The following is a 144,179-nucleotide window of genomic DNA, read 5'->3' as shown; positions in this document are numbered from 1 at the left end:
TGGCTAACACAAGTCTAATGTTAGGTTAATAATAATTAAATTAATTCTCTCTTATTTAAGTTTATCCTAAAACTAGAATTAAGAACCACAAAATTCTGCTTATACTAACGTTTATTTTCCAAGAGAAAACCTTTATTTAATGCAAAAAATGAGGGAATTAAACTTTTTACATATACCTATACTCTGTTCAAAATAAGACCGGACCTCGGCGGCCGAGTTGTGCGCATGGGCGTGGCTTATTTCTGCGGCTCGGCCTGACACATGATCTATGGTGGGGGAGGTGCCTGACCGTCGCGAACGAAAACTGGTCGCCGCCGAGGTCCGGTCTTATTTTGAACAGAGTATAGATGATATTCAATTCTAATGTTAATCGTATGTCAACCTTTAAATACATTGGTAAATCCTAAAACTAAAATACGAAATCACAAAAGATAGCTTATACTTATAATTTTTCGATTAGGGGCGATATATATGTGTTTTAAATTTAACAGAATTGATGTTTTTATCAATGAATAATACTCATGTAGTATAATATTAATAGTATAATTATTCTTTATTAGATGCATAAATTTAAACTGAAACTTAAAATAGTATTTTTAAATTACTTTATTTTCAAACTAGAATTTGGCACTACGAAATAATGATAATAGGTACATAAGATTTTTAGTCTAGGGAAGTTTGTTTTCAACATTACTTTGGAAGAATTTCTCATTGATTCATCAGATGACACTCAATACATATGTGAATAGTCAGTTGACCTTCATTTACAATCTTTATTTAAATTTTACAACCATAAAAATTAACTAATACAAAAGATTAGTTTCCTATGGGAAATCTATTTTTAACTGAAATATGAGATAATATAATTTTTTACTGATGGATTACACTCAAATCTATTGTTGATCATATATAAAACATTTGTTACATTAGTTTATACAAAAACTTAATTTAGAAACCACAAAAATTAGCCTAAGTATACTAATCCTATCATATTTTACTTAAGACGATGTCATACACATTTCATTACTTCTGGGTGTCGAATTTTCAACAAAATGCGAAACTGTAAAATAATGACTTTTATTAAGATCTATTTAAAAAAAATCTAATTTAGGACGATAAATATAGAGCCAAATTTTTCACTTTAGCTTTTTTATCTTGGAAAGAGATCAGCTTTTATAACACATTCAAAAAAGATGGATACTAATTTAGCAGATCTAAATAATAATAAAAATAAAGAATAATAATAATACTGAAATAGAAACTTAGAACGTATACAAATCAATTTTCAAAGATTTGTCTGGTCTTAAAGCAAAATTAACAAACTAACAATTAAAGTTAAAATGTATTGAAATAAATTAAATTACTATGATATATCGCCCATCAAAACAAGGAACTTATCCTTAGTGGTGGGCGAAGCAATATAATTACAAATATGTATATATCTTCCATTGTAAACTATTATTGCTGAATAAATTATTATTATTATTATTATTATTATTATTATATAAGATAGGTTATTATATCTAGTATTATAAATCCAAATATTAATGTTACTTAAAATTGTACAGATGACTGTTGCCTGAAAGTCTAATTAACGATAAGGAATTTGTTTAATGATAAATATTATACATTTATTATATTTTTCTAATTGTTTATATTATCTTAATTATGTAAAGGAATATATGTTGGTTATTTTGTAAATAAACCTATCGTATCTATAGCATAGAAATAATCCACTAACTGTCTGCCAATAAAAAATAAAATAATATTTATATTATTTGTAAATTATTAATTATTCTTACACAATTATTAAATTATGAATACAGAATAAGCATATTAGTGATGTAATATACAAAATAAATAATAATAATAGGAATGCTTGTGATATTGAAATCTAATAATTTAAATTTAAATTGTCTCTTTAAATCAGGCAAACCTGGATTATCTTTTACAGTGTTTTAAATTTACTAAACAAAAAATAAATTTATTAAGTTAAAAGAGTGTTTGGGTACTATATTTATTGCAAAAAATAAAAATTTGATCACTTAACGTAATAAAGCTTAACACAATGCATTTACAAAACTAATGTGTTAAAATACACAATTTGTATAATATGTAATATTAAAATGATAAATATAAATATTATATTTTCAATGTAATGTAAGTTTATTTTCATAAATGTTCTATATGACATGAGAAAAATCACAAACAGTATTCTGTGAATTATATTTGAGTAATCCTAGTGCAAAACTAATAGTTTAAAAATTACTACAAAAGCAAAAACAAAAATAAATAAATAATAATAGTCTCTAAGCTCTTAATAACATTTCAATAAATTAAAGAAAAAAGATACATCACTGATCCATCAGTCAAATGCTAGTAGCTTAAGTCTAAACAATACAATTAATGTGATTTAAATGATTTTTTTTACATTTCAACAGTAATTTAATATTTTATTTTATTATATAAGGCTATACAATTAGTTATAAAAGGTTAAATCCTGTAAAGTTTTTTGGTGGATAATTAATTTATTTCATCTATACTCTAGTTATAACTATTAGTTTAAATAAAAAAAAACACCAACCAAAGTTAAAAAAAAAAAATAAATTAAGTTGTAACTATAGTTGATTAGAAGCACCACAGTGACACAATAAAAATACTAAATTCCTTAATAAAAATGACTAGGTTTTTGGTAATTATACATTATTACATCTTATAAGAAATAGAAAAAACAAAAATTGATAACATAATTATTAATAATCGCAAATAGTTTTCAATAGAGTAAACTATTTTTTCTTGATTAACAATTTAATAGATAATTACACATACATAATTGTATAAATATTTCTAAAATTGGTGTGAATCTAAATTATACAATTAACTAATACATTTTTTAGCTATACAATAAAAGACTGTAAACAAGGTTGTCAAATTCAACACTCAAATCTTAATGGCTATTTTCTATTTTATAATTAGCAAGTGATTTATGAAGTTGTGAATTAGTTACATTTTTCACAATTTTAGTGTGAATATTAATAACACATTCAGTCTTCTTAACCAATTATTTTCTAGCAATAATATTCTATTTAACAGTTAAAAATAAAAAAAAGTTACTGTGAATTGTATTGCAAATATCTAAATAAGTTTTATAAATACGTTTAATCATATTTAATGATTTTGAGTTACTAGAATGAAAATATATGTTAATAACCAATAATTTGATTACGAGTTTGACATCCTTATTTAGTAGCATCATAGGTATTGACAGATATACTAACATAAATAAAGGTCGAGTAACAAATAGGAACTTGACAATAGTGCGTTTATAGGAGCTGCTTTTAAATGGGTTGTCTATGTATTAACTTATTAGTAGATATGCTGTACAGGTCAGAGATCTTTTAAATGTAGAGCTAAATTTTTTTCCAATAACAAATGTGTAAAAAGAAAAATATGTTATCACCATTTGCCGTTTGAAATGTTTATAGAGTAAGTACCTTAGATACTACTTTTATCACAGCCTTTAGGGGTTGTTGACAATATTTAAATAAATCATGTATGTACTAAATAAATAAACAAGTTAACATCATGACATAAAGCAGTTTAGATGTGAAAAATAAAATAAAACTGTATACAACACACAAAATAAACCAATGAGATGCAATGGTGTAGGTAAAACAATTTAGATTTTTAACTAATTTATAAATTCCATTAACAATATTTTATTTTAATTTGAATGAATAAAGTATTATTATTTTTACAATAGATTAGTGTTGTTTTCAATTATATTTGAATGTGGATTTAAATTTAAGACATTAATACAATAGAATATTGTTGATATTTTATTTAATTTAAATAATTTATTATTATTTTACATTTTGTATAAATGTATAATGCATGTGTGAAATATTATCACTACGTAAAAAAATTCAAGAACTGTGGTTAAACTAAATTCAAATTTGTAAAATAGGTAGGAAGCAGAAAGTAAATTAACTGAGTTAAACGGAAAATTGTATAAAAATAAGCCACAAAGAAAATTTGGTCTTCCTTAGATTTGGGTTTAAAAACTCAATTGGCATATTTTGAATTAAAAAAAAAAAAACAGTATTATATTATATAATTACGTTAAAATAAATAAAATACAATGTATGATTCAAAACACAATTTATGCAAGATGAAACGTTTAAACTAATTATTCAAATATTTTGAAAATAGTTTGAATACCTTCAATGAAAATGAATATAATAATATAATCTATTAATTTATAATACACTATTTTAATCCCTCGCAAGCTCAGTAGGTTTATAAATTTGGTACCGACGACATCTGTAAAAATAATTAATTTTTCAATTCATAATTTCAAACAAACAATTTTCAATTCGCAAAGAAAAAAAAAAAGAAGTTATTTGACATACCTAGCATTATTTTCAACAAGAGTTTGGACATCTGACGAGTACATACTTGGTGGTGGTATTAAGGTAGGAGATGATAAAATATCAGACTCATAGTTACGTTCAAGACTTCTACTAGATGAACCAGATATAGGTCTATAATTTGAAAATAATCCGGTATTATCATCTTGACTACCAGAAAATCTACAAAAATATAAAATACAATTATTACTTATTTACTATGAAACAATAGGTAAATGGTTATTATGTATTATAATATTATAAAATAATGATTATTGATTACCATTTGTGAGATTCAGAATACAACATTTTGAATCAGGCGAAAATAAGAATTCAATAAAAAAATTATTAAGATAAGTTATTTCATAACAAAAAAAAATGAAAAGTATTGAAAGGGACGGTGAAATAAAAAATAATTATTAAATCAATGGCTTAGTTATAAAATGCAGATATATTTATATTTACCTAGATCTATAGTATGATTCTCTTGACCTTCGCATTTGAGGTCTTTGAAATCGTAAATTTAATTGGGATGGGTCAGTTACATATTTATCTTGAAGTTGTCGTCGTCTTCTAAGACCAGGAGTGTACTGATCATCTATTTCTTCAGAAGTTGGTGGTTTACTACGCACTTCTGTAAGTAAATTTTGGCCACGACATTTTAAAAGTGCTTCTGGTAATTGTTTTCCACTATTACTAGTTGCACTTGATTTTGATTCGTCACTAAAAAAATTAATAATTTTAAAACCAAAAAATTAATTATGTGTACCGTATTAGTTATACAATTTTATTTATTATGTTATTTACCTGAACATTGCTGAATTTATTTCATTTGATTCTGCTAATTTTTGGTTGACAGGTAATGGAATTTTACTGTTTTTGTTAAGAATTGTGGGTTGAGGTGGTTTTTTACTTCTAGATGACACATTTTTGGATTAGTTTTATAATTATTTCATCAGTAGACAAGCATATTTGAAAGATATTTAAATTCATTTTACTAATAATAATACTGTGATTACTGATGACAAAATAAAATATTTATAAAAAAAAATAATTAGTTGATAAATGTAAAATAAAAGAAAAATAAGAATTTTCTTAACAAATTTTGTAAAAACTAATATTAATACATATATAACATAATTGCTTTAAGTCAATTAAATATACTATGTTTTTCTTTAGTTATCTTATACCTGCTATGATCAGAGATTTTGTTATTTTGATCGGAAGAGGAAAATGATTTTACACTAATGTTAGATAATTCGTTTTCATCAAAATGTTTCCCATTTGTATTCATAATATCACTACTATTTTTGTTTCTAGCCCATTTTCGGTGAGCTGTAAATCAATAATACAGATTTATAGTTTAAATTTAAGTAAGTATATTTTAAATAAATAAATTAAATAATTAAAAATAAAGAGTTAATTATCGCACAAAACAATTTTAATGTCCAGACATACAATGATGTTAAATTTGTTAACAAAACTCATTTCATAACAATGTTAGTCAAAAATTCAAATGATCAAACATCGTATACTACAGCATATTAAAACAAAATATAAATTGCTGTTAGGTATTTTTAATTAATTTTCAATCCTTAGAACGGACCTTTGTCATCTTTCTCAGTACCCACATATGGTTTTGAGCTTGTTATGTCACAGTTATCATCATTATCATTTAGATGTCGATCAACAACTCTTATTTCCAATTTTCCAGATACTGTTTCCATCGGACAATTTTCAGATACATCATTCCCTATTTTTTCCGTAACTTATACACATGGTTTTAAATTGAGCGAAGGGAGTGTTATATAAATGAAATTATATTTTAATGCAAATAAAAGAATAATCATAAATCAATATTGATATTCCAATACCAAATAAAAATTCTCTAGTTTAGAAATACTTAAATAGTTTGGATACATTAGAAAGTAATAAGAATACAAATCTCTAAAATTACATTTAAAATATTATTTGGTAACCAATACTTGATGAAAATAAATTACTGTTTAACAAACAAAAACATTAAATTTCAATTTATTTATGTTTTAATTCTTATTTAAATTAGTTTCAGAGAATTTTGAAAAAGAATAGAAATGTATATTAAATTTTTAAAAAAGTAAATTAAGAATAATATAATACATTGAAATTTGTTTTATTTATAACTACTAAAAATGTATATCAATACACAAATAATATAAATTAAAAATATATTTATTTTTTATGGAAAATGAAAATATATTTAAATTGAAAATTTCCTAAATGTGGGAAGAACATTTATGAAGCACTCACCATTTTTTAGTGATTCATCGGCAAATAATTTTCCCGATAATTCATCACCTTCATTGGAAGATCTGGTTGTGTTAGTGGTAACTTGTAGAGAAGGAACTTTTAATTTCATTTTTGTTTGTTGTATAAATTGAGTTTGAAATTCTTTTTTAGGAATAATACTCAAACTAATGTTCTATAAACCACAAACAAATACAAACTTTATTTTTTGCAACTATAACATCAAGCTTGGAACATGCTACTGAGTAAACTTACAGCTAGACTAATAGATCTTTGTAATTTCTTTGTTATACTTTTTTCCGAGTTCCTTATAGCTATATTTCTACTTGTATCAAGTTCATACACAATATCATCAAAGACAGCTTCTTGTAACCAGGGTGGTTCAAGGTTTGATCTAATTTAAGACATAACAATATACATATTTATAAAAATACATTAAAAGTGAAGACAATTTAAAATTTATTTTTTATGTTAACTTACCTTAATTTTGAAGCAATTTGTATTTCACTCCAAGCTCGTGATAAGAGTGAATTATGTATCAGATTATCGGTGTATTTTGAAAAACATTGTGCTAACTGATCCCTACCAGATGTCTTATCTGGTGTCTTACAATTATTTAGATATTGAGGATAAACATTATCTTTTCCACTCTGTATACAATTAAAACAATTTTAATTTTAATTTAAAAAAAAAATTATTTGCAACTAGTTTAAAATAAATACCAAAGAAACACCATGCAAACTTAATCTATGTTCAGGGCTTTGAAGATTTTCTGGCTTCCACTCATTATCAGTTTCTTCAGAGTCATCAAATTGTGATTTCCATTGTGACATAAGAGTTAGCCCTATATAAAAGCATTTAAGTTCAATATATCCAGTTACATTTACATAAACAATTATAGAACAATTAGTAAATCAATATTTTGCTTAAGGTTTTTTAACATTATTTAGAAGCTGATGATTGTCCATTACATTTTAATAAGCCATTATATTTAATAATCTTTCATACAAGATACTTAAATAATTTAAATAAGATTATAAAATCAAATGTGTATACCTCCACCACCACGTGTCATTTGTTGCATTGCAGATAAGTTATCATCATCAATTACAGCAAATTGAGTATATGTGACATCCCTGGCAGTAGTGGCAGAAGATTTTAATATTTGCCTATTAGGAGTAGCTTGTCGCCTTGCAAAATGTAAACTACGTTGTTCTTTTTTTATTTGATTAACAATGCTATCTGCTTCGACCACAGGAGAACTAGCTGTTATAACTAAGACAACATTAAAATAGAAAATATTTTTATTTAAGTTTTTTTTTTTTTTTTAAATTAAAATTTTACCTTTATTAGCCTCCTGAGTTGCAATAACTGCAGTATTCAAATTACCCAGATCTGAATTAGGCACACCATCAACATTTAATGGCGTTGGTGGGAAACCAGAATCAACAGTACAATTAGTTTGGGAAGAATTACGCTTAGAAGCATCTAACAATTCTGTTTCTCTTTCCAAACCAGGCATAGAAACAGCTCTTCGCTGAACTACTTTCTTAGGGGAACCTTTAATAAATAAAAATTATAGTTAATAAAAATCTATTATTTATAATAAAAAGTTATACTTTTTGGAATTGGTAAATGATCTAATGGTGTGCTAGATGTAGCATTACAGTTTTTATCGGTAGAAATAATTTTATTAGAACCTGAATTGTTTGCATCAGATTCGAGTTTTTGGGCACGTCGGTAAATTATATTATTATCACATTGTATTTGCTCCTGTGAACAGGAAAAATTAAAAACAGTTACAATTTTAACTGCTGATTTAATGACATATTTAGTAACAAGTATTTACCTCTGGAGTATTTTTTTTATTAACTGGTTCTTCTTCTTGTCCATTATCTACAGTAGAAGTGACTAATTGATTGTTGATTTCTGCACCATAGGATGTGCAGGTGATTGGCCTAGAGATAACTGGTGTAGTATTATTTGTAATAACACTAACTGTAACTGCTGGTTGAACTGTTTCAGTAGTTTTCTCCCAGTCAAATTGATCACATTCTTTAACACCACGTCTTTTCATACATCGTTCAAAAAGACCCGTTAACATATTATAATCTGGTTTGTCGGCATATTCAAGAGACTAAAGAACAAAAATTAATTAAAATGTCATCAACTTTGCATAGTTTGTGCAGTCAATGGAAATTTTTTGTTAACTGTAATTAAACATAGCATTAGGATATTTTAGAAATAAAAGATCTTCAGAGGCTTTATTATAGATAATTCTACCTTATTATTTTAGATTCTGCACGAAGCGATGAATGTATTGATTTCACAATGATGTATGTGTTTTTTATTTTTTTTGTGTCTGTGTACAGCATAACTAGTCGAAATAATGCTTCAATTTCAAACTTTGGGGGTGGTTTTCGATGTAAAAGTGAATATCCTTGGTGCTTTATACAGGTCAAAAGTTAACATTTTCCAATAGTTTTCAAAAAAATCAAGAATGACAAAAAAAATGACAGAAAAATGGGAATTTTTACGCAAAACCAGTTTTCGACCAAATGGATTTTTTTATATGGTTGTAATTCAAAAACTAATCACTGTAAATACTTGAAATTTTCGCCAAATGTTTATGTTAGTGTTTTCTATATACAGTTTAATTTTCAAAATATTTTGACTTTTTTGAGTTATTTATAGACCACTGAAATTTTCGATTTTTTGAAGTGTCGGTAAAATTTTTTGGGCCAATCATAAGTTATTCTTATAGTGATTAAAAAATTATAAGAATACATAGCCACAATTTTTTTTTATTAACATTTGAAGTTCAAATATTGACAAAAATTCGTCAAAACCATGAATATTTGCAAATTATTTTGAAGTTGAAAAATCATAAAAATGTTTGTGTTTATTACTAAGGATTAAAAATACAACACAAAGTTTTCCTTCAAGTAGTTATAGAGAAAACTCGAAGCACCATTATAGGAGAAATTTCAAGTGTGTTTGAGTTTTAAATTTTTATGAAGTCGTGTAATGATAAAGATTTATCCTCAAACCAGGTATATCTATGATAATATAAGGTATTATGAATTATGATAACTACATGCAAGGTTTTTGGAAAAATTGATTAACCATACCTTATGCAAAATGCGTCTTAATAATTGAAAAATAAAATATTTGTTGCAAAATAGAATATATGACAATATTTAAATATAATATGTCCTAGACAGACAAATCATTTCATTTCAGAATCGTTTTTCATATACAATGATACCTATCATTGCATTCAAGTCAAGTCACCCCACCACCTAATGTACAGCAGAGCGACATCCACTTACCCGCTTTTTTTTTTTTTTTTTTAATAGACATTTTGAGTTGAATTAAAAAAATTATTAAACATGAAATTTACGATTAAGAGGACTTGATACCCACACATTTTGTCTTTGTCTTACAAGTGTGTAACATGGCAAATTTTATGCTCATCAGATCAAGTTTAGTTCCATTAGTTAAAAATTTAGATCTCTTATAAAAATTAAAAATAAGATTTTTATCTAGTCAGTTTCATAAGATTTTTATCATATTTTAATTTTAACTTAAGTATGAGTATTACTAACAATTTACAATTTTAAAATACTCAAAACTCGCTTTTAAATTTAATTTAACCCTTTTTAAATTTGAATACAGGTCAATTCCCTCTAAATTGTAAGCTAATATAATGTGATGAGCATAAAATTTGCTACTTGTTAGACAGAAACAACGCAATCATGTCTTCTTAAAAATTAAAAAGCATTAAATAAATTAGGTACCTATATTTAATATTATACCTGAATATGCTCAAGAAACTGACGCAGATCTGATGGAAGATGTTTAAGAAGTGAGCGATGATCATAATTTTCTTTCATAACACCGACTTGCTCTTTATCTTTAATCTTCCGCCAAGGTAACTGTCCATTAACAAACTCCGCCAACATATAAAACAATGACCATAGATCATCATGTCTTCCCATTTCCTGAACAAAATAAAAGCTAAGAATTTAAAATTATAATTTTTTTTTGATGTAAAATATCTTAATATATAATCATTAAAATCAACTCAACCAAGTTAGGTTTGGTTAAAGTACAACCATCAATTAAGTCAGTTTTCATTATCAGCATTTGTTTCCGATGTTTGTCTGGGGTCCAAAAATTACTTTACCATACTTTTTAAATACCAAAATTTTGATAATCCAATGTACTTAAAATACTACCAGTGTAACTAACATAGTTTATATGTTTTTTGACAATAATATAATTTAATATGTAGGACTTTATGATGTAAATAGACTGATATACAGGTACAAACAATTTAATACTACTTACTTTATTTTTGTGGGCGTTCAATGAAGCATATCTTACAGTACCACGGAAGCCAGCTGCAGTTCTAGGAGTTCTTACTTCCCCATTAGCAGTTGTGAATTGTCTAGCTAGACCATAATCCAACATGAAAACACAACGAGAATTTTGATACAGTCTTCCAATAGCAAAATTTGACTATTTAAAAATAAAACGTCATCAACAATTTTATAAACATTGTAGGACTATAATCTCTTAAAAGTTTCTAAAATAATCTTACAGGTTTTATGTCTCTATGTAAAAACCCAACTTCGTGGATACTTTCTATGGCTTTTAAAATTTGTAAACCTAATCTCAAAGTGGTAGATAATGAAAAAGCACCTCTTGGTTGCGCTCTTCTCAGCTCGGCCAAATTTTTTCCTTGTAACTGCATTACAACATAATTAAAACGTTCATTTCTTCCACAGCCAATAAAACGACATACGTGTTCTTTGCCTAAAATTACATTATATAATTATTGTATTAATACATGTGCTTGAATAAAAGAGAGTTTTATTTTTATGTTTATATATACTATAATAAGTAAATGAATAACTGATAATAAACTTAAATCAATAGGAACAAAAATAAAAACAAGTATCAACTAATATGCTTTTAATTAAAAATTATAAAAAATAAACTGAACATTGATGACACTTGATGATATTATATAAATATGCCTAAATGGAAATGTTTTTCAAAAAAATATGAAAAATAAGATCAGTTATGCTGATCAGTACAGAATTGAACAATGCAAATTATATTTAAATGGATCAACAATTATCAAACATTTTTTTAATTATTATAGAGGAGAATACAGAATTTATAAGATTTAGTTTGACAAAAAGATGTACAAGCACTTCAAACAAAGGACTAGATATTGGACAGTGTTACAGTTCATATAAAAATCAAATTATTATATTATATTATAATTACTAAGGCAGAGGAATGCCTAATGAAATATCTTCTTATATATCCTAAACTTAAATTTTACATGTTAGATTTCATCATTTTTTAACTACCTATACAAGAAAAGAAATCCCAATTGATTCCACTCAAAGGCAGAAATACTATCTGCTCAATTCAAATGATTGAGAATGTTGAAAAAATATTTTAAGGCACAACAAGGTTCATCCAAAGAGAAATACAAGCAAAACTAAAAGCAGTTTCGAGTTTATTTCTTCTGAGAAATATATTTTATATAATATTAGGTAGAATGTAGAATGTAAAAACTTCAATGGCTTTCCAGAAAATATTCCCAATGAAAATAATATAATTAATTTTTAGTATACTCCTTATACATTGATTAGGTAACGTAGAACGTTAATTTTTTTAATACAATGAAATATTAAGCAATAATAGAAAATCAATAAAAACATTTGCAAATATATAATAAGGTAAACAATACACAATTCCGAAAGTAAAAATTATTAATTAATTAGATTATATTTTTCAATGGCATATTTGAATGAAAAAAGTTCTTACATTTTACATTTTTTAATAAATTTTCTTCTTAAAGTATTCAGTCCTGATTATTATATAAATTAAAGATCTCAACATTATTATTGTTACCTAACTATTACAATACAGGCAATTATAAAATTCTAGTCATAGAACAAATAAAATATAAAAATATACCTATTATTACAATTTAATTAGTTTAAATATTTGAAAAAAATATATGACAAAATTGATAATAGTTTTTTATATTTGTTGATTCATTAGATGATATAATTGTTTTAATTAGAGATGTTACGAACTGTTCGATTTTCGAACCGAACCGAACCGAACTCTGGGTGTTCGGTTCCGTTCAAAAACCGAACTGGAAATTCCAAAAATAATCGAACCGAACCAAATATCTAATAGTTCGGTTTGGTAATCGAACCAGAGAAATAAAAATAGAAGTCGATGGAGTAATGGCTAAAATTATAAATTATTATTAAATAATTAATAATTAATATTTATTAGGTATTTATAAGTTATTACTATTGTTATTGTTAGTTGCGTGTTTCAACCGGCTGCCTCACACCTTTCCTACCACCCATAGCCAATGACCATTCAGCGCATTATCCGAGACTGTCTAGATAGTTGATACTCCATGCGGTGGGGAAGGGGGACCTCGTTATGAAAACCCTCGATACAAAAATAGATTGTTATTAGTTGTTTAATATATTTTGCTTGTTTTAAATATTGATGTTTTTCGTTTTTCTCATCAGTTATCATCAAATTAATAATTAAAAATTAAAAATCTCATGCATAATTATTAACTATTAAAGTATTTAAGTAAATAGTAGTAAAATCTTTATTCAATAATTCTGAGGTATGGTGGCTAAATGATAAATAAATAAATAAATAAATATTAAATATTAAATAAAATAATATCAAATTTAACTTTTAATGTTCAGTTAAAATATTTGAAGAGTTCGGTTCGGTTCGGGTTTGATTAAAAGTGTGTAGGTTCGGATCTGTTCGAGTTCGTTAATTTCAATAAAAGTTCGGTTCGGGTTCGGTTCGACCTTAAATATTATGGTTCGTAACATCTCTAGTTTTAATGCATATATATAAATATCAAATATGTACAATTCACTATTACTTATCTTATTTGACCACATATATATAATTATTTTTATCATTAACCTTAATATTTTGAAGTCAATAATTTGGAAAACATATTGGTATAAATATTTAAATAAATAAGCTATTTACCTTGTAATTTTTTTAACACAGCTACTTCCATTTTTAAGACTTGTTTAGGTTGACGAGCTGATTCTACTTTCAAAGCTATAAGTTCTTTTGTTATAAGATCTTGACCTTCGTATATTTCTCCAAATCCACCACCACCAATTTTTCTTGCCTAAAAATGTATAATTTATTGGTACATTGAGAATAATAAAAATTATTAAACTTAAACATATTAGGTATACAATGGTTAATTAATTTAACAAGTGGTTAAATTTTAATAAAAATAATTGATATTTAGAAATGTCAATAAACTTTAAATTATTAGATTTCTTATAGGTATGGCATTTTTTATAAAAATTAAATAAATTATAATACTTAATGATACTTGATTAATGAAAAGACTATTTAAAAAGACTAATATTTTAAAAATAAATTATGATACATAGATTATTATAAAATAAGTGTTGTTGACACTAACAGGCTATTATACTATCTTCATATAATGTTTTATATGATGAAGGAGAGCTATAACAATAATTTGGACATTGTCCAAAATTTAAATAAATCAGTTTTGGTTAAATGTTTAAATGGTTATCATTTTATCACAATTTTTATATAACTCTTACATTTTTTTATATGTTACTCTAGTTTAGTTTGATACTTTCATTATTTTTAAATTTTATTACATTAAATTGTGTTCTTTTTAATTATAAAATGGATGATGTATACTGTAATTAATGTAAACAATTTTGTTAATCATAAATTAAATTTAGGATCAAACTATTTATTCAAAAGATAAGTAATTTAGAAAATTCATCAAGATATAAAAAAAAATTCAATGATATACCAAAATTAAAAATATATAATATGGGTAATAACTGATTTTAATTCCTCGAAAAAAATGTATATTTTAAAATTATTTTGTAACTGTTTATTTTTTATTATAATAGAGATTGTAAATACATTTAATTATAAAAATAAAAAAAAACTGTTTATTTCTGTATTTAAAATACAATAAAACATAATAAACGTACTATACATTCCTAAACATTTATTTTGTTGAAATTAACATAATTTTATTATAGTTTATTATAGACAATTTATATTTTAAGCTTGTTTTGTTTAAGTGAGTTGAAATAAATTTCTAGTATGAATTGTGAAAAAATAATACTAACATTATTTAGAATAAAAAATAATAAAGGAGTGTTGACAAGACGCACAATGAAAATTATAAATAGAGACAGAAAATAAGTGGGAGACAAAATGTTTACTTACAACTTTCCACCTTTCTTTAACTATATGTCCTGGTTGTAAAAGATCTTCGGAAGACATCTTAACTTATATATGCTCAAGTTACACTATGATTTGTTACTCACTGTTATTTACCAATGATATTTGGTCATTACTGAAAGAAACAGAAATATAATAATTAGACAAGGTTAAAAAATAGTATCAAGTTACAATTGTCTAAAAATACAGATAATTGGTGTATGATTCACAAACAAATATACAAATACACAATCAATAGTGATTTTAATTGAATTTTAAATTTACTAACATTATTTTTATATAAATACTAGCTGTCCCGACACGGCGTTGCCCGCGTATTAGTTCCAATAAAATAGGTGGGTGCCTATATAATACCTAAATGATTTTAAGTTTTAAATTACCAACAGTTTTAAAGAATATTTTACTATATTTTTATAACACTTCTAAACGATATGAATATTTTTTTTCGTGAATATAAACATGAATATGATAACTCTAATGTCGTTCTTCCTTTTCAATATATAAAAAAAAAATGTTCTCAGACATTAACATTAACATTTTTATACTTCAATAATAGTGTTATTATTCATTACAACTAAAAAAAATACAATACATTTATATTTAAAATAATTTTAAATTCTTAGGTAAGTGAAAAAGTTTTTTATACTTTTTATTTGCCTAACCTAACCTCAAACTCAACAAGAGAAGAAAAGGTAATTAATTTACATTATTTATTATTATAATTTAATCACCATTATTATTAGGTAACTTAATTTATCATGGTATATTATGAATTTATGACTCTATAACCACATCAGAAAAAAATTTAATTTCCTAAGGTAATTAATGAAGAATGAAATAGTTTCATCTCATATGTTTTTACTAATCATACTATTATACGTGCCCGGGGGAGAGGGTCTGGAACCGAAGTCCAACCCTCCTGGTTGCATACCTATTAATATTTAGTATTCTTACAAGTGTCCTGCAGGAAATACTTCTTTAAAAATAACATACCTACCCCAAAATAAGAATGGATAAAATAATTAGGTGCATACATCATGTCCATACATAGATATCTATATGGTATAACGTATAACGTAGATATACATATACAGTTTTAACTAATTAAAAAAAACTCATTTTGAATTTTATTTTTATTTTTATATTTTGATTGATATTTAATATATTACTGTGATTATTTGTAATATATTGCTTTTTGTGTTATTAAATTTAATTATTAGATTATAACATCATTAGATAAAAAACAATATTATAATCATATATGACCTAATATTATTTATTACATAATAGCATATAATTTAAGAATGCCTTAATATAACCAATATTGATATACATTAATCATAACTCATTCATTTCACAAATATTTTTATTGCTGTGTAATATAAGATGTCTATAATATTATTATTGTCATTAATATGATAGAAGAATATGATATTTAATATCTTTGAAGAGGTAAATACTGCAAATAAAAATGTTATTTTTTAAGATTAGTTTCACAAGCATTCTAGGATTTCTATACCATCTGATACATAACTATGCCACAAAGAATGTCATAGAAAATATAATATATACCAGTAGAAGTCGATTGGTGACATTGTGGGGTCAATAGAACACACATATTGAATTTTAGTTCAACCAAAAATAAAACTATCACTTAAAAATGTATACAACAGATCTAAAATATAATTAAATAGTTGAACAGATTCAGAAAGTAGGTACTTATTTTCAATACAATTTATTAAGTTGATTAGGCACTTGGGCAATTTAATAACAATGATTTATTTGAATGACTAAGTACCTATAAATTACTTTTTGAAAGTCATTTTCATACATGATACAACTTTACAAAATTAACAACAAAATACTTTGGTGTTAAACATTAATTATAATAATATAATTTAAAATTTATTTTATCTCTAAATGCATGAATAGGTATAATTAGACTATTAAAGCTATAAGATAGGTTAATACTTCGGTTGATACATAGTTCAATATTTTAAAATTATATTAAATGTATTTTATTTTAAATTTCCATATAAATTATAAATACCGGAATAAATATCATATGCGTAGGTTCACAATTTAAAATTAACAAAGTGATAAAATATTTTAAATAAAATCAAAGGTTCCTTTTAATATCATAATATCCTTAGCATTAAAAAATTGAATTTCTTTCACTTAACTAAGTTAAGTTTTCCTAACTATCTAATGTAATATATATACTTATTGTATGGCATAATTTGTTTGTAAAATGTACCTATGTTAGTACATATTAAATACCTACATACATCTCCCATACTATAGAGTATAGCTACATATAAAATATGTATGAATATTGTACATACATATTGAATATATTATATTATAGGTCAAGATATATGGTAGATTAAATATATTTTCTAAAAGAAAATTGCATTAGCTTAAATCATTCTTTTTTACTTACAACTGTATGTAACATTATGTATATATAATTTAAATTAAGTGTTATTAGTACTGAAATAATGTATTATTTAGATCCTTAATCTTTCAACGCTTATTTCTTTTAAAGAATCTTAGGAATTTACCAGGACCATAATGTACCACTATTGTCTCAGTACATGAATGTTACCTCTTATAGTACTATATTATAAACAGCAGTACCCGCCTCACTAGTGAGACTAATATGGGATCAGGTATGATCCCATTATAGAGGGTTTGGCCAAAAAAAAAACAAGGTATTATTAAGTAGGTAATGCAAAAATGTACATATATAGTACATAATATGTTCTAACAAATATTTAATTTAAAATTTATAAATATAACTGTGAAAATATAAAAAAGATAATGTATGTAGGTATGTTTCATTGGATGAATTCTTCAATGCTTATGTTTTATTTTTTAAAGAATATTTAAGGAGAAAAGTGTCGGGTTACTGATATTGTCGGACTAATGAATGTCATATAAGAGATGTCCTACTGTGCTATGCAATCAATGAATTGCATTTACCACTAAATTTATATAAAACTCGGATTGGGCTATTAAATATAATATGAGCCAGCCTAAGGTAGGTACCTATATGTGTAAAGTATTATACCTCATATTATATCAATTAGCTGGCCAAAAACCAATTCCTATGTTGAGTTGTTATCTTTCAATTTGGTCTATACAATTAAAAATATCTCAGGTTTTTTTTGGTGCTTGAAAACTAACACAAAACATAGCCTAAACAAAACCACAATTTTTTTGTTTTTTAATATAATATATAAATAGGTAAGTGTATAAGGTATACCTGTAACATTATGGATAGTTAGATGAAATTAATTGGAAATCATTAATTACATGTACCTAATTGCTTAAAAAAAACTAAGTATCTACCTATAAATAGATTTAAGCTATTAAAAGCGATTACAAGATTGCATCTATACATTTTTTAGTAGCAACAAATTGTTGTAATAACAGCCACCTAAATTAAATAATATGCCTACACAGGTAAACATATTTAAAAACTTCCAGGAAGAGTCTATATTTTGTCATCTGACTCCACTTAGAGTCAGCAACTAAATATATTGGCTTTATATTCTACAGCACTAAAAGTACCAATCTTTTGAAAACTAAACCCATGGCACAGGATTCCTGCTCGGGAATAGGGTAAAATGGGATGTGGTATCACTATTCACTGCTCACAGAAGGCTACCTATTAATCTAACTACACAGCACACAATCTTTCCAGCAGTGTTCACACGACAAGTCGAACCATTCTGAAATCCAAACCAGGTACATTAGTATGATGATAGCCAGATCGAACAATGGTCGTTGACTCGTTGTCTTCGGTCGGAGAAATAATTAATAGATAACAATAACATATTATGAAGGTATAATCGTCGGTGGCTCTAATACATCGACGGGCCTCTGATGGCCAATATCTGACAGGTGGATAAAAAGGATCGAGGGGGATTAGGTAAATATTACTCTATGTTTTATTAAATATCAATACTTACAAGAGAACAGAGGACAGCAACTACGCGCGCGACTGCCCGATCGCCCGGACGGTGGTGGCAGATGTCGGTCTGCGGGTCCGACGGCACGAAGGAGACACTTTCAACGAGACGGCCGTTGGGCATCCACGGCCGACGTACGACGAACGCCGTTGTTATTGAGGACAACTACAGTGACAGTATCGACACGGCTGAGTGACGTCGTCACCGACGTATCAGCCGTCATGATAAGACGCGGAAGAGATACGGAGTTGGGCCGGCGGAACACCCTCGGCGACGACGAAACGAATGTACAATATCGATAATATTATTATTTTATATCGTCGGGAACGATGTTGGGGAGTTGCTAGGCGAGGGTGAAGTGGGTCGGCGGTACAATACGTTCACACGGTAAAAAAACAACGGACGACGACGACAACAGCGGTTATTGTGAATTGTACAACGCGACGCTAGGCGCCCGGTGGTATTACTATTGATCGACCCGTCCGTCCGTATCGCCGCGTCGTTGGTTACTAGTTTACTACGTGATCGGAGCGCGCGGCCGAACGACGTGCGTCGATGGTCGCGTAGTCGGTACGGCGGCGGAGGCGGAGGCGGAGACGGCGGCGGCTTTGGCCGTCAGACACGCGCGCGCGGGTGTCAGATTGCACTCGGCGGGCAGCTTAATATGTTGTCATGAAAATGTTATGATATTATTATTAAAATCGTTTCGTACGCCGACCGATTACCGCCACACCTGGCCAACAGCACTATGTTGGCACGGAGCAGACGCGAAAACGGAAAGCATAGCGCGACGGCCGGTCTGGAAGACGGCAGATGTGACGATCATTGATTGTGCCTTGAGCGCGATTTTTTTCCACTCGTTCCCCTAGGTTCCTCCGGGCCGGACGGGTTATCAGACACGGACACGCAGGCGCGATCCCTTACCCTTGGGCGCGTGCGCGCCAAGTCCACGCGAATAAAATCCAATCAGCTGTTGCCCCAATTTCGCTACTCCTCGACACTAGTTGTATTAAACGGGGAAGTGTGTACACTATACATCCATATATATATATATATATTATAATATATTATGATTATGTGACATGATGTGCGTGTGGGTGTACGTGGGCCAACGAAGCGGTGGACAATAAATCGATTGTCCGCAAACATCCCCACACCATAATAATCGTTTCGATCGTCCTGTAGACGACGCAGTGGTCCATCTAAAGCACGGCTAATAGACAATAGTGGAGGGGATGATTTATAGTTTTTAATATAACTCCAAAGCATTACCTACTATGGATTACGGAGAGGGAGCGCTCCACGCCCAACATGAATCAAGTTTTTTATTTTTTTTTTTTTTATTCTGCAGTTGTATAGATTTTTATTTTATTTATAATATTAATATTATAACAATTTCATTCCGATTTTTATATATATAATCAAGATATTTAATAATAAAATATAGATACCTACAAATAAAAACATCAAGTCTCATCATTGTCTCAACTAGAAGTCAGAAGTGGTGAGATGACGAGGGGGTTGAAATTGTCGATGTACCTACTGGAGTATATCGACTATACAACACTATAACAGTATAGTTTAGAAATGTTCCGTCATTTGAAACATAGACTTTGTATAAAATAGTATGTACTTAGTATGTATTGAAGTTAAAAGTATAGTAGAAATGCTGATGGATATAGTGGACGTTTTAATGGTTGCAGACCAGTGCACATACGACTGGACTATCCACAAAGAGCTTATAGAGTTATAGGCTTATAGCTTTATTAATGGATATAATATATTATACTACAAGAAATATTTATATTTTAATTAAATTAATTGTAACTATTCATGATCTCTATATAGATTATGTAAGTATTATTAGAAAGAGTAAGTAAAGTAACGATTTTTATTTATCCCTAGGATATTAAAGGCCTCGCTGACTCAGTCTATTCGAGCAAACCCTCACACGCTAAAGTTTATTATAGAACATTGCATATATTATAATACTGATATGTTGTATAACTTTAACATTTAGATAAGTGATTTTATAAGATGCGTCATGCATATTTATATTTTGAAGAGTGAAATTCAACCCTATCTAATATTTCCAGTCCCGAGAACCAATAACGCTAGAAAATTGTTTAACACCCGGCCTGCTTTACGGTACATACGTCGGTACTCTACGAAAAGTGTTGTTCAAATATTTTATACCAAATTTTGAAGTCACATGACGATTTCCCACTCGAAGAAAGAAAAATATATAAAAAAATGAATTTGATCAGTCTAGGGTCCGTTTTCAAGTTCTATTAAATTTTTTTTTTTTAACTATAAAATACTCATAAGTTGCTTCAAAATTAAAATACGTGGTACCTACGCTTAATAATATTCTTAACTTTTATACTTAATATAATAGATCAATTTGACTTTAATGGTTTCAGAATTAAAAAACGTCAAACAGAGAGAAATGGATCATAGATTATCAGAACGAAATGTTTGCCGTGCGTTATACATTAGGTTTAAGACGAATATAACACGTGAAGATTACGACGACGTCCTCTTAAAAAATACTTATTAAAATAGATATAATATTATTTATTATTTACAATTATAATAACTAATAACTAATTTAATATAATATATTAGGCTAGTTCAAACCTTTTATTTTCCCCCCTCCTCGTCTATACGTAATGATTGCTTACAAATGGGTCTAAAGCCCCTAACGCAGTCTCGAATCGTTGGCGCGTCGTGACCATAGAAACTGACATCGGTCCGCAGGCCTTTTGGCATCAGTGTCGCGGTGAAGGGATGACCGTTGGCCGTGCTGTCTGTGTGTCATTGGCACACGGCACACAAATGACATACAGAGCGAGCGAGAGGTCTCTACGGCGACCGGTCGGTTGGCGCGCGTGCCGGCGGTATATTATTTCAAGAGAGTGTATAAAAATAATAATATACAAATACGAAACACCGTTTTCGCTCGGACGACCCATGCATATAATAATAATACGCGTGTAAGGAGAATTTTTTTTCGTCGCTTGCAGTGTTATAATATATTACAGCGCGGTCATACACACGCTTATAAATAACCCTACCGGCGGTACTGTTTGTGTACAGTTTATTAGCGTCTCTTTAATATATTAATATAATATTAAACGCACCACTGCTTCTTTCGTCTTAGTCGTTGTTTTATTAGGTAATGGTATTGTATTATTGTTATAACACTAACTATAGTACCAACTATTGTAATAACGCAAAAATAAAAGAAAAGAATTTAAAATAAAAAAAATAAAATAACTAAAATATTTAAGTTAATATAACTATTATATAACTAAGGCTCCTGCCAATAGTTATATATTACTAGATATAAATATTAAAATTGCGCTATTACCTTCCTCCTAATCGTCGGAGGGTTCTCGAGGTCGTGATTCGAGAACGATCAAGTACACCGTAGTAATAAAATATTAATTATTAAATTATAAAAATCTAATAAATACAATATAATATATGAAATTATATAAATATATGAATATTGATGCGCATGCACCTTACCTTATTCGCAGCTGTCTTTGATATGCAGTTGACGTAATAAAATAAATAAAGGTTTTTTATTAAACACTCAGATTAAAGAAAAACAACACTGTTAAATTTCGATTTTAAAAAAGAAACGGTCCAGCTGTCGCTCGCAATGTCTGGTGTTGAAAAGTTTTTAGGTGCTCCTGCACTCTTGAAGTTGTTTTAGTTTTGGGTGGTGCTCATGCACTCGAGAGTGGTGCTCATGCACTTGAGAGTGGTGCTCATGCACTCAAGAGTGGTGCTCATGCACTCAAGAGTGGTGCTCATGCACTGGTGGAAGGAGACGACGTGGTCCAGCCAGCCAGGGTTGTAGGTGGCTCCACCAAAGGCCTCTGCGTTTCCAAAGACTTAGCATTGTCTTTGGCAACAGAGATCCTCATTGGACCATCCCCTGCTCTGGTGGCACACGAAATAGCTCACACGTGTTGTGCCAGATAGTCACAACTACGTATAAGTTCCCATGTGATTAAATAATACAAATCGTTCCTTTCGTCAGTGGACAATGGTGTTTTTTTTTTGTTGGATTTTAACTGTTATCTGCGTGCGACAACTTGACTGTTATTTATTTTATTGAATATTTAAACAACATACAATCATGATGTGTGAGCATATCATTACACTATTATGAAGTCAATTACGAATTTTACCGTTTTAAGTGGCTGTGTCTGGCGTGTCTGCATCAATCTATCCGCACAATGTTACACATAGTGATGTACTATTAGTACTATAATATACTATTATAACTAATAACTTATTAGTAGTAATAACTAATTATTTTAATGATAAATAAATTTCCCAATATTACCATGAAAAAGTAATATTACCGGTAGTTTACCCAAGTAAATTACCCAAAAATAAATTACTGGTAATTTTACATCACTATTATAGTGAGTTTACACATAATAATATCTATTCGTCGCGAAAGTAATCAAAATAATTTACTTTTTATAATATTATTATTATATCACCAGTGGTGTTCGGATGGGGGAGGGGGGCTAACGGGCTGAAGCCCCCCCGCCATTGACAGTGTTATTATTTTTTGTTTTTATATTTCCCTCAATTTAATATAGTTTCTTAAATCGTGTGTTTACCTATTTATTGCAAACAATGTAAACCATATTGTCCTTAACTGACTAAGCTCCTAAGGTTTATAGATAAAAGATCAGACCTATTTTTATACATTTCATAGTTAGTAGTCATGATTTAAGACACTATCTTTAGCTGTGCCACGGTCCATATAAATCTATAATCTATGATAACAATTGAACTGATGTTAGCAATTAACAACACTATCCATCTATCCAAGCATCGTTATTCCGATGCCCGAGTTAACCAGTTAAACCTGCGACAACTGAGTAATTATTTATTTTCAAACTCCCCTCCCCCTATTTAAGAATCCTGCGCACGCCACTGAATATAGCACTTAGGCGAGTAGCTACAAAAATAAGAGCGACTGCAATAGGTACTACTGCAAATCAGTGTATCGATCTACGGACGACGACAATTGACACTTATTTGTATATTATACATTATAAAATATAATAAATTATAGTACCTATATACATAAACATAGGTCATAGCGTCTCTTTTCCGTTTGACCTAAATATTATTATGCAAGTTATACTTATAAGTATGATTTGGTTAGGTGATTTACTATTAAGTGAATAAAATAAAGTGTGATGTGACCAGTCCTCTTAAAAATTATGTATATATTTATAGACGGTACCTATTTAAATGACGTGTTCATATTTCTTAATATATCATTAAGATATAAATAATTTTAATACAAATATACTATAGCTTGTTATTAAGGGGATTGGAAGCGGTGATTTTCTGTCTTTGTCTAACACGCGTGGGACATACAATACGTGTGACAAAAATTAAGGTACTTCTAGTTGTTTGATTTAAAATATGTAAAGATATGTTAATTGATATACAAGTTTACTTTGCATCGGTCGAAGCACTTTTTCAATTGTAGCAATATTTTAAATTTTATAAATTTGTCAATTTTTTTTATTAAATATATTAAAAATATGCTTCGACCGATGCAAAGCAAACATGTATAACAATTCAAAAATCTTTACATATTTTAAATCGAGCAACTAGAAGTACTTTAATTTTTATCAGGCATATTGTATGTTTCACGTGTGTTAGACAAAGACAGAAAATCACCGCTTCCAATCCCCTTAATTCAACAATATACCAATTATTTATAATTTAAATGCTCTGTATGCATATTCATTTAATATTTTAATATATACAATATGCATATCATTTTTATACATCTAAATCAAAAATTCTAAATACCTACGACACTGGACCCACAACTTTCGGTAGTTACTTATTAAATTGTAAAATAAATACCCGTTAAAGGCAGGGGCGTCATTTCCGGTTTTTTTGGGGGTGTGCGAAGCAGGCCATTTTAAAATTTCACCAGGCCAAATAAAAATAGATATATATACGTATATGTATATTATCCTGCATTCAATTATTTCCATACATTATAGACCGGTTATTACAATTTGATTTTAATCATAAAAATAATTGTGCGTTCGTGGCTCGTGCATTATTTTAGGTTTCAGCAAGGCGCAGTTCAATTGCAATATTGTAAAAGTAAGGGGTGCAACCGCACACCCTGACCCCCCAAAATGACGCCCCTGGTTTAAGGAATAAATCATTCATATAATAAATTACACTTTAATTTTCAATCGCAATTAAGTATTGGTAGATATAGTTACTTAAGCCCTTCTTCCTTAGGGCTAGGGCTTTAGATATTCTCTACTAATTACTAGACACTAGACAGTAGTATATTACTAGACAATTATTATAGGTAGTTAATAATTAATAACATAAGAATACAATAAACTAATATACGTATATATTATAATGTATACCTAATTTGCTCGCCGAGATTATTTATCTGATATACAGTCAGATATTTGATACTCTAGTTTATGTACTAACTGTATAGTCTTGTAATTATCTCTTTAAGACTTAGAAAAATACTAATATTAAATTAGTATAATTAATATTAAATATTAAATTAATAAATTAGGTTAGTTTGTAAATATTATTTTTGCATTAACGGAATTTATGCTCACATCGATTTCATATCATAATAATTACACGGTAAGCATGTACCTATATCGTATTTGACTGTATAAATTATAATAAATCTAAACTTCCTTAGTGACTTAGTAGCTTATACCTAGTATGGACACGTCCTATACGTCTAACGCATAAATATAATATTTTATAGTTCTTTAGATAATAATATTATAGGTCATAGGAATATGAGCATGGATGGCTCCCTCCTATGCCAGTATTTCTTAAAAATTATTATTATATATTAGTATTAAAAACATATCGAAAGTTTTCTATTATGATTTAGTCCTATCATTTCTTTGGAGTCGCACCTGAATTCCAGGAAACGAAAAATTTGACCTATAATTGCGAATGAAACTGTCTTATCATTTCATCAATCCACATGAAAATAAACTTAACCTCCCTATAGATTCTATAGGGTGGTTAAGTTTACTGTGGTTTTTAATATATTATACATCGATAAGAAAAATTAAATAGTTTACGGTTGAAATTTAAAATGTATAAAATAAATAAAATGATTTCTACTTCAACCGACAATCTTGATTCATTTAATAATTTGAATTACTCTTACATAAATTTAATTTTGTGTATTTAAAAAAAAAAAAAAAAAAAAATGCATATCAGTCCGTGGACCCCCGGGTAACCATCTACGGACCCCCTAGGGGTCCATAGACCACCGGTTAAGAACCCCTGTTGTAGAAGCTCATAATACTATATAGACGGATGAAAAAACTATTGAAATGAAGTACCACTCACAAATAAATTAAGGATTAAATTTATAAAACCTTCCATGGATAACTGGAAACTCCCCCTCACATTTAAGAGGAAAGATGAAGTACAAATTTCCATTCCACACGTCCAATCCACCCATTCCTCATTAGTCATTAATTCATTACCAATGAGCCGTCTTCAATATGACAATATGTGACGCATGCAAGGAAAACTTGATAGGTAATCATAGTTACAGAATGCCCAAATTACAACGTAGCATGAAGGATCTATTCACCAATGCAATCTTATTTTTACTTTCACTAATTGAAGAAACACTCAAGTGACTTGTTTATTTTTTTATAGGTACCTAACTAGTATAAATTTAAGTAGAATTCGTAAATAATTGTAAATAATGTAAATATTTTTCCTTTAGTTTTACCCACAAATTTATATACTTCACTAAAAGTTGGCTAATAAAAATAGTGGTGTATTATACATTTGTGATTTTTAATTTATTTTAAACTTTTTCAATGAATTTTCTTTTTAGATTCTGAACGAAATGATGAATGTATTGATTTTACCATGATGTGTTTTTTTTTTTTTGTGTCTATATTTTGGGGCAATAAAAAAGGTTCGATTTTTGACTTCAGTACCACGTTAGATCAGAAAGTGAATCTAGTTGGTACTTTGGGGGGTCAAAAGTAAAAAATTCTTAATACTTTTCTAAATAATCGTGAAAAACAAACTAAAAAAAGCGGGTAAGTCGTGTATGACGCTCTGCTGTACAGTAGGTTACAAGTGGGTTACTGTAATGGATGGAATTAAATTTGAATCCAATGATATTATATCATTGTATACAAAAAACGATTCTGAGCGAAGACGGTTTATCTGTCTAGGATATATTATAGATTATTAAAAAATTTCAAATCTTAGATTTAAAAAGAAAAATTTTTATGAATTTCTAGTTTGAAATAATTTGCGAATTTTCGTGATTTTTACATATGTTGTCAAAATTTGAACTTTAAATGCTTATAAAAAAAAATTGTGACTATATATTTATTTTATTTTTCAATTGCTATTGTAAAAATATATAATGAGCCTTGTATTAAATTTTCAAATCTTAGATATAAAAGGAAAATTTTTTATAAATTTCTAGCATAAAATAATTTACGAATTTTCGTGATTTTTACATAATATGTTGTAAAAATTCAAACTTTGAATGCTTATAAAAAAAAATTGTGACTATGTATTTCTTTTATTTTTCAACTTCTATTGTAAAAATATGTTAGGAGCCTTGTTTTAAATTTTCAAATCTTAGAATTAAAAAGAAAAACTTTTATGAATTTCTATCTAAGATAATTTGAACATTGCCGTAATTTTTACGTATTTAGTAAAAATTTGAACTTTAAATGCTTATAAAAAAAAATCGTGCCTACGAATTTTTAATATTTTTTAACTTCTATTGTTTCAATGTGTTAGAAGCCTTGTATTAAATTTTCAAGCTTTTCTACCGAACAAATAAAATTTTATCGATATTGATAGCAAAAAAAAACTAAAAAAGTTGAAAAATTAAAATGTCAGTAAACCGCTCAAAACAAATCTAAATATTTTGAACATTTTATCAAACATATAAAATGCCTATATAAACATTCAGTCAAAATTTCAAGTATCTGCGGTTATTTGTTTTAGAGTTACACCAAAATAAGGAAATCGCTAAAAGTGAAAATCCAATGTTGTAAAAATTTAAATTTCAAATGCTCATAAAAATTTAATTTGAATTTCCGGTGGAATTTTTATTTGTGATAAAGATTGAAAAACTTGTAAGGAATCTTGTATTAAATTTTTAAATCTTAGATTTAAAAAGAAAACGTTTTATGAATTTCTAGCTTAAAATAATTTGTGAATTTACGTGATTTTTACGTATTTTGTCAAAATTCAAACTTTGAATGCTTATAAAAAAAAATTGTGACTATGAATTTATTTTATTTTTCAACTGCTATTGTAACAATATGTTAAGAGCCTTGTATTAAATTTTCAAGCTTTTCTGCTTTACAAATAAATTTTTATCGATATTAATTTAAAAAAAACTAATAATGATCGAAAATTTGAAATGCCTATGAATAGTTCATGAAAATTGCATGGTGGATAGAATATACTTATATAAACATTAGGTGAAAATTTCATGTATCTATGGTCATTTGTTTTAAAGTTACATCAAAAACCAAAATCGATTTTGTCGAAAGATGAGTGTGCGTAAAATTTCCCGTTGTTCCCTTAATTTTTAGTTTGTTTTTCTCAATTATTTAGAAAAGTATTAAGAATTTTTTACCTTTGACCCCCCAAAGTACCAACTAGATTCACTTTCTGATCGAACGAGGTACTGAAGTCAAAAATCGAAGCATTTTTACTGCCCCAAAACGTGATGACAGACACAAAAAAAAAAAAACACACATCATGGTAAAATCAATACATTCATCGCTCCACTCAGAATCTAAAATAAGGGAAAAACGGGAAATTTTACGCTGTTGACTGACATTTAAATTTTTCAACTTTTTTAGTTTTTTTTTCTATAAATATCGATAAAAATGTATTTCTTCGGTAGAAAAGCTTGAAAATTTAATACAAGGCTTCTAACACATTAAAAAATATTAAAAATTAGTAGGCATGATTTTTTTTTATAAGCATTTAAAGTTCAAATTTTGACTGAATACGTAAAAATTACGGTAATGTTCAAATTATCTTAGATAGAAATTCATAAAAGTTTTTCTTTTTAATTCTAAAATTTGAAAATTAAATAGAAGGTTCCTTACATATTTTTACAATAGCAGTTGCAAAATAAAAGGAATACATAGTCACAGTTTTTATTTATAAGCATTTAAATTTCAAATTTTGACAACATATTATGTAAAAATCACGAAAATCACGAAAACGCGAAAATTTGCAAGTAATTTTGAAGTTTAAAAATCATAAAATTTTTTCTATTTATAACTAAGGATAAAAAATATAACACTAAGTTTTCCATAAGTTTTCCTTCAAATAGCTATAGAGAAAACTCGAAGCGTCGATATAATAGGAAAAAGCGGGTAAGTCGTGGATGTCGCTCTGCTGTACAGTAGTTTACTGTAATGGATGGGATTAAATTTGAATGCAATGATAGGTATCATTGTATACGAAAAACGATTCTGAACGGAGATGATTTGTCAGTCTAGGATATATTATATTTAAATATTGTCATATATTCTATTTTGAAACAAATATTTTATTTTTCAATTAAGACGCATTTTGCATAAGACATGGTTAATCAATTAATGTAGTTATCATAATTCATAATACCTTATATATACGAATACCTGGTTTGAAGATAAATCGTTATCATTACGCGATTTCATAAAAATTTAAAACTTGAACGCTAAAACATTTTTCCTATAATGACGCTTCAAATTTTCTCTATAGCTATTTGAAGCAAAACTTGTGGAAAACTTGGTGTTAAAATTTATAACCTTAGATATAAATACAAATAATATTATATGAATTTTGAACTACAAAATAATTTGCAAATATTCATGGTTTTGACGAATTTTTGTCAATATTTGAAATTCAAATGCTAATAAAAATTTAATTTGAAATTCCGGTGGACATTTTTTTTGTGATAAAGATTGAAAAATTTGTAAGGAATCTTTCATTAAATTTTCAAATCTTACATTTAAAAAGAAAATTTTTTATGGATTTCTAGCTTATAATAATTTGCGAATTTACGTGATTTTTACGTATATGTTGTCAAAATTAAAATTTAAATGCTTGTAAAAAAAAATGTGACTATACATTTCTTGTATTTTTCACTGCTATTGTAAAAATATTTTAGGAGCCTTGTATTAAATTTTCAAATCTAAGGTATAAAACGAAAATTTTTTATGAATTTCGATCTAAGATGATTTGAACATTGCCGTAATTTTTATGTATTTAGTCAAAATTTGAACTATAAATGCTTATAAAAAAAATGTGTGACTATATATTTCTTTTATTTTTCAAATGCTATTGTAAAACTATTTTAGGAGCCTTGTATTAAATTTTCAAATCTTAGGTATAAAAGGAAAATTTTTTATGAATTTCTAGGATAAAATAATTTACGAATTTTTGTGATTTTTACGTATGTTGTCAAAATTAAAATTTGAATACATGTAAAAAAAAAATTGTGGCTATACATTTATTTTATTTTTCAACTGCTATTGTAAAAATATATTATGTGCCTTGTATTAAATTCTCAAATCTTAGAATTAAAAAGAAAAACTTTTATGAATTTCTATCTAAGATAATTTGAACATTGCCGTAATTTTTATGTATTTAGTCAAAATTTGAACTGTAAAATCTTATAAAAAAAATTTGTGACAATATATTTCTTTTATTTTTCAACTGCTATTGTAAAAATATTATAGGAGCCTTGTATTAAATTCACAAATCTTAGATTTAAAAAGAAAAACTTTTATGAATTTCTATCTAAAATAATTTGAACATTGCCGTAATTTTTATGTATTTAGTCAAAATTTGAATTTTAAATGCTTATAAAAAAAATTGTGCCTATGTATTTTTATAATTTTTTGATTACTATAAGAATAACTTATGAGGAACTTTTTATTCAATTTTCAAGTATTTTGATAGGGCCAAAAAAATTTTATCGACCCTTCCAAAAAAATTTTCAGAAATATTGAAAATTTCAGTTGTCTATAAATATCTCAAAAAAAGTCAAAATATTTTGAAAATTAAATCATGTAAAGAAAATGCCAATCTTAATAACTGGTAAAATTTTCAAGTATCTAGGACTCATACTTTTTGAATAATAACAAATATTTAAAATCGTTTCAGGATAAATCGTTTATCGTTACGCTATTTCGTAAAAATTTAAAATTCAAACGCACTTAAAATTTTTTCTATAATGATACTTCGAGTTTTCTCTATAGCTACTGTTGTATTTTTAATCCTTAGTTATAAACGCAAAAAATTTTATGATTTTTCAACTTCAAAATTACTTGCAAATTTTCGCGTTTTCGACAGATTTCGTAAAATTTTGAACTATAAAAGCTTATTAAAAAAAATTATGACTTACGATTTTTAATTTTTTTTAGCTACAATAAGAAAAACTCATAAGGAACCTTGTATTAAATTTTCAAGTTTTTTTGGTCGTCCAACATTTTTTTACCGACACTTCAAAAAAAAATTCTCAAAAAAAGTGTAAATTTCAGTGGTCTATAAATAACTCAAAAAAAGTCAAAAATTTTTGAAAATTAAACTGTATATAGAGAACACTAACATAAACATTTGGTGAAAATTTCAAGTATTTAAAGTGATTATTTTTTGAATTACAACCATATAAAAAAATCGATTTGGTCGAAAACTGATTTTGCGTAAAAATTCCCGTTTTTCTGTCATTTTTTTTTTGTTTTTCTCGATTTTTTTGAAAACTGTTGGAAAATGTTTACTTTTGACCTCTATAATGCACCAAGGATCTTCAATTTTACATCGGAAACCACCCCCAAAGTTTGAAATCGAAGCATTATTTCGACTAGTTATGCTGTAAACAGACACAAAAAAAAAACAAAAAAAAAAAAAAAAAAAAAACACACATCATTGTAAAATCAATACATTCATCACTTCGTTCAGAATCTAAAATTTTAAGTGCGTTTGAATTTTAAATTTTTTCGAAATAGCGTAAAGATAACGATATATCTTCAAACGATTTTAAACATTTGTTATTATTCAAAAAGTATAAGTCGTAGATACTTAAAAATTTTACCCGTTTTAAATTTTTATGAAATCGCGTAATGATAACGATTTATCCTCAAACGAGTCAAACGAATTTAGTCGTAGATACTTGAAAATTTCACCAGATATTAAATCGGAAATTGAAAAATTGAAATTTTGTTCAATAATTGTATCACAGATTATAACACATATATATTAGACGAGATGATTATATTGTGATTACGAAATGTTTTCATGAATATTAGAGAAGAATTTGTTTGAAAATTTAATACAAAGTTCCTCATAAGTTATTCTTATAGTGATTAAAAAAATATATAGAATACATAGGCACAATTTTTTTATAAGCGTTTATAGTTCAAATTTTTACGAAATCTGTCGAAAATGCGAAAATTTGCAAGTAATTTTGAAGCTGAAAAATCATAAAATTTTTTGTGTTTATAACTAAGGATTAAGAATACAACATTAAGTTTTCCTTCAAGTATATCTATAGAGAAATCTCGAAGCGTCATTATAGGAAAAATTTGAAGTCGTTTGAATTTTAAATTTTTACGAAATAGCATTACGATAACGATTTATCCTGAAACGATTTTAAATATTTGTTATTATTCAAAAAGTATAAGTCGTAGATACGTGAAAATTTTATCAGTTATTTAGATTGGCATTTTCTTTACATGATTTAATTTTAAAAATATTTTGACTTTTTTTGAGGTATTTATAGACAACTGAAATTTTCAATTTTTCTGAAAAATTTTTTTGGCCCAATCAAAATACTTGAAAATTGAATACAAAGTTCCTCATAAGTTATTCATATAGTGATTAAAAAATTACAAAAATACATTGGCATGATTTTTTTTTATTAGCATTTGAAGTTCAAATTTTGACTAAATACATAAAAATTACGGCAATGTTCAAATTATCTTAGATCGAAATTCATAAAAGTTTTTCTTTTTATACCTAAGATTTGAAAATTTAATACAAGGCTAATAATATATTTTTACAATAGCAGTTGAAAAATAAAAGAAATGCATAGTCACATTTTTTTTACAAGCATTTAAATTTTAATTCTGACAACATACGTAAAAATCACGAAAATTCGCAAATTATTTTAAGCTAGAAATTTATACAAAATTTTCTTTTTAAATCAAAGATTTGAAAATTTTTAATTATCTATAATATATCCTAGACTGTCAAATCATCTCCGTTCAGAATCGTTTTTCGTATACAATGATACCTATCATTGCATTCAAATCTTACCTACCCTAGGCAGAGGTCCACCCCACCACCTAATGTACAGCAGAGCGACATCCACTTACCCGCTTTTTTTTAATTTAACTTAATAATTGAAGTTAAGTTAACAAAATTTGTCTTAAACTTAATTGATGTATCAAAAAATATATTAACTTAACTTTTAATTTAATTGAACAAAAAATATTTAACTTAACTTAACTGATTTAAAAAAAATCATTAACTTGCCCAGCTTTGTTATAGCGTCTGAAAGTTCCCCAGGGGACATCGGGACAGAGATACAAAAAACGGGACTGTCCCGTTTAAAACTGAACGTATGGTCACCTTAATATAGGTAGGCATTACCTATTTTCAATTTTTTCATTATATTGTGGTTTTAACTGTTTTAAGAAAATTGTATTTACCTTACTGTCCTTACAACATAAAATTTGTGAGTATCATAAAGGACCTACGAAACTTTGAATTATTTACATATATAGGTATTATCAAAATATTGACTTCATAGTTCAAATTATTTATATTTTACTCTTTTCATAATTTTTTTTTTTTTTTGGAATATAATCATGCAAACAATATATTACACATATAAATTTAAAATAATAATATATTTCGTGATCTCTGTAATTATTACAGTGTAATACTAAAAGTACACTGCATCAGAGCATCATATTTTGCGTCAATGTGGGCAAAGAATGTAACTAATAAGAAATATTTATGTCATAGGTAATAATTTTATGTTTCTACATATTATATGTATGTTGCAAATTTCTCACTATATTTTGATCACACTAACAAAATTTTAAGAAATTTGGTTTTATTATTAACACGGAACTAAGAATTAATATAAAAGATTTATTGAAACTGAACTATGATACTTTTGCGATTTGTGTAAAATACGCCCCACCTATAGCTAACCTTTCCAGAAAATGTTTAATAGATAGGTAGGTACGTGATATGCCATTCACATGGGCATGGACCAATTGTGCCTAAAACAAACTTTGTATTTTAGGGTTAATATACTATTTGCACTTGTATTCAAATTAGGATGTAGATTTCATTTATCACAATCTTGGAGGAGAAATATTCAAAGTTATGGACTACAAATAGAGTATAAAATCCTAATTTTGAAGTAGGAAATTGGCTGCATTTAATTTTTAGTTTGTCACTTTTTATACAAGAAGAAGTGGCGAGGATGTGCTTATAAAAGAAATGATGACGATTCAACCAATTAATTCAAATCTAACTAAATTCACTACTTATATCGTTGAAAACTATAGGTATATCATCTAATTCTACATTTCCTCCGATATTGTGGGCCTATTCATTTATTTTTATATCATTTATATTTATAATTAAAATTTAATTTTGAATAATCGACGATCAAACGTGTGACCGGTTAGTGTAGGTACCTATTCATTTATTTGTATTGTATTATTATTTATTTTATTTTAGTTTTCATTATCTAAACTGTATAGGTAAAGCCAATAAGTTTCCCCGATTTAGCCTTAGGGTCAACACGTGGCTTATAAGTCAAGTTTCGCCCAAAAACGACCGTCCCCGTTTGGCCCGGGTACCCGTTTCGCCCAAATTTTGTTTTTATACGATGCCGTTTCGCCTAGAGTAGTATAGACAAATTTTAAATTAAGTTGGCAATAGTTCAGTCAAATATTATATTTTAGGGAACGTTATAAAACCTTTAGTAAAAAAATTACGGTAATTGAGTTAAGAAAATAAAGCCAAAAGAAATATCGTTTATAAATGTTAATATATCAAATCGATAACAGATAAGAAATCCAGTCGTTATCGAATTGAAATCGATCAAAATCTATAAAGCGCACCGAAAATATGATGCCTACGATTTACAATTTACACGTTGCTCTCACTGATTCAGAATTACAGAGTATACATGTTATAATTCATATATTATAACTTAGTAAATATTATAAGTTCATATCGAATATTGATTCAGAAAAGTAAAGGACTAAAGGTTCTTAAAAGTTTTTTTATATGACAATATAAAATGTACTTATTAAGCAACAAAGACCTTGATTTCTACTAATTCACATAAGTTATATAGGTATATAATAATTAATAAGTAATAACAAAAATTCATTACCTATCTCATACTTCCAACATATTTTTATGATATCTTTTAAGTTTCATATTACGATTTTTACAAATTATTCAATTATTACTACTTACTAGGCTTGACGTTATTATTTTTATTTTCTTACCTATATATGGTTCTGATTATTATAAATTTTCAAAAATTAACTTTCTACTGACTGCGGCAAACAGCGAGGCACACTGTTGCCTGTTAATATAGATACCTAGGTACCTACATATTATATTACCTACGTATATTTATTATTTAATTGACTACAGTAAAATAAATATCAACAAATCTAATCAAAAATAGTATTTACATTTATTGTATCAATTAAAATTAATTTTTAAGATTTTTGAGTAGTCAAATCGAATACTGCGAAAATTACAGAAGATAATATTTTTGAAGTTTTGACACATCGTTTTTGCATTTTATTATAATTTTAGTTTGTATTCAACTTTCAAAATAAAAAATTGTGTTTGTAAATATAAATCATATTTAAATATTGTTGTGATACAATATTTAGACAAATTTATATTTTAATATATTATTGTTATTATTAGTTATTACCCTTAAAAACATAACATATTCATCATAACTCTTATACGATGAGCAATTTTACTCTATAAGATTAATTAAAAACATAAAAATTACTTTTTTTGTATGCGTTTTGTCTATATTGCTATAGACCAAAGAGAAAACAAACAATGCGCTGACATCCTCCTAACCTTAAAGAATTAAAATCATTTATAATAAAAACTAATTATAATGAAATAAAAGTAATATACCTAAATTACAATTTCTTACATTAAGTTACTGTTACATAGCTGTATAGATAATTCAAAATATCACATACTGCAGACAGTAAAACAATAAACTAAATAACAATTGGATTATGTCTAGTATTATTAGTTAAATAACAAGTAAAAACTACCTATAAATCATTTAATTGGACATCAGACAATCAACGCAACACTACAATCAATAAAAACTGTAACGTATGTGTATTGTATATACTGTATCTGTGATGTATAATAAAGAAGTGTATACATTGTATTATATATAAACGATAAGCGTATAACATACTATAACTTAATATACGGACTATACTAGTATACTACTATATAATGCATTTATGCGTATTATATACATAGTCATATAGCCATATGCCCATATAGGTAACTCTTGTCACTTTGTAAGTAATAACACTAATAACTCATATAAGCGTAGCTGTAGGTATATGTACCTAGTGCAGTGTATAACGTGTATATGCCACCGGATAAACTGTGGCTTCATATGAGGGGCCCATGTTTATTATAACAAAGATTTTTTTACAAAAACATTAAAATTAATTAAAAAATGAAATAATTGTAATTCTTATCCCTGTGAATCTTATTATAAACCCAGAATTTTGATATGTCCATTACCTATGACATATGATATCCACTCTGTATATATAATATGTGCTCTAATAATAATTTATGGATGAATTAATTATACTAATGAATACAGAATAACGAGGTTAGAATAATAACCCTGGATACTATAAGATTATTATAATCAATGATATTAGCCGTTACCATTATCATTAGGTAACAACTATAAATAAGCTATTTCCGTTATCCGTTGATTAGGAAAATTAGGTTTTAGAGGCGCACATCAATTGTCTCCCGATTTAAAAAAAAATATCGTTTCCTATTTAATTACTACCTAATAATATTTTCCCATCGAAGATATATCGAGCTGATAATATGATAAATCGATATCGAGTTTAAATTACATAAATTGAATTTATTATATATCAAGAATATCAATGTAATTTGAAGTCAATAAATAAATATAAATATTTTATAAAATAGACAAGCCTATATTTTTAATATTATATAAATTGATTTAATAACTAAATAATCAATAGTAGGTAAACGTACAACTATCACCTATCAATATTAATTAATAACTTAAATTTCTGTCACGAGATACGATGCCTGATGTACCAATGGATAGGATGCGATTCAAGTGGGTGAATATAAATTATTTTTTTAAAAGGCGTGTATATTACGAAAAAAAATCATATATATGTAAGTTCTAACATATAGAAAAAAATTGTATATCAGTATAAGTGTATTCTACTTATGTTAAGTTATGGATTAGCCATTAGGTGGTTATATTTATTACAAAAGTATAATTCATATATTAAATGTACCCAAATTAATTAAAATGTCTTTAAAAAGTAATAAAAATCACACAATACATTTTATAAATAGATAAATAAAAAAAAATACACTTAGATTAACTAATTATTATGATGTCATATTTTATTATTTATTTATTCATCTTTGTAATTTACTGTATATATGCTAATTAATTTACGCTTAACAACTTAATGATGTTAAAATTTTTTTATTATATCAATAAGTTCGATGACTTTGTATGCCAGAAACACTTTAATTTAAAAAAAAAAAGTAATAAATAAATAAATATATAGGTAATAATCAATGATAATGCAAAATAATAAAAATCAAATACTACATTTTTTTTATAAATAAATAGATGAATAGTTATTTTTCCAAAGTGTAGGGACTTCAGTGGCGTATATAGGAGGGGGGTTAGGAGTTACTGAATCGTTATCGGCGTGATTCGATCACAACGTCAACGCCGAAGAATAACTTTTGATATATTATATTATTATTCAGTCCCCGTCTAGTCCGGCGCGTAGGCGAATTTTTATAATATATTTAATATTTATGCTTTTAAAATATTTTATTTTTTATTTTTTTGTTAAAAAAACATTCTCACAACAGATGGCGATCGTGGCCATCCCCTACAATTCAATTTAATGATTTAATTTAATGTCTATAATTATTAAAATAAAGTTAGTTTATAATATTGATTAGGTAGATAAATTTTGTTTAACCCCCCCTCCCACCAACGAAATTAATTTCAATATACGCCACTGAGGGACTTACATTAGGTAAGTACTCACTTTTTTCCACCTTGTACCTAGGAAGTAGGAACATCCTCATCTCATTTTTATGTTCCTGTAGGAAATTAACACATCACATCATAAAAATAATTATAACTATATTTCACAGTAATGTATAACTTCAAAAAGTTTTATTTCAATTACATTGATGATAATTTTTATAAATGTTTAAAGTTAGAAATTTTTAATTTGAATTTCTCATAACACGTTTTAATACTAATTTAAAAATTATATTAAAGATGTATAAGCATGATTTCTTTTTCATAAGCATTTGAAGTTCAAATTTTACGAGATTTTCTAAAATCACGAAAATTTGCAAATAATTTTGTAATTAAAAATGTAGGTACCTACCTATAAGAAGTAAAAATGTTATAGTTAGGACTGAACATTTAAAACAATGTTTCTCATTGTCATTTGTAGTTCTTGCTATTACTATGTAATCAAAAATCTAATATACCTATATAAATATTTACATATAAGTAAGAAGTAAGTACAGTTTTATTTAAGACAGTTTAAATTCAATTTTAATTAAAGTTAATATTACGACAAAGAAAGATTGTTGTATTTTAAAAATATTAATAGTGTGTAGGTACTGAAACTTTAGTACTTACCTAGGTACACGAATATATTTTATACAGTTTCATACACGTTATAATTTATAACACAATAATGATTATGATTGATGACATTTTTAAATACAATGTTTTCGGGAACAATTAATTTAACCTATACTATATTATAAATTAGTTAAATAGATTGCTTTAATATAAAAGCATTAAAAGCAATATAACTATCATATTATACCTATATTAATATTTTGAAATATGCTTAGGAATGTTGGTTGACAAATGACAGACTATACATAGCATCACAACGCCTTTGCTTAAAGTCATAATTCGTTTTTCATATGACACAAAAAATAAATCAATTTATAACATTGTAAAATTAATACATTCTCGACTAAGAATCTCAAAAACGTCCTACATATTCTTAATATATTATTATTGTAGGTATATTATTTGTGAGAATATTTTTTTTCTAAAATTTAAATGAATAGGGTAAAACTGTATAAACGAGGTATGAAAGGTACCTATAGTTAAAATAGAGTTTTGTTTCTAAGATGAAACAATAAAACAAAACTGTTTAAACAAGTTATTCGCATTTTTATTCTATTCAATTCTGAGCTTAGTTATGGATGTTGTATATTTACAGTGTGTAGATATTTTTTATTTGTCTGTCTGTCTGTCTGTCTGTCATCAATATTAAGAGTGATAAAAATTCTCCGAATTCATCTTTTCTAAAAGAAAAGTTAATATAGTCGGTATTAACATTTCCCATTGGTACATGATAAAATTTGCGAAATATTTTTACTCTTTTTGTACGATTTATAGCCATGATTAATTTTTCTAGTTTCATAAATTATTTTCCTGTTAGAAATTCATAAAAATTTACATGTAAATCTTAAACAAATCTGTCATATCTTTCTGTTACACCCTGTATAGTTATACATTATATATTTATATAGCTATATAATATGGTGGTAAGTTACAGTAAAAACTCAAGGAATAGGGACATACAGCCATACAGGAATTATTATTTTTATCATATTATGACTCATAATAATATCACTGATACCTATCTATCGAAAATAAATTTACTATAGCAGTATTATATGTATATGCTTTTAAAATATATGATTATATGATCTATGATTTATATGTGTCAAAATCGTATATATAACATATGTATAACCGTGTAGTGCGTTCATCAATAATATCATTAGGTATTTATTATTTATAAGTTGTACTTAAGTAATTTTGGTGACTGGTAAGGCGATTTATAGTTACGAGATTCTTATAAAGTTATAATAACGCTTCAACTATTATTTCGGAAGACAAATAAACTTTAATGACGTCGCCACACTGTAATAGTGTTATTATACATTTACTTATTAGTAACAACTTACAATTTTAATGATCGAATATTACACACTACATAGTTTAATGGTCTATTGTATCACACTCAAGTCACCAGACGCCGCCGTTCGTTTTTCGCGCCAACTTCATAATGTAAACAACATGGTAGGTATAATATTATTAATCCGGATTTGGTTCAAGTTCGCGCGAACGTCACGCGCCAATCGTAAGATCTGACGGCAAAAAGTTGTATCACCGTACCTGTCCTTGTCTGTAATAAATGCCTGTACCGGTTTATCTATTCGTTATTTCGTTCAAATAATATTAGGTTAGGTCGCGCTTGTGGTTACTGTAGTTACTCATTACTCAAGAATAATATTAGTATTATTGTCATTTTACACCTATTATACCTACTACTTTTGAATGCGTTAAATGGTAGTGTGCGACGTGTGATATTGTGCAAGCACTTCAATCATTACAATCCCTTCTGACTTACCTTATTAGTCGCGATCGAGGTACGTCGTTTTTAATCGCTATCGATTATTATAATATTATTTTTAATTCGAAACGTGATGCCGGCGTGACTAGCTGTTCAGTGATAATGTTCGTCGACGATCTGGTGAAAGGGTTTTACGACGTCGTTTCAAGGAATGTAAGTGGATCTATCGTAAATCGTTTGTATGATGGGTTATGGTCTTGCGCACGATCACAATTTAAGACATCGTATCGTGCACATTAAAACGGCATTACCATGTTCTCGCCCGATTATATTGCTTAATTATTATTGTTATTTTTTTTTTTTTTGGGGGGGGGGGGGACACGCGACACTTTAATTCCCTTTTAAACGACAAATCAAATACAATTTTCGATCCATAGGCTTAAGGACTAACTAGGGTCAGATTTAAATTTTTGCTTCCTATAAGGTGCAAAAAGAAATTACATGTGGCTTATCCAGGTAGTCTAGACTTTAGATAACCTAACTTAAACTATGCTGGGTCCATCTATATGATGTGCATTCTAGGTATCAGTGGCGCCTAAGAAATATTTTCCAGGTGTAGTAAGAAATAATCTCGGAAATAATTTTACCCACCCACCCCTTCAAATACTCAAAATTATATTATTTTATACATTTTATCATATTTTAATTTATAATAAAAGTAAATAGGTACCAACCAATATGATTAATAATGAAGATATTTCTATCCACCTACCCTTATTTTCAAGGTGTAGCGACCATTGCATCTAGTAATAGGGTTGGGTGCCACTGCTAAGTATACCTAACTGTTTCTCTGTAGGTAGGTTCAATTTACTTGTAGGTACTTTTTATATAGAATCAAATATCAATTTTAAAAGATCAAAATACATATAACTATTTATAATAGGTAAAATACCGGGTAAAATACACATTAGTAAATACGAGGTAGGTAGGTAAATATCGAGGTAAATATTATTTTTTCAAAATTTCTTTTAGTGAACATTTTTAAAATCTGTGTTTAATTTTTTACTTATACGTAACTACATTAATATCTAATACTTATATTGGATTGGTCCAAATAAAAATAAACCAATACCATGTGGTTTTGAATAGTGATTACAGATTTTAATATTACATTAATACAAAATACATTTATAGTTTATACACAAATTAATAATATAATATAATATAATTTGCATGGCATATATGATATTAACTTCATTCTTCATATTATAGTCATTATACTTAATAGTTAATATATTGTATATTCACAGAAACAGGAAACAGGAAACTCTATAACCAGTAGGTACCTTGTATGTATTTTTGAATTTGGTTTTTTAGGAACATGAAACTAGATTACTGGGCTAATTAATCTAATTTAAAAATTTTTCAATTAATGCATTTTATTAGTTATGTGAAGTTATCCTTTAAAAAAAAAGTTTTTTGCCGTAGGTACCTATCAATTTACATTTGAAAAATTGTTTAAACCTGTTATTTTCTAAAGGGTGTTAGATAATCTAATCACTATGAAGGTTGTAATTCATCAATATGACTTCAGTTAAGAAGATATTATAAAAAAGTTAGGTATCACTTAATAGTTTAAAATTATAAAATTTAATTTAGTAGATAGCTTGGTAAGTAGGTAGGTACATAGAAAATTTAAAAAAGTATATTTTGGTATCAAGAAAAAGAAAATGAATATTCAATGTTAATAATATTATTTAACAATACCTACATTCATTTTATTTGTATATAATATGCAATAGTATATTTGATAATTAGCTCATCAGTTAGATAAAAAAATTTGATTTAAAATTCAATTTCAATCAATACACATCAAAGACTCTAAAAATTTGTTAGTGAAAGTGGTTCTAAAATAAGAAAAAAAAATCCTGTTGTGGTTATTATGCAGAATATATGAGTTAAAGGTAAGTCAGAAGTTGATTGCTCGGAAGTATAAAGTTTCTTTCATATTCCGTAAACATATTTCAAAAATATGTATATGATGATGAGTTCTTTGTTCTCATGGACACGTGGTTTATTACTCCAACTATTTCTAATCATTATTTATTACTAGGTACAATGTATTATTAATAATATTAAAGTGCATTTCCTTGTAGGTAGAATTATATTTATTTTAAATAAATATTAAGTTTTCGAATGCTCATCTGTTATACCTATATAAATTGATTAAATTTCAATGAAATAAGAGTCATATTTATCAATGTAGCTTATTATTATTTTTCCCTTTATTATCCTTTATTTCCCTGGTGGAGTATTAATGTTTATATATTTTATTTTATCAGTAAATACAAAAGATTTTAATGTAATTAAACCATGGTTTAAAATATAACCATTAAGAATGTATCTAAGTACAATTATAATCAAATTAAAACTACCTTATATTAAGCAATAATTGTACATAATTAAGTTACTAAATATATCATTATCTACTGGTACAAAATAAATTAAGAATAGAACTTCAAAAGCCTCTAAATACAGTTTTGTAATTTTGATAAATAATTATTATATATATATGTATAATATATTATTATTGTTTGATTGTTTGTATTTATTATGTTTAGAAAATTTTAATTTTGGTAAACTATGATGTGGATGCAATTTGTGCTGCTAAAATATTTCAATATATATTACGTTTTGATAATGTTATTTATGTACTTGTGCCTGTAAAAACTATTACTGAATTGAAAAAAGTTTATGCGGAACAAAAATCAGATGTAAATAATTCAATTTTGTTTTATTTTATTTCATTATTTAACTCTTCTTTCAGTCAGAAAATAAAGACTATATATTTACTTACTGTATATTTTTTCCAATTTATAGGTGAAGCATATAGTGTTAATAAACTGTGGGGGTTCATTAGATATAATAGATATTTTAGAACCAGAAGAAGATATAATTTTTTTTGTAATTGATAGCCATAGACCCACAGACATCTGTAATGTATACAGTAGTTCACAAGTAAATATTACTACTTTTTATTAACTGAATAGTTTAATATCTAGGTTTTTGTATTCCAGATAAGAATTCTCGCGACTCCTGAGGAAGATGAAAAAATACCGGAGTATGATGATATATTTATTGATGAAGAGGTAAAATAAAATGTATTCTTATAAAATTAAAACTCTTAGGTGTTAGATTCTTACATTTAAAAAAAATATACAATTCTAGTCATCTGAAGAAGATTATAATTCTGATGATCTTAATGAAGACTTGGGTAATGATACTGTTGAGAAACGTCAAAACGAAAGAAGAATGCTTCAACAAAAAGCATTCATAAAAAGAAAAGAAAAAAGAAATTGGGAAGAAAGAAGAAAAAAGCTTTTATTTGATTACACTCAATTTTCATATTATGGAAGATCGGTTTGTATTTTTTTTTTAAAGAAAAGTTTAACCAAGATTTTTATATTATTGAATTTTGTTTTTAGACTGCTATATTAATGTATGATCTTGCTTGGAAATTACATAGAGAATCTGTTGATGTATTGTGGTAAGCTTAAGATTTTTAGAGGTTTTGGAATGGGTATAAATAATAATTTAATAATTTATTTGTATTTGGTTATTACATTATAATTAAATAGTTTAATAATTAACCTGATAATTTAAAGTAAAAAATAAATTTTCAGGTGGGGTATTATTGGCGTAACTGAGCAATACATTTTTGGTAAAACTGAAAATATGCGTTACTTAAAAGAAGTTGAGTTGATTGGTGATCACATTGGTCGTATTTGTGAATCTGCTATTAATTATAAAGAGTCTATGTCACAAACTGAACCTTCAAACAATACTTCAAATTTAAGGATTGAATCTGTAAAAGAGTGAGAAATACTAAGCTACTAATTTACCTAAATACAGAAATTAAAATAATAATAGTATAATTCACAGTTTGTTATTAGCCTTATACAGACATTGGACAATTGAATCAAGTCTTCGATACTCAATGTTTACAGCTGTATCTTTAAAACTTTGGACTGTAAAAGGAGAAAAAAGATTGAAACAAATTTTAGCTGAGATGGGGTGATTATAATAACTTATTTTACTAATTATTATTTAGCATAGTGAAATAATTTTATTAAAATCTGCTGAAGTGTTTTTAAATAAATTATTTGGTAGCAACATTTTTCATATTAAAAAAAAAATTATATGTTATATATAAAATTAGGTTACCTTTATCGGAAAGTCGTCAAATGTACCATTCTATGGACTTAAATCTGCGAAAACAATTTTTTGGGATGATGGAAAAAATTTCCAATACACATAATTTGTTACACTTAACTTATCCTTCGTTCATATTACATCAAGGTTTTAAAACCCGATATCAATGTGCTGATTATGTTTACTCGATGATTGCTACTTTGGAAAGTAATGTAAGTTATGAAGATATATTATAAACATTGTATTACATTAACATTAAAAAAAAATGATTAGATTCATGGAAAATCATCTACAGAGTGTTTTTATAATACTATGGATTCCTTATCTCGGTATGTATTTGTAATAAATAAAATTATGATATTGCACAATACAATAAACTGATATTTAAATATGATCAATTATTATAGTGCCAAAAAAAATTTATTAGATGAAGGAATTGAAAGAGCCAAATGGATATTAACTAATATGTTTAGGCACATACAAGTAGCATTAGATATGAAACAAGTGATGTTAGCTGGTCCATTTTATTACTTAATTATTCAAGAGGTAACAAATTTACTGTAGCTAAATTTAAATAATTAAATTTATAAATTTATTTTAACCATTATAAATTCTAAGTGGATGAATGTATTGATTTTACAATGATTTAGGTTTCATTTTTGTGAGTTACTTTTTAGGGCACTTAAAACACTTTGATTTTCTACTTCAGCATCTGTTCTAGTAAGAAAGTGAATCCAATTGGTATTTAAGGGGTCAAAAATAAAAATAATTCTCAGTGGTTCAAAAGCGTCTGGAAATACAAATATACATTTATAGACATTTTGGAAGGTTCAGTGATGGACATGTGTGAGAATGGATGAGTTTTGGTTGCTGACCAGTAGCGTTCTTACGGTTCCTGGATTATAGGTTTCTTTATTGTTTGATATGTTTAAATTTTCAAAATGTTAAGATTAATTTTAAGCTATTCTCTATTTATATCATGATAAATTCATAGTTCTATGACAAAGTGGTATTGATTCAAAAGTTAACTAATACAATATAAATAAATATACATTATTATAATAACTAAATTTTTATAATTTAAAATAAATGCAATGTTTTAAAATAAATTACTTAATAGCAATATAAAGAAACATAAAATCAGAAATACACTTCATAGTATCTGACAGATTGTCTTTACCCACAATATTTTACGTTTACAATATTATACTACATATATATAGTGGCCCACTTGATACCTACTATATAACTCAGAAGTACTCAATTGTACACATTTTAAGTAAATTGAATTTATTAATTGTTGCAGGGAACTTTAAATTCACAGCATTATTCCGATCCTCAATTATTAATTATATTAGCTTCATTTGCATTGAGGGCTCAAGTAGCATCATCTAATAAAAATAAAAATTCTCGTTTACCATTAATTGCTTCAGCAGTTCTTGATTCGGACCAAGATTCTTGTATTGTAGTCGGTATTCCTCCTATTACAGAATCATTGCCTAGAAGGTAAAATTTAAGAATTTTATACTTTTTTAAATTATTAATATACTTCTAGATTACAATAGTGGTAAATAATAAGTGATAGCTAATATTAATTAAAATGCAAGTTAAGATTAGAATATTTTATTATTACAAAACATTAAAGTAAGTTGTAAATCATGTTAAAATATTAAAGGTATGTGTTAGTAAAAAGATAGTTGTCCCTGCAATTATTACTTGATTGCATTAATGATTGTTCCTCTTCCTATATATTTGGTTGAGACTATTTTTATTCATTTACTAAAAAAATGTATTTAATTAATTAATAATAAATACATTATTTATTATTAATTAATTCAAAATTAACTACCTACTAATTAGTAATAAGAAATCGGTTAATTTAAATTTAAACATTCAACTATTTCCTGCTTAACTAAAAGTGAATGTAATTTATTTTTAAATATTTAAAGTTTTAATATTATTTATCACTTTTGTAATTTAAAATTTGAAAGCTTTACATATTATAACTATTTTAATTGTTTCAGTTTTTTTGGAAAAGCATTTGAGCAAGTAGCTAATAAAACGAATATAGTTATTTCACTAGAATACTTTGATTCATCTATTGCTAAAATGCAAATTAAAGACCGTCCGACTTTTTTTGATGCATTAACAGCATTACTAAGTTGACAGTCTGTATTTATATAAAATATAAAACTATTGTTTAAGGGAAGTATTTAAACTAATAGCAAGTAATATTTATCATTTGTTTTTTTTTTGTTTGTTGGAATTTTTTAAATATTTTAAGTTATCACATTTTAATAAAGATACAAGAGTAATGTATAATTGTCAAATAACTAATTACAAAAATACTATGTTTGATTTGTTTTTAAATTTTGTGGAAGTGTTTAATGTTTATAATATAGTTAATAGTTGCAATGAACTCAGACATTTTAGACTCTAGAGCGATGAATGTATTGCAATGATTTTACAACAATGTTTATTTTTTATTTATTTTATTTTAGTATTATTTTATGTGTGTGCACACGTAAGTTGTCAAAATAATGCTTCGATTTTCTACTTCAGTAGCTTTTCCAGTTGAAAAGTGAATCTAGGTGGTACATTGGTGAAGTAAAATTTTGAGATTCCCACTTCCCAGTATTTTCAAAAGCGCCGGAAAAAACAAAACGGGATTTTTTTTACGCGAAATCAATTTTAGAAATTAGTGCAACTCTAAAGCAAATTACCGTAGATACATGAAATCTCAATAAATGTTATCACTATTCTATCATTTTACATACTTGATAAAATTTTCAAAATATTTCAAATCTTTTTAAGTTATTTTATAGACATTTGAAATTTCATTATTTTTAGTTTTTTTAAATGGCAATAAAATTTTATTATTTGGATAAAAAAGTCTCAATTTAATTCAATGATCCTAATATTTTAATACTACAGTAGTTAAAAAATATTAAAAATGCGTAGTAGCGTAGTCAATTTTAAAAAGCGGATAGTCGTGGATGTCGCTCTGCTGTACAGTAGCCAGTAGGTTACAAGTGGGTTACTGTAATGGATGGAATTAAATTTGAATCCAATGATATATAATTGTATACGAAAAAAGTTTCTGAGCGGAGGCCGTTTATCTGACTAGCAAATATTATAGATTATTGAACATTTTCAAATCTTAGATTTAAAAAGAAAATTTTTTTGAATTTCTAGCATAAAATAATTTACGAATTTTCTTGATTTTTACGTATACTATGTTGTCAAAATTCAAACTTTGAATGCTTATAAAAAAAAATTGTGATTATGTATTTCTTTTATTTTTCAACTGCTATTGTAAAAATATGCTAGGAGCCTTGTATTTAATTTTCAAATCTTAGATCTAAAAAGAAAAACTTCTATGAATCTCTAAGGTAATTTGAACATTGCCGTAATTTTTACATATTTTTATAAAAAAAAAAATCATGCCTATGTATTTTTAACATTTTTCAACTACTATTGTTACAATGTGTTAGAAGCCTTGTATTAAATTTTCAAGCTTTCTACGCAACAAATAAATTTTAATCGATATTTAAAAACGTTGAAAAATTAAAATGTCAGTAAACAGCTCAAAACCATTTTTGAATATTGTATCATATACAGAAAATGCCTATATAAACATTCAGTTAGAATTTCAAGTATCTGCGGTAATTTGTTTTAGAGTTACACCAAATAAGAAAATCGCTAAATGTGTAATCCAGTGAAAATTCAATGTTGTAAAAATTTAAAATTCAAACGCTCATAAAATTTTAATTTTAATATTTGGTGGAAATTTTTTTAGTGATAAAGATTGAAAAACTTGTAAGGAATCTTGTATTAAATTTTCAAATCTTAGATTTAAAAAGAAAATTTTTTATGAATTTCTAGCTTAAAATAATTTGCAAATTTTTGTGATTTTTATGTATTTTGTCAAAATTCAAACTGAATGCTAATAAAAAAAAATTGTAACTGAATTTATTTTATTTTTCAACTGCTATCGTAACAATATGTTAGGAACGTTCCTTGTATTAAATTTCAAGATTTTATACCCAAAAAATAATTTTTATCGATATTAATTTTAAAAAAACTAATAATTATCGAAAATTGTATATGCCTATAGATAGTTCAACTTAAGTCGAAAGTGCATGGTGGATAGAATAAACTTATATAAACATTCTGTGAAAATTGCATGTATCTATGATGGTCATCTGTTTTATAGTTATATCAAAAACCAAAATCGATTTTGTTGAAAACTGATTGTGCGTAAAATTTCTCGTTTTTCCCTCAATTTTTAGTTTGTTTTTCCAAATTATTTAGAAAAATATTAAGAATTTTTTACTTTTGACCCCCCCAAAGTACCAACTAGATTCACTTTCTGATCGAACGAGGTACTGAAGTCAAAAATCAAATTTTATTGCCCCAATACGTGATGACCGACACAAAAAAAACATACACATCATGGTAAAATCAATAATCCTCGCTCCGCTCAGAATCTTAAATACGTAAAAATCAAGAAAAATTTGCAATTTATTTAGAGTTAAAAATTAAAAAAAGTTTATCTTTTCAGTTTTAAAAATTCTTCATGAGTTTGTCTGCTTTTATCAAATAAAAAATGTCCACCGTAAATTCAAATTACATTTTTATGAACATTTGAATCAGGGCTTGGAACCTTTATGATTTTTTCGGTTTCGGTTCCAATTCAGTTCTTCAAAAAAATAAAAATTTGGTACCGGTTTAGGTTCCGGTTCATAAAATTATAGAATGAAGATTTCGGTTCTGGTACCGGTAAACACCAGTAATTAAAAGTATATTTTTTTTCAAAAAGTAAAAAAAAAACCAAGTATAAACTTCATTCATAGGCGCAAATTGGGGGGGGGACTGGCGGGGCCAAGTCCCCAATCTTAGCCGTTGCCCCCCCCCCAAAAAAAAAAAACCCTATGACATACAATTTTAAAATGCTATATTGCAATGGTCTGCATGCCTTTAATATATTCAGCCCCCCAAGTCAAAAGTTGAAATTGCGCCTATGCATACCTATAATAATCTAAAATGATAAAATCAAATTATAGTACCGTTGTTGGGTTATAACTTAAATGACTTGGTAAGTTTACTATTTAGTTTTAAAAACACTCAAAAAATTTTTAAAAAAATAGGGTTGACTCATGTTGTAAAAAGCGGAAGTCAGTGCATCATAACATTTGATACAATCATGAATCAAACATTCAATAATCTCTATAAACAGTGGTTTTATTTAAATAATACCCTAGATAGAATTTTGTATGATATGCATGTTGTCAAGCCTAACTTACTCTGTAGATGTGGCATTGTGAGTTGTAAAATTCAATTTGAACAACTGACATTTATACCAGAAATTGTACAATAGGTACCTATATAAAGATTAATTTTTATAAAAATCATATCTTGTGTAGATAGGTACTTAATTTAATACTTAACTGATAATTTTTAGTATAAATTAAAATGACAAAATTACTTTCCTACTATAAGTTGTTTTGATTAATTGACTTTTTCTTATTTCAACTTTTAAGTTTCAAAATCTGAATTAATTTTTGATAATTTTGTCTAATTTAATATGAGACCATAATAGTATAATAAGAGACTCAAACATAATTTATTTTACTTTTAAATTTTAATCTAAACTAGACATTAAAAAATAGTATTTTTGATGGTTTAAAAGACAAAATGTATAAACTTATTTTTCGTGTAAAATTCAATATAATAAAAAATTTAAATTACCTTACAAACAATTGAATTCTGGATTTAAAAAACAGGTTGACTGATTATATTAAATATATTTTATATTATAAAAATGAAATAAATATGTCAAGTTATTTATTATTTAATATTAGAATCTAAAATAATAATCACTTATAACCTTAAGTCTTAACACTAAAAACTAAAGAAACTCTAAAATATTGTACTCAGTCTCTCATAATATATTATAATATTATGGGATATTCACATACATCAATTTATATTGCTTACATTACCTATAAACAAATAAACAGAAAACTATAAAGACCGAAATGCAGTAATAGTAATTGTTTTGAGTTAGTACTTAGTATCTTATGGTGGAAATAAGATTACTAAAATTGTTTAGAAAACTATAATATGCATTTACAAATTTACAATTGAAACAGTTATAATGTAATATACTAATATATTGTATACTAATTACAAATCAAACAAAACATACATTTTATGCCAAATAAATAATTCGATAGTGTTATCCGAATGTTCAATACAAATAACTGTATTCAATCGAGCATTCGTGCACTTGATTATTCGATAGCTTATAATAAGATTAAACGAACTACGGACGTTGCGAATGGAGATATTACAAATTATTCGTAATCGCCCATTATTCCTATTTTTAATTTTATTATTATGAAAAACTATTCAGAAATTCAATTAAATATGTATATGTATACGGTATACCATTTGACCATTATAATATTAATTATTAGCCCTTGTCACAATCTGATAACAATTTATACGAGTGTGTATTTTGATCGTATTGATAATCATTTTATTATAGACATCATTCATCAACATTACCAGGCATTGTATCTAAAACTATTTATAAATTATAAAATATAAGGAAATAATCATAATGACATGCTTTACAAATCAGCGGGCGAATAACAATATTAATTATTATATTTATTTTGTTAAATGCTCATATTTTATTGTTTCATGGAATTGTTAGATTATAAAAATATACAATTATAATAACACGTTTACGTTTACAACCTTATTTTAAGAATCAAATATTATTTAATAATAGGTATGTATTATTATACACCAGCCTTAAATAATTAAATAAACCTTGAACCGAAAAATTCTCTTCCGACAAATATCGGTTCCGGTTTAGGTTCCTAGGTAAATCAAAAAAGGGTTTCGGTAAGGTTCCGGTTCCAATATTTTCAATAGGTTCCGGTTAAAATACCGGTATTTTTAATTTCGGTTCCAAGCACTGATTTGAATTACAACAATATTCACTGAATTTCTCTTGAACTGATATTCTTATTTTATTGTTATTCAAAAACGAATAACTGTAGAAACTCGAAATTTACACCATATGTTTATTTTATTAACTCATATACTTGATATTTCAACAATTTTTAAGTTATTTAAAGATATTTAATATTTCTTGATTTTTTAGTTTTAGATTCTGAACGAAGTGAGGAATGTATTGGTTTTACAATGATGTTTATTTCTTTTTTATTCTGCCAACACTTTTTCTCCCTCTAAGCTTGCTCAAAAGTATCAAGCGTAGCATCTTTTCTGAAAGGTAATGTTCTTGAGCTGGTACTTTTGAAATTTAAAAATATTTACGGATACTTAAATTTCTAGTTTACTTTATATTCTAATATTAATAGTTAATGTCATTAATGACTTAAATTAATACTTAATAGTAAATTGTACATACCTTCTATGAATGACTGATTAAGTCAGGTGCATAATGAATTTGATTTGATTAATTTTGAATTTATTTTATAGGTACCTACATTTTTTGTTCTTTTTTAATCATAACAATATACTTAATAAAGTATAATATATCTTAGACTGACAAACCGTCTCCACCCAGAATTGTTTTTCGTATACAATGATACTATATCATTGAATTCAAATATCATCCATTACAGTAACCTACTGTACAGCAGAGTGACAGGTTACCCTCTTTTTGTTATTACTAGTTTATCAGATAAATTAAAAACAAATGACATACCATTTGTGTTTAAACTTTAAATGGTAATACATACAGATTGTAGGGAAATATATTGTTTTCTTAATTTTTGAGTTACCAAGTCACTTGGTTAAATTTTTTTTTTTGTATTTTCATAAAAACATAACTATTTTGATTTATCAATACAATTAAAATGATATCATTATAATTAATGAAACAAAAATGTAATTATTTAAATTTTATCTCTTCGAATCTTTTAGTAATTGTGTGAAAATTTGAAAATTGTATAAAATATCGTTAAAATGTTTGTTCCATTTAATGTATTTCAATTTATTATATTGATCTATTGACATTTATATAAATAAATAAATAGTTATATAAAAAACAATTTAATTCTTTATTTGTAAGAAACCTTTATATTATGTAACAAACAATAATTTCAACATTTCAGAAGTGTTGCCTTATTAAGAAAATAATATATTTATAAATATAGTTATTATTTTATCAATTAAAACACACCAAAACATAAGAATGCATATAATATGATAAGGATTAAGGTAACATAATTTTTATAAAGTAAACAAAAATTATGAAGTATCTACCTTTGTCAACAGTGATTTAAGGGATAGTTACTTTTGTATAATAAAATATAATTACACCATTATGGATCTGTAATTTTTTTTTTGTTTTTTTTGATAAAGCTATATTAGTTAGATAAAATATACATGCAGGCTGTATACCATGCGTTATTTAGCAAAATTTGAAAAATATTTACCATCAAAATAATTCTGACAATTTAAAAATGTATAGTTAAAACTCAGTTCTTAGATTATTAAAAAAAAAAATATTTTTTGTTCCCTGTAACATGACTGTACATTTTAATCAATCAGGTAACACTAAAAGATAAAAACAACTACTAAATTTTTTATACTTATTATATAGTTATAAAAAATAAAAATGTAATTCTTTCGACTTTATTTAACAATAATCGAATAAAGGAACAAAACTAGATTATTCTTCATTCAAAATGTTTTAACACTAAAACTGATTATTTGGAACTTAAAAAAAAATATTTTGATCTTCATTTTAGTTCAAATAATGAAGACAAAAAAGAAAATAATTAAAATCCAATAATAATAAAATTGTTGATTTCAGTCATATTATTAAGTACAAAAACAAAATCTTTAACACCCTTACAGTATATAATGAATCCCATCACCGTTACGGATGTAACCGTTCTTAGTCCCCCTTAGTTGAAAATAAATACCGATGTTCATTTAAATGATTTGTACTATTTTTCCAACGTATGAATTTCATCTTTCTTGGGTTTCTCATCAATAGTATCCGAAGATAGACCACCACTGCTGTTGTCCACGGTTTCCTTATTGTTATCTTTAATTTCAGTTTTTGGTAATTCATTTATACTTGTAGAATCACTTCCAGCATAGTTTTTAGGTTTTTCAGTTTCACATTGTTTTGGATTTTCCAGATGGAGTTTATTGGTAGGTGTTTCTTCTTCATCTGTATAGTAACTGTGAGATTCTCCAGGTTTCAATAAACGTCCAACATAATCATATTTTTCTAAATAAAACAAATACAAAGGTATGATAAATAAGTAAATAAAAAGTATCTAAAAATACAGTAAATGTAGTGGGAGTTATTAAAAATTATGTACTTCAAGTATTAAATTAAAATAAGAGTAAATTATTTATAATATATAATATTGTTATATATTAGTAGAAAAACTACATTATATAGAATACATATTACTATCACAGAAATAAAATTTATGAATTATGAAATATTTGTTATATTAATGCACATATGACTATCAATAATAAAATTGAAAACAGAGAGATCTTTTAGTAAAATAACTGGGTAAAAAAATAGAAGTGAAAAATTGAAGGAAAACAGAAATCATTACATAAAAACAGTGTTTGGCATAATCAATTTTGTACTTGTATAGTAACTTAAAAATTAATTAGCTTAGGTACATAAAATTTCATCAAGTTTTTTACTAAGGTTTTATAGACGAAATAAAATAATTGAAATATTTAATTCTTTTCGAACTCCATAAAGGTATTTTCAATATTCAATTTTTTATCTAACATTAATAAAAGTTTTTTTTAATCCAACATTGATAAAAATTGTTTTGCTAGGTAGAATATCTTGAAAATGTAATACAAGGTTCCTTAAAAGTTGTTAATTCTAATGAAATTGATTTTATTTTAAGAGGATGCTAAAAAACCATTTGTTGTCTTCTTACAAATGGATAACATACCAAACTTACACTAAGCAAATCACATTTACCTACATTAGTTTAAAAATTAGAATGAATCGACCTATTATGAAACTTGATTTTAAGAACATTATCTGTGTTTGTATGTGGGTTTTTTTTTTTGATGTTCAATTCTGTACTCTGTAGTAAGTTTCGCGTACATAAAAAAGAGTAAAATAAAATACCTAACTCATAATCACTAAAAAACTAAGTTATCATAAAAAAACCACATACAAACACAGATAATGATTTTACCATCAGGTTTCATAATAGGACAATTTACTCTAATTTTTAAACTAACTGAATTTAACGCGATTTGCTTAATGTAAATTTGCTATGTTACACACTTGAAAGACTGAAACAACAAATATGTGTATAGCGTTCTCTTTAAGGTTTAACTTGAAAAGTAAAAACTCCTGATAATAATTTAATTTTAATCAGATATTAATATATATATATATATATGAAAATTTTCCATATGGAATTTTTAAAATATTTTAAACTATTTATAGCCATGATAAATTTACAATTTTAGTATTTTTTTATTAAATCATTGCCGATAGATGTTTACCTATTTTCATAAGAAACCTGTTAACAATGTTCTATGTAAATCGATTTTGACTCAAAAGTTAATAACAACAAATTATTATAGAAATAAATAATAGATACATTCATACTACTGAATTAATAGTATGATTAGATCCTGGACGCTTATGCACTAAAAACTACCAAAATATGTATGCATTTATTCGCTTGAAAATTCTGATATATTTGCTTAAATATTTTTTTTTTTTTTAATTTGTAAATATGAGGAATAAAACATTATTTTATTAGTAACTATATATTTTTAAACATTACAATTTATAGTCAATGATTTTAATAAATTCTCAAATATAAACGACTGCCTGTTATTACCTCACAAAACATGTCAATAAACAATATAAACAAGAAATTGAGAACTGACTACATTCTATAATTTTACAAGAAGACGAAAGAATTGTTATTGGTGATTAGGATAACTACCTATATTATAATAGTCAATAACTATTGAGTAAGTTAAACACATTAAACGCAGATTCTCAGCACGAACGTGACTGTCGATCATAATATAAAGATAAAGCCGATAAAGCTAGCTGTAGTTAAAATGTATAAACATATATATTAATATATTATATTACCTAATTTACTGGGGAAAAATATTGTTTTTAATGTAAAATGGAAATTTGAAAAATATGATAAGAATATCAAGTAAGTTTTCTCAATATAAATGTAATAATATTTTTGTTAGTAAATTTTCATACTGCATCTTCATAAATTATAAAATATATTCTAAAATTTTAAAACTACTAAATTTGCAAAAATATGCACTATAAACTGTTGATATGGTTTTTGTAGTATCTTGGAATGCATTCTAACTCACTTAGCAATAAATCTAATGGTTCAAAAACTAACATCCAAATGCATGAACTTCCGGGCACTAAGTATATAAATGTCATGCTTTTGGCAAATAATAATTCAATCCATCTAATCATTGATTTCAAATTTTAAACATCCATAAAAGTGATCTATTCAATAACAAAGTATATCTGATATAGTGATATCTTCAGTGAAGGTATTAGTTTAGTGCAGCACTGCAGACACCTACTTGATAGCTTTTTTATGTTAGAAATGTTGTAATTAAATTATTGAAAAAAATGGTTGGTAATACACATTTTATTATCTAACATAATTATTTGGTCTAGGTATAATGATATTAGAAAATAATTACAACAATATTGATCATAAATAAAACCTAATTAATTTGTAAGATAAAAACTTGTGACATGAAATAGTCATTAAATTATAGGTATGACTGTATAAGCAATTACTAAGATGATACGTAAAAAATAAAATATATACATGTAGCATTGTTGCTTATAAAAATCTGATTCTCTGTTGTTAAATTTAATATTTTGATATTGGAAGTTAACTAATATAGTAATGGGGTGCTGAGAGTTCAATATATAAGTTCCCAATGTTGTTACTATATTAAGTACATTAATCATTTATTATTACTTATTAGTACATAAATTATTGTTTAAGTGGGTCAATTATTTAAATTAAACATTTTGTTTTTGTTAAGCCAAATATAATTTATGATTTTGCAGGAACTACAGAATAAAATTGCATAATATATAAAATATTAACAAAATAACTCTGAACAGGAGTTGACTTAAAATAAATAATATTTATATATTATAAATGTAAATCATATTTACACTTGTAAGCATTAATTAATTATACTGTGTTTGTTATAATATATATATGAATTATCATAAAATGAATAAGTTATCAGTATGACCCATGATGACCTATATTTTTTGATTGAGAAGTTTTTACTCTTGTATTTTCAATATTATGTCAAAAAGAAAAAGTTTTACAGGATAATAAATGGTTCATCAAAGTGAAAAGAAATTTAATTTTGTGATAATATACCTATGAATATATATATATATATATAATATTATATATACATATATCTAATATAATGTATAATAGGTATATACGGAATGTATTATGTAGATTATATAAGTATAATTTATCAAGGTATAACACATTTTTTAAATTCAAACAAATTAGGTACCTAATCAACTTAATAAAAAAAAATAATTTAGATTTGAGTCAGGTTTGAGAAACCAAATAAATATAAGCATATTCTTAATTAAATAGGTGATGTTAATAATTAGGCTAAAATTATATGTATTCATTAAATTAATAAATTGCATTTAATATACTTTAGAGGCACAAGATACATATACAATAATTGCTTTTTTTATCATTCAGCATTAATTCACACAAATTATAGTCTTTACTCTTTATAGAGAATTAAAAACATAGTTACATTCAAGCAAACAACATTTATACCATTATGGAAAAACATTTTTAGAACACTCATAGTATCTAATAATATGAGTGTTTTGTTAAAAAAAGTTGTTTTTATGAGATTTAAAAGCTTGGTTTTGTTATAAACAAAAAATTTAGTAAAGAAATTGCTAGAGAAATATTCATTTAAATACATTACATTGTATCACTGCAAATGATCAAAAGGAAAAGTATGCATACAATATTACAATTAAAAATGTGTAATGTACTTGTATATTATTTATACATGGCAAAATACCATTATAATTATCAACAAGGATTATGTTTATTGAGTTATAGTTTAAATCAAAATAATAAATATTGTACTTAGGTGGGTTACTAATGCTATTGTTACTTATGGTTAAGAACTTCTTAATATCAAGATATATATTGATAAAAAATAAAAATAAAATAAGAATGTAACAACCTAATATACAATTTAACTAGTATAAACCACAATATTTTTGTTTTAAATTTTAACTAAATAGATAATGTATCCATAGAAAGCAAAAAGTCTATGTACCTATTGTTAGATATTTTCAAAATATAATTGTTGTATTATGGGATTATTTAAGAACCATAACAATATACTATCACTATTATTATTTACTTTTTTGATCCAATTTATCTTAATTGATAGTGATTATAAAATTATATATTTACCCATAAATTGATTTTCCCATTCCAACATAGACTCAATCTCTAATGAATTCAAATCACTTAGGTCATCGTATTCATCTTTACCACTTACTGAAAATGTAGCTAAACCACGAGAAGCATCACGTCCACCAAATGTTGAGTAAACACCACCTATGAGATAAATAAGTATTTAATTGTCCATTACAAATGAAATAGGTTTAAGACCATATAGAATGTAAATAATCATACCAGGTCCGTAGAAATGTTTTCCTTTAGTAACGTCAAATACTTTGCCGTTAATTGCTACCAAAATGCGGCCGTCACCTTTTGTGCCGTCAAATTCACGAAGCTCTTGGATGGTGAAATCTCTCTTCTTCATTTTTGGTAGCACCACATCATCTTGTTCTTCGACTTCAGGCTCATTGCGTTTCATGAATATTTTCATCAACAGAAACGTAATAATAGCAACCAGACTACCGTTTAACAACACCTTTAGCCAAAAGCTCACGCTGTAAACGTCATACAGTCCATCCACGCTATCCGGCACTCCATCGCCCACATTAGATGACATTATTGCAGTATGAAAAAAAATAAAACTGGAATCGTATCTACGACACAAAACTATCAAATTTTCGAAATGCGCATAAACGGGACTCAAAAAAAATTGCAAATCAGCCGGCAACGGAGAATAGTAACAATTGTGGGAGAAAAAGTAAATAATAATTACGCCGAACGTTTACCCGTCAAGTTTCGTCGTTTCGTACGATCGGTGAATGCCGTTTTGCTGATGGCCGCCGATGAAAGTCAATTTTATAATTTATAGGTAGGAATATTTCAATAGTTCAACGATTGACGAAATGACGACTATTATTTCTGACTGCTGTTTAGCTGTTTACTTTCGACGAGATAACACTACGTTTCGAGCACGGATTATCGTAATTAGTATTTTTTTTTTCTCTACAGCTGCACAACAGAATAAAATATGATCGTGGAGGTGGAAATTATCGCATAATAATAATAATAGTAATAGTAATAATAACTATGACGTCATCACGATATTATTTATTAATGATATGGGCATAACTTGTAATGTCGTGAAAATGGGTATTGGACATTATTGGTATACCGTTTGTACCGCTTGTCCGTACATGATACACCTACCTAATAAATAATATTAAATAATAAATACAAATCATAAATTACAGTACGTAACGTCGGCTGAGCGCACACACACTTCGGTAGTCGCCACCCGCCGGAATATAATTATTATAATATTATGCGATAAATTATAAATTCATAATTCATAACCGGCGAATAGAGAAACAACGATCGATGAAACCATGATTAAATTATTTAGATTTCAGTTGAAGTCTAAGAATGCAGTGTCTGACCATTTTCGAAAACGTCATTTAGCTTTTTCTGAATATTCCGATTTGCCTTTATAAATGTATGCATTGTAGAATGTACTACCTAACATTGAATGGGTAATATCTAAAGACATGATATGCGAATTTTCCATTGTCTGTGGCGTGGCTTTATTGTCATAAACATAACATTATAATGGTACTAAGAAATAGTAATAATGATATTATAATATTTATATGCGTTGTTAGTTGTTACTGCCTATTGGTGAATGGGTGAGTGGCGGGCGGGCAGTGGTGCCGCTGCGGTAATGCAGTACGAACATGACCAATGAGTCGACATTATTATAAATATTAAATATTAAGAGGACGCTATACACACATATTTGTTGTTTCCGTCTTACAAGTGCGCAATATAGTAAATTTACGCTAAGCCGATCACGTTAAATTCCGTTAGTTTAAAAATTAGAGCAAATTGACCTAGTATGAAACTTGATGGTAAAAACATTATCTGTGTTTGTATGTGGATTTTTTACGATTACTCAGTTTTTAAGTGAGTTATGAGCTATTTTAATTTACGCTTTTTCATACACGCATAACTGGCTACAAAGTCGAACTATCGTAAAAAATCCACATACAAATACAGTCATTTAATGTCCTTAATATCGAGTTTCATAATAGGTTGATTCATTCTAATTTGTAAGCTAACGGAGCTAAACGTGATCTGCTGAGGGTAAATAATTTGTTACGTTACGCACTTGTAAGACGGAAAAAACAAATATCTATGTGTGTAGCGTAGACCTCTTGAAAAATGATAAAACGATGGCCTCGATGGACGCACGTCTGAGCGTCAGAGTGTCAGACTCACACACAGACACACAGTCACGCCTGACGCCTCCAAAACCCGGCGAGACAAAACGGTGCGCAACGTTTGGACCCTACGCCGAATACGTCAAAATACGTTACGCCGCCGCCGTGTCGTTCGGTACAAACGGAGCGCTCTTGTCGGCGTCTGTTGGTAATTCGCCGTTATCCGTTTCGTTTGAATATTATTGTCCTGCAGCTGCTGCTGTCCAAGTCCAAATCGCCTTGTGCTTGTATCGCGTATTTTACGGTTGCCGCCGATTGGAGGCTCATTCGCATTGTCCCGTATCGTCCGTCGGCGACGTTTTGACGATGATCGCGGACACGGAAATTCTTCCCGTCGCTGAGGTAAGATCTACGTACACAGTCTATATTTCGCGATGTTAAATCGTCTGTTACCAAAGTTACTGTTACGAACTCATGGATTCCGCATTCCCACTATTCCTAGTAATTAAACCAGTGTACGTTTGGAATAACGTTCCAGGGCCATTGCCAGAACAACATGTTCTAAAATATTGTTAATTACATATCAAGAATCTTACAAAAATTTTTTTATAGAATCAATAGGTGGCTTTTCTTACCTCGACCGACCGATGTATCCACATTGACCACATCACCACACTAATATGTATTGAAATTGCAGTAGTAAACATGTTTTTGTCCCAAAAGCTCAACTAAAACCGTGTTTATTAACCCTTGCTTCGATCGATCATATTTTGTTAAAAACTATGTTGGTGTGTTATGATGTGCATAAAATAACCTTATAAAATTATTTCTTCAAAGCTTCATCAACATCTAACTTATTTGGGCATATATACACTTTAGCTACTCAGCATGTTTTTTGATTTTTTTTATCGAATCATATGTATTTCATTGAGTTAAGAACAATGGTGCAAAAAAAAAATTGGGGAAACCAATATTTTGGAAGTTATAGCCTTCCTAAGTTTGCGATTTACGTATGCGTGCAACATTATTTTAATGCTGCGCGAAGTAGACTTAGGCAAATTGTTTACTCGAACTTTTTTTTACTGTTTGGTCTTTGGTTGTCTACCGCATGAAGCCAGTAGGCAAAGGGGGTCCCTTAAGTTTGGCTATTAGAGCCAGTAGGTAATGAGCTCTGCTATACTTGGGTTACTTTAATTAATGAGGTTAAGTTTGTTTGCTAGGTGGCTACTTAGGTTGGCTATTTTAGCCATGGCAAAATTAATGTTTTTGAAACAATGTTGTATCCAAAAAGTTGAACCATTAATGGCATTTTTTGAACTAGCTGGACAATTATATTCACCAGTTGCTCTCATTGAAAACGAAGATCACGTAATCGTTGAGGATTCAGACAGTTCCATTGACGACGATAGTACTGATTACGATGTGTAAATAAATAATTTGTTGATAGAACCAGAATCTTGTTTAATTTTTTTAAATCCTAATTTAATGTGTCCGGTAACTAAGAGAACTTGCTAATTATGCAAATTATGATTTCACCGTCATTCTTAAGTCGTTAAAATATGTAGAAAAAAAAATCAAAATTTGGTATAGACACTGCGCCTAGGAGTAGATACATGTGTTGTGCGCAAGCTTATAAACATAAAATCGCAAACTTTGGAAGTTTATAACTTTAAAATAATAGTTTCCGCAATTTTGTTTTTTGCACCATCGTTCTTAACTCGTTAAAATACATTTGAATCGATAAAAAAAATAAAAAAACATGCTGGGTAGCTAAACTGAAATTGTTCCCTTATTTGTTATTAATCAATATGGTATGAGACGTCTGCTATATCACCTCTATCTGTACAATTGTTTGTAGAAAATTGAAGTTGTATAATTACATAAAATACTTAGTAATATCCTCATTTTTCTGTGAATTTAAAATAATTACTCCAGCCGTCCAGCCTATCAAAACAATCAATTTCAGCATGGTATACCTAATCATTTTGGTTAATTTATGAAATATTTAAACTTCTCAAGAAATCAATTCTAATATTTAAGTCATCAAAAATTACTCAATAAAAAACCCAGATTGATCTATTTCATTATTCTTACAATAGGAATAATTTTTCTTTACATTTAAATCACAAGTTTAAAATAATATTATTTATAAGTACAGTTTATCTAGTAAATATTCTATTAAGTTTTATATCAGAAGTGTATTAGCTTAATATTTAAAATAGCTGGAGCCGTCTATTACTTATTTAAAATGTCAATGCATAATTTGAATTTCATTTTATTTTATTCCTAATTTATTAATTGTATAAATAGCTTATACTATTCACTTGAAAGGTATAGCCTTAGATTAAATCCCTACATTTTAATTTATAGAAATCACTTTATTAGAAATATTTTCATCATATAAGTAGAGAATTGCCCTTGCTTGTAAGTTCATGCATTTGCATATCAGTTTTGCTAAGTTGTATTTAATGCTAGATAATATAGACCATGGTTACGTAATCAAATGGAAAATAATTATTAATTACCTACTAAAATATTACTTGTTGCGGTGGGACAAATGTGGCTGATGCTGTGTGTATAGAGTTCTCATATTAATAATAATTTAATATGAACACAGTACATGGTTGGTTTTTATGATACAGTAACTGTGTATTAGTACAGTTCTACTGATTACATTAGTAGACATAGAAAGAAGCTTCTCTATGCATAAACATTCACTTTCTAAAAACTGCTGCTCATTCAATTTGGAAAATTTTTGGATATTTACACTTACGAGAGAAATCATAATCTATTTACAAATATGAAATAATATATACATAATATTGTGCTATAATATTATGTCTTATTGTCGGTCGCGATGTCGTGATCGTAATCGTCTCTATGCGGGCTGTGATCCATTACGACGGAGACCAAAAATAACTTTATAGGTATTCGAATAATCGAATTTGATACTTACAAATTGGTTATCATAATAATATAGCAAAAACATCATTATTCAACACATATATAAATTATATTGTCAATATTTGGTTTATACTTAATATTTAGCTATAATAATATAATATACGAATATTCAATTTATTTTAAATTAAAATTTATAAATGATATATCATTGATAGTTTGAGAATGATTTTGGCTTAACTTAAATTACAACACATTTGATTAAGTCTGATATTGATCTCTGTAACATTGTATATTATTCAAAAAAATTTTAATTATGCTTTATAGAAAACAATGAATACTGTAGATACATCTGATGCGTTGGATTTGACTAAAGAAAATATTAGACCACTAAGACAAGGTAGAAAACCTATTCAGTTAGAAACTGCCTTACAAGCACAATCTAATTTGGAAATTCAACAAAAGTTAAATAAAGAGAAAGAGTAAGTTAAATAAATGAAAAATATTGTACTAAATAATTAAAAAATATTGGTACTATGAATTGTTATTATGTGTATTTTATTAATATTCAAGTATATTATGTATTCTAATTCTTTTTAACAAATTCCCAACTATTTATTTTTTAAGTCTTCAATACAATCAAACTCTAATTGTATATGCAGCTACTTTTTATCATAATTGATTTTGTATTTTTATAGTTTAATATTATTTAGGTACCTAATGGTAACTTTGTTTGGACAAAAAAAATTGGACAGTCCCAAGTAATTTCACTGAGGTTCAAGTGTAGTAAAAACTCAATAAACCTAGGAAACAAAATAATCTCTATCAATTTCTTTATCTAATATTTCCTATACTTATCTTTTCTTACTTTAAATTTTTTTTTAAATTGAGTGATACTGAAATAAAAGTACTGATTTTGTTATTAATAACTAGGTTATTCATTTAATTGAACCTACTCCATATTTGACCACAAAATGTTTACATCATAATACCAATGTATATATATATATTTCCAAAAATTTACTTTTGTTTTATGTTTTTGTTGGAACTACTAAATAATGGCGGTTTATCAACAATTAATGTTCATTTGAGTAAACTTGAAAAACATCTAGTAATCCACATGACTTGTTCTACATTTATTTGAATTATTGAGATATAGTTTATATTTTTAAAACATGAAATCAGCAATTTTTTTTGGTGCAATGAATTAATGTTTTTAATACAATATTTTTAATTTTTTTTTTATAAGAAAATATGAACATGCTATTCGTACATATGAAGGTGATGATCCTTTAGCTCCACATTTTGAGTATATGAAGTGGCTAGAACAAATATATTTAAAGCATGGACCAGAGAGTAATCTGTTTCCTCTTATTGAAGAAACTGTACAGAAATTCAAAAATGATTCAAAATACAAACAGGATCCAAGATTTATTAAAATTCTGATTAACTTTGTAAATATCCATTGAATTAGCTTGATGAAAATATGTATAAACAATAATTGGGGTAATTAAATAATTTGTCAATATTTTAGATTGAAAACCAATCAAATGCTGTTGAGCTATATCAAACTGTCTACAACCAAGGTATAGGTACGATGTGTGCTTTATTTTATCGTGCATGGGCAGAGTTATTGGATAGATACAATGATTTTAAACGCGTGGATCAAATATTTTTGTTGGGAATTAAAGCTAAGGCTGAACCAGTTGAAGAACTTGAACAAGCTCATCTGTAAGCTATATTTATTTATTTAAATTAAAAACGAATTTTATATTTTTAAATTATTTTATAGTCAATTCCAATTAAGCGTTGCTAGGCGAATGATTAATGGACAGTTAGAAAATGATGACGATAAGAACCAAGAACCTGAAAAAAGACAAGCATTTAATGTATTAAAAAAGTCTGAAACGCATAGTGGAGTCAGACATGGTTTTGGTGGAGTTATTGGAAAAGTTCCACAAACAAATAATGTCAATGGAAAATCCACTGTTCTTAGGATTTTCGAGGTAAAGTTTTTTGTTTTAAAAACTTAGAAAAACAAATTCATGATTTTGTATAATTAAATATAGGATAATGATGAAAATGGATTACATGGAATTGCAACTAGCAATTGTGATTTTGCTCAAAAAGGACTAAACAAAGAAAATACAGTAAAACCTGGACCATGGACTAAACCTAAAAAAACTCGCTCAAAAGTTCCTAAACCCGTATCAACTGTTGACTTTGAAGGTTAGTTACATTAGAAATATTAAATAAAGATATAAGTCATTGTTTATAGATCTTTTTAATAGTCTAATACTGAATTTGATGAAAATAGGCTTCGGTATGAATAGTACTATCTGTATAACCAGACTTCACCTGTGCATAATATGAACAATTAATTAATACAGAACTACCAAAAACAACTTAGTATTAGTGTACCTCTCTTTTTGAATTAATTCGACCAAGATTGGATATAGCATTTGTTAAATTTTTAAACATGTTAAAACTACTCTGATATCTTTAAAACATTCTCTGAGTTATTGGTCAAAATCAATCTTGTATTTTATTGATTCTGTAAGCTAAAATAATCATAAAACAAGTATTGCCTTTTAATATATGTAAGAATAAAAAACAAATTTCAAATGCCAACCTATATACAGAATAAATGCATTTGATTTTTTTTAACCAATTTGTGAACTGAAATTCATTAATGCAGAAAAAAAGTAAAAAACATTTTCCCCCAAATTTCAAGAAATATTTGTGAAAAATTGGGTGTTAATTTATTTAGTATTTTTAGTCTATTAGTCTCATACAAACATTAATTTATTTTTATGTATTTTGTTGGAAATCTAGAAAAAAAGTAATACTAAATTGATGAAGAAAAAAATTATTGTTTATCGTAACAAATCAAAATGCAGAAATTGTATTGTTTACCACATTTTATAGTTGAGCTATGATTTTGTTTCTAGTATAAAAATTTTTAATCATCATGCATTTTTACAAACATATAATAGGGGGGTAAACCATTAGTGGAAGTAGGTGTACACATATTAGTTAATACTTTGGAAGTATTAGGAAGTACACGGAAGTCTGTGCAAGTACTTGGAAGCATACAGAAGTACATGGAAGTACTTGGAAGTATACGGAAATATATGGAAGTACACATGGTTGGAAGTTTGGTGTACAAAAAATTGACTAGTGGTTTACCCCCCTCGTATAATTATGTTAATATTATTTATAAAAAACATAATTCTTATGATAAATATTGACATTTTATATTTTTCACAGGGAGATGAAATATTAATTAAAAGCATGTCAGCTCGATATTTGTTTTCTCTTTCACCACTATGCAATATACATAAAATGCTCTCATCTAAAATATTTTTATTATAATTTTTTATTAACATTAGAGTAAAATCACCTGCTTCAAAAATTATAAAGGATAATATTTCTTAGGGTAAAACATATGGGTTTTATATTTTATTAATATTTGACTTTGGATTAGACTTTCAAAAAATAAAAATAAATTGTATATTTAAATGATGTTTAAATTGCTTTGAGAAATATTTTGGTAAATTAATATGTCATTCCCTCAAAAAATTGTATTAGTTATTGATTTTGTCATGGGTGATTTTACTCATAAGATTATTCAAAAACAAATGATTCAGCATAAATGCGTGTTTATGTTGTGCGTTGGCCAGAGAGAAAAAATAAATAATGCGCTGGCATCCTTTTAATTAATATTTTAATAAATTATTGATGTATAAAAACCTTTTTTTTTATATACATACCCAACCCTGAATATAATTATTTCTATAAAGATATTTTTGATTTTTATTAAAATACCTATTACTTAAGAAAATAATTATTTATTTTAATTTGTTATATATTTTGAATTTTAGTACACCAGGACAATAATTTGGAATGTGTAACAAAGTTACCTGGTATTACAGTTCCAAATGCGTTACGAAGTATTAAAGGAAATACTAATCTTTCCTGTCCAATTGCTGTATTTGAACCTCCAGATCCCACCAAAAGACCAATGTATTGTAAAGAAAAAGTGAGTAATCCACATGCGATACTTATTGAAAATTAGCAAAAGTCTATTAAAAATGATTTTAAAACTACTTTGTGTTAAAATGCTTATGATGTTAGGAAAATAATTTTTTTTTGTGCATTGAAATGGCTACAAAACATTCATTAAAGTATAGCAAAATGATGTATATTGAGGTATGTATCAAATGTAAAAAAAGCTTTTTGTTTTGTTTAACTTCATAACAAAACAAACCTTGGTGCAGCATCTTAAGTTTTATTTAATTAACTAGATATTACCATATAAACCACTAAAAAAATATTTAATTATTGATTCTATCAGTTTTTTATTTGACAATAGTATATTCTTTACTTTTTTCAATTTTTGGATCTGTTATTTGGCATCAAAATTTTATAATATGTTCTAATAATAATATTTTAATTCAATATTTATTAATTATTTGAAAAAAAAAAATGCTTAGTAAATAAATAAAACAATTTATTTATGTATTTAACTTGAAACTTAACTAATTTAACTAATAGTTTAGAAATTATTATGAGAATTCATCTCTATATTTTTGTTACATTTTATACAATTTCTTTGTATAATAGGTGTATGCGGCTGGTAGAGATGTGCAACTTGAAGAAATTCGTTACGAGATCTACTTAAAACAAGAAAAAAAGAAACGTTAGTATTTAAAACTTATTTAATATTTTAATACAAATTGTGACTAATAATAATAATAAAAAAATAAATAGAATCATTAAAAGCAAAAGAACAATCAAATGGTTCAGAAAAAACTCAACTAAAAGAAAAAATTATGAAACCTTTGAAAAAAGTTGTTTTGCCAGAAGATAATGATGAATTTAAGGTAATTAATAATTAATGGTTTTTTTTTATTTCTATAGCATAGTTTTAATTTATATATTAGTATTATATGCTTATAATTATTTTATGGAAGTACATAAGTATCTTATACCTGTATGTAATGAGCAATAGCTTACTCAACTTTTTTGAAAAGGTGATAATATGAATCTTTAACTGTTTATAAATCTCAATGTAATAAAAAAAATTCTATTCTTGTATTTATATTGTTTTCATACGACATTATAATTCCTTATAACCATAGTTTAAAAAAAAAAAATATTAATAATCTCCTTTTATATTCTTAGAATTTCTTTATATATATATATTTTTTTTTTTATTATTTATAATTTCTTTAGACAATGTAAAATTGAATTATAGTATTAAAATTAAATTAAATGGTGATATTACACACTCATGTTTTCGATTAGAGCAAAATTTAGATAAACATAAATATATCAATTGGATTTATTAAAATCTTTCAGAAGTCAAAACTTTTTATAGTTACAAAATTATAAAATGTTTTTACAAATACTAAATATTTAGATGGCACAAAATTTAGTGTTGAATAGAAACCTTAAAACTAAATTTTATATTTAGGTTGATGTTATATTTATAAACTTGTGTATATACTTAATTCAATCTATATTGAAAATTAAATTACTATAAAACTTTTAGGTTCCACTTCCACTGCGTAACAATGAGCCTGATCCTTTGAGTCAATCTGTTACTGTCAACACAAGAGTTGCAATTGATTTAGTTCAACAAATGTGGAATAGTCCATGTGCAGGTAACAAATTAAAGATATAATTGTGAAGTCAATATTGAACTAAACATTTTTTTTTAATATATAGATAAGGATGAAGAGTCAAAATTGATTTCAAAAGATCAAAAACCAATTTCATTTGATGCATTTGAAGAAGTTGATAATAATGTCAAGCCTTTTCCTTCAGATTTTATGGTTTATGAAGATAACAATACACCGGCTGATGACAAAGTCTTTAAAATACAACAAAAAGAGATGGTTAAAAATGCAGAGAATTTTTATGTTTACACAGATGAAGATGATCAAGTAAAATCTCATAACGAACCTTCTACATTTGTTGAAAATAAAGATAAAAATAAAGTAGAAAATAATGAATTTCAAGTTTACATTGATAAAAATGATGAAAATAATGGAGAAGTTTTTAAAGTACCAGACGTATATGTTGATAATGATGAAAATGTATTCAGTAAAAAAACTTCTAAAATAAATCAATTCATGAGTAAAAAAGATAGTAGTATCAAAAGTAGTATCAAAAGTAGTTCAAAAATAGAATTGAAAAATGATGAAAACTTTAAACTGCCTATTAAAGTTCCAAATTATAATGTCTATGAAGATGAAAGTTATGATTCCAAAAATACTGAAAAACAAATTAACAAAACTAAAGATAATTCTATTAATCCAAGTAGTGAAGGCAAGTCTCCTCTCAAAAAGATTGAAAGTGTAAGTTAGTTTTAAATTTTGCATACCAAAATATTCATTATGTTAAGTTTTATCAATTACTTTTCTTAAATTAAAATCTAAGAAAAATAATTTTTTTAGAACTAAAACTTGATAATTTTTTGAAGTTAATATTGGGGCTTAAAACGCATCATTAGTATTATAGCTATAACTATTTTGTATATACCAAGTGTTTTTGTATTGTTTTATTTTTAAAACTTTTTTCAGAAATGAATGCATCAATTATCATTATGTCTTTTTCTTATTAAATAATTCCACCCACTTGTTAATTGATTAATGAATTTGATACATTTTAATATTATTAACCAGGTGTCAGTAGATAAAAATTTTCTGGTAATTTTCTTAAATGAAATCAAAAAATTTGTATCTTAATTATTTGTTTTAATTATCCCACCTTTATTTAATGGAAAAAACTAAGTCCATGTGCACCAATAAGTGTTTATTTGTATTAATGTTTCGAACTACAATTTTTTAAGACATAATAATGCATTATTCATACATTTTTAGTGCTCTAATAGTTTAATAGGTATTTTAAAATTATTTAAAATTGCATTAAATTGAGGAATAATTCTAGTTTATATAGATAATATTTTTAAATTGTAAAAAAATACTTAAAAATTGATTGAGGACAATTTTTCATTAGATGTTGGAGTATTTAAATTTTAAATTTTTATTGATTATTTTTCATTGTGTAATGAATAGTTAATAGATCTTAATTTATTTGTTTTCATTCAAATATTGTATTCATTTTTAGATTGAAGTAAATGATGATGACATAACTTGCTCAACAAAAGCATTTGCTTTTCTCTTGTCTAGTTCTACACCATTGGTACCAGGAAGAACCAAACCTTATACTGCCATCGAAAATCAACAACAACCACTAACGTATGTAAAATTAATTTAGTAAAATGTTAAGAAAGACATAATATACTCTTTACAAAAATAATACTCTTCACTTAAATTGGTATAGGCGAATTGAACCTAATAAAAACAATGAAACTGAAGATTTTCAATTGGGAAAAAATTTGAGTATGATATTGGAAGCGTCTAAAGAACGTAATAGCAGCACTTCATCTGGAATTATTTCTTCATTGGTTACAAAAGTAGAACAGCAATCTTCAATTGATTTTGGTATGATAATATATATACTATATGTGTACTATAATTTTGAAATGTTATCAAAATTTATGTTTATTAAAATACACCTGTATTAATATTTTACTATTTACTTACCTATATAATAGAGATAATAATAACAGTATTACATAATGCTCTTAATAACTGTAATTAATACTTTGAATAAATTATAGCTGATTATTATTTTTATTTAGGTGATTCCATTAATCCTTTTGATGATGATTTGATAACCAAATTATTACAAAAAGTGATTAAATTTCCTAATGAACATCATAAGTCTGGTTATGTAGAACAAGAATCAGACTTACCAATTATGCGATCAGAATTTAAATTGGGTATGTACAATTTGTATAGTTATAATAAGAAAATTCAGGAAGTGACACCCGTTGTTAGTGATTTATTATTACTGCTGTATTTGTTACAAAGTATCACTACTTACTACTAAGTATTTGTTACTAAGTAATGATGCCATTGGTATGATGAGTATGGTACATTATAATGATTGTTACACTCTTATTTTATTGAATAAGGTTATTAATTATAAAATAGTCTCTAATAAATATTCGTTCACTTCGTACTACATTTTACATGATCCAATAATAGTAACAAATTACAATTTATTTTTAGCCCTATATTTTCCTACATTCCTTTACTTATACCCCTAATTATTAAATTCAATAATAATTTTGTAACTTTGTTTAATAAATATGTGTAATATTATATGCAATTTACTTTCAACTCCTAAGTTTATCTTACATTATTTGCAAGCTTATTTTTGAATTATGTGTAACTCAAAATATTTAAATTAAAAAAAAAAAAACTGATATTGTATTTAATTTTTATGGAATTATTTCATTATTGTAACTGTACAAATTGATATAAATTATCAACTCTGGAAAAACAACAAAAATTCCTATCACCACTTAATGTATTGCTTTCTTCTTCTTGCTTATTATCTTATTATGTTGTTATTTTTCTTTTCTCACATATTCTTATTGTATATTTCTATTTAAATGAGCACAAATTGAGTATTGTAAAAACTTGAAATTAATCCTAAAATCAATGCAATATCATCTAGGCCATAACAAAATGTCACTTCTCAGTGAAATTGGTAAAGGATCATATGCACGTGTAGTGAAAGTGAGATCAGATAGCGAAAATGCTATAGAAAGAGCGCTTAAAATTCAAAAACCTGCGTGTGCTTGGGAATGGTATATAAGTAAAGAAATTCAGCATCGTCTTAAAGATTCTGAGAAAGTAAACAACTTTCATTATTGTACACAAATACATTTTTTTTTTTTTTTGTGTGTATTATGCTGACTTTATTTTTATTTTTTTCGGCTAAGGTATTGGCATATTTCATAAACATGGATCAAATGTATGTATTCAAAAATGGGTCAATAATTTCTATGGAATTTGCTTCTCATGGGACATTATTATCTGTGATTCTAGCTTACAAATTGTCGATGGTAAGTACAAATAAAATTTATATTGTATACCATAACCCAAATGAGTTTGATTTATTTGGTACTACTGCTTATATATTTTCAATGATTAGAATTGTTGATTCTATATAATACCAAAAATGTATGGTTTACAGAACCGTTCCATCCCTATAACTGTTGGTGCACTGCTCATTTTACAAGTAACATCAGCACTCAAATACCTTCACCAATGTCAAATCATTCATGGAGACTTAAAACCAGATAATGTCATTGTTAAAACATTGTGAGTTTCTTTTATGTACCTTATAGAATTATTGTAAATTATATAAATAAAAAAAAAACATTTTTTTAGACCTAGTGATTGTGATCAACCTTGTGTGCAGTTAATTGATTTTGGTCGTAGCATTGATATGACTTTATTCCCTCCTGATACTACATTCACACACACTGTGAAAACAGCTGACTTTATTTGCCATGAAATGAGAGAAAAGTTGCCCTGGACATATCAGGTAAATATTTTTAATGTATTTTTTTTTTTTTTTATGTAAAATAAAGTAAATGTATTTAATTTATTATAGACCGATTATTTTGGATTGGCTGGAATTATTTACATGGTTCTCATGTCAGACTACATGAAAACTCAAAAAATACGTAAATTATGGGTGCCTTTGAAACCATTCCCAAGGTATAAATATTATATTGTTTATTAATTTATTTCTCTATGATTATTTAATTTAATTTGTTAGAATAAAGTATTAACAATAAGCCATTTAATGTGTACCTCATCACTAGGGCTCGGAAGTTGATGCATTTTGCATTTTTTTTTTGGAACTTTTTAGACAATACTCTCCTGGCTACAAATCTGTTTCATAAGCATGTGAATCTGAATAACTAATTTTTATTTTGCATTTTTTGGTGTTTATTACTTTTTAAGTCATTTTTTGAAATTTTTAAGTCATTTTCCCACATTTTTAGTCATTTTAACTGATGATTTGGTACATTTCAGATTTGCCCCAATCACTTCAGTAGACGTAGAGAGAAATTTTTTTCCAATTATAAATATTTATTAACAGATAATTATCGTTCAATTACTTTCGATAACTTAAAATACGCTCTAATTGTGGAATGCAATGATTTTAATTTTTAAATAATTTGTAAGCTTTGATAAATTTATAAAACAAATATTTTTTATTTTTTTATCTTCCTATTTTAAGGACATTTTTGTAATTTTTATGTCATATTTTGAATTTTATAGTAAACTAGAGTAAAATATTTAAAAAAAATGTATAATATTAATACTTGTAATTTTTAGGTCATTTTTTTAGGGCATTTTTTGCCATTTTTATGTCATTTTGACATATTTTTTTAGGGCATTTTTTATTGTTTTTAAGGTCATCAACTTCCGAGCCCTACTCATCACTCTATATACATAATATTATGTATTAATAATTACCTTTAATCAGATCAAGAATTATCCATCAACATTTAAACAAATTTATATTTTAATTGTAGATACATAGACAAGGAACTTTGGGGTACTATGCTGAACATGTTGTTGAATATAGAATCATGCAAGAATCTACCTAGCCTGGACGAAATTATAAGGAAATTGAACAAATATCTATCAATTCAACAAAAAGTGGTATTGAAACATAATTTTACCAGTTTAAAAAATGCATTAAAAAAAAATTAATGTCTTTGTGTTTTACATTTATTTTAATTCGGCTATAAATGTACTTTTTTAAGAAACTTAATTTTTACTAATTTTTATGTAGTATGATATTTATATTATTTTGATTATTCTTTTGATTATACTTTCATTATGCATTATTTATTTATTTATATATTATTATAACCTAACAAAACAAAATACAAACTCAGAAAAATACATAATATAACTGAGATACCTACAATAAATTAAAGATTTGTCAACAAATGTAGCAGTAACACAGTATATATATACTGTAAACAGTGTAAACCAAACGTTAACATTTTAGTTTTATTTATATGAGTATATGCGCCTTATGAATAATTCAAATCGTTAGAACTAGGTATCGATAAATCAAGGTAGTTATAGGCTATATTCTTTTTTTATTTTCAGTCATAAGCAAAATATACATTTTAGTTGTTATGTTATATTATTTAGGCTGCTATAGTCAATATAGTGCTGCACCTGTGTCCTGTATGATACCCTGCCAAACTTCTCCCACTACTGCATTTCCCTACTGCTAGACACATATCTTCAAAACACTCGTCACTCAGTACATAGGTCGGCCATCTGTCTGTTGGTACATCAAATAAATTATAAAATGGTCATGTTCATTTAGAAATTTAGCAAAACTCGGTTGTTACTTATTTGTTTCCATGGCAGAAGCCCACTATATTTTTATAGACATAAGCTGTGATCTGGTGAAATATTAGGGGGGCTCAATAAATATTTTAACAAAACATAATATAAATATTTTTTTTTATAGGTAACGAATAAGATTAGATAAATTATCCATATGCAAATTTAAAATCTGTACTAAAGTATGATATTGCTTATTTTCTAATATAATGTAATTATATATATAATTTCTTGGGTGGCATTTAAAATATTGAACATATTTGCGTGAAAAAAAGCTTGAACTAAACCTGAATGTAAAGATGCATCTTTATATTTTTAGTGCTGATCTAACGTTAAATATGTTAACATTATACTAATGAAGAAAAAATGAAAAATGATATGATATTTAAAAATACTAATGATATCTTGACAAACCTCTTGGTCAACTCTGTATATAAAAAAAAAACTACTAAAACAAACATAATAGATAATTAATTTCTATTAAATTTGGATTAATTATTATTGAATATATTTTAGACATTAGACTATTTATTTAGATTCTTCCTTATATCACACATTTTAAAGCAATTATTTTAATGTTTTTATTATTTATATATAGAAGTGTTAAATTTTTGTTAGGTAGAATTCTACAATGAGAATAATAAAATAAAATAGTTCTCTTTTCCATATTTAAATTTAAAAAATTGAAGCCCGCATTAGCAATCTGCATAAGACATGTGAATTATTACTAATTATTACTACTTCATTATAATTGCATCCTTCTTTACTTCTCAGAAAACTTGTTTGAAATTGGTATTAGTTCATAATCAATTTGGTTAGATGACTCTCCTTCTGTGTTAATAATACTTGAATCGGTAATTCTATCATGTTCCATGTTGGACTTTAGATAAATATTCTTCTCGTAGAGGAAAAAGATCTCTCACATGTTGCCGAGCTTATAGATATAACTAATGCAACATGCATTAACTTATATCACAGAACAATATATATATTTGGATAAGTATCATATGAAATAACAGACAAAATGTTCATTTTGTCTTTACTGTTAACTTTTTGATTTTCATACACATTTTTATTTATTTATTTATTACCATTGGTTATATATATATAATAATATATATATAAATGGATTTCTGTCTGTTTGTCCTTTATGCAATCTTAAACTGCTGGAACGATTGTGACGAAATTTGGTACAGAGATATGTTAGACCTATCACCTATGGGCAAAAGATAGCCAAGATAGGCTAAATTAAAAAGTGATAGGCCTAAATATCATTCAATCGAATATTTGAATTGTCAGACTGTTTTTGATAAAACAAATAAAATTACATAATGATAAACCAAATTGAATATCGTTGTAAGATTATTACTTAATACTTGGTATATTTTAACCGTTATCTATCCTTATTCCTTATGTATAAAAGTTTACTGCTAACAGAATCATGGGAAACGAATTTAACACACAGTTTTTGACAGGTAGGATTTTTAACAGGCTACGAAGTGAACAGGTTCAGCTAGTAATTAATATTATAAATACAGATTATAAATTATATAATTTATTAATATAAAGATAACCTAATATTATTAAAATACCTTTTTTAGGAAGTGCTTAATAAGATGGCTAAGGGCGGGGTAAGCTCTTCTAAACGCCCCCCCCCTAGTTATGTCCATGTGATCAATACCTACATATGCATTCGCATAAATCCGTTCCCTAGTTAAATTTTACTTATTACTATTTTATGGAAAATGAAATGCGGGAGGGCATAGAAAAGTGAATTATAAAACTGAAACTATCAGAGATATGAGTTTAAGAAGTCAATTTTGCATGAAAGAAGATTTTATGAATCTAATATGAACAAAAGTCCTGCAAAAAAATGTCCGATGTCATAAAAGTCCAGTTTACTTATATTTATTTATAATTTATTTATAAGTTAATTATTTGTTTATGTACCTACACATTATTATACTTTTATAATATGATATATAGAATAGAAAGGTCGGGATCTGGTAGTAAAAAAGATATAGGGTACCAATGATTAAACATTTTATTTTTAAGTTGACAAATCATATTTCAAATCCTTTAATCGTGTACAGTGCATATTGGACTTATACAAAACATTGGTTTTCATTTATAATTATATTGACAAAAAATTTATGTCATATTTTTATGTTTATTGCACCTATCATATTGATTTAAGTTGAAAAATGTATACTTATAAATAAATATATAAACCGGAATTTTTGTTACGGGACTTTTTTCCGGACTTCAGTTTGTCGAACATTTAGGTAGAATCACAGCTAGATTTTACATGGAGAGGAAAAATAGATCGATCCTGTGCGTACAATCAGCCAGACTAAAAAAACCGAGAATTATAACACAATATATGGCTATATTATACATTATAAATAAATAGATTCACAAAACGTGATAATCGACATTTTTATAAAAATGTATTTCAGTGTTCAAAGCAGCAGTATGAATTTATAACAGATTTTAATTGAATGGCGTTTATATAGTAACTAAGGATAAATCATTTTTGACTGTTGTAGATATTTTGTCGTTACGATGAAAAGTGAAAAAAAAAATTGTTTCTTAAATAATTATGAGTATAATAATGTTCTGCATTGTGCTTCTACTATTTTTAATATTTATGCGCTGATAACCAAAAGCCTAAAACAAGATTATAATGAATAATATTGATAACTAATGTCTGATAATTAATATATTAAGCACTTATAGATACCTACCGAAGACGGAAATCTAGTTCACATTTCAAATCTCGATTATGTTAAAGGCTCAATTTCACATTAAATACACCGTTATGTAGGTAAGTACTAGGTAAAAAATCAATAATAATTCACAAGGAGCATATTTTATTTGTTTTCAGTTTTTAATACATGTTTATTATTTACTAACAACCGGTATATAATTATAGTGCCTAAATGCTTTAAACAATTAAAACTGTAGGATATATGGATATTGCCATATACAAACATTAATAATAATAATAAAATATTAATGAACATAGGTTTACATTATAATATGATTTGTGCAATGTATATAGGTGGTATTATGAACGATAATTTAAAGATAGAATTAAGATTATATGACGGTGGGGGGGGGGTGATGGGGGGGGGAATGTGCAGTTCATCAAATAATATTGCTGAAAATGTTTAAGCCCATTTAAATTTGTGTTTGGAAAAATGTAGTCATTTAGTCATTCTACTATATTATATACTTTATTTACGAAATTTTTCTTTCTATTACAAAGAGTTTCTTCTTTTAGAGAATGTTATCATTTCATTGTCATCTCAAAACACTCACAAGAAACACAATTGATCAAGAAAGACTTAGTGAAACCTAATAAGTAATAATTGTTGATGAGTTAGACTTTTGAATGCAGATTCAATAGAAAGAGGAACAGTAGATTTCAATTGACATAGACATTACCTATTAGAATTTTACAAGGTTATATTAGGTATAACTTTTTTATACTACTATTAATATAAACATTAATCATATTTTATTGTTAAGTTTTAAATTTATTAGTATAAAAATAATAATTGTAATATCATATATTATTATGTATTATGTTTATAATAATTAATATTATAGATTTTTGGAAAGTTACTTAGTTATTATGCAAACAAAAAGCAATAAGCAGATTATTTTTATTGGCATATGCTTTATCAATATAAAATTAAATACCCCCCCCCCCCACTCCCCTTAGTAAAAATTGCTCAAGTTACACCCATGCTCGATACAATACGTCTGATTAGAAATGACTACTAATAACTAATAAATGCATGTTAGGTATTACTTATTACTACATCTGTTTGGTTTGATTTCGGCATCATACTAAATTGTTCGGTTTGAAGTATGATTAAAAAGTTGGTTTCAATATACTTGGTGCTAAAAATTTGATTAGAGTTTGTTTAGAGACCATCATATTTTTGAGCTAAACCCAACACATAACTACTACAATAATTTCCTATTCAATTTCATTTATTATTATTAAAATTTTAAAATAAAAAATTAAGTAAATGACTGATCCAAACCTAGCTGGTGCTCACAATGATACCTAAGATTTACTTAATATTTGAGACTTATTCAAATAAAAATCTAAACATTATCTATTTATCTACATTTGCTATTTGTGTTATATACCGTTGTAGCTTTATTTTTTTGTTTTATGGAATTATTATATTTACAAGTATCTATAAGTACTATATATTATCCTTATAGGGATTTACAAATAATTACTATCTGCTCATACCAAAGTTTTAGTTCGTTCATAGTTTATACTTTGTACATTAATCTACTTAACGATTCTACATTTTTATTTATTATTGATATAAAAGTATTTAACAAGCATTTATTTTAGTGTAAAAATGAGATGGACAACTGAATAATTCGAGCAAAGTAAGTAAATAAATTATATTGATTATACAGTGCTTTGTCTTACCACTATAATACTATAATTTTATACTTTATGTCATTGTCAAGAAACCCAATCATAGTAAAAATATATTTTATAAATATAGATATTTTGAAGTAGCGCCTTTAATCAAGTTGTCAAGCCTTATACATTTTTTTGTATTCATATATTACTTATTGTAATTGTTTACACAGATTGTAAATATTTGTTTTCTCAATACAAAAATACATGTAAATAATAATACTATTAAAGTTAATACTAAAATAAAGTAGAGTTAACAATCAAAAAATAATTATAATTTGATAAATAGTTAAATTTCTTCCATTTTAGGTGAGTTATGTAATATATATATATATCATATAACCTAACGAGATAGCAATTGTTATTGCATTTATTCATAATATTTTGAGAAAAGATTTCCACAAGAGTTTTGTGTAATTCGTGTAGCTATATGTACATTTTATTTTAAATTAGTTATATAATTTAGAGAAATATATACATTGAAACTGAAATTTCATGCTTCCATAATCTTAATATAATAGTTTAATTAGAATAATATAGTTAGGATAATACTATAAATCATTAACTAGTTATATTTCTTGAATTAATTAAATTATGATTATTAACTATAATGGCAATTTTGTAACTTTGTAATTAGAAATGAAAAGTACAAACAATATTTCTTATCAAATAATACTTGATTTAACATTTTGAAGCATTTATAAAGTTTTAAAATACTTAATATTAAATACCTTACTAATAATTACGTATTACTTATTATTATATTTTTATTTGCTCATGGGATTACAGTGATAAGTGGCATGTTATAATGCATAAATAATGCATTCCTTTAAGTAAATTAATATACATAAAAATAATTTAATATTCTTGTAGGATTTAATTACCTATTGATTATTATTATTATTTTGTTTGACTTTGGGAAAAGCCATTAAACATTTTATAAATTAGGAATTATATTAAAAATTATAGATTGATAATATTTCAAATACAATGTATTAATACAGTTATAGTTCACAAAATATCTACAATTGGTATCAGAGACGGTTTGAGTATACTGTTTTTAGAGCACTGCACCGCCAATGTTTAGGTGGGTGGGTGGTCTTGGTTGAGCATGTGCTGACCGCAATGTTTAATTTTAATGTTCAATAAATGCAAAAAGTAATAAAGTACCTAATCAATGACATATGATAAATGATAATCGTGGCTGAAACTATTGAAAGCGTCGAGTTAAGAATATAAGGGCCTTATAATTATAAACTATAAACTTTAAAAAAAATTTTTATTTGTAATTTCTATTATGGTGGTGGTGGGGGGTGGGTGTCTATATATTGTCTTGCACCACTAAGTATAATACATTCAAACAGCCTCTGATTGGTATAAAAATTTACTTTCATCAACATCACTCAAATTAAATATTCTCGAGTAATATCAATGACATATCATGATTTACTTTCTTTTTTAGTGGTGGTCTTGCGTTTTGTTGCTTGTTTTGTCTTGAGCTTTGATATAGTTGATGTTGTTTTATTAGATTTTGATTTAACTTGTGCTTTATTTGTAGATTTATTTCTTATAGAGGTTGAAAGCTGCATACTTGAATTTTGTTTTCGAGTGCTTAAATGTTGTTCTATTAAACCAGGTAATATTTGTTGTTCAGCTAACATACTTAAAAACGTACATATAAACTGATCGTAATTATGTGTACGTCGACAATTATCAATTTTATATTTATTTCGTTTTTCGTTTTCCTCTCGCAATATACCTAAAAATATTAAATAAATATATAACTTAGTGAATATTTTAGTATTTTAAATTAAATTACCTTCATTCATATTTATTTCAAACTCTAAATTTGTAACTAAAGTATTTAGTTCTTCAGAAGAATAAGTATGGTTGGATTTTAAATTTTTTTTCATTTTTTGGCCATTATTATCTTCTTTAGTTGAAGATTGACTTGACAGTGTTTGCCATTCTTTAGGCGTAGCTCTTTCTTCTAGACATACACTTTTCATTTCTTTTGTACTTTTGTCACCTGATCCATAACTTGATGATTGTTCACAGGAAGCTACAACATTATTTGATTCTGAACACATCTGAAAAATTTTAAAACTCAAACAATAAATTAAGGAAACAAAAATATTTACACAAGTTTTCTTTTAATATTATTTCAAAATTATTTTAGATTTTGGATGAGAAAAAATAATTACAATGTATTTGTTAATTATTTTTTAAGATAATTTAGACATGTTTCAGCAGTGTTTCTTTAGAAAATGAATTTGAGGTAAAATTTGTTTGAGGTATTGAATTAAAAATTTTTCAATGGATGGATATTTTTATGTTCATAAATATATGGTAGGCATTGTATTTTTTTATTATAGTTCTGTAATATAAACCTACAATACTTTACACTACCTTCAAAATATAATTTTTTTAATTTGATTAATTTAGATTTTTGATTAAAAATAAACTACCTTGAAGGCTGAAAGTAAGATGATTAATATAATGTATCATTAAACAAATTGTACATTTGTGTGGATATTTATTTGACATCAATATAAGATGATAACAAATACATCATTCTGTATGCTACAACTACATTATAAACAGGGTTTAATTGTTTTTCTCTTAAGGATGAAACAAATCATACTACCTTTTTTTTATCATAGTCTTTTGATGTGCTAGGAATGGGTGAAATGTCTTTTTTAACACATTTGCTCTGCAATTGATCATTATTATTCTCCTGTGTTTCTTTTTTAAATTCAGCTAACTTTACTTGTTGTAAAGCGTCTAATACAATTCGTCTATTTGTTTTGAGACTATTTAATTTGCGGGTAGTAGTTAATCGTTTATCTGGAATAACAGCCATCAGATTGAATCGTATATCACCATACTCAGCTGTTGCTCCGATTCGATCACTTATCACCTTTAAAAATTTTTTTGTCCAATTTTCATTTTCAGCCAACTGCCCATGGTCCATGGGATATGGTTTCAATCCATCCAGTTCATATAAATGACCATTTATGGGCACATAACTGACAAAGTGATATGCTTCTCCTCCGGTAAGCCACTTAGTTGTTGCGCCAGGTGTTTTATTATATATATGTGGACCACTTATTGGTATAGCATGTAAATTGTGTGCTCGTGCTAATTCAGGAGTGTTGCCAATAGCCCATCCTTTATTCTCTGGATTCATTCCTTTAGTTTGTTCTTTAAGACGTCGCAATGTCTCACCTAGATGTATATTTGAACAGTTCAGTAAAACGGACAACAGGGCATGAGTAGCACAACTATTTGGTATCATTTGTCGAGCGAAAAATATACTGTTTATAAATTCATCATCTTTGCAAAATATGTCTGTTTGGTCTTTATTTTTTTTGCGGCTACGGCGTTCTTCAATCCATCGGAACAAAAATATAAAACCATAAACTGGACTATCGAATGGTTGTTGAAGATCATAAACCTCTTCTAACTCCACACCATGCACTCCAAATTTTTCTACAAGCAAAGTAAACAAACCAGGATCGCTTTCTAACTCCAACCACCCTTGTAACAGATTATGTAAACTCGCAGGCATTTTAACAACGGTAATATAAAAAATAAGAAAACATAAACAATTTGAATTTTGACTTTCACAAAAACTATTACTATCAATTATTATATATTATCATCTATCATTTATTAAGGATACAAATCTTGATAACGAATTACTTATTCCATGAAATTTTAATTGATGGTATAGTTGTAAATTATAAACTTCGTTGTAAGAAAAAGTAAAATTATGCTTAAACAAATTATGAACAAAAGGGTATAGTTGCTCTGATGCACAGAAGTTGTCAAGTAGATCATTCTAATAGAAGTTAAGAAAGTTAAATTAATGATAAAAAATTAATACAGTTATCGCTCCACTCAGAATGTAAAATGTGTAGTCATATAGAGCGCAGCACTGTGATCGAGCACACTTTTTCAATAATGTATGCGTTTCAAATCATAGACATATAAAGAATTGGACTGATAACAGAAAGAGGGGTTTGGGAGCCAATATCAAGTTGGTTTCAATTATGGGATACTGACTGATAACTATTGACTAGGGCCCAAATTTCAATGCAAAGTGCATTTTTAAAATTTTTTTTTTTATCACAGACAATGCTTTCCAAGTACATAATTCGTATCATGTAACGAGTGTTTTAAAGCTAAACATTTTATTTTGCATTCTTTGCATATTTCGGCGGTTTTATGTTTTAAGAGCATTTGAAAAAGGTATGAACTCTCTCCCTAAAAAATTCCTAGCTACCACCCTGTATGGTGGTTTTACCATAACAAGTTAACAGATGTTTTCGATTTTAAAGACCTGGATTTTTAAGATTCTTATTAGAATAGTTATTGGGATCTCGATGACGCGAGGTCTATTTGTCAACAAATTTTAACATTTGCTGTGAATCTTGCCAGTCATTGTTGATGAAAATCCCTGACAGTTCATTGGGATGTGGTAAAAAGTATTTTTAAATAATTAAAAGGGACGGCTAACTATGGTTTAGTTTAATCTTTTAGTATGAAACTCAAATTTCGTGAATATAGTAAAGTAGACTAGGCCATGGATACAACTATGAGACGACAATATCAGGATCCGTTTTTATGATGACGAATGGCATGGTGTTCACAGAGGGAGAAATCTGTACTATTTTTAATTATAGAGGCAAAATACGAAACATTGAATCAGTTTTTGAGCTTATTCAGTTGATGCTACTAATCAGTGACACGTGGAGATACACCAGTTATGTATACAGACAACCAAAGTGCAATCAAAACAAGTGAAAAACCAACAATACCACAAGTGAATTAATAGTCCAGTCAAATTAGACGAAAAAGGGGGTTCAGCTCTTGAAAATTCCCACCTAGCTGAATTTTGGTACACAACTTTATGAAATCATTGTAAACTATGTGTAAAATGTCAACCTCGATATCATGTATGCGTTAAAGGTTATTCGAGGTCAAATGTTACGAAATTGGCCTTTTTAATACCTCGTTTTTTTATTAATCGTACAGTAAAAAAAATTAGATACAAATTATGAAGAAGGTAGTTCTGCAAGGTAATCTGCAAAAATGGTCTTGTATGTATAAAATGTCCATGTAAAATTGATAGTTTTTGCGTTATAAGGCCAACAAAATATACACTTTTAATGAAATATGATTTTTTCGTTGAAAAAAGTAGCTTTTGCGTTATATGGCGCTTTATATTATTCATACAATAAAACGTTTCAAACAAAAACTGTAGAAGACCAATTTATCTACAAGATGGTTATATATAAATACAATCACACCTGTGGTATACAAATTTTAATATTAACCATACAAAATTAAAATAATACAGTGAAACCTCTCAATAACGGAATCGCATGGGACCAAACATTTTTCGGTTATAAAGAGTTTTCCGTCATAAAGAGGTAGAAATTGCACATATTATTTTCACAGGGACTACTGAAATTTTCCGTTATAAGGAGGATTCTGTTTAATAGAGAGTCCGTTGTAGAGAGGTTTTACTTTATATGATATTATATAATATTATAATAACCAGTGGCGTATCTGAGGGGGGCAATGGGTGGATCGCTCCCCCTTGGATTTTTCAGAGGTGGTTATTACATTACGGCTATAGGCTCTCAGAGTAATAGGCTAAAGTATTTATTGGATTTTATTTTATCAACGTCTTATCGTGGCCTAAAAATAATAATAATATAATCATCTGTTCATTGCATTGTTATCTAAGACCCACGTTTACTCATCCGTTTTGAAATCGCCCCCCCCCCCCTTGACTGAGCTTCAGCTACGCACTGATAATAACGATGATTAGAATGCATTCGTTTCCACGGCCACCATCGAGGTAGAAGCATGGTGTGTTTTTTATGGTTTCCCCGGTGTGCTGACCTGTTTAATTTTCCTTCGATATTCTTGTCATTTTCTTTTCTCAACATTTTCGTTGGCTTCTTCACTACAAATTAAGCATAACATTTGAAATCAAATTTTCTTGTTCGTTTTTTGTTAATCCCGAAATAAAAGTCCTCTGGAAAAAATCCTCAATTTATGAATAGGTTTTTGAATTCTATAAGCCAAGATATTAGAAAACAATTTAGTAACTGACTGTATTTATACTATTTTTGTAACTATTGTTATCAATAATAATTTAGAATTTTTAAACTAACTGATTATTAATAATTATATTTTTATATACCATTTTTTAAATGAACTGTTATTAATATTATTATTTTTACAATCGAAATATTTTTTATTACTATTTGTATTATTTGACGTATCGTTACAAAATTTGTTTAAAATTATATTTATAATATATTAATTTTTTGAATAATAAGTAAGTGACTATAATATATAATATTACCTATTTGTAATTAAACATTAAAATATGGTAATCATAGATTGTAATTAGCGTTTAAAAAATATTTATATAAATCATTTTCATATGGTTGTGAGTAATAATGAAATCTGAGGATTTTTTTCCGAGGGATTTTTATTCAGATTACCGTTTTTTGTATGTATACAGGTTGTCCCGTGAGGATTTACCCATTTCGATATCACCATTATTTCGGGAGATATCGAAATTCTGGTTTTGTAATAAGACTCACAGGGATAAGAACTACAATTATTTCATATTTTAATTTATTTTAATGTTTTGGTAAAAAAGTCAAAAAATAATTTTTTTTATTTAATTATTTCAAAAAAAAAATTGAAGATAGCCATTTTGTTGAGTTTATTTTTCTGAAAATATTGACGTTTCAAAATTTTAATTTCATTAATTTTCTGATTTTTTTTTTTAGTTTTGAGAAAAATTGCGTAATATTTAACACCGTAATGTTATCAAACATGTGACGCGCCGCGCTGCGCGCATACCCATACGGCCGGCCGAATATTTTCCGTATTTATAGTTTTTACAAATAAAAAAGTTACCCACATTTTACATTTACCTATGTAAAATGTAATATAAACTTACAAATAAGTAATACTTATATAATATGTTACTCCACAAGCACCCAGTCGCCGCGCCGCCTTTCTTCCAGACTACAGTAATATGTACAAAATACATCCAAAACGAATACATTATTATTATTGTTATTATAATATTTTAATAAAATATTATATATTATTGTAATTTTTTAATTTTGTATGGTGAACATTAAGATTTGTATAACACAATAAATTGTGATTCAATATATGAATTATATATATATATATGTCGGATCCATTTCGCGTTCTGACCCGTTTCGTGAAATGGATAGAAAATTTGTCCAGTTCGCGAAACGGAACTTATTTTTTTACGGATCGCGTAATTACACAATGAGGATAACTTTTCACGAAAAGGACACGGATTTTTAGTTATACGGAACTTGTTCCGTAATCTGTACATACAAATGACGAAACTAATACGTGAATGATTTTTATTAATAGAAACAACTTGTCGTAATAACCTGTGGTAATAATTATAATAATAACTTTAGATAATGTATATTGTAAATTATCAATAAAAAAAAAATATGAAAAATAATAATACTTATAATACAATTTTAGGTAAATTTATATTGTAAACAATTCATGTATAAAATAAAAAAATATTATTATAATTTAATCTAAAAAGCATTCAGTACCTATATTATTTGTTTGAACATGGGGTAGTATTATGACAACGGCTATTACATTTTAAGCTTGATTTAAAGCAAGCGCATTTTTTTGTTTCACATTTTCCCCTACAATTATAACTATGAAAACCTTGTTCTCCTGTTGTTAGAGCCACTATTTATATAAATTACTTTATAACTAAAAATTATAAAATTTTTAACACCAGAATCTTAAAAATGTTATAGGTACACGATTTATTTTGAAAAAAAATGACATTATCTTATATGTATTTTTTTATTGATAATTTACAATATACATTATCTAAAGTTTACTAAAATGACATAATTATTATAATTATTACCACAGGTTATTTCGAAAGTTGTTTCTATTAATAAAAATCATTCACGTAATAGTTTCGTCAATTGTATGTACAGATAACGGAACAAGTTCCGTATAACTAAAAATCCGTGTCCTTTTCGTGAAAAGTTATCCACATTGTGTAATTACGCGATCCGTAAAAAAATAAGTTCCGTTTCACGAACTGGACAAATTTTCTATCCATTTCACAAAACGGGTCAGAACGCGAAATGGATGCGACATATATATATATATATAACCATCTTGTAGATAATTTGGTCTTCTACAATTTTTGTTTGAAACGTTTTATTGTAGGTACAACCAGTATGAAGCGAGATATTAATACAAAAGCTGCTTGTTTTTAACGAAAAAATCATATTTCATTATTGCTTTCTTTATAACGCAAAAACTATCAATTTTACATGAACTTTTTATAAGACCATTTTCGTAGATAATTACCTGCTCCGCATAAATTGTAACTAAAACTTTTTATTGTACTATTAATAAAAAACGAGGTATTAAAAAAGGTAAATTTCGTGACATTTGACCTCGAATAACCTTTAACGCGTACATGATATCGAGGTTGACTTTTTACACATAGTTTACAATGATTTCATAAAGATTTGTACCAAAATTCAGCTAGGTGGGATTTTTTCGAGCTGAAAATCTAATTTGACTGGACTTTAATCATATCGATGTTCGCTATGTTTATATTCCTGAGAAGTTCAATTACACGGTTATAAGGAACATAAAAATGTCTGCATCCAAATTACGTGCCAAAAAAAAGCAATGTTGGTTCACCACCGAATTGCGTGCGCGTATTTTTCGGAACAGGTTCGAATTGCGTGCGTCTATTTTTCATGACAGATTCGAATTGCACGCGTACAAGTTTTTGAATAGACGACCGGTTTTCGCCGATCATTAGAGATTTTGAGTTCATACTGTAGTAAATTTAATATAGTAATATTTAGTTAAGTATAGTAAATTCGATAGTTATATGGGTTTTCTCCGAGAAATGAGATTAGATTTTTTTAATCTAGTATACTCTGAAAAGTTTTGAAACCTATATATTTTGACGTTGTTTATCAATTTTTTATATTATTTTAACACAAAATGTATTATTTGTTCATTTATAATTTTTTTAGTCTATTAATGTTGTTCAACAATTTTCTATTTAAATAAGAATGTGTAAAAATATAAACTTATAACAAAAATATGCACTACAAATTGATAAATTAAAAAAAAACAGCGGCACGCAATTCAGTTGTGTCGCGAGAAAATCGCGCTCGCAATTCATCCTAATGATATTCGCACGCAATTCGGAAACACCGATAAAAATATATAATTGTAGAAGACAAATGGCAATCTCGGGTATCGCCGTTCATATCTTAGGTATAGTATTATTATGGTTACCTAATAGGTACCTAATAGGTACCTATAGTTCTTTAGGTAGTCGAGTTACGCGACCCACCATAATATGGTTACTATACCTTACTGCATTAAACACGTTTTTGTAATGATGGGCGGTGGTAAACTCTCCCGATTGTATGGTAAGCTCTCCCGATTTTTAAAACTAGTAAATTCTCCCTGGTAAATATTATATTTACCTGAAATAAATGTGTAAACTCTCCCGGGTAAATATTCTGTTTACCTGAAAGAAATGTGTAAACTCTCTCGAGTTATTTTAAATGTTATTGCTACCCTATGAATTGGTTACACTGCAGAGATTGTGATTATAATTTTTATTATGAATTGTATTACCGTATTTAATCTGTATTTATCTTGTATTAAGTGTTAACCTGTATTTGTCATTTAAATATTTAATTACCGTTAAAGTATTTTTAATTTAAATATTTAAAACGATATCGACTAATGGCTCAACCAACTCTAACTGTGTAAAACGAATAGTACCCCATTCTAGCTAGCTTATTAGTACCGAAGTAGACCCTGGAGAGTTTACATGTTCCCGTCAGGTAGTATTGGACTAAACCCGGGAGAGTTTACCATCGGGAGAGTTTACATATCATTAAAATCGGGATAGTTTACAATCGCCCGTAATGATGTGCTATAATGCATGGTGATTTATATAGGTAATTTTGATTATATAGATATTTGGTATATGAATTACCTAGATTATTTTATCATTTTTAGGAATAGAATACAATAATACGAGCATACTATTATGGTATGTATTATTGTATTAAATACGATTACTAATTTTATATTTATAAAAATTGATGAGTGTTTTCATTTATAAGTTTATAACTAATAAGTTTGCTTAGTGTACAGGTGATTACTTTATCATGAACCACTCATTATTTCAAAAACTTTAATACTTTTAAAAATAATTAGTTGAATAAGTGGTTCACTCGGGATTGTGAAATTAGTTATTAAAATTATAGTTATTATATTACCTTTGAATTGTATGACTGGTATAACTGAGAGCAGTTGGTCCATCAACCCCTAAAATGTTTATAGCGTCGTTGATCGATTGACCTTAAAATAATGTAGCGCAATTGGTAAACTTCTGATTTCACCACCGAATCAGGGAAAATTAACCTTCTTTAAATAAAAATTATAATTTTAGTTAATACCTATATGGTTATAGGCTATATATACCTAAAATAGTAGTAGGTAATACATGCATACTTATATTATACTAGCTGAATTACCCGGCTTCGCCCGTGTGTAGTTTTTGTTTTATCAAAATTAAATTCTTAAATCAACACAAATTGTTGTGTTTTAAAGAAGAAAAAATATGTATTTTACTTAATGCTATCAAGTGCTAAAAAGGTAGTAGTTGCTGAATTATAAAGACAACAAAAATAATAATAATAGTATTTACAAATGATATAACTTTTTTTATGAATATTTACAAATGATACGTAGTTGCTCAATTCTAATATGGTTTAAGTCAAAACCTCTTGGTATACCACATTTAGAGTTTTATTTTGTGGTGCATAAACGTACAAATGGTCAGGTCTTCCAACTCTAAAAAATGCCACATACAATTGTCCGTGTGAGAAACAGTTATTTTCTAAATCTACACCACAATAAGTTAAAGTCTGACCTTGCGCTTTGTTTATTGTCATTGCAAAACAGACTTTTATTGGAAACTGAACTCTTCTAAACTTAACTGGAAAATCGTTGGGGTATAATGGTATTTTCGGTAAAAATATTTTTTCTCCCTTAGCACATCCGGTCAAAACTTCAGCTTCGATTACATTTTTTGTAAGAGAAGTGACCCGAAGCCTAGTCCCGTTACATAATCTAGGAGAATTCAAATTTCTCAATAATATGATTGGAACCCCCACCTTCAGTGGTATTTTATGAGGAGGCATACCAGATGGTGTTTGTGAATTTAAGAACTCTGTAGGAAAATGTACCGATTCTTCACTATCAATAACTGTATCGATAGAAAAGTAATCCATTTCTAGTGCTTGAAATCCACTTACTATTAGTGAGTTTATTGTGTCAGCTCGGTTATTTGTAGTTGTTAAAATAACGCGTTCGCATAACCATTCACTATTCAGATTTTTCAAATTCCCAATTTCTTGGTACACACTTTGTATCAGTTGTTCCAACGAATTTGTCGATACTGCTAGTTTTTTTTACATTTCGATAAGAAATGTATTATTATTTTTAGTCAGTGTTTTCTATACAACTCATTAAATATTATATAGCCTCGGAACAATTCATAAACACACAAAAAAAAAGGTCAGAGTACAGGTAGACGGAAACCTTCGGACCGCCGTGCCGTACCGTATTTCCCGTTATCGGCCGACTGCTATTGTTATTATTATTATTATACATTATTACAAATTACACGTAAAAAATTATTTTTGCCAATTTCAACCCTTTAAAATCAAAATTTTGAAAATCGGGCGATGTGGTGACACTCACAAAGGTATTTGGAACAAATTTGTGAAAAAAAATTGGAAAAAAGTTAAATAGCGTCGTCACAAAATTGGTACATAAAAAAGGCCTGTTCTTTTATATATATAAGGATTAAACGTTTTACCACGTACGTACCTATATACTATATTGTAGGTACTTATAAAGCTGATATATACATATACTCTATAGGTTTATTACGTTCATAACTACACAATATGAATTTATCGCCGACATATTATGAATATATTAGTCTTTTTCGTTATTTTATTTTTTTTATAATCAGGTAATTACTTATTTTTACACGACTCTGGCTGAGTGATAAACTCTACTGATAAGATAACTGCCCCTCATCGTAGCTTTCAAATTATCGTTTAACTATATTATATGCACCATATTTTATACTACTGTTACCTACTTTTATCAAATGCATTGTTCGTATACTTTATCTTACTATAGGTGAAAATTATCACAATTACTTTTTTATCAATTTTAATAAGTACGTGTAGCAGTGTAGGGCGTAGGTAGTATATTAATTATTATGTATTATCATTTATTTTTGTTTTAAGACTGTTCTATGTATGCATGGGTCAGCGTTAATGGAACTTTAAAAAAGAATACCCCTGTCTGGCAATTCTAAATTTTATATGATTTTAGAAGAAATCATATTCATATCTTTCACAATTTTATGGGTTGGTTTGGAGCTGTTCTACAAGGCATGTCTCGTTTCGGCCAAAATTGACCTTTTCCATTTCACCCAGATATCCATTTCAACCAAAAGCATTTCAGTCGTTCTAAAATTAAGTTGGCAATCGTTATTAAATAATATAATGTTTGTTAATTCTTAGCATAATATGTAAAAAAAATACATATTATACTTTTTTTTAAAAGTTTTTCGTAATTGCTAGGAAAAGGTTTTTACGAAAGAACATTTTGGGAAAACATTTATTTTTTTTTTGGAATATTTTGAAATTACCCATTAATATCTTAATAATTAATTTAAATATTTTTTGTTTATTATAAGCTTGCTATTGGTTATATAATTTAGTATGGATGAATAAGAAATAAGCAATTTGTTATTAGGCAGTAGGCACCAATTTAAAAATAAATGTTTACCTTTACAAAGCTAAAATTGGAAGAAACTATTATGATTAAATGTAACTATAGTGTTGTACTTTATATGACTGTGTTAAAAATCTTTAATTGAAACTAAGAGGACGCCACACCCGCATGTGTTGTCTTCGTCTTACAAACGTATAACATAGCAAAATCTGTTTAGCGGGGGACAACTTTACTCCCTTTGTATTTATAGTAGAAATACCAAAATTCCACAACGCTTAGGTAAGAACTTTATCTGTGTCATAGCGTCGTTATTTTTTTGATACCTAACATAAATATAATTAAAGTTATAAGCTTAATAAAATACATTTATTTTTTATTTTTTCATTAAATTACATAAAATTATTTGTTTGCGCTATCAAAAAAATAACGACGCCATGACACAGATTAAGTTCTTACCTATGCGTTGTGAAATTTTGAAAATTCTATTATAAATATTGAGGGAGAAAAGTTGTCCCACGCTAAACAGATTTTGCCATGTTATACGTTTGTAAGACGGAGACAACACATGCGGGTGTGGCGTCCTCTTAAGATAAGTTAAATCCACTGGAATTGTCACAGCAAGTTTTGAACATCGCTTGCTACCTCGTTATTAAACGACGAATTAACATCAATTTTGAACCATAAAGAGTTGGTATTTTTAACAGGAAACGAAGTGCGTGGATATCAGCTAGTTATTATATAAATATATAATCATATATAGAAGTAGTGCTTTAAAAATGCATAAAAAGCTTATAAAAAGTCGTTAAAAATACAAAATATATATTTTTTAATTTCTACAGATGCTTTTTACAAACTCATATCTATAGTAATTTTAGTAATAATACAAATTTCCAATTATTATTATCTACTAAAAACAACGAGAAGGTAAAACCAAAATTGATTACAGTATTATACTATACTATATTACAGCATTTCCCAAATTCTTGTTTGGGCTTGCGCGGTGATTAATATTTTTCACCTTCCTGACCCACCAAAAGAATTTATACTATGCGTCATACAATTAGGGGTTTTCATGAAGCCTAGTTGATAATCTCAATAATTATTATTTATTGTGTAAATAATAGTTATTCGTATTAATGAATTTATTTTAACTTAAAAGTTCAAATTATCAAACGGAATGATAAATAACAAATTTAATATGAGAATTTCATTGAATTCTGCGATCCGGTATTAAATTTTCATTGCCCGGTAGTGTGTTGCGACCCACTATTTGGGAAATACTGCTATATTATAGAACACTCGTAGTTGCTGTGATCGCATACTATAATCATTCGATCACAAATTAATGACACGATAGTTAAGTAGGTAATATGAAGGAGTTCCCAAATATAAATGTGAAAAATCCTTATGGTCGTATAGTCGATGTGAATATTGCATAATGCATTTCATTTGAATAATTTTTAGTAGACAATTATAATTGAAAATGTAAAATAATAATAATAATATATTGAACTGTGTTATGATTTTTATTTGAATAGTTTTTAATGGACAATAATAACTTGTTATAGGTAACTGTAAATGATGTAAACATAATGTAATGTGAATTTTTCAAAAACTTTTTTGAAAACCAAAAATATATTTTAAGGACAAAAAGTAATAATATATTATATTATTTAATGACCATTACCTACTGAATATTAAGATGAATTAAATTTCTTTTGTCGAAACATGAAAGATCGATTTTGGGTGAAACGGGTCCCGCCCGTTTTATACATATAGTAGGTATCTTTCGGCGTAATGAATTGGCTCCCCAACACAGGTAGTCAATATTTTACCCTTTATAGTATAGTTTATCATTTAAAGTATCTTTGAATTTGATATTTAATATTGAATTGGGTCCCTTGTATTTTTTTCGAAAATATATTTGTTGTTACCAAAGTGTTGTAAATATTTTAAAGTTAGGTAGACATTATGTCTTACAGTAGTTTACGTCAGTATGATTCTTAATAATACACATGGTTTATGGTATCACATTGGGCATGGCCCAGTTGCACCTAAAACAACATTTGTAATTCAGGTCAGTATATAAATTGTGCTGCTTAAATTTTAGGAAATTTTTTATTAATAAAAATTTTCATAAAAGTATATACTAAATGATGTATTGTAGAATAATATTATAATAGTAAGTTATTACATTTTTATGAATAAGTAATAAGAATTATTTAAGTTCATTATGTAATTTTTTTATTGACTGAAAAAATCTATTTATTAATACACTTTTACTCGTTATAGTGTCTGAACACTACAGTGACAACCCATATCTACTAGTGTACACATAGTAACAACATACCTTAAACATACAACTATACAAGTAGGTATTAGTCACGGTACTACGTATTTTGGGGTCCTGGGCAATATTTTTGGTGAGGCCCTGAATTTTTTTTCTTTGCGTGTCATATAATTATTAATAACAAATAAGTAGACATGGAGTCATATTGACCATGGGGCCCCGGACATTTGCACTAATTGCCCACCCTCGAACTACTCTATACAATGACGCGTGGCAAACCTACAGTTTTTCGGAGGCCAGACTAATATACCTATCATTTATTCACCACCCACCCACTCAAAACACCATAAAGAAATTTACTTAATGGCGTGTCCAGGGGGAGGGGTTAAGGGATTTGTAAACCCTCGAAAATTATTAAATGTTTAATTTATAATTAATAACATTAAAAGTATAATAATAAACACACAAAATTCAACATAATTTAATGTTATATTTTTTTATTCACCTCCCCCTAACAAAAACAAAAAAAAAGCTAGATACACCACTGAATTTAATTTCATATTAATACTAGATTATTACTTATTAGCTAAGTATAAATAACTAAATAATCACCCACAACCATTTAAAAAAACTCAAAAGTGGCAGCCTTTCAATTAGCTCCTTCGCCACGTCAATGACTATATACCTATAATACTAATACACCTAGTATATATGTATAAAAAAAATGTATTTAATAGAAATGAATTCAGGATACGATGAATAGATAAATAAATACAAATCTTAATACAGTGAAATCTCCTTTAACGGACACCTCTCAATTGCGGACACCTCCAAATAACAGACGGAATTTTGGGAACGGTGAAATGTGTACTCACTGTATTTCCCCTCTTAATAGCGGACGACGTTTAAGCGACCGAGAGTGTCCGGTATTTAGAGGTTTCACTGTAGTATTATAACAATTACCTGTTAGTAAATTCGACGTTTTATTTTACGTCATGTAAAAAAATATAACATTAATGATAATAAAAAATAATATTTATTTCATATTATTTTATTATATTGTGTATACATTTTACTGCGCATATACTAATACACTATAATAGATATTATATAAATATTATAAATTGTATAATATGTGCATAAAGTAACAGGCGATTTATCTATTGCAAACTGTATAATATAATAGGCAGATGAGCCTACGTATATAATGTATACTGTAGTAATAAAATGTATTTTTGGAATATCACTGGGCGTCTTCTGTAGCAGCAGGTTTATCGGAAAACGGATATGAAGTTGAACCACCTCAAAAACAACAAGAAAAATATGACGAGTATGAGCAATGACACTAGATACAGGATTTGAGTGGACACTGGATTTTCGATGTTGACCACCACCGGTTTGCAGTACGACTGAAGCCCCATCTGAAAGAATTCAAAACCATGGCACGTTCCCGTGTTATTATTTTTAATTATAGAAATATATAATTATTGTAATATTTGATGCTTACATGATGTGATTTTGAAAAACAGTTAACTTGGAAGGAAATGGAGAGGGGAGAGGTTGTGTCGAAAAATACATCAATATGAATAGCATAATACCTATAAACTCGAAATAAAAACTTAAACTAAAAACTTCGTTTTTTATAGTGTTTACTGTTTAAATTTAATCATTCCTATAGTTTAATTGTCGAGTCTTGACTATAAGTCTACGCCCCATGGCTTTTGATAGTATAATACATTAATTTATATTTAAAAACATTTCTATAAATATTTCAAAACTAATTATCATCTATTTGAAAACTTTTTAAAAACTTCAAACTAGGTAGGTATACTTTTTTTTGGAGAAGAATATTATTGAAAAATAAAAACGTCAATTACGATCAGAAAACGTAATTTTTCATGTGCTATTTATGTAAGACAGTTATTTGTAGTAACAAACGCTTATCTTGATTGTTTCAATGTATTCCATTTCCGTCATCAAGTCGTCTGTTAATAGGACAATTGATGTAACCCCCACTTTTTACGAAATCGATGTTTTGATTGAATTGAATTATATAGATATAAATACACATTTTGGCCAAATATTGTAACCCTCACAAGCATTTTTCTAACCTAAAATTCACTTATAAATTATTTTTTTTGATGTAAGCCACATCAACAATCAAATGTCAAATAACGTAAGCCACGAGGGTTACCCTAAATTGTGTATTCACATCTAAAATAATAGTACATGTAATAATGACGTTTAGCACACGTCGTGTTAATGACCGACCGGGACTCCGGACTAGTAGAGTCGATGGTGGATAGAGAGACAGGCTAGAGTCGGAAGTCGATAGTTGGACAACAACCCGAAGATGGCCCGCGGACGACCACCTCAACCCACATCGGATATCGACACCCAAGACACACCATGGCCCGATCGGTAACTCTCAGTTATAATTTATAGGTATGCCTAACATACATATTATTAATTGATGTTTGATATACCTATTATAATTTATAAGACTCGATGTTGTAGTAATAATAATACATAAATATTTAATAACAGTTACACATAGTCATTCGGAGAATCATCAACGTAGAGAAAGTTGTGAACAACACGTCTGTACAATTAATATAAACAATTAATATTATTTAATATTATTTAAATGACGTGTACAGTTCAATAATGTTTTTGAATTTATTTCAGTAATAATAATGTTTTTATAGTAATTATATTATGAAATAAAATATATGGTTGGTAATACATAATGCGTACCTAGTATTAGGCTAATATAAGTTGTTCTATACTAATATTTATACACCTAAAACAGGAAAGATGTAAACAAATTATTTAACTCTGTATAAGAAACTAAATAAAACAAGAGAACTGATTTTATGTTTTGGTGAACATGTATTTGCAAAAAGGATAACTCCAGTAAAACCGCCATGAAACAGTGATTAATACTCCAGAGGATAACATAATAATATTATTAATTATCATTTTGAAAATATTCTGATGGTAGATATTAATTTTGTAGTATTTGATAATAGCCATTAACCCACCTATACTTTTTTTCTAGAAATATAAAAATAATAATAATATAACTGGATATAAGAGTTTCGTACAAATTTAATCGAAATAAATAGGTAATTTACTAACTATTATTAATATTTATTTTATTTATACTTTTTTTTTAGTCAAGTTTTTATAAGATTATGCTAAAAATTATGTAAAAAAAGAAGATGTGATACTCATTGATGTGACTGTATAAGATAACCCTAACCTAACCGAAGTGCCGTGCCATAAATCTATTAACCATGATCGGGTGATTAACTAATTATATTATCATAATAATAATATAAGAAAGAATGTTATAATTATCACAAATTCGATAAATTTTGTCGATGTGGCACATCAGACTATTCTGTTTTATTCTGTAATTAAATTCTGATAAGAATTACTGATATTTAACATACTATTGTGTTGGATATTCAATATTTTAATTTTTTTTTTAAATTATGTAAGTACCTATACCAATTATTAACGACTGTCGGTTATAATTGCTAAAACATAGTTGTAGGCTATAGCCCTACGCTACCAATGAAAATTCATCAACAATTCAAAATGCCTACTTATTATATGTTTAAAAGTATTTGACTACAAATGAAATTATTTACTTTGATACATTTATATTATGATATTATTCCCACATTTTTTTAATACATATTATTTTTATAATAACATATCTGACTGTACGTAACGACTGATGAATCACGCTAGGAAAATGTATTGGGTGACAGGTATACATTTTCTCTAAGTTGTAATTTGTAAGTAGATACCCGATAAATAACTAATGAATCTACCACAGACAATATAATATTATGTGTTTGTAACAAATTATGTACTATAATAAAAATATGACTAACAGTCGCAGTGTGTAAGATTAGATCTTAACCTATCTATGTTCTATAATAAATATCGTCATCATCAGTAATAATAATTAATAATAGTAATAATGAACAATAATAATAATAATAATTAAGAAATCAGTATCATTAGTCAGTGGTTTTATGGAGGTAAGTAGTTTACCTATATAGTCTATAGGTATACCTAACTATATAAAGTGTATAACTATATATGGCACGGGTACACTCTTGTTGTTCAATGCCACCAATTAATTTTCTCCCGGAAGTATATAGGTACATGGGTGTATGCATATTATATATAATATATAATAATATTGAAAATTATATATTTATACTGTCTTATAATACGGGTACTTGAAAATATATTGTAACAATTATTTAGGTATTAGGTAGTATTTGGACTAAAAACAGTTTTAACTTCTGTTTAGTGTTGCACTTGATAGAACATATTTTGTACGAAGCTATTAGCTAATAACACAATACTATTTAAATAGTTAGTAGTTACCTATGTACGAGTGTACGACTTAGGTATAAGTTAAGACTTTGACTTATTAAATAACAATTTATTTAGGTATAAATGCATAATACATCGTAGTTTACACTCCTATTTCCTATTTATGAAAATATTTTTTATTTTAAAATATTATAAAGTCAGTAGGTACCTATCTATTATGAAAATGATTAATTAGACTAGAATACCTACGTTAGAATAGAGTTTAATTTATATTAGGTATAATATGCTAAGCCTACTCTAAAACTGATGACTGATAACTCCAAATAACTCAATGATTTATTCTCATCAATATTTTTCTATTTATAAATAAAAAGTAGCAAAATTAGCACTTAATGATCATTATTTGATTAAAATTATAAAAGATATAATAATTATGTTTAATTTATTGACATTGATTATAGATAGTACATTTAAATTTTAGGATTAAACAAAAATAAAGTTTAAAGTAGTAAAATTTTTGGTTTTGTTATCGTCGTGAGATAATAATCATTATCAGTGGATTTAAAATAACGTACTTATTTTTTTTGTCTAATGTTAACCCGTAGTCAACAACTCGGCGTCGCTAAACGGTAGTGTGGACTTAACTCTGTTACGCTGAATAACTTCTGCTGCCGATGGTTATTATTTAATAGCATTATCGAATAAGATCGCGCGGGCGACCGCGTTTTAGTCGTCTTTGAGGTAGTGGACGTATGTGTAAGTTGAAGTGCATTGAGCCAGTTGATTTTTGGAGTGAACTATAGAAATTTTCTGCTAGAGCTTTTATATGATCTTGAATTTTTATGATTCGGATTTTGAAAATATCAACAGTTAGTTTATTAGCAGAAATTATGGTTTTAATGAATAGTCTACCAGCCAGCTTTATTTATTAAGGCATGAAAAATCAATGTTATAAAAGTTCGTTTCCAAATGTCTGTAAGCTATTGGGAATAACAATTCCAATTTCTTCGTCAACGTGTGAACGCTCCTTCTCAGCTATGCGTAGATTGAAAAACTGGTTACGCACCAATATGGGCCAAGAAAGATAGAAAGATTTACCAAGCTATCTACGCATAGCATTGAGAGTGATCTTACCAATAAAATAGAGGGGGAAATTATATTGCAAACATATGCAATATCAAACAGAAAATTAAATCTTGTCTAACATTAATAATTAATGATTAAATGTTATTATAACTTGTAATATATAATTACAAAATATTTATTTTTATTTTTAATAAAATTTATAATTATTGCAATGCAATTATTATAGTATTAGGGTGGTGTAGTGAGGGGCTTCGCTCCCCACGGGTCTGTGTACTATAAATTATTTCAGCACCCCCTAAATTCACACCCTATGTGCGCCTATGTGTAAATATGATATATTATTTAAATTTCAACCATATTTTTCAGGAAATTTTAGACAACAGTAATAAATGCATTACATTACTTACGAGTACATAGATGATCAAGCAATTGGTCACGCGAGGTTCAATGGATACATTATGTGAGAAAGATTAAAAACACTTAAAAACTGAACCATCGGTATGTTTCTAACATAATAATATGTAATATTTAAATACAAGTTAATCACACTGTCATCCATACTATTCAAATTTAAATTTTCCTAATGCCAATCTAATGACAAAATGTCCACGCATAGATGTATAGTTAATAAAAGAAATAACAAAAAAAGGAGACCACGTTAAAATAAGATTTTCTGAAGGGTTTAAGTGTCTGACTCATAAGATAAGTTAGTCGTAAAGGGCGGGACCTGTATCACCCAAAATCGACCTTTCCCGTTTCGACAAAAGGTATTTAATTCATCCTAAAATTTAGTAGTTAATGATCATTAAATAATATAATGTATTATTATTGTTTGCCATTAAAATTATGTTTATATTCATTGCAAAACTTTAAAAAAAAAAATCATATTAATTTATATTTACATTATTACAGTTATGACAAATAGTATTGTCTATTAAAACTATTCAAATAAAATACATAACGCAATCTATACTCTATAGTGATTATATGACCATTGGAATTTTTCACATTTTAAAGTGGAAACTTCTTTATAATAGTTAACTATCATTTCATTAATATGTAATTGGAATATTATAGTATGCAATTGTGAGAACTATGGGTCTGATATAATAGTATAGTGTAATAACTAATAACTATTGTGTTTCACCTTCTCGTTGTTTAAAGTAGATAATAATAATCGGACATTTTATTATTACCAAAGTTAATAGGTATGAGTTTGTAAAAAGCATCCGTAGAAATTAAAAAAAAAAATAATAATAATTTGTGTTTCTGACGAATTTTTAAAAACTTTTTATAATATAATATATAATTATGGAGGGGGGGGGAAGGAGTGATCAAGCGTTCTAAGGCGTCGGTTGTGACGCGCACCGTCACCGGTTTGAATCTCGGTCACGAGTGGCACTTCTCTTCGGGCAGTCACAGTGTCTGGAAAGAGAGGCCACCATCCCCCATCCGAGCATGTCGGAAACCTACGGGTGCCCATTAGATATTTTGCCAAACACACAAGTGTTCCAAAAACCTACACCTAAACCACATTAGTACCAATCAACCTACACCTAACGGCCTCAGTTGCTGAAGCTTAAATAAAATATATTTATGTATATTATAAATTATATGTTAATATAATAATTATAATTAATTGTGCTAGAAATTACAGATAAGGAAAAAAATTATGGGATTCATTCAAAAAGATTATCCATTAATTACGCCGGCGATATTGTGCTGGAGTATGAAATATTGATATGATATCGATATTGATATCGTTTTGACATCATTTGTGCATATACATTTTCTAAAGTTACATGTGATAAAATTATCAATAAATTAGTCAAAACAGAATATCCGTCAATAAGGTCCTTTGGCTTTTAATTAGGTCCCTTTTTGCAGAGGCCAATGACGTAGATATTGCAATAGATTTTAAAAAGTTTGTATGTTTTCTTTGAGTTGTATCTGTCGAATAAATATAATATTACCAGGTATTTATTCTTTACAAAATCAGAAATATATCAACACATTGACATAGATATAGAACACATATAATGTAATGAATTTAGGGCTCGGAAGTTTATGACCTTAAAAACAATAAAAAAAATCAAATATGACATAAAATGGCAAAAAATGTATGCCTAATGAAGTTTATGAAAAAAAATTTGCATAGAATAACGTAAAATAATTATTATATATACATATATATTTTGTTTTATATTAAAAGTCGAACTATTTAAACTCATGCTATGTAAATTACAGAAAACAAAAACAGTTTTTATATATTGGCTGCGATACATAAGTAAGTAAATAATACCTATACCTATGTGCGATTTTTTGAAAACAAGTGTTGTAGCGTAATTCCTAAAAATATTGTTGCAAGTCCCTTAACATTGTACAAATACCCGCATTTACAGAATATGATACTATAACGTTTTGGTTTAAAGTCAAGTTTGTGTACATCTAATTAATTATAAAAAAAAAGAAACAACGAATTTTATAATAGTTAAAATTTCATTTTGACGTGGAAATGGCTAAAACAATAAAAATAATTGTCGTTATTGATTCATTTAAAATGACACACTGAGCGATTAACTACTGGCTAAAACACTTATACTGGTATCAGAAAAATATACCTACGAAAGTTAGACAACTGACGGCATTAATCTCAATAGGCACGCCCTTATAATATCTTGAGAGTAAATCGTGGGAAATATATTTTAAGTTATTTGTGGTTTTTGGAGAAAACAATATATTATTTATCGTATTGTATTGAATCTACATACCCTACACTTGATGGAACAAGAGCGTTGAAATAAAACAAAAAAAACACACAAGTAGCTAGTCTGCACGCATGCAATGTATAAATATAATTTTGATTGTCGTGTTGCTGAATTCAGTCAGTTAATAACAATATCTACTCGATGACATTGCGTGCTCAATGCTCATACGTGTGAAAATTTTGGTGCACTATTTTATTATGATTTACGTTTCTACATAGGCAGTTGGTTAGAATTAAGTATGAGCAGTAAGCCTGACGACATTGGTGGTCTTTGGTGAGAGAGAAAGGGTAAAAAGGGATATAAAAACTGTACAGCATAAAAATTCAGAGAAAGTCGACAGTGGCTTGCGATATCATGTTGAGTGTTAGATGTTACTTATATTACATTATGCCCTTTTTACGTGATAATAATAATTATAGTAGTGATAGCTTGCATACTACAATTCCAATTATTTAAAAGTTTATGAACAGTGAACACAAATTTGAAAGGGTACAGAGCTTCAAATATCTAAGCGTAGAGATTAATAAAAATGTTAATAGCCACGAAAAAAAAAACGACTTCGACTTATGGGAGCACATAGATGCTACTATAGTCTAATTCCACTATTCAAATCAAGATTACTATCAATAAAGTCTAAAATAACATTGTACAAAGTCATAGTTGAACCAATTACTTTATATGCATATGGTGCATGGGCCACTACAAAATTAGACGAAGGAAAGTTAGGAGTGCTCGAAAGAAAGATATTAAGGAAAATCTTCGGTCCAAAGAGAAATAAAGATGGAAAATATGAAACGAGAAACAAAGAGGAATTGGATAATCTCTGTAAGAAATCTACCATTATCGGGTGCCTGAAAAGTACGCGGATAAGTTGAGTTGGACACGTATGGAGATCAAGGGAATGATTGGATCAATAACTGAATGGAAACCCGATACTAAGTTACCTATAGGACGCCCTAGACAAAGGTGGATAGATAGAGTACAAGAAGATCCGGAACTCCTGAACGTAAGGAACGCAGAAGAATGTGCAAAAGATAAAGGGAGATGGAGACAGTATGTTGTTGCAGTGATTGGCTTTAAAGGCCTGTAAAAGCCCAAAAGAAGAAGTAGAGATAGCTGGTATATTAGTTTCTAGGTCTGTGTGATTTACTAAAAGTTTACCGGTTAAGTCACTCTAACGAGTATTTAGGATATATTGATATATATATTAACCTAACCTAACATAACCTCTTTTCTTTACCATTTACTAGTAATATAGGGATATTAATGGAAACTAATCACAAAATATAGACGTTTTATTAAATATTTATCAATGCTGATTGCTGGTTTTTTTACATCAATAAATCGTCACCGTAAAAAAAGGTGTTCCAACAGATATTTAAACTTATCGTTAAGACGATGTAGGCACACTATTTGTTTTATATTTCTGATTATCAAATAGCAAATTTGTGTAAAAAATCAACCTTGTGTTGTCAATATTAGTACTATAGCGAATATAATTAATTAGCCTAATATCAATTTTTTTATTTATATGGAAATAAATAGGGAATTTAGAAGGAAAATTACAGTCATCCTTGAGAAATACTCATAGTCGCTAACTATTGTTGTGTGAAAAAAAGCTTAATGATGATGTGGCTTTATATTCGACGGCATTATTTGGACATGTTTGTATGCGTTTATTTTACTAACCCATCCACCGTTGTAGTGTATCCAAGCGGCCAGATCGTCCTCGATTACTTCGCCGACAGCCTCGATCAGGTCGGGCAGCTGATCGGCACGGCCACGGCGCGCGCAATCAACCGCAAGCCCGGCGGCCACGCACACTAGTGACACGACTTTGGCCCACGTCACCTGGGCGCCGGCTCGGAACAGTTCCCGGGATACAGACACCAAGACAACAGAAGCTGCTGCCGTGTTTCTTTTGTACGTGGGCCGGTGCCGCTGGAACAAGCGCTGTGGCGATGATGCCGGGCTGATTATCGCCGCGGATGCCGATGGGTTACCTGCGGCACCAGCGACGGACGCGGCTGTAACGGCCGCAGAGTCAGTGGCCACGGTTCCGGCCGCATACAGTTTAGGGTCGAGACGCTCCAACTGGAGCCCTACCCGGAGCACAGCAGGAAACACATCGCGGCGCACACCATCAATGTGGTCGGCCCCGGCGCCGGCCGCAGACGCCATCGCCTGTAGTGGTGGTATGAAGTAGCCACCACTTCCGCTAGAACTATTTCCGTCCACTGAAGCCGTGGGGTTAGCGGCTGCGTTGGCCGCGCGCAACGCTCCAGCGCATTTTTTCGTATACGCACCTGCCCGCTTCAGCTTCCATCGGATATACTGCACACACAGTGCCTTGCCCTGTCGCGCTATCTGTTCCGTCGGCACGGCTGTCCGCCAGCCGATGGTGTGCGACAGTTTCCTGGACACGACATCGCTGACGTTACTAAACCGTCGGCGGGCCGTGGCCACAGTGAGCGACGGCCCGCCACCGAAGTCGACACCGACCAGTTCAGATTGCAGGTTGTGCGACTGCAACACCGCCGGGAAGCTGAACTTGCGCCTGGGCAAAGCGGCCGTCGTCCTGCTGACGCCGTTGTGGTTGTTGTTGTTTGTGTTTGTGGTGTTGTTGTTGTTGTTGTTGTTATTGTTGAAGTTGGCAGCCGCGCATGTAGACATGACGAGACCACCTTCGGACATGCGCCGTGCTTCATTACACCTGTGTGTGACATGTATATATTAATATTATAATAATATGTACTGTATTAATTATGCAGTTCATTTTTTTCATTACATTATTATAATAATTATATTATGTAGGTATGTTATTTTGCTGAACGATTCTGTAAAAGTTTAATCTTCGTCAGATGTTTATTGAGTGAATTGGAATTTTAGAGAACATTTTTGTATGTCTCTATATCGTCGAGAATAGGTAGTACATTTTAGAAAACAAGTTTTGGATATTGCAAGAAGTAATAATCCAACGTCGTATTATGTAATAAAAATTAAACGCTATAATTTTAATACATATTATCATGTTATGCGGGTATACACACAATTTTTTTTAAAAATTGAAATGGATACTCTAGATTACAACTTTATTAAGCGTTATAAATTTATAATTATAATATATGAAAATAAATTTGGTGCCAGGAGCAGTCGTTACTTTCATTATTATAGCCCAATTTAAACTAAACGCTTACACTGATAACTATCCACATGCGCACGTATCAAAACTATATAATAGTTATAAACCCAACTCAATAATAAATTGGTGTCAACGTACATACGTGTAATGCCGTTAATGGTCGATCAACAATTCGATCGATATAATTTCATCGTTTAGTTATAGACGTGACACGGTTATACCACCTATACGGCTATACCAGCTATACTTATATCGTGTTATTTTGTGCAGACACTATATAAATATAATAATACACTCGCCATTGTCGCACTAATAAAACTGAACAAACTCAATTTCGAATGTGTAGTGCTCTCGGTGACAAAATCGGTGGGTCTGAAAAATAAACATTATATTTTTTCCTTCATCTATTGTCTACAATATTCACTGATGTGTTAAAAGATTTTAGCGGAATTCGGTTTCATGGATTTTAGACTTATTTTGTTGAAGAGTATAAATTTTTTGAACTATATGTGAACCTACCTATGTCAAGTATGTTTAGTGCTAATATTTTTCCATTTTTTTTTTTTGTTATATTTAAAAGTTTAAAATGACATATTTTATTTACTTGGGTGTTTTGGTTTGTTAAAAACTTACGGTGCGTAGTATTCTGCATATAATACTATGAAAAAAGCTGGTATGTAAAAAACAATGATTTTCTGTATACATAATAATAATATATACTATAAAAAATTCAATCCCGGCGTTATAAATGTTTTTTTTATCGTTTTGAACGAAAATAATGTAAAACATTATTTTTTGCCGTATACGTTTAGTTGGCGATTTCTAATTAGGTTTTTTCGAAAACCAAAACACGGGTTTGGTCGTGAAAATACACATGTGCTAATTAGGTACGACGAGCTTAATACTGGTGTTGGGAAAATGTGGAAAATCCAAATATTTTGATCCAGGGTGACAACAGGTCGCGATTGGTGAGTTGATTCCCGAGACCTATGTTATGTATTAGTTGATTCCCGGTCATTTAGAGGTAGGTAGGTATTAGTTTATTCTCTATTGTTGTATGATCTCATTACTTGCAGATACCAATTTATAAAAACAATGTGATAGACATTTTTACCAAATTACTAAATTTTTAAAAATTTTCTTACTAAATTACTAAATTTTTTTGTACTGTTTTACCCAAATTACTAAATGTTTTTATAATGTTTTTAATAAATAATAAATATAATATAATAATATAATACAACAAATAATTAATAAATAAAAATTGAATGATTTTAAAAGAATGAAAAAACAAAAAAAAAAAAACAACATTTTTGAGAAATTTGTCAGCCAATCTCCTCGTGATGTTTCGGGCGGTATTCTTTTTGCCCAAAAATGACCCTTCGCTTTTCACCCACGTCTCTTTTCGCCCAAATATTTTAAAACTACTTTCCCTTTTCGCCCAAGAATATTATATAGCACTTTTCGACCAAATTTTTATAATACACACTTTGGGAAACACTTAATTTAAATTATTTATATCTAACATAATAATAAATTTGTTATATTTAAATTATTAATTTGTGTTAATTAATTTTATAAAGCCATTTAGCATTACCCAGAGAGTACCACGAGGAGGCGGCTTCTATTACTCTCCAAAAATGTATTGTGTTTTTGTACATTAATATAATTTTTATAATATAAATTGAATTGAATTTTTGTTTGCTATGATTGTTGAAAAGTGTAATACAGTTGGTTTTTTATTTTCACCAAAAAACATTACCTTTGATTTCGAATTAGCAATTCATAAAGCTATTGAAAATGTCTGGCCGAATATAACAATAATTGGATGCCGATTTCATTTAACTCAATTATGGTGGAGAAATATTCAAAAGTGTGGTTTAACTTTTTTCTATAAGACGAATCTTCAAAAATTGGTAAGTGGATACGGTACACATTTGGTTTAGTATTTTTAAACCCGGATGAAGTATCAAATTGTTATATTGAATACCTACTATCAGACTGTCCAGTAAATGACAAATTAACAAAGTACTGTGACTATTTAACCGATACTTACATCTCTGAAGATAATTTATTTCCACCGAATATTTGGGCATATAATACATCGGAATTAATAAGAACAACTAAATAACGCGTGTGAATCTTTTCATTCTTTTTTTAACAAAAGTTTTAATCATATTTCTCCACTAATAAGTGTCTGGTAAAGTGTTATTAATGAAATTCAAACTGAAGTCTACATTAAATTAAATAATGTGCATTTACAAAGGTGTCCCAAACATAAAAAAATTATAGATCGACAGCGAAAAAATGAAGAAAAAATACAATAATATAAAGCAGGAACAATTAATCGGTATGATTTTATTAAATCAATGTCATTTAACTATTCTGTTTAAAATTTTGACGATTTATACTTTTGATAAAAACTTACTCTTATATTATATTAAAATTATATTAATGTACAAAAACACAATACATTTTTGGAGAGTAATAGAAGCCGCCTCTTCGTGGTACTCTCTGGGTAATGCTAAATGGCTTTATAAAATTAACTAATACAAATTTATAATTTAAATATAACAAATTTATTATTATGTCAGATATAAATAATTTAAAGTAAGTGTTTCCCAAAGTGTGTATTATAAAAATTTGGTCGAAAAGTGCTATATAATATTCTTGGGCGAAAAGCGAAGCGTCATTTTTGGGCTAACGGGGTCTTGCCCGGTGTTTCTTGAGTTATGCTAATAGGCTAAATATTTTACTAAACATTGAAAAAAATATATAATCACCCGGGAATCAACTCAACGGTATCGGTGCAGGTAAACAGGTACCCGAGAATCAACTCGTACGCAGCCCAACAGGTTAGGTTAAAATTTGAGGACTAGGTGTGCAAATAAATAAATTGCTTGCTAAATATTGGAATTAAATAAATTGCAATAAATTATATTGTGATACGCAGGTGAGAGCATGGTTAGGAATACATGTCGCACGTCCCAACCTTTAAGTAGGTACCTATTGATCTTACGTATACGCCTAAACTAAATGTATTTAATGTTTCATGATAATTTTTTTACATTACATGCCAAGTAATCGCTTATAAAAATGACATATTTTTCGCTGCGGATAAATTGAGGACATGTATGTTGTATCAGTTAAATCACCGTAATAAGTACAACATTAGAATTTAAGATGATGATACGTTCCATATTTCACGAAGGAGCCTCATATAATTTATATTTTTTTCTTGAAACCTTTGAAGTGTCGAAAATATACCGTTTGGGTGAGTGGTTTATTTTTATTTCTTTGTTTCTACTTTCAACTTAAAAATAATACAATATTATACGCATGTCGATTTATCATGTATTATAAGATATTATGAAATAATATTGTTATTACGTTTAGTTGTCGCGATCGAGGAATAATACCGGAACGGAAACGATACGGTTGAGACGTAGGTACACTGTTTTGAAAACATTTTTTTTTTTAAATCTAAAACACTTTATTAACGACATATTACCTATTATGATGAGAATAAAACCATATTTTTATGCACGAACATATCCGTAACTGATGCGTGTTACACATGTGTACCTAATATTATAATTTTTAATATTATGCAGAATAATATAATACTGCGGCCTACAGAGGTCAATAAAATCTGATTCAAGACTTCATTATTTTACACAATTTGAAGTTATTGTTTAATTTGTAATAATTTCTTAATAATAATTATTATGCTATAAATTATTTACGTTATGGACATTTTGTTGTAGATTTTCAAGATTTTCAAGATTTGCAAATTATTATTTAATTTATTCAATAGACGTGAACATTGTTTTAAATTTATTATTTATACTAATTGTATTATCTGACTTTGCCGGGGAAAATCCGCATACAGCGCATATTGTCTTTTACATGATAAAATTGTGTGTGTGTGTGTGTGTGTGTGTATAACTTAGTTTTACTGGGTATGCAATTGATACAAGTTGAGTAATTTAGTCAATTTACTTTTACCTAGTAAATATTTTTATGAGGCATATTAGGTATATTTTATACTGTTGAAATAATATATTATATAGTAGTGACACAATATAAAAAATATAACAATGGTTAACGTATTGTCTGTGATATTTAAAAAACATTGTTGTGAATTTTGTTTGTATTTAAATAATGAATGTGAGTACCAAAGATGAGCATTAAAAAGCCGCATGGCACCAAACCCAGGAGTCTTCGTGCTTGATGAGAATTTCATTGAAATTTTTAGAGGTACCTACCCATTAATGTTTAAAATAATATAGCTGCTTTTTAATAATTATAACATATTAAGAAATGTTATCAAACTAACATCTATAACACATAAGTTATGAAATTAGCTATAATAGTTTATTTTTGACAGTTCTAAAGTATCTGTAACTAATTAGAGCAAAATTATATTTAACGCACGAACATACTAATTTTAATATATTCATTTTCAATAATGCATAGATACCTAGTCAAAAATATAATAGATATTGGTACTTAGGTATATGGAGTGAAGGTCATAAAGTTATTCAAATGTTATATTGTTATGTTTAATTATAACCGCAACGTTTTAAGATAAATTATCTAAAAAAGAATAATATATATATAGTAAAGTTTCTCTTAGAAATCCATATAATAATTATTGTTATTTTTAAATTCAATAGTGTTCAATTAAATTTCAAAAAACTTTAAAATATCTATACTTCAGATTTTACCTTAGAACAATTATTTGTTTCATAATTTATGAAAATAAAAACCTAGTAAGAACCTATTTGATATTAAGAGAATTAAAAAACAAATTTAATTTTTGCTTTTTACATGAAAAGCCTCAAACGTTTTAAGTAAAAAAGGTAAAATAATTAAGATCGGTTGAATTAAATGTTTTTATTTTTATTCAACCCATGTTAACCGTTAAAATATTTTATATTTTTCGATGTATACCTAATTGCTAAGTAAGTCAAATAAAATAACTGAGAAAGTCACTCAAGGATTTCTCGTCATTAGATCAGATTCAACCACGATTCATTGACCATTTTACCTATACGAAAAACGATTTTAAGTGGTGACCGTCTGTCAGCCTATATTCTCAATTGGATATTATGTTATTATAATATGATAATTGATAGATAACATTACTATTAGTACATATCTATTACAGCAAGATGAACAATTTTTTGTTTCAAAAACAAATTGTAATTATTATATATAGCAATATAGGTATAATAATTATTTCATAGAATATTACTATCTGTTATTAATATATAAGTCAATAACGAAGTACTGTAGTAGAAACTAGAAGGATTTGAATAGATTTGTGGTATATAGATATCAAATATAGCTTAAAATTATTGTTAGTATTTTGAAAATGTCATTGTGTATAAGTGTATATATAGTTAATAATAAATAATAATAGGTAATATAAGAATGTCTTCATTAGCCATATAAAAAAATATTATAGTTAAAACATACATCATTGTTAAAGAAATACTCGTATACCTATAACGGCTATAACATTATACTTATACATGTAGGTATCGCTAATCGCTGCTCTTAGAAACTAATATTGAAAAAAAAAAATACTTTGCAAATATAATTTTCTTCGTTAACGATTAGGTACCCCAACGCCCATTACACAACTCATAATATTGCATTTGATTTTAATTAAGTATATACCTACATAGCTAGATATTTAGAGTATATATTTATAGTTAAAATATAAACACTACACACTGTATAGTTATTGACATCTATAGAAAATATTGTTATTTAAAACGTGCATTTTTTTTTACCTATATAGGTGGTGTGTACCTGCTATTATTTTAACACAACACCAGCGATATAAAAAGCTTAGTAGGTAGGTACTTATCTAATTATACTCAATCCTAAAATACTTATACGGTATAGACGGTATAGTAATCATTAGCCGTGTTTCCGTGCTTTTTAAATGGTGAATAATTTATTTAACGAGACAAATGTTTTTAAGTCCCAATCATTTCACTGCAGGTTAATAATAATGTGTTAATGGTGAAATTAATAACACTTTTAAAAACACCATAATATAGGTATCTAATACATGACAATGCAATGGTAAAATAATTATTTCGTGGATATAACATAATATAATATAGTCGTACATTATAAACATGTACTACCTACATGGTTTTCAAGTTTTATTTGACTAAGCGTGATGTTCAAACGTAAAATATAAAATATAATATAAAATTATGTATAGCTGTGTATAATTTCTGCAGCTACATTTACAGCAAAATCCCATGATTAAATTATATATATTGATAAATTGCTGCGTAAAAATTGTGCATCACACTATGTCCACAAATATGAACACTCGTTAAATATATATATAGTAGTCAGTAGACACCTACCTACCTACAGAGTACAATAACGTGAAGCTATAATAATAAAGTGTGAAAAATACAAATTGAAACCCGATCTCGTGTAAAAATCGATCTGTGCCTTAGGTTTTCTTATGCGCCGATAAGTAATGGTTGAATCATGTAGTATAAATCATGTAATAATTTTATATTAATATTTAGTATTTACTACTATACATTATAATACCTGTTATACCTACTAGAATACACCTAGATGTCTTATATAGTACCTAACATGAATAATATACAATATTTATGGACGCTAAATATATTATACATATATACCTAGTGATTATTATTTATATAACGACTATTATAAACTCGAGCTTGCTTGAAGTAATCAAGTTCAATTGAGTTCAGTACGATCGAAAAAATATAGGTACAACACATAAACAATAATTTAAAAGCGTCCAAGGCGGTTTATCGAGATTCTTAAAGTAAAGTTTAAAAACCATTTATAGGTAATAGGTAAGTATTATAAATCCTTTCGAAATAATTAAAAAACCAAGAATTTAAAAAAAAATTGTCTTAATTATGTATGTATATAATATTTCTTTCAATTATTACCTAAACGTGCAACGGTATATACTATATTTCATAATATAGAGTAAATTGCCTTATTAGTTTAATAATAGGTACGCAAATATAATTTTATGTTTGTATGTATGTGTGTACACGTGGTGTATATACACACATTATAATTATTGTAGTAATATACATTACACGATTTTAGAGAATCTCAGTATAGGTATAAGTAGCACCCCCTGCGGGTAACATGGAAAAATAAAATTTTCCAATTATAAATGCAAGCAAGACGTACTATTCTTATACACTCTTATAAATATTTTATTCATATTTTAAGGGCTTATATGGAATTACATTTCAGAGGAGCGTGTTTCACCAAAAACGAATAGTATGTTCCGTATAATATGATAATATATACATACGTTTCAGCTTCGGTGGTCTACCATGCGTGTTATTTTTAAATAATTTTTTCAAACTTTTGCGAAAAATAATGGTGTTGTGCTCATCATATATTATTGTAATTATTTATATAACGACTGCAGTTTCATTACAGCCATGTATTATTGCGGAATTGTATGCGTCGTCCTAATTTTCGATATCTATTACACGCAGTTAACGTGGTGTACCTATACGAATCGATCATCTGTTGAGTGCGAATATAATATTGTAATATATTATAACTATAATACTAACACGGAGGGCTAGTATATTATAAAATTCTAACGGCTGATACGAAAATATCAAGCAAATACATGTGCGGTGCCCAATTATTCAGGCGTCCATGTACTATATGTGTGGAGTGGTGTTGCATTCTTGTAAAGTATTTGGAAAGTATCATATAAGTTATGTCTTAGATGTATTAGTGTTTAAAAATAAAATACTTTTCAAAATTAAAAAAAAAATTTGTTTTTTATCCATAAAATTTCCCTCGGCGACAGGCCATTGAGATACATCAAAAAATTATTATTCATCACATTTTAAATTAATTTTTTGATAATAACGTTAATTTGTTATATTTATTTATTTAAGGTTTAATTAATAGTATTTAATATAATTAATATTAAATTAAAGTATTATATTATTAAAGTATTTGAGATTAATAGAATTTCAATATAAAATAAAGTAAGTACCCAAGTATTTAATACAAAGTTCTAAAATTATTTTAATGATACTTATTAATATTACAATATTACAAATAATAATTACAAAATCATTTTTTTTACTTAATTGTACAATTAAATAAGTAAAAATAAAATTATATTTAAAAATGTATTACAACAGTATTTAGATATGTACATTACATTCCAAGTATTTGTATTGATCTTAAACACCTTTTTGAGTATTTGAATTGTGTTTTAAATACTTTCTAAATGGATATATTTGTATCTGTATTTAAATACAATTTAAAAAAAATGTATTTTTTACAAGACGTATTGTACTATTATGTATTAGAGGCCTGCAGAAATTATGTAAAAGTTTAAGTTATAGATACTATCCAGTGACGTATCTAGGTTTTTTTTTAAGAAAGGTATCAACATTTTTCAAGAAAGTATTAAAAAGTTATAATTATAAAAACTCTTGCCCTTCCTGTCACTTAAATCTCATCAAATTCTTCTATTGTATTACACGTAAACAAAGATTGCAAATATATCAAATACTGTTTCGTTAAAAAAAAAAACAAAAAAAAAAAAAAAAAAAAAAACTATACCAAATTAATATTGTCTTAAAATCAATTACTCAATCAAATCAATTTAAAATTATTGTTGTACTAAATAATTATAAAATTAATTAATTTTTAATTTTTTTGTTATAATTCATTATTACTATTATCATTGAAAAATAGTATTAACTAATAATAACTAATAATCAAACAGAAACCATTACAAACCATTGTGGTATCTATATAGTGTTATCTTCGGGCACATTAAATTCCATATATTAAGTATTTAAGTATATGAAGGGCCCATCTATTTTTTTATTATTTAGATATGCCTTAAATTCGCCACTGTACCTACCTATAATTACCTAAACTATATTAAAATAAAAATCTAGTTCAAAAACTAACTATAGACATACCTATTATAACTAGCGCTCGTGCATGTATTTTAATCGATATTAAGCATTATTCAATTAGCAAATTAATGTTCAGCAAAAATATCATTATGTTAGAATGTCTAATTCAACATCACTGGGCATTTTTTGTGCTTGACGATTAATCACGGGACGGATTCACAGATTAGAACGAAACGTACAAGGGATTCAGCTAGGATTATTTCGCTCAGTATTTCGAATCAGTCAGATAAATTTCTTATGATTTAAAATTTAAATACGGCTTGTTTGAATTTGAGATTATACATATTGTTTAGTTATACATACCTGTTTAATGATATTATTATCTATAAATGGATCTAGTAATGGAAAAATGGAAGTCGTATAGACAAAGAATATGCACTTATATAGTTATATAGACTGTATATAGATAGGTGTATATAAATTAAATAATTGTGGTTTTAAAAATCAATAAACATAAAACTCTGATACTTCAGTACTGTAGATACTAACAAAATTACACCAGTGATTATAATATATTAACTATTTAAAAAAAGAAAAAAAAGAAAAAAAGTAATTTAGAAAGTAGTAACTTTCCATAAGACTCTTATTTGTACATTGTCCATTAAAATATTGGAAAAATAAAAATGTTTTGCACCACGGTAGCTTTTATAAGTGGGAAATTAGATTTTATATAAATAACAATATCCATGACCCAAACGAGTGACAAATCCTATAAGATTATCAGAGGTTTTGGCTAATGATAAAAATAAAAATAAAAGCATGAAAAACTTGTGTTGTACGTTTAGTTTAAAATATTATATTCTTATAGAACTTATTGAGAGCAGTGTTATTCGTGTAACTCTGTATAAGATTGCATAGGAGGCAACTATAATATTATGATATACTCGTTTTTCCATAATTTCTAATTCAATTTTAAAACCGCCCTGAGCTTTGGCATTTGACGATACCACCCATGATTTATTAATAATACGAATAGCAGCAGCTTATAATATTATTATAATTTTTAGCGATACGCATGTTTTTGTAGTGTATTATAATTTATAATAATATAATAGTATTATATTGATGGACATTATTATAATATACTTACCGGCCGGAAGAACTGTCGGCGATTTTTACCGCCGGCGAACACCGACCGTTGCGTTCAGTCATCGGACGCGCACGATATAATAATATCATAACGCGCGTGCTGCCGATGGTGGTAAATCAACCGACTCGTGCGCCTTCCCTACCGACCACCACTCACTAGTCACTACGTTGTTAAAACATTGTGACGACGACGACGACGCAACGCCGCCGCCGCTACAGCCCGCACTGCGGTAGTGACTGCCGACTGGCGTTCGACTGGTAAGCGGTTACAACGAAAATATTTCGAATAATGCGCGATAACGGCTCGTATGTAATAATATTTTGCCTAGATAGGTGGTATATTATTTTTATAACTATTTCAACTTACTACGACTGTGTGTTCCGTGTTAAGAATATTGTCTTGTCACAGTATATTATTATAATAATCCTTTCATATTTTAAACGTGTTATCAGTACCTAGGTACCTGGTATAATATTTATAGCCATGCATCGACCACTGTAAGTCTATAACCTCACGACCATAAGTTGAATATTATCTTTTAAGGCTGGTTTCAAGGTACCGAAGCGTTCGCGTGTATAGGTACGAATGCATTTTATGATCTAGTCTTTTCACTACGATCGGTCCACCCAAAACGTTTCACTTGGGTTTTACTATAGTCTATAGGTTACTGTGGTTGACATATTTTATTATCTCCTTATCAGACATCAGTAGATACTCTAAATCATCGGTATGACGTGAACACAAAAAATATTGAACTAAATTCAACAACACGATAACGTGTGGTTAATTGTGTGGTATTTGTGGTAAGAATGTATATGAAATACTCTGATATACCAAAAGTTGACCATGTATATACCATGGTACCAACCACAACACAAGATTGTTATGCACGTAGATACACCCGAATGTGTATAGTGGTCATTGAAAATCCACCTTCACAGTAACACTGGATTACATAGTACCTATAAGTATATAAAAAAGATAAGCATAGTGTTAAGCCTAGTAAGATATGATTTTAACACGATGTGTTTAAATTATAGACTACTGAACTTTCAAATTGAGTAAGATTTTTAAGCTAGATTATTTCACCATAGTCATTTAAATAAGTTGCGTCAATGACCGATCCCCATTATTATATTTAAAAGTCAGGATTGCCACCTCACTTATCGACATAAGTGGGTAGCTGAGCACGAGTCAATGCTTTTTTAACATTATATTTAGGTATTTAATATTTTACTTTATTCAAAATTTTCAAACATTAGTCGACTGAACTTAGCCACTTAGGTATATCGTACGTATATCAATTTAAAATTGTTGACATTTTTATATCAGATGTAATTGGGTCACAAGATTAATAGTACCTGCGTATAAAAAATATCACCAATTGTATATAATATATTCCAAAAATGAAAAAGGCTCAACTAATAAATTAACGCTCATCGGTACAATCTACAAAATATAATATCATTAAGGCTAAAAGTGCAACATAATAATATAGGTAAATGGTACATATATCCACGTTTTTGCAGTCAGTATACCTATGACCCACCTAGACTATAGATAATATTGTTTCAAATATTTATCAATATTTAATTATTTATTTATGAACATTTTAAAACTTAAAATTTCTGTAAATTCGTTTTTTTAAACACCAATTTTATTTATATTGTTTGGACACGAATCAGGTCTCATCACTACATCTACATCATATTCAGTATTATGACTGATATCAAAAAAAAAAAAAGTATAATAAACCATTATTGTTTTATAACTCAGAATAGTTCTATCATTTTTACTCAAGCAACTGCGAAAAGAAATTTCATCATACTAAAAAGTTACTTCGATAAATACATAAACTTGCATATATCCACTTACTCAAAATGTCATTAAAAACAGACAACAGTGTCAGTATTTACCGAAGGAAGGAAATTAATTTTGAGATGATTCAATTTATTTTATTTTTAGGGGGAGGAAGGGCGAATCTAATCTATATAATACTGTACCAATGCTAAGTTTATTTCTATGTTCTATCACTTCTTCGCTTGGAGCAACGGAATCACTGTTGTGACGATTAAAAATGCCATGGAAAAAATAATGATTTTATTCGACATTCGAAAGAATGTCAAAAGTAATTTATTTGTTTCGATAGTTGTTTAAGAATACGATTAATAGAAAAATTCCTGATTGAATCGATATTTACGATTGAACATTGTCAATCGAATCATATTTTTCAATTATCAGATTCAATAGCTTTGAGAATAGACCCCCAGATTACATTATATTATATTTTTATTATTATCCTAATTGTTTTATGTCCTTTAATATTATTATTAATTATAAAATTATTTCGGGCGACCAATGTTGCGTTAACTCATATTATTTTTTTAACTATAAAAATAATTAATTTTGACTGATCATTTTAAACCACGGACAGTGACACACTGACACCACTGTCAGCAATCTGCAGCAGTATCGACCTAAGAAATCCGAGTCTATCCGTACACGACGTACTCGCCGCACGAAGACGAGTAGAAGATGAAGAAATTAAGAACTCGATATAATATTGTAAGTAGGTAGTACGTATATTATGTATAAAAATAATATTCGTGGCCAACATAAGTGAACAGTGGCGATTTCTTATAAAATATATGCCTGTTGCAGCAGCATATTTTCTAGTTTAATATGATCAGACTATCAGAGTTAAGGTGACAAAGAACAACTACCCGAGGTAAATTTTAACATTTCTATATTATTCTGGTATAATTTTCGATAATTTTATACTAGGTCCTTACATCAATAACACAGGTAAAAGGGTATATTATTTTCTATAAGCTCCTCCTCTTATTATTATGAATTAAAATAGACTGTATAACTCCGTAAAACTACCTACTGTAGAACTCTACAGTTGTTTATTACCTAATACTTCTTTTAAAAAAAAGACGTTCTCGCTTTTTAATAATTTGGAACTAGTCATTTGAGAATGCTGAGATAAGTTAAGTAGGTAAACTATGGCATCCCCCAAGCGCATCTACTATATTAGATTATTAACTATTGGTGTATTACTAACTAAATGTCCTCGATTGAATAGATAATTAAAAAGGTCATGTCGTTTTTATTTTGTATCTATTAAAGTTTCGGAAGTAAATTAAAGTATATCAGGTACACTATCATTTCAATATGAAAATCAATTTGTGCATGATTATGCAAACGAAAACAATTTTATAGCCATATATAGGTATTGTTGAAAAAGTTAGTAATATTATACTATTAATATTTTACCAAGGGGAAGAGCGATAGAGAATAATAAAAACAGACGTAGCACCGTAGCATTGTCAACAGCGCAGATGATTAACGAATTACGGTATTTACCAACATACATTCAACAAACGCGATTATCAACAACCGTTGTTAGACCGTTTGTAAGGTGAAAAAAACCCGCGTGAAGTGAAAAACAGGTCACAGCAAGATAGGTAAGGTAACATACTACACCTGAATTTACAGAATATCTATAAAGCTATTGTGTTCTTACACAAATTCACATACCTACTCTGGTAACGGTTAAATATTTCACCATATTATATTATAATTTACGGATTTTCTGTGAGAAATATTTTATTTATAATTTATACGCAAAGTACGCAGCAAGTTGAATATAAATTATATATTAATATATTTAGCACATTACTCATGTTATAGAATATAATATAAAACTACATACGAAGTATCCATCCGATTAGGTACTTGATTTTGATGTATATCCAACAATAAGTCAATATGGAAAAAGTGTTGATTGCGGTCCATGACGGTTTATAGTTGCAATACTCATGCGTACTTGTAAACAATAAAAATATTATGTACCAACCAGCCAACAATGCAATCGTGCTCATATCCAATACAAATAAAACTATGTTATTTAATGGTGTATTTTTTATTTGACAATTTGACATTATAGGTATACATATAACTACGTAAATGTACGGCTATACCTATTAAGCCACATATGCTTAAAATAAAATGTAGGTTGTAGGTATAATTTATTTTGCTAATTGCTTTTATAATTAATATTCACATTAAAGTTTTTTAATAAAATTACATTTATTTAAATAGTTTCCTGCAGTTGAAATCAATCTATAGTTTGATCAACCTCTGACCTAAGTGAAATGGATTTTCCATTGCCACTCCTATCGTAATGTTAATATTAAACTACCTATAATATTATGTTTAGAATAAATTATCAATTTTATATATTTTTTACCGTCCTATTAAAAAAAATTATAAAAATTAATGAGCTAGGTTCCATTACAATCGAAGATATATATAATTTTAAGTAGTAGTATGAATTCTTGAAATAAACTAAATGGACATAAATATAGACATAAATACAAAAAATATTTAGGTATATAAAAATACCCCTTCCATTAAATATAAAGTGTAGCCCGACCTTAAACTATGTTTGAACTAAATATTCAATAATAAAATAAATTTTGTAATCATTCAGTGTAGAGTCATAATTAAATATAAAAATTAAATTACCTAGTGTTAATATCTGCTGGTTAATCTAATCAACAAACTAAGACAGTTCTAATATTGATTTCATACGACCAATAATAATACCAATATATTAAGAATCCATAATACCTATAACATGAAAGTTTATACAACAGCTAAAACACTTTTGGACAAAATGAACATGTTGTATTTTTATTATTCATATTTTGAAAGAAGTGATAAATCATTGCATTTTAAAAAAGATTCTCCAAATAACGAGTGGTTGGTAAAAAATATCAATCAGTAAGATACCAAATCTCATCAACATCATACCAATTTGGTGATCAACTTATAACTGATAACAGCTCTATCATCGATTCAAACAATATTTAATATTAAATCTCGATATGGCAATTTTAGATTTTTTTAAATTTAATTAAATTTTTCAAACAACTATATAAGTATATATCATAAAATAATAGAATGTAATTAGTGTAATTTTGTTTTTAATTTCAACAAAAAATCTGATTACTGACGGTTAGAATTGATACTCTAGAAAAAAGAAACATAAAATTAACAATAATTAATATTTTTTATCGATTTTGTAATTTAAATTTAATCTTTTTATAGTGTTTAATTATACACACGCTTTCTCATTTTTAATAACCTTGTAATTATAGACAATAATTATCTAAAATAACACATTAAAAATTATTATACATCATTATTGTTTAAACCATATTACTATCTACCTACCTGTTTCATAAGATTTACAATTTAATTCTAAATTTACATAGGAGTTATAATTTTGCCTAATTCAATGCGCCGTTAAAATTTATCAAATACTGAATTATTTTTATTTTTAATTTGATTGATTTGAATACATGACAAATAAAAGATAAAACTTCAAAAATTTAAATAACTCATTTAACCGATATACCTACTACTTTTAAAATTTTTGTATGACTCTATTTTATAATTGAACGAATTATATTGAATATATGTATTTATATCAAGATAATTGTTTAGAGAGATTTGTTAAAAAATAATATTTTGTCACTTTCGAGCGTTTAAAAAATACTAAATTTAACATAAATTTTTAACATATTATGTTTAATTAATATAACATTGAGTTTTGATTACGTTTTCATGAAAAATTAATAACAATTATTGGAATAGTATAAAATAACAATTTAATAACATGAATTTATAATTTTGGGTTGTTATAAAATTAGCCTCTCTCTGTGTATAGGTATACATATATTTATTTTGTAATTATCAGCCATCAAATGTACTTGTCGTTAAACAACTTGTCAATATTGTCAATATAAATTTAAACATTACTATGACACTAATGATGACAGGATTATGATAAATGTATTATGTTAACAATGTAGATTAAACAATTTAATTTATCATTAAAAAATTATAATTATTTTTAGATACTCAATCGCAAAAAATAAATAAGGTTTCAATAAATTAATATTTCCGATTTCCATATTTATTTATATTTGCATGTAGAATTCCCGGTCAAAAAAAGTTTCTTACATAGTAATATGATATAATCAAATTTGAATAAATCATATATCTAATAACATATAGATCACATTAAAATATAAAATATTCTATAACAATCTTAAAAGTAGTTATAATATTCATAAATTATTACAAGAATTATTTTAGATTCTGTCCTGATTATAGTTATTGATTTTTATATAAATTATGAAAAATTGATAACAAATTAAAGCAAACATCTGTTTTTAATAAAATCCATAACAATGTTAAGTCACCGAGCTTTGTTCAAAATGGATTGGTGAATGAAAATATTTTCGGCTTTAAATTAAAAAATAATGTACGTACTACGTAGTTATATAGATAACTGTCTTGCACCAAGTAATTAATTTTAAATAGCAAATAGTAGTAAGTATGATTTACCATTGATATATTTTGTGTCGACAATAGTTTACGTTGTACAATCGCACAAACTGGCACGTAGGTACACCGCATATAAGTAATAATAATTTTTTATGCCATTTCAAAAAAAGTTTTTTGCCATCAAGTTTAAAAATTATAAGGGATAAATTATAATATATTATATGTCTTGTATTTTTGTAATGCTAAATACTAAAATCAAAACGTGAGATTAAGATTCGTATAAAATATAAGTTCTATATATTTTATTATATTTTATTAAATGTAAATATTAAGTTAACACCATAAACCAAAAATGTTATGTTGAATCTCAAAATGTAATTACAAATATAGAGTGAAAAACTTCAACGTTTTATCTTTAATAAGTACCTATTTATACGTAGTATATCAGTTGTATATTAATATGACTCTCGTCTACTCCTTTCAGAAACTGATACAGGCCACAATCGACAACTATACGAATGATGGTATGCTGTATACGAGTAACAAGTAGACTGTATACGATGGCATGTTTATATCATATATATTTTTGATGCTTAATAAATTGGCTTTGATTGAGTCAATAGATGTTTATACGTATACAATTTATAGTTTACTTCCTAGAGAAAGAGATATATAAAAAAGATATAGGTCTAGGATGCGAAGTAATATCTAAAATATAACACATAAATGTTATTTAATATATAATATAAAATATTTTAAGTATATTCATTATTCATATATATATATTATGTATAATATATATGATACCTACATATAATGTAGTATGTATTTTATAGCAGTACCTTGTTATTAAGTTTATTGCCATATGTTGGTTCCTACCTACCATAAATATACTTTAAATTATGGTTTAAACCGCTTAAATACGGCTAATAACATTTCAATCGTAAAATATATTTTTATAATTATATACTTATGTGTATCTACAGCATATATTGGACGTCTACCAGAGTAATCAGAAGATTTAGACGGATAGGATGATATTGTTGATTTATATCTATTAGGAATTTGTATGTACCAAATAATAATTAATTTAATCAAATGTGTTTACTAATAATTTATAATGGTGCTTGATTGCGGACTACTTTAAATCTATTAACTGATATTATAATTACTTGACATTTGGGCTCGCTTTAAATGTTTAAAATAATTACACAGGTTAACATAAAATATATGTCTAGGGGAGATACTAGATAATATACTATCTAATTAGAAATTTAAGAGGTAGGGTTTCTATAGACATTTATAATATATATTATGTCAATCTTCACAGTGTATTTCAATGTGTTTCCCTCAGCAAATAATAATTCAACTAATAGGTATATTGTTTTATTCAAAAAGTTATTTCAAAAAGTTAAATCATATAACTATTAAATTTGAGTTTTCGGTATATTTTATGATATCGTTTAATTTAAATAAAAATTAATAAATTGTTTGTTTTATTTGATTAAGAGAAATCGGGACTAAAAGTTTCTAAATAATCCGAATAATAAAAAATGTACAAGGGACACACAGTGCCATAATACATAAATTTATTATTATAGTATCGTACCTACCTGTATAATATATTATATACCTGCACTATACAACTGCCAGTAATCAATAATATACTGCTATCATAGTATCCTATGAATTGTAATAAATGTAAATTGTAATTGTAATAACTAATCTCTGCTTACTTATAAAAAATATTTGTGTGTAATTTAAATTATTTAAATATTTTAGTGGGTAGGTACTGATATATTTATATCGAGGTATAAGTTATAATACTGTACACAAATGTCAAAAGATATAAGATATTTTCAATCCCTACTCTCTGCAGTTTCATGTAGTTGTTGTCATATTATGTTTTCACATATTTAGATACCTACACGTACCTTAGTATTTATACAGCACTACAGCAGGACGTTACAAACCTATGATATGCATGCTAAAAGAGACACATCGTCCACCAGTGGCACCAAAGTCTAAAATTTAAAATTTTACACATTAAACACCTCCACATGCAATTCTGACACCCACCTATTTCTTATAATTACCTTACTAGTTACTATACACCAAGTATATTTTTTATTTAATATTATCGTTTACAATTAACTTACTGTAATACCTATCTAATACAATTAATTATCATAGTATATTTAGAATAACAAAGGTAACCCTCCCTACATACTAAAATCACCTATGACAATAATTGTCATAGGTAAATATATATTTTGGTGCCTCTACATCGTACAAATATATATTAACAATTAAATTTACCGATTTTTAAGTCATTTTATTTCGTTGTTCAATCAAACAAAAAAAAGTGAAAAATGTTCTCCATCATTTCTAAATATTAAAATTCAACATTATAAAATGTTTAAAGTTTAGGACTCATATAATAAACTTCTTAAACTTTAGTTTAGAACTCACTTCTTGATACAATATTTTATACTTTTAGTACGCATTCCAAATACACTTAATATTGGTAGTATTTATATATATATATATTCCATAAACAATTCGACCAAACCAAACAGAGGAAAGAATACATTGATATAAGAATGAAGTTAATGTAGTTAGTGATACTTTAACTTTTAAAACCAACAAAATACATAACAAACCCGATATTAAAAATATTGTTAACGCCTACACTACTACAATATTAACAAAATATTATTACTAGCAAATTCATTTTTTTAAAGATTTTATTACAAAATATTAGCACATAACTAGTAAAAAGTTCCCAATCTCTAAATTATATCATGAACAATTTGGACGTGCCTATACATCGGATACATCCATTTTTTTTGTTTTTAGTGTTCCATTATCAGATGAAACTTAGTGGTAAACGCCAAACGGTAATTATAATAACAATAACAATAACAATATTTCACACCTATTCAGATTTTTATTATATTATTTAATCGAAATTAATAACGATGAATAATAAATTATTGATAAGATCATTACTACCTACACAAAGAAAGCTATTATTGGTAAGTTTATATTATTATCAGACTGAAATATTATAATTTTGAATGTCCAACAGAACGTACTGACGTCAACCTGATTTTGTTATAGGAGAAATCTACGTTTGATGTTGCTGCAGCACCGAATGCCGATAGTAAATACACCGCCACACCTTCGCCGATAAATCTTTACAAAATAATATTACGATGATCGCAATTGGGCACTAGCATTGATCGTATCGTCAAATACGATTATTGTATTACAAATTACAATATAATGTTTATACCTGACCTACTGTAGCTACTTAGTGAAATTGTTTTTTCTAACTATGAAACGGTTTTTATTATTTTATTTTATTTTTTGTTCATTGCATTTCATGAAATGTGAGTACAAAATCATTAAATGGACATCATATCATGTAATTATTATCACATCATGTAAGTAGCTATCTTATATCGTACATTGTAAATGTTATTTTGCAAAATATAAACCGAAAAGTTAAATTTACAAAGCTCTAATAAATGAATTAAAATTTGTTTGATGAACATTGTGTAAAAAAAAAAACATTTTAATTTCATGAAATGTGAAACTGCCAATGGATTTGTCAAATGAACAATTTTAAAACGTAACACCTACTAGTAACAACAAGTAAGAAGGGTATCATATTAATATTAATATATATTATACGTACAAAATAATTAATCTAAAACCACCAGTTAACAGATTAACAGAATTAATCAATTCGGATAGATACTTGGTTACTGCTCAACTAGTGTAGTATTGCAATGTTTTGCATCGAATACATGATATTATAACACATTAACAGTTAACACTGAATACATATTATTATAATACATGTACGAATATTTAATAATAAATAATATTCAACGATAATCGAACTATGCATATTATATCGCCTGGTTAGAAGACAACCGTACAACGCCGAAAACACCACAGTTTGTTATGTTGATAATGGTCAAAAATATATTATAGACACGACGATGATTGCCACGTGTGTTGTTAGAAAAATCACGCTTACGTGGTACACCGCCAGCAATATAACCTATTATTGCGATAAGTAGGTATAATATATCGCAATCAATAATGTCGATCGGAAATATTACTTTTCGTGTATTATTTCGTGTACCTACAAACGATTCACTGACAACCAACAGATAAACGAATTCGTTCCACCAATATGATTTTGAACGTTTTGTTGGCTATCCCGCAGAAAAAGTGTGCATGTTTTAACGTTTTTTTCGCCGAAAATCGTGTGCTTAATCGCATATTTTTTATTATGCTCGCGGACGAATTATGATGTATATAAGAGGCGGTCGCTATAGTATGTAGCCAAATAGGATACACTATAGTTAAACACAATATTTTTAAAGCATATAGGTTAACGCATAAAAAATCACATTTAAAAAAAAAAAAAAATTATTTAATATTAATAATAATAATAATAATAATATGTAGTCCAGTATATTTTTTCTGAAGTGGTGATAAATTAAAATATAACTAAGATTAATTGACCTAGTCATACGCGATTGTAATTGTATTATCTATTATATTTACATTCGTTTATGTTAATTTATATACCGACGAGTTATAACAAGTTATTATTATCAACAACCCACTTTTCTTATTACAATATATCTGCATACCTACTCGTTTTAACTAATATAAAATGATGCACATTTCATCAATTTTCTAGCTTCGAATAAAATCGCTCCAATAACCTAACCGTGGTAATAAGTATATATATATATATATAACATTAAAATATAATAATAACAGGAACTCAGTAGCGGCTCCGGTGTTCATATATGTATAATATTATGTATGTTAATTCGTCGCGCGCGGTCGTCCGACCCAAGCACGATCCACAATGATTATTATTATTATTATTATAACAGATTGAATTAATATATAATAATATTATACAATGTATACGTGGATACTACGTACATTATTATAATAACGTTTTAATATCAATTTGTGCAGAGAGTAACAGCCGGCGACGAACACGGTCATGGCGACTATACGATGATTAAACAATGATAAATTAATTGATGCGAATTGATTGGCTATTGGACGCGGCGGACTTTTTATTATCGGAACGAACGCGGCGCCGCCGGCGTTTTCTGCGTGTGTGTTAAGTTTGAGTATAAATGTATAACTTACCAACATACACACATCACAATAATAATATATAGTCAAACGAGTAATAATATTAATAAAAATATTATGTAGAATACTCTTACGTGTGTGTTCGAGTTGTTATAATTATTACCTGCACGACGTGCATTAAATAACATATATTATTATAATGTATAGGTAACCTAACCTCTAGGTATCTAAAATAATATTATTATTATTTATTATTTTATGCATTTTCGTTTTATAGTTTTGTGGTATAGATTTCGTGTGCGTGTGTGTACCTATAAGTTTGCGTAGAACAATATTTGGTATAATATACAATTATCTACACCCATACAAGGTGATCCATTTAAGGCGTCTATATAACACTCGATTTTAACTTTTTTGAAAACAAATTTTTTTTTACATAATGTTACACATATAACAATATTTTTATCGTTCAAATTTTTTAGTCATTCTACTTTTTTTTAATTGCAATATATAGGTTAGGTTAAACTTTTAACTTCATATTGTTCCAAAGCAAAATATTTTTTTAGAATGTTTCGGGTAATAAAAATCGTATTTTGAACTGGAAATAGTTATAATTTATCACCGTTAAAGTTTAGGAAAGCGAAGTAGGTGGCGTAAGGGTACTCCACAAAATGTTGGTCCATATTATTATTATAATTTCATTCATCAAAACTTAAAACACTCGCAAGCTTAAAGTTATAAGTTTATAACTAATTAACTGCTCGTAGACACTTCAATTAATCACCTTGTTTGATGCAGTTACACCGTTTTCGTCTTCGCACCACGAAATATATTATGCTAACGACTGCCGGAATGTACGAAACCGGTTTTGTATTCCTATTATACCATATTATAATAATATTAATATTCGATGATATATATACCCGGTCAGTGGTTTTTCGTTTACGATTAATATGATGAGATCTACGCGGCGCTTCGGTTTCGAGAGATCGTCTAGGCTTGTTATAGGTATACCTATTATTATTGTTACTATATAGCTGCTATGTGTAAGTTGCAAGCCTCGACGGCATATTAATAATAATAATATGATGCATAGGTATATTATGCCTTATACTATACTATTATTATAATACATCAACAGACAAAAATAATGCATCTTGTCTGACCCTTGTGCGTCATAAGTCATAACATTACAGTTGTTACGTTAGTACATTACTACAATATTATATTGCAACGAACTACGAACTACGAATTGCGAGACGAAATGTATATTTTTATATATGTGATTAATCATAATAATAAATAATCATACATATTATTACAGGTGTACGCGTTTACGCGATTACGCGATTATTATTTCCGCGAGGCGGTTCGGGTTCAACGACGGCTGCACCGAAGGAAAAAAACAATAAAAATTCATCGATTTTACGATCGGGGAAAAAATAATATTAAGTGCCTATATAATGTGCGTTTGTATATTATATATATATACGTTAAAATATCTTATACGATGTATAATATTATACTGGATATACATTCTACAGAGTGATAACAAGCATTGCTCACTCCCATTATTTAAAGAATATAAATTTATTCAAAATAGGATTAGTATGTTTTAGTATAGGTATAGTGTAGTTCTTTAACATTATGAACTTCATATTTTTTTAGTGAGACTCACCTTTTTCTAAAATGATTATATATGTACCTATCTGGCTATCTATATAATCCGAATATTCTAATAATAACATTACTATACAGGTATCGTGTATATTTTTCTAATGGACTGTGGTAAGTACCTATATAATGTGCCTAATAATATTTAAATATATACCTTTATATTTATTTATATGTAGCCATAATATTATGTACTGTGTATGTATATTACGTATATTACGTACAATATGTTATTATTATTATTATTTAGCACCGACATAAATAATGTGCAATAACTCGCGGTTATGCAAACCCTAGAGTGTTTTTTCGTCGTAATTACGTTGTGTGTACCGCATTTTCATGTACCTATTTGTTTTCTACATTATACGCGGTCAGTTTAGGGTTGAGTGTGTGGTGAGGGGGTGGTTTATGACGGAGGAGTGCCAAGGAGGTCCGATAGATTTACGTAGTTCGGGAAACTCGCGTATAATATTATACGACCACCGCCGCCACTGATCCGCAATACTAATGATATACATAATATTTTAAACGTCTTTGTGGTCATAGTGCCGTCGGCCGTCGTTCGTCTGTGTATAGGTACACAAAAATGTAAAATCACATCTTATTATAATATTATTATTTTCGTATGTCGTTTTCTTGACAAAGCATCGCGTTTACATTGTGCGTACCGCAATAATACGAGTATTATTTATGAATAAAATCGAAGATTGATATATAATTTTTGGGAGGGGCTATAGAGCTATATTTTCATCGCTAACTTTATTATTCAAATTAATAGAATAAGACTCCTACCAGAAATATTCTAATTGAGATGTGGATGATTGATTATATTCCCACCTATTTAATGCACTTAATGTGCAAAATTAAAAAAAATTCACATAGCATATTCATTGCTCACCAGTCACCACCATTTTCCATTAGTAAATCGATTTATTCAAACATGTGTAAATACTGAAAAAATCTGATTTTGAATGAATGCATTATTGAAGAGAGAAGTTAAAGGGTCTGATCATGCTCTGCGAACCTCACTATATAGGTCATCTTTGATCATTAACTAATATATTTTATGACAGATATTATAAATATACTCGTATATATAAACCTATTACAAATGCCCATTTTTGTAATAATAGTACCCACTACCTAGCGTATGCATTTCTAAACAAGTATAATATTATGCCATTGAGTAATACTTGGAATAAATAAAATGGGTTTATTAATCTTATATTATGGTTTATTCTACTCCTACTTTTATTAATAACATATTTAGATGTTGAACAGATAATTTTTCAGGTTCTACAACTATTTTCAATAACTTGCAAAATGTGCTTATTATTATTTAATTGTAGATAATATATATGTATGATTTATAAATTATTATAGATTTTTTACTTTTTATAAATTAGCTTATGTGTAGATAGTATCACGTTGAGTTTATTATTCAGCACTGAAAAAATGGAGTAGATACTGTGATTTTCGTGTGGTACAAGATACATTGAGTCTATTCACGACGAATTTTCAAATTATGTTATATGGATTTTTTTTTGTTTTATTTGAAAATAGCCACAACAATAAAGATTATTGGCTTTCAAAGAAAAGGTTTACTTGTTTTCTTTTTTAGTACAGCAATATACATATAAGGTTGTATAATATGGTTTATTATATAATGTATATGAACCTATATACACATACACTAAATAGATACAGATACCTATTAGTCTGTTGTAACAATTTATAGTTGTAAAGAGTGTAACTGTGTCATTTATAAAATAATAAAACTTATTTAAGGAATACATCTTGTCTTTAAATGATACAATAATTATGTATTTATATGTTAAACTTGATTTCCATGATAAGCATATTATACTATAGAGCTAAATATGAATATACAAATTAAATTTTCGGCCAAATTTCCAAATAATTTTAAGATGGTTTACGAATAGCTTATAAGTCGATACGGTAATTTTTCGCAACATCGCCAAGTAACCAATATTCATTCAGGCAAAATGCCAAAACAGATTATTTCGGCACGTGACTAGGCATATCTAGACACGTCCGGTTACGTTTTATAAACACGGAAATCACGGTTTTTATTATACGAAAAACGCCAAATTATTGCAACAACTATATTTATCATACCAACATAATATAGGTGGATTAAAGTGTTACTTTCGTTTCAAATTTTTTCTGTGACAAATAAATGCCTAGGTACATAAAAATCAGTAAATCAGATGTAGGTACTTATAACCCCTGGTATCAGTGACCCGTATAGTCTGGTATAGGCTGTGGGAATATGAAAAAATAATCTGTTCACGCATAGCTACAATTAATTAGCCCTGACATGTAAACACATTATTAATTATTATAATTTATATTTTATAATAACAAGAACCAATGAATGTTGTGTTAACGTTGCAGTTACATTCGGAATATAGATCGTTAATCAAATTTCCACAAATTCACGGAATCGTACTCTGCCGAATAAACTGAAATTAACTATCCTTAAGGTTACAGACATGTTTTTCGGATGTTGATTATGCCATATTTTGGGAAGTGTGTGTTAATGAATTAGTGATAAATCAACTATCCATGTAAATTTAAAAGCTAAAGTACCTATATAACTAGATTTGAAATTTACGATTATGAGCGAAACTTAGATTACTTTTTAAGCTATAGGTAGTGTATATCTAGGCATGTAAGTAGTATTTTAGTACTTAACTTGCAATAAATAAGAATTTCGATTTATTTATGAATTTTATTGAAATTTGAACAATAATACTCTTTTAAAAATATATATTCTTATTATTTGGACAACCAATAAATTCATAGATGTGATATACTCGTATTGTAGTTTTTTAATTTATTTATATATGGATTTAAGAGGAACAGGCATTCAGTTTTTAAATTATATTAATGTTGTGTTCTAATTAGTAATTTATTATATTGTTATTGGAGTTGAAGTCTATTTTAAGAATTTAATAAATAAATGAATATAATTTTTAATGAAATTTGCTGGCTGTATAACTAATATTTGCTTACTTTCCTTACTGTGCTGCTAGAAGGAAGATTAATTACATAAACATATTTCAAACTATAACAAATTATTTCTGTATTTAGTATGTATACATTATGCACATACTAGATCCGGTTAATATTCATGGAGCCCAATATACATATAAATGTCTAATTTAAGTAATAGGAAAACGTATAGCGTAAGGATATAGTATATAAGTAATATAACTATATGCAAATTGCTAGGCTAGTTTCATGGCACGGTAAAAATAACAGTATTGTTAAATTTGCAAAATGATGGAAAAATTAGAAACTCCAATTATTTGACGATAAGATAAAATAAATCAAAAAGCTAACAAATAGCTATTCAGTACCTACTAATGTTAAAACCACATATCTTCCGGATGTATTCCCACGAAGCATTTTATATCTTAAACCATCAATAAATTAGTTGATTTGTTGGCATTTAATATCTATTTTCCTGCGTTCAGCCTACACAATATACATTATTACATTAGGTACCTATTTGCATTGTTCATCGCAGTTTTTTTCATAGCACCTGTTTATCAATAATAGGAGTATAACAATGGAGATAATGATTTGAGAAAAATCGTTGGGTTTTAATATCATTTTAAAACCACAAACGGCAATAAAGATAATCATCAATAATTTTTACAAACATCATTAATAATACCAATACCTAGGTAGGTAGTAAAATAATTTTTATCGTGATCAATGGACCAAAGTCACTATTATTTATTTTATTTGGAATATTTTTGCAGTAGGTATTTACTAGATCGAATTTACAGATATAACTAGGTATATATTATTCAAATACAAACTAATATTTATTTCATTATTTATCTAGATCGAGACAATCTGATCGTAAATAAAATATTAATTTTGTTATAGTATTATAGTAATATATTATAACATTTTAATACGTTACATAGGTATAACAACTATGTATATAAGTTAAACTTATAAATCATAAGAAATAGGTTAACGATTGATATTTTTTAAAATACTTCCTTCTATAAATCGATACCTAATAAATTTAACAAATTATCAACTGAACAAATGATAATTTTAACTGAATCATAAAAAATAATAGTTTAACCCCCGTCAAAATATATTGTAAAATGATTTGTAGGTAAAACCTATAATAAACAATTGATATTTATTTTTCTGGATAATATGCTTAAGTACCTACTGATTATCTTATTGAAACAATGCTTGTAGATATATATATATATAATATATATATTATATTATTATACATTTGGTTTACTAGTATGATTATTGTAGTTTTGCAATTTTCGTAGATTTAACTGCAGCGCATCCAAGACTTGCTATTAAGAAACGTTACATAATTTAATATCTAAATATATATATATATACTGTTAGCCGTTACTGAATTTAAGACAATTTATCTCAAGAAACGAAAGTCACAATGCGCATGCATATCCAATACGTATTTATAAATATTTTATCCACATTACAAGTTGTTAACTGGTGTTTATAACTTTAAATATATTTATTAATTTACAGAGAAATCGTGTTTTGCTTCAAGCTGGAAATTTATTAAACATACAAAAAAAAAAGAACATTAAGAAGAAATATCACAAAGCAATGTTAAGAAGGTAGAATACGTGAGTTGTGACTATAGGTAATACGAGAGAATACAATATATCACCATATCAGATATATATATATATATATATATTTTTGTTTTTTTTACAAGTAATATTAATATACAATCTGTATAATTAATACAATAAGAATATGTGCTAAGAGTATATTCACAGGAAAATAATTTGATAAAAGGAGCCACCCATTAATGACACTTTCTATGGTTACTTAATTATTTACTTAATAATTATTTTTATTAATTAATTTATTTTTATTTAAATTTTTTATTTTTTTATAACCAATCACGACACCACTTGCGCTTTAGACTTCTTGGGGAATTACCTGGAATAGTAGTGGATGACAATTTTTTGATAAGTGGATTCGTTTAGGGGATTGAAGAATCTTTTATAGAAACATTTGGATTCCTCAGTTATTATTTTTAGTTTTACGTCTGAATGAAAGGAAAAATTTGAGACGTAAGGAGGAGCATTTGTCTAATTTCTTTAGAGCAATGTTTTGGAATGCTCATATCAGATATATCAATAAAATATCTATATTCATTAACTACGTAGTGCATTGTATTTATGTTATATATGTACATACTGCAAGATACAAATCTCAACATAAATCAATGCTCATATCAGTAAACTTAAATTTAATTCACATGTTTTTTGAATATATTAATATTAATTGCTGAGTAATGTATAATATACGTATCTCATTACACCAGGGAAAATCTAATGAAAAAAATAAATTAAATAATTCAAAATTCGATAAATAATTAATAATCGGCAACCAGGGAGCTACTCAAAAATAAGTTAATAATTGACCTAGGTAATACCTATATACACGAAACTATATGAGCACATGATATACATTTTATGATGTTAAATAGAAATAATTTATAACATAAGTAATATAGCTAGTAATAATTGGTTCAAGTTGTTTATTAAACACTAATTAATTACTAAACATTAAACAATAAACACGTCTCAAAATTAAATTATTTTTATGTGTTTAAAAGTAAAGAATATGCATATTATATTATATATGTATGTATTATACAACTCTATAATTTGGTTGGCAAGTTTTTTTTGTATCAAGTAGTTAAAAATAAATATCTTAATCATTGCATTGTTTTAATTAAGTGTATTTAAAAAATTTGAATACCATGCATGCTGTGTTAAAAAAGCATTATTTAATTGGTACTTTTCAGGTCTTTAAAATATAAGGTCGAAAAATTTATCTTTATATTTGATTTCAAGCGTTAACAAGAATAATTATTATCTGAGAATTATAACAGAGAATTAATATTATTTTCCAAAAATTATTAAGTGTAGACAAAAATCGAAAAAAAATAATACCTTTTTGAGGAAGTATGAGAATTCTTGATGCGTCCAATTTCTGGTTTATTGACACTGAAAAGGCATACGGGCCACACAGAGAGTTGTCCGGGCATATTAAATTTTCTACACATAAAATAAAGAATTAGTTTGAAAAAGTTTGAAAAAGTTAAGTGGTCTACCTATTCAATTGTGTTATCTACATTTTGAGATTTTTGAACATGAATCACGAAAATATAGTATTTACTATAAGATAGGTTGGACAATGGGCACAGGGGCGGTTTTAGAGGGGGGTGTGGGGGAGGGTGCTACACATCATTTGATTCGTAATAAAATATTTAACATTTATAATATATCAATATAAAAATAATATAAATTATTATGGTTATTTGTATGCACATTAATAGGTACCTACTCTTATTAAATTTATACATAAAATTTATTGGATGCTCTCGCATAAACTTGTATTATTAGACTATTTCTGGACGTTTGGTTTATGATTGTAACAGAAATAGAAAAAATAATTAACATCTATTAAATTATTTTGTGTCTATCATTCCCCACTTTGAATAGTTCCTCCGTAGAACCGAAGTACCGAACACCCGACACACCACACATTTGATAATATGTACGGTAATTTTATTGGGAAATGATGATCTATGATGATTAATAAAAATAGATTCCAACAAATGCTAAAATTCATAATGCATTGGTATTTGGTTCATTCCAAAAAACGGTCTTATCCTTATCTAATATCTACTAACCAGTAACCGCCTCAGAATAATATTATGTTTATAATTGTTTAATAATATTAATAATAATAATGCCTATTATACATAGACATAATAATATTATATTATGTCTATGCTATTATATTGTAGATATTTCAATTTTTAATAACATAATGTTTAAATTTGATTAAATCGTTGTTTTGATGTCGTTGGTAAATTTAAATTATTAAACTGTGATTTTAAATTGTGAAAAAGACTTGACTGACAAAATTGACATAGATTGTGATCTTAAAAATGGTCTTCTGCTAAATAAAGAAGAATTTAAATTTGAAATAACTTAACAATAAAAAAAGATTTTATATTTTTATGTTTATAATAATAAATAATAATGATATTACTCTTATACTTTATATTAAAATTAATATAAAATGGTCAATATGTTTAATTGTCTTTAACCTTTAACTTAATTATAATATCTTAAATTTGTAATATTTAGTTGAATCCTAAATCTATTAAATCTATTTTTAGATTTTAACTCTAAATTTAATTGATTTGCACACAGCTAATGTTTGTAAATTAATCACTCCCCCTCTCCTCTCATACGGTTATACAGTCGGCAATTTTTTGGATGCACCCCCCTAAGTATTTATCTTAAAACCGCCCCTGATGGACATGTTAAATTCTCATTACAACTCAGATATGAAAACATAGTATAGTTCCAATATAAGAACTGGACATATTTTAAAAACAAAATATTTATAAGTCATAGATATGCCTACTTCCAAATTTTTTTCAAACACTGTTTGACCATGGTTTGATTTGTATCTGATATTTTTAATATATTTTTACATTTTTTGCATTTCCCAAATTAGTAAATCATTCCAAACGTATACCTATATTGGATAAAAAAAAAAAATTGAGTTAGTAAATTAAATTATTTGGCTCAGTTCAGAAGTAACATAATGTTTTTTAAATTATTACTAATGTTTTGGGACATCTCTAGAGTCTTTCATATTCATAATTGGGTAGTATATATTATATGCCAATTCAAGGTCTCATTCGCAAGTTAAAGTTATTCGCTGTTATCGTCTATTAATTATACTTGTGCGTTCATATAATTATGCATTTGAAAAAACTTTATAATACATTTTTTTTAAACTATTATAAGTTATAACAATACTGCAGCCAATTAAATAAGAATGGTTGACCACAACATGACAATTAATTTGAAGTTTTTTTTGGGATAATGTAAAACCAACATAACAATAATATTATATAAACATAGATTATCATCTTCATAGAATCTGTGATACAACGTTTACTAGAATTTTAAAATAATTGATGATCGTCACTCGTCGGTAATATAGGTATATAATATATTGAGTACTTAATAGGTACAATTTTAGTTTAATAAATTGATATTAATCAATAATCAGTAGGTAAAATATGGTAACACCCATTAATTTTTTTTTGGTAGGTAGCATGCTACCACAACAAAGTAATGGTTGGTAGATATAATAATAAACTACACAAAGATGAGTACCGAAAAATTACTAACAACAATCTATCATCTATCTATTGAACAATTTTAAAGGAATTTTAGTAACATAGTTACATGGTTATTCTAACAAACCTTAGAATCATTTTTTAAATGTGATAATATTTCAATGGTCTGAAATCAACAAAAATCATATACTACTATCTTTTTCCAAATCAAACAAAACGTAAAAATGTCAAGCATTTGATGTTTGTTTTTTTCGATCTTACCGATGCGTTAGTTTTAGTTGTAAATATAAACTAAAATACATATTTAAATATTTAATACAGTTAGGTACTATTAATACATACATTTTTGTTTCACTTCAACTAACAATACTATTCTATTTTTAACATTTATTTTAAAAAGTAAAGTGAATTAAAATATGTGAAAGAAATTGGGAACTTAAATTACTCGTTAGATACTACTGGAATTCATACAATAAGTCAAATCGTAATAATTAATAAGCTTAAAGTTGAACAAGTAAAATTAAACCATAGTTTTTAAATTACGAATTATATTTTAAATTACACAGAAATTTGTTGTAAAAATCCAATTTTTATGATCCCTAAACAAGTTTAGTGTGAACATATGTAAATATTATGAGTTACAAAAATGTAAGCCCTATAAACCCCATGGTAAACATACACGATTACAAATAAATCCGAGAAAAGTGTTTTCATATATTTCATATTATCGAGCATATTATGTAGTCTTCTTTTTTGATTATTGTAATTTATTTCTAAGGTGCAATTCACCTACCTATCGTCTACAAAATAATAAATTATTTAATAAAATATGTTTATTAAATTATTTCAAATACAGTAGGTACAAATCATTATGCTGTACTAACAATTTGTATCATACAAAACATAATATACCTACGTAACGATGTACAAAAGCATAATAAATTAATTAAACGCGCGATGATCTGAACCTTGGCAATTTTATTTGATATTTTATAATATAATCTAACCACGATAACCGACTCAGTGCATCATGCAATACAAATTACAAAAAAGATCTTGACTTGCTAGAATCAAAATATACGTATACATATGTATATTAACTCTACATTGTACTAATAAAATACACTAAATAAATAAACAATTTTAAAGTGTTTAAATACATACCGATATGATGCTTTTTCTTCCGTCTATTTAAAAATAATATCACGAATGTATTTCAATTTAATATGAAAACAAATATATTTATAAAGCTTATAGGTACAATTTATATTACAGTATTACCTACCTAATCAAATGAAATATTTATGTATATATTTTAATTTTAATTGTTACTGATCTAGATACTTATACTCTATTAAGTATAAATAGCATATTATACCATATATACATTTCTTCATTATACATAGGAGAATATTAAAGTGATTTTTTAACTGTGACTTGTAATAGTTGGTTTAATAATATGGTATTCTTTAATAGTAATTCATAATGAATATATTAAATTTTTTAATTAAAATTGATTTATGTTTGGTTATCCAAACGATGACTTATATCAATTATCATATATCAAATGAAAACTGATAATATTTCTAAATTAGTTTTGAAATAATTACTTGATATGCATGAAATAATAAAATATACCTACGTTGCTTGATTTGTTTTCTCATAAATGTATATATATTTTTTACAAAGTGAAACCAAATTATAATATGCTTAAATCTTTAAAGAAAATTTGTATTTAACTTGCGATAATGTGATACGGGTTATGGGTAAAAAATATTAGTAATTATTATATTACACATAATATGTATTACTACAAAGTACAAGTAAAAAGATACAGTGACAGAAAAAATCGAATAAGTGCTATTTAAATTTTAAACTTTAAAGATATATAAATCTTACCATTTGACAGTTAAGAACGTTCAGATTATATCTATGACATATTATGCGGTTACTTTGACAAATGAACCATATCCTAAAGGAATAACAATTGAAGTAGAGGTGCAAAAAAGACAAACAACATTTAATATTTTAATCTAATTAATAATTTAATATAATATGGTTTCACTTATAGAATTTCGAAATAAATTATTCGTCTATTTTTTTAAATATGTTTGTAGATTTAACGAGATTATCAAACGATTTTGGAGCATAGTTTTTTGAAGGAAAATAAAAATGCAAAATTAAATATTATAAATCTTTTAAAATCCACGAGTGCCGTAATTTCATTAATTTTGTCGTGATATTATACTTGCACATTTATATGGTACGTTTGTCACAATAATATTTTAAGATTGTGAGTGAAATATTAATCATAAAAATAATCAACTATTTATAATCAGGAAGACTATGACAACAATCGATATGGCGTACGTTAAATTAGTATTCCAAGTGCCATATTTTGCTATTAATGCTATATTTTGTAAGGTTATGACAAGGCTAAAGTATTTCAAAAACGACATCGTCATTATGATTTACTTCCATCATCAAAATATAAAATTATAAAATTATTTTACCAATAATATAATTTCTAGTTTCTGAGTATTGGGTACAACAATATATTATAATATACTTGCAGCTAATAGTCTTTTATAGCTATACCGATACATAAAACCCTATTATAAAGAATTGAAATGCAGAAAATCGTATCAATAACGAATATTTTGTACCTACTGAACTATATTTTGTATTACTTAGTATAAAACATTAAAATAACGTATATTCATTAAAAATAATATACGTATTGAAAAGTAAAATAATCATCATGGTAAAATGTAATAGGTTTAACGAGTTGATAAATGGAACCACTATATGTAATAGGTACCTATAATAGCAAAGTAAAGGTATAGTTTTTTATTGCATATTTTCTATGTATAAACAAGTGGTGTTCGTCGTGTGCGTGTTGAGTTGGTTACTGACAAAAAATTCGTTGATCACTAAATGAAACAATGCGTAAATATACGTAATAAGGTAAGCCCAGTTAAAAGATTTCGTTATGAATTCTTGATTTTATTACCTAATAATCTCAATTATTAGACTAGAAACTTACTAGATGGTTACTTATCATAGTAATATTATAGAGTATTAGTGAGTTTGTAAAAATATTGAAAATTGATTTGTTGTAAAAATATAATAACCAGCGATACATATTTATTAAAACTATATATCCAGCTATTCAGTATCCTACATCGAATCCTTTATTAAGGATAATGTATAATTGTACTTATTAATTATTTAAAATCGGTGTTTTCATTTTGATTAGCAAAAATTTGTTGCACCTAAGAACTGTGGGGAAAATACGTAACATAAGATCTTAACAAACAATAAATTCTTACACGTACTCTTTGGATATTATAATAATATTATTTATTGATCCGGTACACGATCTGATAATAATACAATCATTGATCAAAATACATGGTCATAATTAACTCACGATTATTTAATTTATAATCATCTTTACATGATAATATTCTAATTAATAGTAAAATTTATAGAATTACAAGCTGTAAACATCAGTACATGGTGTAAAGTATTGGACGAGAATTAAATTATATAGTTAGTTTAGACCTGTTACTATCTCTAGATATAGATAGCCTACTGTTGGCTAGGAATGTCTTATAAAATAAAATAAATAATAAAAAAAAAAAGTTAAGACCTGTAATAAATGCTTACGAGTTATATATTTTGTTTACATAAAGCGCTTGATAAAACGTATCTATGGATAACGAAATTGTTACAAAATGAGCAACTGTAACCTATACCTATAATATAAATATATAACAATATTAAATACCAAAAAAACATTTTTTAATCGAAAATAAATTATCTTAAAATAATGGAATCTACATTTTACGTTATTTTTAGTTATAATAGTTTAATCATTTATCGAAACATTCGAAACGTTTAAATGGTATTATTTAAGTCGAGAACGTGATTATTTTTATTTTGTTTTTCATATTTTTGTTGCAAAATTAAATTAAATTGATTTGTTACTCGTTTATAACAATAAATACAGTTACAGATTTAAGACACTTTAGTTATGCGATAGGTACGTATTGATCGTAATAATTTTCTCATTCGTTTAATTTAAGTCGACTATGTACAAGATCAATCCGGTGTATCCACACAAATTATATATTCATTGAATAAGTCTATAGTTTTTCTATTAAGTAAAAAACCATCACTTGCATTTACAATATTTTCACGGGTATAAAATACTATAATATCATCGTGATTAAATTTTTGGTTTTTTACAAAACGAGTTTTTCGATAAAACTTTTGTATAACGGGTGTACATGATAGTTACGACAATGTATGTATTTTCTATGTAAAGTATCAACAAAGCTACAATAGGAATAAGACCGAGTATAAAAAGTTACGTACCTACCTACGTCAATAACAGCAAATAAATCGTAAATTTTGATAACTACGACATTCTTCTACTCGTGTATTCACGTTATAAATAAATGCATTCACCCCGAATGATTCAATTTATATACACGTAATTCAACGAATAAAATAATAAATATGCCAAAGTGCACTTGCTGTACATTTTTTCTACGGAAAGCTACTAACTGCAAGTCAGTCTGAACCTATATAATATTATACATTCATGCATATAATGTAGGTACCCTTAAAAGTTATATATTACACTACTCGTAGACTGAATAAATACTGATCGCAAACGAATCAAACGATTACAACGTTCATAACATAAAAATATTATGTAAGCTCAAGATCGTACGACCGGGGCTCCGCTTTGATTTCCTACCGGTTTGAAAAATAAAAAGAATCATAAATTTGCAGTTAACACTGGGTATTATAGGTGTATATTATAATAAACATTTTATAGTATCTACCAATACGTCGGCAAGCGTCGTAAAATTTAATCGGGGCAAGGAAAAATTAAAACACAAAAAAAAAACGCAAAACTCGTTTTCCGACATACACGAACCCCTTCGCCTGCTTACCATCATCGTAATCAATTTCGGTTTTTCATACAGAGATAAAGCTTTTACAGAACCCACTAATTGTTTTTGACCGCGTTAGAAATCAAAATTATTTGTGTTTTCCGCTTACCATATATATGACGTGACGGGGGATGCCTCGAGAACAATAAAGTCGCCACCGCCGGTTTGGTGCCCAAGATCCTCCTGTTAGCACAGTCTATTCCGCTGCAACTCTTCTGATTTTTCTGGTAGATTTATTCTTGTATTAGGCGATCGTCCCCAAGCTCGTCGCGGCTGTCGATCGCCGAGGTATGAGATATAATATTGGTATCTTTGCTAGGTAGGCGGTTTGCTCGCTGTGCAGGTGACGATGACGTCTGGCGGTGATCTTGGTTTGTTGATAATAATAATATGATATATTAAGGTAACTGAGGCAGCGACTCGTTTTTCCTTAAACAACAGTTACCTGTACAAATCGCCTAATACTTGTGCGTGACTTGATATTGTCAACGAATATACGACGCTATTCCAAACGATCTCGTGTAATATTATAATATAATATGAGTACACTCACTATCGCGATCGCGCACATGCACAGACAATCAGTCGCCCGAACGCGTTGCGTACCTGTGGACTACTGCAGCAGCTGCACGCGACGCGTCGCCGACGAAAATAATAATAATAATAATAATAATAACGAAACAACAAAATAAAAAGTCCGCCGAAACCCTTCTTCTCACCGCCGACGTGCTGCGCGTTGATACGGGCGAGCGGTGTATAATATTATCATTAAAACACGTAGGTACAACACTTGTAGTACATTATTTTGTATTATTGTAAACACACGTACGTTATTACTTATTATTGTTGTTATTATTATTTTCTATAATAAATAATTAGGCCCGAGAAGTCACCAGCTGTGCGCGTGCGTGCGTTGCGGGACGTCGCTCCCCGCGCAGCTGCGACACAACCGTATTTTTGCACAAATTTTGTTGTTTTATAATTTTTTTTATCTATTATCCTCTTCGCCCGTTGTTCCGACGTCAAAAACTAATACGTGCAGCACATTATCGGTAGGCATTGAGCGCGGTTGTTGTGCGCTTTTAGAATTTTTGTTAATATAGAAATAATACGAGATATGTTATGATAGTATTATAATATAGGTAGGTATAAACTAAATAGAAACAAAAGTAAAAACAATCTTTAAGCTTAGCTCGAAGTTTGAATTGTCTAAAATGTATAACTATTAATATTTATCAAACAATATTGTAATACGTCTGTGGATGCATGATTAATTTTATAAACAACGTATGATTCGCACTTTGTGATATTTACAATTACGTACTATACTGAGTGCATCTATATTTCATTTAATCTTAAAACCTAGATAATATTTTTGAAATATAAAAGACTTTTTTATTCACAAACAGATAATAATCACCATCGAATAATCGCGAATTAATCATCACCTCGTTTAATAGATTAAAATTTTCAGAAAATTCCGTTATTTCATAATGAGATTTTACTCGTGATTTCGTTCGTTTTGATTAGGAAGAAGGAGGTGCGATGACTGCCTCTAATTTCTAATTGCTGTCTGTTGGCTTGTGGTTAGTCCACACAATAAACTGCGACAATTGCTGCAATCGAAACAGATTTAATTGGTATCATAACAGTTTAATATAACAGCATATACATAGCTAATAATAGTTCCAACAAGGATTTCGAATTTAGAGGCTCAAGAGTTGA

At 27.3% G+C, this 144,179-nt stretch overlaps 7 protein-coding genes across 14 annotated transcripts; 2 read left to right on the top strand and 5 right to left on the bottom strand.

The window, feature by feature from the left end:
• Positions 1–534: 534 nt before the first annotated feature.
• Asator (tau-tubulin kinase asator) lies at positions 535–19,816 on the bottom strand. Of its 2 annotated transcripts, XM_015514301.2 has the most exons (20): positions 19,010–19,816; positions 15,018–15,147; positions 13,767–13,914; positions 11,302–11,516; positions 11,049–11,219; positions 10,514–10,699; positions 8,545–8,832; positions 8,315–8,468; positions 8,040–8,255; positions 7,752–7,970; positions 7,418–7,539; positions 7,176–7,345; positions 6,951–7,089; positions 6,699–6,870; positions 6,016–6,162; positions 5,600–5,744; positions 5,217–5,324; positions 4,875–5,132; positions 4,413–4,592; positions 535–4,323 (listed from the first exon to the last, which is right to left on the bottom strand). In XM_015514301.2, exons 2-20 carry the CDS (start codon positions 15,072–15,074, stop codon positions 4,275–4,277), a joined length of 3,144 nt encoding a protein of 1,047 aa, XP_015369787.1. In that variant the 5' UTR covers positions 15,075–15,147; positions 19,010–19,816; the 3' UTR covers positions 535–4,274. The 2 variants fall into 2 exon arrangements, with proteins under 2 accessions (XP_015369787.1, XP_015369788.1); XM_015514302.2 differs by lacking the exon at positions 6,016–6,162 and having other exon boundaries at positions 19,010–19,813.
• Positions 19,817–40,668: 20,852 nt separating this feature from the next.
• Positions 40,669–47,461, top strand: LOC107165869 (cell division control protein 45 homolog). Its single transcript, XM_015514299.2, has 13 exons — positions 40,669–41,043; positions 43,452–43,604; positions 43,711–43,848; positions 43,908–43,979; positions 44,059–44,250; positions 44,316–44,377; positions 44,514–44,705; positions 44,773–44,904; positions 45,050–45,254; positions 45,316–45,371; positions 45,450–45,588; positions 46,349–46,548; positions 47,067–47,461. The coding sequence occupies exons 1-13, from the start codon at positions 40,993–40,995 to the stop codon at positions 47,206–47,208; spliced, it is 1,734 nt and encodes a 577-aa protein (XP_015369785.2). The 5' UTR covers positions 40,669–40,992; the 3' UTR covers positions 47,209–47,461.
• A 6,412-nt stretch (positions 47,462–53,873) lies between these two features.
• Positions 53,874–59,559, bottom strand: LOC107165868 (membrane-associated progesterone receptor component 2-like). Its single transcript, XM_015514298.2, has 4 exons — positions 59,306–59,559; positions 58,815–59,173; positions 58,590–58,736; positions 53,874–54,328 (listed from the first exon to the last, which is right to left on the bottom strand). The coding sequence occupies exons 2-4, from the start codon at positions 59,134–59,136 to the stop codon at positions 54,039–54,041; spliced, it is 759 nt and encodes a 252-aa protein (XP_015369784.1). The 5' UTR covers positions 59,137–59,173; positions 59,306–59,559; the 3' UTR covers positions 53,874–54,038.
• Positions 59,560–60,478: 919 nt separating this feature from the next.
• LOC107165863 (mitotic checkpoint serine/threonine-protein kinase BUB1-like) lies at positions 60,479–74,432 on the top strand. The gene is made up of 20 exons (XM_089217364.1): positions 60,479–61,138; positions 63,965–64,119; positions 64,887–65,091; positions 65,172–65,368; positions 65,430–65,643; positions 65,707–65,866; positions 67,522–67,679; positions 68,264–68,339; positions 68,411–68,523; positions 69,195–69,306; positions 69,371–70,002; positions 70,775–70,905; positions 70,991–71,151; positions 71,352–71,492; positions 72,236–72,414; positions 72,504–72,626; positions 72,758–72,885; positions 72,955–73,111; positions 73,181–73,287; positions 74,115–74,432. Exons 1-20 carry the CDS (start codon positions 60,749–60,751, stop codon positions 74,293–74,295), a joined length of 3,720 nt encoding a protein of 1,239 aa, XP_089073490.1. The 5' UTR covers positions 60,479–60,748; the 3' UTR covers positions 74,296–74,432.
• A 6,265-nt stretch (positions 74,433–80,697) lies between these two features.
• Positions 80,698–82,979, bottom strand: LOC107165864 (ubiquitin carboxyl-terminal hydrolase calypso-like). Its single transcript, XM_015514289.2, has 3 exons — positions 82,056–82,979; positions 81,228–81,498; positions 80,698–81,167 (listed from the first exon to the last, which is right to left on the bottom strand). Exons 1-3 carry the CDS (start codon positions 82,977–82,979, stop codon positions 80,848–80,850), a joined length of 1,515 nt encoding a protein of 504 aa, XP_015369775.2. The 3' UTR covers positions 80,698–80,847.
• Positions 82,980–90,291: 7,312 nt separating this feature from the next.
• LOC149060638 (ATP-dependent DNA helicase PIF6-like) lies at positions 90,292–90,813 on the bottom strand. The gene has a single exon (XM_089229904.1). The coding sequence runs from the start codon at positions 90,811–90,813 to the stop codon at positions 90,292–90,294; it is 522 nt and encodes a 173-aa protein (XP_089086030.1).
• A 4,832-nt stretch (positions 90,814–95,645) lies between these two features.
• Buffy (BCL2 family apoptosis regulator buffy) lies at positions 95,646–143,086 on the bottom strand. 7 transcript variants are annotated; one of them, XM_015514291.2, is made up of 6 exons: positions 142,564–143,086; positions 138,649–138,671; positions 136,758–136,871; positions 135,269–135,373; positions 104,534–105,557; positions 95,646–96,049 (listed from the first exon to the last, which is right to left on the bottom strand). In XM_015514291.2, exons 3-6 carry the CDS (start codon positions 136,787–136,789, stop codon positions 95,900–95,902), a joined length of 1,311 nt encoding a protein of 436 aa, XP_015369777.1. In that variant the 5' UTR covers positions 136,790–136,871; positions 138,649–138,671; positions 142,564–143,086; the 3' UTR covers positions 95,646–95,899. The 7 variants fall into 7 exon arrangements, with proteins under 7 accessions (XP_015369777.1, XP_089072666.1, XP_015369778.1 ...); XM_089216540.1 differs by lacking the exon at positions 136,758–136,871; XM_015514292.2 differs by lacking the exon at positions 138,649–138,671.
• Between the last annotated feature and the right edge of the window lie 1,093 nt (positions 143,087–144,179).

This window comes from Diuraphis noxia, unplaced genomic scaffold (assembly GCF_037042655.1).
Source record: "Diuraphis noxia isolate RWA-SAM2 unplaced genomic scaffold, SU_Dnox_SAM2 contig0001, whole genome shotgun sequence".
NCBI lineage: Eukaryota > Metazoa > Arthropoda > Insecta > Hemiptera > Aphididae > Diuraphis > Diuraphis noxia.
The sequence above is the reverse complement of the archived record's forward strand: the minus strand, read 5'-3'. Positions and strand labels throughout refer to the sequence as shown.

Excerpts from the sequence above, each read along its gene's own strand:
- LOC107165864 (XM_015514289.2), bottom strand. The coding sequence starts at position 82,979 with ATGCCTGCGAGTTTACATAATCTGTTACAAGGGTGGTTGGAGTTAGAA. Across the intron at positions 81,499-82,055 it reads AAGACTATGATAAAAAAAAG|ATGTGTTCAGAATCAAATAA; the intron begins GTAGTATGATTT and ends AAAATTTTTCAG. Across the intron at positions 81,168-81,227 it reads TGAAATAAATATGAATGAAG|GTATATTGCGAGAGGAAAAC; the intron begins GTAATTTAATTT and ends TAATATTTTTAG.
- Buffy (XM_015514291.2), bottom strand. The coding sequence starts at position 136,789 with ATGGTCAAACAGTGTTTGAAAAAAATTTGGAA. Across the intron at positions 105,558-135,268 it reads TCTCATACTTCCTCAAAAAG|GTGTAATGAAGCACGGCGCA; the intron begins GTATTATTTTTT and ends TGTCACACACAG. Across the intron at positions 96,050-104,533 it reads TACACTACAACGGTGGATGG|ATGGGGCTTCAGTCGTACTG; the intron begins GTTAGTAAAATA and ends GAATTCTTTCAG.
- LOC107165868 (XM_015514298.2), bottom strand. The coding sequence starts at position 59,136 with ATGTCATCTAATGTGGGCGATGGAGTGCCGGATAGCGTGGATGGACTG. Across the intron at positions 58,737-58,814 it reads AAAACATTTCTACGGACCTG|GTGGTGTTTACTCAACATTT; the intron begins GTATGATTATTT and ends TTTATCTCATAG. Across the intron at positions 54,329-58,589 it reads ATGGGAAAATCAATTTATGG|AAAAATATGATTATGTTGGA; the intron begins GTAAATATATAA and ends TGTTTTATTTAG.
- Asator (XM_015514301.2), bottom strand. The coding sequence starts at position 15,074 with ATGTCTTCCGAAGATCTTTTACAACCAGGACATATAGTTAAAGAAAGG. Across the intron at positions 6,163-6,698 it reads CGATGAATCACTAAAAAATG|GGAATGATGTATCTGAAAAT; the intron begins GTGAGTGCTTCA and ends CGGAAAAAATAG. Across the intron at positions 5,325-5,599 it reads AAAATCTCTGATCATAGCAG|AAGTAAAAAACCACCTCAAC; the intron begins GTATAAGATAAC and ends TGTGTCATCTAG.
- LOC107165863 (XM_089217364.1), top strand. The coding sequence starts at position 60,749 with ATGGCCTCGATGGACGCACGTCTGAGCGTCAGAGTGTCAGACTCACAC. Across the intron at positions 61,139-63,964 it reads AAATTCTTCCCGTCGCTGAG|AAAACAATGAATACTGTAGA; the intron begins GTAAGATCTACG and ends TATGCTTTATAG. Across the intron at positions 71,493-72,235 it reads GCGATCAGAATTTAAATTGG|GCCATAACAAAATGTCACTT; the intron begins GTATGTACAATT and ends AATATCATCTAG.
- LOC149060638 (XM_089229904.1), bottom strand. The coding sequence starts at position 90,813 with ATGGATTACTTTTCTATCGATACAGTTATTGATAGTGAAGAATCGGTA.
- LOC107165869 (XM_015514299.2), top strand. The coding sequence starts at position 40,993 with ATGTTCGTCGACGATCTGGTGAAAGGGTTTTACGACGTCGTTTCAAGG. Across the intron at positions 44,251-44,315 it reads TTTCATATTATGGAAGATCG|ACTGCTATATTAATGTATGA; the intron begins GTTTGTATTTTT and ends TTTTGTTTTTAG. Across the intron at positions 44,905-45,049 it reads CAAATTTTAGCTGAGATGGG|GTTACCTTTATCGGAAAGTC; the intron begins GTGATTATAATA and ends ATATAAAATTAG.